General features: G+C 40.4%; 1 protein-coding gene across 2 annotated transcripts; it reads right to left on the reverse strand.

Moving 5' to 3' along the window:
- Positions 1-43,784: 43,784 nt before the first annotated feature.
- Positions 43,785-96,410, reverse strand: LOC149255746 (pyruvate dehydrogenase (acetyl-transferring) kinase, mitochondrial-like). Of its 2 annotated transcripts, none has more exons than XM_089457301.1 (4): positions 95,994-96,410; positions 95,631-95,889; positions 94,322-94,502; positions 43,785-44,446 (listed from the first exon to the last, which is right to left on the reverse strand). In XM_089457301.1, exons 1-4 carry the CDS (start codon positions 96,234-96,236, stop codon positions 44,386-44,388), a joined length of 744 nt encoding a protein of 247 aa, XP_089313427.1. In that variant the 5' UTR covers positions 96,237-96,410; the 3' UTR covers positions 43,785-44,385. The 2 variants fall into 2 exon arrangements, with proteins under 2 accessions (XP_089313427.1, XP_089313426.1); XM_089457300.1 differs by having other exon boundaries at positions 43,785-44,508.
- Positions 96,411-144,179: the final 47,769 nt, after the last annotated feature.

Consider the following 144,179-nt stretch of genomic DNA (forward strand, 5'->3'; position numbering starts at 1 on the left):
GGTCAAACCTAGTCAACGTCCAAAACAAAAATTTGTCCTTCCTTTCCTTCGCACATATGGAGAGAGTTGTTTCCCAGAGATCCGTACCCAACCAATGAGAGAGAGAGAGGTGTGTGAGTGATGTCCAAATGAGGATGAGGCATCATGTGTTTATAGGCTAACGTGCAAAATGAATAGATGTGACTGTTGGGCTTCTGAACCTACATGAGTTTGTTGGTCGACCTTCATAATTTGTTCATAACATAAATAAATTCATATCTTCATTTGTAAATGTCAGAATCGGATGATCTTTAGATCAATCCTACACCTCTCGGAGAGAGCAATCCAAGAAAAATATCAGTTGTCATAAATAAGATGACCCATGTGGAGTTTGGCCCTAGTTGCCAATTTTAACAAAAATAATTCCAGAAAGAACAAGAAGAGACAACCAAACACAAAAGGCACAAAATTACCCAAGGAAAACCCCAAACCAGTGGAAAAAACCAGCAACCTTAGAGAAATCTATCCATTCAATAAGGAATACATATGTTCTTTCCAGTCGAATAAGAAATAAGAATAAACAGAATCAAGACCAGGTCAAACCAGCACAATATCAGAAATTTTGTCCTTTCCAGTCCTAGACTAGATCTCAGATTCGAAACCCTTTCTCTACCTCAGATTAGCCTGAAATTCTTCCTTTGATTGGTTTGAAATTCTCCTCAGATGACCTGAATTGGATGCTCAAAAGTGTTGAGAAATCCAGGGGCAGCGTAATTAAGTGATTTCTCTTACTTTGATAGCTGCTTCTGATCGATTTTTACTTAACTTGATTAGCTTCTTCTTTCACTTGATTACTATTAGGTTCTTATCATCAAACAGCTACCAAACTATGAAGATCAAATAGACAAGAGGGCACAAAATAGTAGCATGTAAGAAAGAGCCAAAACCTCTCCTCTTGAGAGGCAAACACATAAGAATTCTTCTCTTCTTATAGAATGTTCAGATGACGAATTCCAAGACCCCTCCAAGACCAAGTCATCTTCTGCAACTTCGAGCCCCAACAACTTTCTAGCAACTTCGACTTCCCTAGCATTTTCTTTTGCAACTTTGACTTTCCCAACAGCTTCTTCTATAACTTCGACTACTGCAGAAACCCTAGCTCTTGCAAATATGGTGATTTCTTCCCTTTTATTCCTTCGCTTGAATTGGTTCTTCTTTCTTGGGAACTTTGCTCGCAAAGTAGACTCTTTGGTGCCCTAACTTGTCTTCTTTCTGCAATTCGGTTTTGTTGTAGTAATGTTGCCCTAGTCTTCGCACATGTGAGAAGATAGCCATGTTACTCACCACCTGTGGGTAGTATGTATAAGAGAAATTTTTTTCTCTCCTATATGGTTCTCAGCCAATTAGCCCACGGCCACCAGATAGCTCGATGTGCCATTATCTCTGCCACTTGTGCCAGCCATGTGGTCCCTCGCCTACTTGTTATGATTGATGTTTGAAGGTGGGCCTTCCAGCCCCAAAGGTATGGTTTTCATTGGTATAGTTGAGTAATTTTCTTTACTTGTCATGGGCACTTTTGGGCATGGATTGGTGGGGGCATTTGGCAAAAAGAGTGGGCTAGGTTAGTACTCTTGTCTCCATAGCCCGATTTTGTGGTTAGCCTTGTACCCTAGTGCCATGGGATCTCCTTTACTGGACATTAGCTTTAGGGTTGGCACTACAAGCGAATCCCAATTTTGGTTGCATGGTCCCACTTCCCGACACCATATACATCACCCCCTTCCACTCATTTTAGCCCCATTCATCTATTTTCCCATCTGGGTCCACATAGGGTTAAGCCTCCCCCTCCCCTTGTCCACACCTTTGGTCAAGCCTAGAACGATGCCCGCAGGTTGATGCAACTAAAAAGAAAAGAAAACGCATAATTTGGCCACTCTCAACAGGAAATGTACCACAAAATGGAAAAGATGATCGGGACATACAAATTTAGCATGTGGGAAAAAGCCAAACATGAGCTCTGTTACCGCTCAAACTAGTAGGGGTCCTATAGGGCAACTACTAGGTCAAGGGCAACAATGGAGCAATAGCCCACTGTCACCTCAGCTAAGGCTCCCTACTCTTTACGAACTTTCACCGATGGGAGGAGACCTGGTATAATAAGGATCACGAAGATGAATGGATCAATGATAGGATGAAAGGTGATCCTAGAAGCCTATTCACAAGAGGCTCAAATATATGGCTTGCTTGCTTGGAAAGAAAGATGAAAGGCTCTCTAGGAAGGGCTTAGGAGAATTCCAAGGGCTAGGGTTTGAGTATATGACTTGTCAAGGAGATTCCTAGACCCCGAAATCCTTGTGAAAACTTGGATTCCAAGTGGTCTTTGTGAAATTATTTTCAAAAGATGCGGGACCACACGAGACCAAGTGGACCCAAAATTAAGTCAAGTAAGAGGAATTGGTCACTCAAGGAGGGGCTTGACCTAATTGTGGAAGGGAAGAGGATCACTGGACAAATCTCCTTGGAATGGAATACAATGACCCAAATGAGGTCACTAGCGAAGGGAAACTTAAGGCAAGAAATGGTCCCCGAGCTAGAGCTTGCAATATCTCAAGATCTCGTCGTCAGATTTGCTTCAAATTTGGAGGGCCTGTAGAGAAAACTCCAACGCAGTTGTGGACCAAAAATTGAAGTGTTTCGATGGCTAGACCTACGTGACCTATGTAGGCTAGACCTAGAGAGAAAGAAAGAAAGGTGAGAAAAATATGTTTTAGGTGATCATCTATGGAGGAACAGTGCTTAATCCTTTTGGAGAAATGGAGTCAAGATGATTCCAATGCTTGGGATGGTTTCATTCAGTCAAGGAGGCCTCTTGAACAATTTTGCATGTCAATTAGGGCATGAGGAAAACTGCATCAAGGTCTTTATACTTCAATGTGCAATATGTGATGACTTATCAAAATAAATTTCAATTAAATATCTCTAGGAACATTCACTTATTCAAACATGGCCCATAACATGATGCAACGCTAATAAAAGACAAATTTATACCCTTTCACCAAAGAAAAGCAATAGAATTTCAGCCTAGTATAATGAAAATCCCAGCATCATTTATGTGACATAGAAAAGAATGACAAAATAGCATTAAAAGAACACTTACATGTGAAAACAAGTATATCCAATCATCATCATATACCAATATAGAAGCTCCAAGACAAAAATGAAGATATCCAAACATCAAAATTCATCCATCCATCCAATTTCGTCCTCCAAAGAGAATAGTGAAAATCTCACAAGAGAATATGATCAATCCAAGTGATGATGATCAAATGATTCCATCACACTTCTATTTATACACTTCCTAATGAATTCGATTTAGCTAATTAGGTCTAATTTAGCCCCTAGAATAAAATAATGTGCATAATAACACTAACTTTTGGTGACAAGCCCACCAAATAGCTCAATAATACATGAATAAGCCTCTCAAGAGGGTCGAATGATTAACTGAGTGAGTCGTTGGGCCTTTGAGGAGACCTAATGAAGTCCAAAGGGTGTCATGATGTAGAAATGGACTCCCAACATAATGGACAAGAAGTTGGCCCCTTGTTTTCCAAGCTAAAACCTATGGTGCTCCCAAGTGGCTGTGGGGGCACAAGGTCATCCTTGTGGGTTTCCAAATGGATCAAAATTGCTCGTAGACCATCTGTAAGGGTTGGAATGATGATATAAGCCCAGCCTCTGCAGCGGGGAACAACCCTCTGGACCCTGGAACATCTGCCAGGGGTATGGTGCATCAATGCAGCTAGTTGGGCATGGTGAACCAGGTGCATTAACCTCGTCCAAAAATGTGGGATAGGAGCAATCAATGAACGTTGTTGGGGATCCATAAAGTAATCTCGGTTATGGTGGAGGCCCATGGCTCTCAATGCTCATCTTGTGAAAAATTCTAATCCGTAATTCTACTGCAGTCACTGATTTATTTTCACCTACTTATTTCTCACAATAAGTTATTTACGAAATCCCTTCAACAAACATTAAAACAAATTCTATTATGGTTATCACATAATTACATAGAGAACATAATAGTAATATACAAGCACAAGAATCAATCACATCAACACAGTTATTTTTGGACAATCATCCCCGAAAAAACCCAATGTGAGAAAATAGGTGCAACAAATGAGGGCTTTATTAATCTTCAGCGACAATTGCTTTACAAGGAATGATTTTACAGAGAAACTGAGACACTTCTGAGAGAAAACACCTAAGACAAAGTTCCCTGGAGAACGTCAGACACCCTGGAGACCCTTCACCCACCTCTACGTCACTTCTTTGTCACTCTGCGTCACTTTGCGTCAACCTACATGAGTACTGCATCTCCAGTGGTGCTATTTGCCTGCTCTTCCCTCTGCGTTGTCTCTCGATAGCCCTGTGTCACCTCCTCCTCAGTCATTGACTATTGTTGATGCCCTCCTCTTCCTCCACGCTGCAACTCTCCCTCTGAAATCGATTTCCTTCTCTTTGAGAATCGATTTCCCTCGGGACACTGAGTATCTGCGTGTTGTGTCTCCAAATGACTCTCAAGTCTTCTCTTATACTTTTCCTATTGATAAATCAACGGCCGAGATTAAGCCTCTAATCAGTGGCTAAGATTAAAACAGACTTGATCCTCGTCTCTTAGAGGCTTCTCACCCATATCTTTATTAATACCTGTCATCAACTGTGCTTGTATTGCTTGAGCCGGGTTACGGATTCTGCCTTCTCAGTCGCCTGCGTGGATCTGGTCAAGTGATTCATCATAAATAACGCAGCCAGAGACGTGGTCGTTTCACAATACCCTTGACATCGGTTTTCAATCAGTGCACTTGAAAAATCATTCCGCTCCAGCCGCTCAGACAAATAGCCAGTTTCAACGTGGGCGCCAAACCAAAACACGCCGCTATCTCAGGTAAATCACCCCGCCGTCGAGAGCTGGACAACGCAGGATATCCGTCACCAGGCAAGGTAATATCTTCAAGAGCCTGCGTATCTTCGCCTTCCAGGTAACCTGTAATCGATTTCAAATTTTTTGCCGCCGTCGACTGTAAAGATTCGAGGCCGGGTCGCCTTCCTCCCGTGGCTGAGTATCATCGTTTCCAGGCATGCTTTAAATCGTTAGCTTTTCCTGGTCGTGGGTTTATGGTTTCCGCGTCACATTTTTGCTTTGGCTGGGATCATCGTTTCAGCGTTTTTTGTTTTACGATATGTGCATATCTGCGTAGGTAGGGTTTTCTAGTTTTTTTTAAGTTTCGTTTTTTTTAGACTTACGCTGTCGTAGTTTTGATTCATGTTTTAGGATAGATCGTAGGCTATAGCAATAGATTATAGTTAGATTTTAATTTATTTTCTTTAGTTTAGTTTTTATTTTATTTAGATTTTCATGTAGTTTTAAATTTTGTTTTTTTAATATGAAAAATAAAAATTTAAAAAAAGGGAAAAGGTTTTTCTTTTTTGTTTTGATTTAGATTTTTTTTAATTTAGAATTTATATTTTTATAGTTTAAATTCTTTTTTAGGGTTTTGATATATTCTAGATTTTAAAGTTTCTTTTGAAAATTCATAGTAATAATATTTTCTTTTAAGCTTAGGTTTTAGTTTATTTTAAATAGTTTCATTAAAAAAAATTTAAGTTTAGGATTTTAAATTTTTTATTTATTTCATTAGAAAAAAAAAAAAAATTGGAAAATTCTCTCTTTTGTCAGATTCAGTTATTTTCGGGAATTATCATGTTATATCTTTCATGCCGAGATCTAAATTTTCAAGTCAAGATACGAATATGATATCTGGTTAATGATTTACGATTCTCGTGGTGGTTTAAAGCATTCATCTTTTCAAAATTCTCAGTTGTTGGATATCGTTTTGGTCATTCTAAGAGCATTGTGATTTAGCTGATACCTTTTGATGACAAATGATTGTTGTTCACGGTTTATGTTTCTATATCATCTAACAAGTAATCATTTTAACAACAATCTCTTAAGGCACTGGTCTTTTTAACTTCTAAATCCATCTAATGCTTATCCTATCGTGTCTCCCAACCAGCTGGTCAACAGTTGGTCTTCATCATCTCACAGGGTCTACCCCCCTTAGCCGCGGGAGACAGGCTTAAACGGAGGGATCGGGGATCAGAGTGACAGCCCCCGGTCTGAGCGTTGTCGTGTCAATCTGCGCGACAACAATACCCATTAATATTTTTATTTTCCTAAGTTTAGACTTAGGAACCCATTAAAAATATTAATTATTTTAATAACTCCTCATCCATGTGGAATTTCTCCAAAAGATTTCTAGGTCTTGGCGATCTCATAAGTTCTAGCCCCTCCACAAAATTTTGAAGCTAGAGCACATCCGATGCTACCCAAAATCAACACACCCTACAAGTGCCAATGTGGCCCTCTAGAGGGCTAGGACCCCATATAGGGAGACCAAGCTCCAAATGGAAATCCACCTGCAATATTGCATAAGATCCAATGCATCCCCTTGCCCTCCAATACAACAAATCATTAGAATAATCAAGTAAAATATCTTACAAGTCATGGAACCAGTGGGGCACTTCTTGGTGGGCATGCCCTTCCATAGTGGGCTTTGGTATGTATGTGTCTCCGAGCTCAATAGGGGGTTAGCCAAGGACCCTATTAGGTGGTTTCGACCTCTAAAGGGGGCGACATGTCCATGGTGCATCCTTCAAGCGGCTGGTGGCAAATGATACAATAATGAATGGAGTGGGGATCAGGGGAAACATCCAGGCCACATGTCAAGATGCAAGGGTATCTATAATAGGGGAAGCACATACCTGGGTATATAAGTGTAGGAGGGAGCAGATCGTGGTACATGAGTTACCCCGACCTTTGTTTTTTCACCCTTCTTCATATGCCTTTTGCCTTTTATTGATTTTTCTTCATAACTACTCGAGGCTCCAAGGGATGGAGAGCATGATGTGTGAGATGTAGCAGTGAATACCCTCTTAAGGTGGGGCGGTTCATTGCCCACTAGGGATTGGGACAATCATGGGTTCCTTAATGATAGAGGGGGCTCATCTAGTGCCCATAGGAACCAGGGTGATGGCCATGGGTAAGGGGTAGAGCTCATGTTTGGCTTTTGCCCATGTGCTAAATTTGTATGTCTCAGCCATCTTTTGCATTTTGTGGTACATTTCCTGTTGAGAGTGGCCAAATTATGCTTTTACTTTTATTTTTAGTTGCATCAACCTCTGGGGCATCGTTCCAGGCCCAACCCAAGGTGTGGACAAGGGGAGGGGGAGGCTAACCTTGTGTGGACCCAGTGGACACATGTGGACCCGAATGGGAAAATAGATGAATGGGGGTAAAATGAGTGGAAGGGGAGTGATGTAGGTGGTATCGGGAAGCGGGACCATGCAACCAAAATCCGGAAAATCTCACCAGGTCTTTGCCACACCTCTAAGCCGAGGAAAGAGTCGTCAATCCAAGGTCCTTCATCTCAAATTCGAAGGCCATCTCCATCTTGCACTCAAGCATCAAAAAGCTCACCACCTATCAAGAATAAGTCATCAACATACAAAACCAAAATAAGGAGCATACCTTGTACAACTTTGAAGTAGAGGTTTGGGTCAGCATTGCTTCTTGTAAAACCAAGCTTCATCAGCTTGCACACCTGAGTCTTTATGTCGTGTACTTCAAATTGCAAAGGTTTCTCAACATACGCTTCTTCCTAGAGTATGCCATGTAGGAATGCAATCTTCACATCCATCTGGTGACGAGTCCATCCTTGATAAGCAGCAAGGAAAACAATAGATCGAATAGTAGTATAGCGAGCAACAAGTGAAAATATATCATCATAGTCCTCTCCCTTTTTCTGGGAAAAACCTCTAGCCACGAACCTCACCTTATATTTCTCAATGCTCCCATCTGCTCCATGCTTGATCTTGTACAGCCATGCTTGATCTTGTACAGCCATTTAGAAGTCACAATAGACTTCCCTTAGGGTCTCAAAACTACTTCCCACGCATCATTCTTTATAATAGATTTGTATTCCTCCGCCATAGCATCTTTCCAAACCTACTCTTTCATTGCTTCTTCAAAGGTGGGAAGCTCTGCTTGAATGATCGTGTTCATAGCTACAACATAATCCTGGTATTAGCATGGATTCTACTTTCTCTAAAGGTTCCTCTGGCAGTGGCATGTCTTTCAGCGTCCTGTAATGTATAGCGAAGCCAAAGTGGTCTCTTCTTGGCAAGAGGATCACATGGAGGAGGATCCAAGGGTTCCATGGGCTCTATGGGATCATCTGCAATATTTGTACCTAGTTCAAGTACAGAAGGACCTTCTAGTAGGTCCATTTCATCATCCTTTTTTTCAACAAGGTGGAGGAGGAATGTCCCTTGGTTTCCCACGGGCAACATCTTCATTGTTACCCACCACTTTGTGGGTGATATCCCTAAGAGAAAAAATATTCCATGATGGTCTTCAGTCGACAACCAACCACCCCTCGCAGCCACCAACTAGCTTGATGTGCCATTTCTCTTCCACCTGAGCCATCCATGTGGTCCCTCACCCATCTCTCATGATCGTATGTTTGAAGCTGGTCCTCCCAAACCTAAAGGTATTCCTTATTATTTGGTAATTGAGTATTATAGTTTATTTATTATGGAAACTTTGGACATGGATTAATGGGGGGATTTGGCAAAAAGAGTGGTATAGGTTTGTGCTCATCCCCTAGGTCTCTTTTGGGATGTTAACCTTGCACCCTAGTCTCATGGGATCTCTTTTACTGACCTATTGGTTTTAGGGATGGTACTACATGGGAAACCCTAATTTTTGTTGCATGGTCCCGCTCCCCAATTCGCATATGTTACTCCCCTTTTGCTCATTACACCCCCAATCATCTCTCCTCCCACCTGGATCCACATAGGGTCAACCACCTCCTCCCCTTGCCCCACATCTTGGGTCAACCTGGAATGATGCCCAGAGGTTGATGCAGCTAAAAGAAAAAGAAAAAGCATAATTGGCCACATTCAACAGGAAATTGTACCACAAAATGCAAAAGATGGTAGGGGCAAAATCATTTAGCATGTGGGCAAAAGCCATGACATTAACTCTACCCCATTCCATGGCCACCACCCTGGTTCCTACATGGCCCTTGATGAGCCTCCTTTATCATTCAGGAACCCATGATTGTCCCAACCCACGGTGGGCGATGAACTGTCCCACCTTATAAGGGGGTATCCACTGCTATACTTTAAGCATCATGCTCTCATTACCTAAAGCCTTGAGAAATTAACCAAAGAAAATCATAAAAATACAAAAGGCATATGAAGAAGGGTGGAGAAATCAAGGCCGAGGTAACTCATGCACCACGACTGCTCCCTCCTACACATTATTTACCCAAGTATGGGCTTCCCTTTTATTAGCTACCCTTGTACCATGGCATGTGATCTAGGTTGCCCCTTTCATTCCCTACTCCATTCCACCATTATGCCACATGCCACCACCATTTGAAGGATGTACCACAGACATACCACCCCCTTTAGAGGTAGAAACCACCTAATAGGATGCCATTTGAAGGATGTACCACGGACATACCACCCCCTTTAGAGGTAGAAACCACCTAATAGGATGCTTTGTTAACCCTATTTGGAGCTTGGAGACATTAGCACATGCCAAAGCCCACTATGGAAGGGCATGCCATTTTGAAGTGTGCACTTGTTATCCATGGTTTATAAACTCTTTTACTTTACTTCTTTTATGACTTGGTGTGCTGGAAGGCACGAGCACACATTGAATCTTATGCAGGATTACAGGTGGTTTCCATTTGGGTTCAGTCTCCCTATATGGGGTCTTGACCGCAAAGGGCTACATTGGCACAAGTAGGGTGTGTGTAGAGAGCCATGGGCCTTCATAGCAGCATACAACATTCCATGGATCCCCACAACCATTTAGAGATTGCTCGTGGTTCACTTATTGGACGAGGAAGATGCACCTGATCCATCATGCCCAGTTGGCCCCAAAGTTGCACCATACACTTGGCAGATGATCTAGGACTTGCACGTTCATGTGGCATCACCTACACCATCATCCTAGCCCTTGTAGGCGATCTACAGGTATCTTCGATTTGTTTGGAAATCCATAAGGACACTTGTATGCCCCCACATGTCATTTGGAGCACCACGTGTTATTACAAGGGACCAACCCATTGTCCACTGCTTTTGGGAATTCAAATACACATTATGGCACATATGGACTCCATTAGCCCTCCTCCAAGGCCCAACGACATGTGTTATTCATTATTCGCCCTCTCGAGAGGCTTTTTCTTTTGTTTATGAGCTAATTTGTTGGGTTTGTCACCTTAAGTTAGTTATTTTGCACATTATTTTATTGTAGGGGCTAATGTAGGCCTAATTAGCTAAATCAAGCTCATTAGAAGTGTGTAAATACAAGTGATGTGAATTCATTTTAGCATCATCACTTAGTTGGACTTGTATCTCTTTAGAGAACTTCGCTATCATTCTTGGTGGATGAAATTTTGGATGATGGAATGAATTTTGATGTTTGGATCATTTTCTCGTCTTGAAGCTTCTTGTTTGGTAAATTTTTTATGGTTGTATATACTCTAATACATGTATGTGCAATTTTAATGATATTCTTTGCTTTATTTTTATCAAACACATTGTTGCTGGGATTTCTCGATTCTAGGGCTAATTTATTGCATTTATTATTGCGAAGTTGTGGAAATTTTGTTTCTAGATAGTGATGCTTCATGTTTGGGCCATATATGATGAGTTAATGTTCCTAGGGATATTTCACGGTTGAAATTTATCTTGATAAGCCATCTATTTTGCAAAACAAAGTATAAAGTCTTTGAAGCTTCTCTCCTTTGCCCTAATGCCAATTGAAGTTTCCTTTAAGGCCTCCTTGACCAAGAAAATCAAATTTGAATTCGTAATCATTCTTGACTCCAATCTCCCCAAAGGATTAGGCACTGGTCTGTCATAGGTGATCACCCTAAAACTTATTTTTCTTCACCTTCTCCCCTTCTTTCTAGGTCTAGCCCCATAGGTCACCTAGGGCATCGAATATCTCACAATCTAGCCATCCAAATACTTCGATTTTTGGTCCACAACTATGTTGGTGTGTCCTCAAGAAGCCCTCCAAATTTCATGAGATTCTAACAGTGGGATATTGAGATAATGCAAGCCCTAGCTCAAAGACCAATTCTTGCCCTTGGTTTTCCTTAATCTAGTTACCTCATAGGGATCATTGTGCCAACTTTCATTGAAAAAAAAATCTTTGACCCCTTCTCTTCTCTGATTAGGTCAAGCTCTTCATTGGTTGCTAAACCCTCCCCGCTTGACCTAACCTAGGGTCTATTTGGTCCTGTGTGGTCTTGTTTCCTATCAAAAGCTAACTTTTCAAGAATCACTTAGGAATCCACGTTCCATAAGGATTTTGACAAATAGGAAGCTACATTGCATGACAAACTCCCTAAACCTAACCCTCAAATCCTCATCAACCTTTCCTAGAAAAACCCTACACCTTGCTTACAAAGCAAGCAAGCCCTAATTTTGAGTTTCTCCTTGGAAATGGTGATTGGAATCACTTCTTATCCATTGCATTGATATATTCTTTGTACGTGGTCCTCATATCAGTTCTCCTCCCATTGGTGTAAGTCCGTAAAGAGGAGGGAGTCTTAGCTGAGTTGACAGTGGGCTAAGTCTCCATTATTGCCCTTGTCCTAGCGATTGTCCCTTTAGTATTCCCTTTAGAACCCTAGGGCATCGAATATCTCACAATCTAGCCATCCAAATACTTCGATTTTTGGTCCACAACTATGTTGGTGTGTCCTCAAGAAGCCCTCCAAATTTCATGAGATTCTAACGGTGTGATATTGAGATAATGCAAGCCCTAGCTCAAAGACCAATTCTTGCCCTTGGTTTTCCTTAAGCTAGTTACCTCATAGGGATCATTGTGCCAACTTTCATTGAAAAAAAATCTTTGACCCCTTCTCTTCTCTGATTAGGTCAAGCTCTTCATTAGTTGCTAAACCCTCCCCGCTTGACCTAACCTAGGGTCTATTTGGTCCCGTGTGGTCTTGTTTCCTATCAAAAGCTAACTTTTCAAGGATCACTTAGGAATCCACGTTCCATAAGGATTTTGACAAATAGGAAGCTACATTGCATGACACACTCCCTAAACCTAACCCTCAAATCCTCATCAACCTTTCCTAGAAAAACCCTACACCTTGCTTACAAAGCAAGCAAGCCCTAATTTTGAGTTTCTCCTTGGAAATGGTGATTGGAATCACTTCTTATCCATTGCATTGATATATTCTTTGTACGTGGTCCTCATATCAGTTCTCCTCCCATTGGTGTAAGTCCGTAAAGAGGAGGGAGTCTTAGCTGAGTTGACAGTGGGCTAAGTCTCCATTGTTGCCCTTGTCCTAGCGATTGTCCCTTTAGTATTCCCTTTAGAACCCTTGCTAGTTTGAGCGGAAAAATTCATCGAAAGTCACATTCCTGCTAAACTCGATATTCCCTTGACCCAACACATATATTCTAAAAGCTTTAGAATTTTCACAATATCCAACAAACGTACCTTTCTTTCCAGTGGCTTCCAGCTTGTTCCTCTTGTCCTTCGGCACATGAAAGTACACAGGGCAACCAAAGATCCTCAAATGTCCAACATCAGGCCTCACACCTGTGAACACTTCTTCAGGAATCTTGTCACCCAAGGCTTGATGAGGAGTCATGTTTTGAACATAAACCGCAGTGTTTGCAACTTCACCCCACAAAAACTTCGACAACTTTTGATCATGCAGCATGGCTCAGGCAGCTTCCATGATGGTCCTATTCTTTTTTTCATCCACTCCATTTTGTTAAGGGTTGTAAGATACAATAGTCTCCTTCTTGATCCCAACTTTCTTGCAGAAATCAACAAACTCGTTTAAAGTGTATTCTCCACCATTGTTAGATCTGAAGACTTAGATTATTTTCCTTCTTTGATTCTCTTTTAGTGTCTTGAAGTCTTTGAACATATCAAATGCTTCATCCTTGTGCTTCAAGAAGAATATCCATGTCTTCCAAGAGAAGTCATCCACACACAAGTAGCCACCAAGGGATTTTAATGGCATGGGTCCACATTGTGAGAATTTCTAACATGAAATTCTACTGCAGCAACTGATTTATTTCTACTACTTATTTTCCACAATAAGTTGTTTACAAAACCCTTCAGTAAACATCAAAGTAAATTCTACTGCAATTGTCACATAATAGCATAAAAAAAGAACAGTGAAATAAAAGCACAAGAATCAATCACATCAACACAGTTGTTTTTTGACAATAGTCCCCGGAAAAACCCAATGCAGGAAAACCGGTGCAGCGAATGAGGGTTTATTTATTATTCTTCAGCAACAATCTCTTTACAAGGAATGATTTGCAGAACATATAGAAACCTTTGTGAAAACAACTGAGATAATTTTCTTCCAATCAGTGGAGAAATTTTGTCACTCAAGAGACCCTCTAGCCTCCACTGCGTCATCTTCTGCGTGAGGACTGCTTCCTTTGTTGCACTTCCTCTTTGAGCTCTCCCTCTGCGTCGTTCCTGTGATGCAGTGCGTCCCGTCCTCAGCCTATGACTAATGTTGATACCCTCCTCTTCCTTCACCCTGAAACTCTCCCTCTGAAATCAAACTCTTACTTCTGGAGAATCGACTTCCCTCGGGTTACTGAGTATTTGCCCAGTGTGTCTCCAAATGAATCTCAAGTCTTCATTTATACTTTTCCTATTGAGATATCAACAATCGTGATCTAATCTCTAATCAACGGCTAAGATTAAATTAGACTTGATCCTCGTCTCTTAGAAGCTTCTCACCCATATTTACATTAATTCAGTTTAATTATTTTATTTTCCTAAATTTTAACTTAGGTGCCATTAAAAATAATTAATAACATGCACTCCCAGTGGAATTTCTCCAAATGATTTCTAGGTCTTGGAGATCTCATGTGTTCTAGCCCTTCCACAAAATTTTGGAGCTAGAGCACATCCAGTGCTACCTAAAAATCAACACTCCCTCTTAGCGACGAATGTGCCCTAGCAATACTTCCCAGCAGAAGTATCACACTGATCCATGGCATTAGTCCTCTGCGCTGCTAATGCTCGGCCCGTTGCCCTTCATCCATTGCGCCACTGCAATTTGTATTGTTGCCCATGACACTGCCACTGTCACTGCTGCATCTATATTGAAGCTCCCTCTTAAGTACTGCACTATATGTTTCTGCTACTGAAAAGGATTCTCAATCATCCCCATCTTCTCCCTGAAATAAACAAAATGTGTTCTTCCTAGAGCCTTGATGAGAATATCCACCACTTGTTCACCTGTCGGAGTGTACTGTAATTGTACTGCACCCCGCTGGACACAATCTCTTATAAAGTGACACCTTATGTAAATGTGCTTCGATCGATCATGAAAAACTGGATTCTCATAGAGCTTGGTGCAACTCTGATTATCACACAAAATGTTGGTCGCTTCCATCCTTCTCCTGAATAGATTCACAAGCAACCTTCTAAGCCATATGGCTTGACACGATGTTGTGCTAGCTACCATATATTTAGCTTCAACTGATCTCAGAGCTACAGACTTCTATTTCCTACTACACCAGGAGGTCATTCCTGATCGAATGTTGAAACAGTACCCAGTGGTACTTTTCCAATCTACTGAACTTCCAGCCCAATCTGCGTTAGTGAACCCACTCAGTCTAATATCATTGCCTCGAGTGTACATTAATCCATGCTTGACTATTCCTTGTATATATCTGAGAACATGCTTGGCTACTGCCCAGTGTGCCCTCTTTGGTTCCACCATGAATTGACTGAGGGTGTTGACAGCGTAACAAATGCCTGGCCTCGTGTTGATCAGATACATTAGGGACCCTATGAGCCGCTTGTACAAGGTGGGATCTACTTCTTTATCTTCAGATGCATCAATCTTCTTCCAATTGGTAATCATTGGAGTAGCCATGGGTCTACAGTCCTGCATTCTGAACCTCTTTAAAATTTCTGTAGCATATCTCCCTTGTCCAAGGAAAATTTCACCCTTCTACTGCCAAACTTCCAACCCTAGAAAATAATGTATCTGTCCCAAATCCTTCACTTCAAATTTTGTAGCTAGGTTTTCGTTGCAATCTTTGATGAGCCTAGATGAACCTGTCAGAAAAAGGTCATCCACATATAACACCAGAATTAGAGGCTCATTCTCTACAGTCAAATAGTAGAGGTTGGGATCTGCGTCACTCTTGACGAATCCCATCTTCTGCAAATAACCATCAATTCGACCATACCATGCTCTAGGCACTTGTTTAAGCCCATACAAGGCTTTCTTCAGCCTACATACATAAGTTTTCTTCTCATGTGTCTCAAAGCCCTCTGGTTATTCAATGTATACTTATTCTTCTATCACCCCATTCAAGAACACAGAGTTGATGTCCATCTAGTGAATCTCCCACCCCATCTGTGCTGCAAGGGATATCACTGATTTAATAGAAGTATACCTGGCTACTGGGGCGAAGGTTTCTTCGTAGTCTATCCCTTCCTTCTGAGCATAACCCTTAGCCACGAACCTGGCTTTGTATTTTTCCGCGCTGCCATTTGCTGCATACTTGACCTTGTAGATCCATCTCGAACCTACCACTGATTTGTCTTAAGGTCTAGGTACCACTTCCCAGACATTATTGGTCATTATGGAACTGTATTCCTCCACCATAGCATCTACCCATACTTGATGTTGAACGGCCTCCTGAAAACTAGAGGGTTCTCCATCCTAAGCCACCAAAGCATGGTATCTATCTGGTTGTCTATGCTCCCTTTTCTCGTTCCTAGGAGTTATAAAGAAATCCTCTGCATCCCGTGGTATCTATCGAAGTTCCCGGCTTGTTCTTCCACTAATAGTGGGTGGATCTATTTTCTCCTCCTGAGATTCCACCTTCTGTGATGCTTCTGGATTCTTATGCCTTGGAGAAACACTGGTGCTGGTTTCTGCTGGTCTAAGTGGCTGGACCAATGGATCATCTTTTGGTTGCTCTTCGAAAGGCATTTCCCGGGATTTCCTAAAAGCTCTATCCTCCATGAACTTTACATCCCATCGTACTACGATCTTTCTATTGGCCGGAAGGTAGATTCTATATGCCTTAGCATTCTCGCTATATCCCACAAGATATCCTTTTTCTGCAGTTTGATCCAACATCTTCCTCTTTTCTTCAGGTATATGGCAATATGCCAAGCTCCCAAATATCCTAAAATGACTCACTTCAGGCTTCTTGCCGATGAAGACACTCTCCGGAATCCTGCTCTAAACATATACTATTGTGTTGCATGCTTCTGCCCATAGCAATTTGGGAATATCCTAATCATACAACATTGTCCTCGCTGCTTCAACAATAGTTATGTTCTTCCTCTCTGCTACTCCATTCTACTTCGAATTATATGGTGCAATCCATTCTCTTTTGATGTATTCCCTTACGCAGCACTCAGTGAAGTCTTTATCAATATACTCTCCACCATTGTCTAAGCACGACACTTTTGTCCTCTTCCCTATCAGATTCTCAACCAGAGCTTTAAACTCTTTGAATCGATCAAAAACCTCATCCTTGGTTTTTAGAAAGTAGATCCAAGTCTTCCTGAAATGGTCATCAATGAAGGTGACGAAGTATTCGGCACCACTAAGAGCTTTTGTGGAAATGGGTCCACAGATATCTGAGTGTATTAATGAAATGGGTCCATAGATATCTGAGTGTATTAATCCCATAACACTCTTTGTCTTATTGTTACTTCTGGAATAAGTCGCTTTGGCGTACTTGCTCAATACGCAACCTCAGCATACATCGTCTCGTTTGGTACTTAATTCTGGAACTCCTATGATGGTTCCTCTGAGAATTCTTAGGCCCCATGGTCTAAGTGCCCCATCCTTCTGTGCCATAGTTCATTCAAATCTTTTTCACCATTGCTGCCTATCAGTGCCATTGGAGATTTTAGTTGTAACTTATCCAGTTTGTTGCTTCTAACTCAAATTTGGGCCTTCTCCTTCCAACTCGAATGTTTGACATATACTTTCTGCCCAATGAAGTATACATCATAACCCTTGTTCTGTAACTGAGATACAGAGAGTAAGTTCTTTCCCAATCCAGGCACATGCAGCACATTGGTAGCTCGAAATTGATCCCTTGCTTTTGTTTGAAAAACTACAGTACCTCTTCCTACGGGGTTACATTTTGCTTTATTTCCCATGGTGATTTGGAAGTTCATATGTTCTTCTTCATAGCTTGAGAAACATTCTCATATTCTCGTCATGTGCGCAGAAGCCCAGCTATAAATATACCAAACCTTAGAGGAAGAAGAACTTGACAAGCAAGTGACTTCTTCTTCTTCCTGTCTGGAAACCACCACAGAACTGTCGTGATCCATTATATTCTTCATGCTTTCCTCTTTCCCGGGAGAAGTGCGCGAGTCCCTTTGAGTTGCTACTCTAGCATCATGTTCACGACTCATTGCAGATTCTCTAATCCTGTTGCTCAATCTCAACTCTGGTACCATGTGAAAATTTCTAACACGAAATTATACTACAGCAACTGATTTATTTCTCCTACTTATTTTCCACAATAATTTGTTTACAAAACCCTTCAGTAAACATCAAAGTAAATTCTACTGTAGTTGTCACATAATAGCATAGAAAAAAGAATAGAGAAATACAAGCACAAGAATCAATCACATCAACACAATGGTTTTTGGACAATAGTCCCCGGAAAAACCCAATGCGAGAAAATCGGTGCAACAGATGAGGGTTTATTTCTTATTCTTCAACAACAATCTCTTTACAAGGAATGATTTGCAGAACATATAGAAACCTTTGTGAAAACACCTAAGATAACTTTCCTCCAATCACTGGAGAAATTTTGACACTCAAGAGACCCTCCAGCCTCCACTACGTCGCCCTTGCGTCATCTTTTGTGTGAGGATTGCATCCTTTGTTGTGCTACCTCTCTGAGTTGTCCCTCTGATGTAGTGCGTCCCCTCCTCCTTAGTCTCCCATTGATGTTGATGCCCTCCTCTTCCTTCACCCTGCAACTCTCCCTCTGAAATCAAACTCTTACTTTTGGAGAATCAACTTCCCTCGGGTTACTGAGTATTTGCCCAATGTGTCTCCAAATGACTCTCAAGTCTTCATTTATACTTTTCCTGTTGAGATATCAATGGTCGTGATCTAATCTCTAATCAACGGCTAAGATTAAATTAGACTTGATCCTCGTCTCTTAGAAGCTTATCTCCCATATTTACATTAATTCACTTTAATTATTTTAATTTCCTAAGTTTTAACTTAGGCACCATTAAAAATAATTAATTATTTGAATAACATGCACTCTGGGTAGAATTTCTCCAAACGATTTCTAGGTCTTGGAGATCTCATGTGTTCTAGCCCTTCCACAAAATTTCAAAGCAAGAGCACATCCGATGCTACCCAAAAATCAACACACAAAAATCAGAATGTATGAGGTTGTAGAATGTCACTGGTCCTACTCTTGCTAGAAGAGAATGGTCCCTTAGATTTCTTTCCACTTGCACATCCCAGATAGACCCCATCATGATTTGATTGTACCTCAGGCATTCCAGAAACCATCCTCATTACTTTTGAAAGGGCTTCATAGTGAAGATAGGCAAACCTTTGGTGCCATTGCTCACTTTGATGATTGTTATCATGTAACAATGCTCGCATCGGTCTTTCATTGTCTCTATAGAGTCCTTCAATTCTAGATCCCAAGGTGAATGCATCCCTCATGCGAGATTCCATAGGAAAAGTAAGGACCCTTCCTCTTATGAAGGAAACTCCCATCCCTTTGTCTTCCAAGGAAGATATAGATACAAGGTTCTTCTCAAATCCCAGTGCATACATAACATCATGAAGATGTACAATTTCTCCATAATCCAAATGAAATGAAACAGAACCAAAAACTTTCACAAGATAAGTAGAGATGTCCCCAAGAATGATCTTAAAATTAGTCTCCCTCTCAACCAATTTTGAGAAGTCTTCACGGTACCAAGTGAAGTGTTTAGAGGCCCAACTATCTACCAACCAGCTATCAAACAAATCCAAAGGAGAAGAACTAGAAAGAGCAGAAATAACAAAATATTCAGATTGAGTAGCAGCTACATTATTTCCATACCTTGTCTTCCATGATCTCTTTTGAGGACGACGACCTTCATCATGATCATCAGGAGCATCTTTTCTTCTTCTATTATTGAACCTGTTATTGTTGAACCCACAATTATTGTTGTATGACCTAGGAGCATTTTCATTTTCCAAACAATCTTTGGCAAAGTGTCCATACCTATGGCACTTGAAACATTCAACTTTGTCCTTCTTAAATCTTCTTTGAGAGTCCTTGGATGCTAGTGCCAGCTTTCTTGAATTAAATGGTCTTCCTCTTCCTTTCTTCTTCTTGTCTTGAGCAGCAAAGGCAAAGGGCTCTCCTTCTTCATGCTTTTGAATTCTCCCTCTAGAAATCATCTTGGTTTCCTCTTGAGTGCATTTGCCAACCAGCTCATCAAATGTTGGAAACTTGTCATTGTTGCTAATAGTAGTAATGAATGTCTCCCAAATTGGAGGAAGACCTTGAAGTGCCACAAGTACCAGCTCTCTATCAGACATAGATTCTCCAGCAGTCAACAATTGATCCTTGAGTTGGGATATCCTCATGAAATATGACTACACAGTCTCTCCCTTGTTCATTTAGATGTCCTTGATTTGATTCTTCAAGGAAAGAATGTGGTTTAAATTGTTGACCTCATACATCCCAACCAGCTTATCATAGATATCCTTCGACTTCTTCAACTTTGCAATGTAAGAAAACAAATGGTCTCTCAAAGAATCAATAATTATTTTCATGGATTTGATCTCACCTTTCTTATACTTGGCCTTGACAGTAGCAAGAGCATTTTCTGGAGGCTCAAGTACCTTTCCTCCCACATATTCCAAGACATCATTTTCATCCAAGGTTACTTCCAAGCAGCAAAATTAGATGAGTCACTAAGCTTCTCTGCATCCTTGAAGCATGAGGTAGACATCTTGACTAAGTAGCTTCTTCCAAATAGATTCCTTCAAAGATGATTGTTTGTTTCATGTCTTCTTGGGCTTGTCTTCACCTCAGCTCTGATTCCATGTTAATTTTCCAGTGTTCTATGCTTAGCACAATCACTTATTTCAACTCTTCTTTAATCAATAATCAATTCATCCCATATAATTCAATCTTCCAATAACAATAAGAAATTGTAGATAGAACAATAAATCCAATGCACAATAGAAGACAACCAAGAACAAGAGAGACGTAGTGTTTGGTCAAAGACCCCACAAGTGGGAAAACCCTTTCAAAATTATTCTTCTATTAGATTGTCATCAAATGTTCAGCAGAGAGATACAATGTTCCAATTCATCAACAAAAGAGTCAAAGTCAAACCTTTGACTATCCAAGAAACCAACCAACCAATATATGAAAGATGAGCCCAAAAGTCAAATCTGGTCAATGAGTCAAATCTGCAATTCTAGTCAAAGTTGACAATAGTAGCAACAACACCAATCAATGAATGGTCAATAGTCCTCCAAATAACTCTGTCAAAGCAGCATTAAATTCAGCCTTCCAAGATTGGTCAAAGGCAATCAAAATAGTCAAACTTCAGCGCATACAAATTTGGTCAAAGTCAACCATTGACCTGCAAAAACCCTAGGTGCAGACATGCGGTCAACGTGGGTTAGTCAAAGCAGTGTTGAAAATATCGGTATCGGCAAAATATCGACGAGGGTCAAGAAAACATCTTATTGGCAATATCAGCCAAAATATCTGCAAACATAAAAAATCCATTATACATTCATTTTTTTCAGATTTTTAAACATATAAAGCAATAACAACATGAAATAAACACATTGGCACATAAATATGAAGAAACCACTGATATATATGATGTCAAATAGAAATGATACATCAAAGGCGACATCAAATCCTGTTGATCCACTAATATATATGATGTCAAATAGAAATGATACATCAAAGGCGGCACCAAATCTTGTTGATCCCTGATAATTGTCCAATCAAGCACTCAAATGTGGAGAACCAATACAAAATAACATCACATATATAAAAGTATCTCATCATCATGAGTTATATGTAGCAAAACAAATAAAACTAGCAACTATCTATCTGAAATCACTGCCCTCTCCCCCTTTTACGGGAAAACATGATGGGTTGTTTGCTAGGCCTGCCCCTAGTAGTAGAAGGCCCTAACCCTGCCTCTGCACCTAATGTCAAATAATGAGTGCTAGGTATGGAGTTGTGCTCTCCTATATCTATATCAGATGGTGTTGATGCCGATGCTCCCACAGTGTCCTCCTCCTCCTCCTCCTCCTGCTCTTCCTCTGAGTGCTGCTCCTCCTCCAAGTCCTCCTCCTCTTGTTGCCCCTGTTCTAATGGATCATCTGGCTCTAACCATGAAGGTCACTCCTCCAAGATGGGCTCCTCGGACTCCACCCTCCACTAAGACAATACATCAATATTGTCTAAGGAAATAGCATCTGGATCCATTGGTGCTTCTATTTGCCTCACTCGAAGTCGGATGTTGTAATGCACATACACTAAATCATTGAGGCGTGCAAACTCCAACCTGTAAGAGTGTCAAAAAAACTAATGAGTCTTGACTCTTGACTATTGACACTTGAAGGTCATAAATTAAAAATAACAAATTACAAAATAAAAACACAAGACCATCTTTTGGACCCCATGTGTTGCACATTGCATAGACCTCATGCTTGAAGATATTGGAAAATTAGATTGGGTCAAAAACATTGTAGATCTTGCCAAAAGCATAACAAAATTTATCTACAATCATTCATGGATTTTGAGCCTCATGAGGAAACACACCGGGGGCAGGGATATTATTAGGTCTGCCATCACTAGATTTGCTACTCATTTTTGACATTGCAATCTATGCTTTCACAACATAGAAACTTGCAAAAGATGTTTTCCAATGAAGAATGGAATCTAAGCCAACGGTCTCACAAACTGGAAGGCAAAGAATTGAAAAAGAAAGTTAATAAAGAAATATTTTGGAGAAAGGCAGCAGAGATTGTGAAGCTCGTTGAGCCACTAGTTAAGGTGTTGCGGTTGGTGGATGGGGAAAGATTGGCTATGGGCTTCATTTATGAGGCTACAGATCAAGCAAAAGAGCAAATAAAGAGGGCATACAAGGATAAAGTGGCTACGTATGGACCCATTTGGGCAATCATTGATGAAAGATGGAACAATCAACTCCATCGCCCTATACATGCAGCTGGGTATTTTTTGAACCCACGGTATCTTTATAAAGCTAAGGCGACAGGAGCTTTAAGGGGGGAGGTTACAGATGGACTGATTGACTACATTGATCGCATGATCCCATTGGAGTGTGATTAGCTGGAGATACACCGACAGGTCACAGCCTTCACCAATGCATCAAGTACCTTCGGGAAGAACCTAGCAAAGATTGCAAGAGAAGCAAATGAGCCAGGTAAACAAAAATTTCAATTTTCAAATTCTTAATAGTTTTTTTGTTAAATCGTTTATAATTTGAAAGTCGGATATAATTTGTAATTTTGTTGAGCTAACTCATTACACTCCTATGTTTTTTGTAGCACAATGGTGAGAGGTTTTTGGTAGCCATTGTCCTAAATTACAGAAGTTTGCAATTCGTATTTTGAGTCAAACTTGTAGAGCTACTGGGTGTGAGCGCGATTGGTCCATCTTTGAGAGGATTCACACAAAGAAGAGAAATCTTTTGGATCAAAAACGGTTAAATGCTCTAGTCTATGTCCAATACAACCTCCAGCTCAGACGCAACCAATTGCTGAACAAAAGACCTGATTCAGATCCCATTGTTTTGGAAGACATTGATCCAACATCAGATTGGGTAGTGGAGAGTCATCCAACAGAGTTTGCTTCTGATGACAATATGGACTATGAATTACAGACGATACCATCACTCGAACATAATGTTCAGTTGAATGCAGATCTTGATCCACTTGTACCAGCCTCAGCCTCAGCCTCACAGCCAGCAAGTCCTCCAGTTGCAAACGCTTCCTCTGCTCAGCCATGACAGAAGCGCATATCTTGTCTATCTCATCTTGCATCTGCTACACAACCTGCTAGTGCTACCACTTCTACAGTTGCAGTTGGAGATGATGAGGAGGAGGAGCCATGGGGCCCCCTGTCTGACTCTGATGATGATCCAGAGATTGATCCACATGATCTTGGCTCCTCTGGCAGTAGCCAATAGTACTGGTCACAGTTTACTTTTGTTGTAGAGGCCATTTCTAGCCTCCTTGGTTATGTCTTTTTGTTTTGATCTCTATATCATGATTCATGATCATGTATGTATTGGACAGTGCACTGGGTGCCATTTTGATATAATGGATATATTCATGAGCCTACATTGATCATATGTTGCCTTCTATCTATATTCTAATGTTGTGTGTTTGGAAACGTGAATGAAAATCTTTAAAATTACGTTTTTTTTATAAAAAAATAATTATTTAATGTACTTTTTACATCGACCGAGTCATTGAAATCGAGCCGGCCGAGTCAATACCGAGTCGGAGTCAGAGTCGAAGTCGACCCTCAGCCGAGTCGGTGTTGAAGTCGGAGTTTTAAAACATTGCCCGGTAGTTCCTGGTGTTGGCATTATGATTCAAGTGTTGTCCTTGATGGCAACTCACTCAGTGGATGGTACAGGTGCTCAGAGGTTGGTACAGGTGATGGCAACTTAATCAGAAAACAGATCTCAGTACAGCATGCCAAGGAAGCTCATACACGCTGTTTCGTTAAGCCCAAGTCGCGTGTACACGCAAGTTCGATTCAGAAAAAGCGCGTGTATGTGGAAAGGTTCCTTTGGTTCATGGTGGTTAGTCCTTGGAAGTTGTGCCTATGATTTCGGACCATTATGTCTCGACGGGCGTGTCGATCCCTAGTTTTAAAGTTGATGGTATTATGTTACTATGGTTTTGGCTCTTGGTATTGAGAAAGGCCTAAGGCTATATAAGGAGAAGAAGATCATTAGGCAAATATCATCTTTCGACAAGGCATGAATATCTAAGAGAGAAAGAGATCTGATATGCAGGTTCTGAGTTGGTTGATCTAAGCCAAGGAGAGATCACATCGGTTAATGGAAGACTAGATCTAAGGATAGATCGGGATCTAATGGTTTGAAATGCACTATCATGATATGGTTGATTATGCGTATTTCTAGATCTGCTTATTGTCGCAATGTTACGTTCTGAGTCTAACTAATGTCTGGTACAGCTGCAAATTGAGAAAGTTTATTTTTAGATCTGTACGCAGGTTGGCTTCGGTAAAAGAGCGTGTATACGCGGGTTCTGCTCATTAAAGTAGCGTATATCTTTTGAAGCTTGATTTGGGTTTACAGTGGGGTCTGACTGTTATTACAGAGTTCTATAGTCTGCTCTGTGTTCTGGTAACTGGTGATTGACAGGGTTCAGTGGTTCAGTGATTCAAAGTTTGGTTGTTTTATGCTTCAATGATCTGTTGTGAAAATTGAATGAATTGTGGTCTTCAGATTGTAATGTTGTGCTTCAGGAATATCCAAGTCTGAAAATGTATGAAAAGTGATACCTGGAAGAAGGAAGATTGTAGGTCAGCACCTACGTACTAGTATCTTGGCTAGTACAAAAGCAAAGGGGGTTGGAGCTCCCTTCCAAGGAAGTTTGGAGAACGAGAGAAGGTTGAAGCCTTCTGCAGGTTGTAGCCTGCGTACTGGTATAAGGCTGCACCAGTACAAAAGATTGTAAACTGAAGTTTCATATTAAGAAAGATAGAGACAACTTGCAGCAGGTGGTTTTCACCCACATTGGGTTTCCACCTTATATCTTGGTGTTCATGTGTGTGGCTTTTTATCTGTTCTGTTATACTGCACATGTTTACTGTTAATATGATGAATAATGTCCTGATGCACTTAATTGAAGAATAAGCCAACTAAATTGTGAGTTTTCTGCTTATACGCTGTTTTACTTCGTCACAGTAGCGTGTACACGCTGGTTCACTTAACTGAAGTAGCGTATATGTTTCTGGGCATTTAAAAAGTTTGATTAATCTGATAATACTGATTCACCCCCCCTCTCAGTATTATTTCCAACACCTGGCAATGCCAGCGTTTCGCGACAGTTCCGGTTGTTCCCACTGTTCCGACTATTCCGGCTGTTCCCGGTAGTTCTTGGCATTTCCCGGCTGTTTCGGCTTCTGCCCTCTCCATCAGCTTTCCCGGTTGTTCCGGCAATTCCCGGTAGTTCCAGCTTTTGCCCTCTGCATCAGCTTTCCCGACAGTTTCCAGCAATTCCGATTGTTCCCGGTAGTTCCCGGCTTTTGCCCTCTGTGTCAGCTTTCCCAACTGTTCTGGCAATTCCCGGCAGTTCTGGCTTCTACCCTCTAAATTAGGGCAGCATTATCCCTTAGTATCTCTCCTGCTACTAAAACCCAAAGACAAGTAGAGAGGAAGAGATACCAAGTGTCTTGAAATGACTTGAAGGCCACCTCTATTTATACTAAAACGTTGAGCACAAGTGGGGTTTATTTGGTTGCTGGCCGACCTTGACAAATTGTCCCATAACACAAATAAATTCATATCTCCATGAATACTTATCACAATCGAATGATCTTTAGATCAATCCTACACCTCTCGATGAGAGGGATCCAAGAAAAATATCAGCTTCCATTAATAAGATGACCCACATGGAGTTTGGACCTAGTTGCCAATTTTAACAGTGCTACACTTCCTATCTGTCCAACCATTAGGCATCACTGTGCATCCAGTAACTTCCCATGTTTTTTTCAACTCCGCCAATCTAGAGTTGATGTCCTGCTTTTTTGCTTGAAGAATTGGCCCCCGAAACTCCTCATATGTAGCACTTTTGTAGCCTGGGCCCACAACAGCAATAGCATCACACATTGGCTGCCAAAATGGATTGGTTTTGGTGATGTTGAGAAGTAAGTCGCTCCAGAAAAGACACCTCCCCATGACTTTATCTGCTTCTTGCTTCTTTTTTTTAACAACTGATTTTATGCCAGGTTGTGATCCATGTCCTGTTCGTGGAACAAAAAATGATGACCTCGCACTAGCAGTAGCAGGCGATGTTGTGGAGCCCATCCCACTACCCTCAGCATCAAAATCAGGAGAAGATATCCCAAAAGATCTACCTGCACGTTCAGCCTTGTTTCTTTCTGTCTCTTCCTTCTTTCTGTATTTTCCATCAATTGCCTCAAGAGCTTTTTGTATAAGCTCCGAACTAGAAAATGTACAAATCCCAACATCATGTCCAATGAGTCTAGCCGGATGGTATTTCAATCGTGTAACCCCTCCTGTCATCCTGGTCGCACACAATTTGCATGTAAGATATGCCCGATTTGTCCCACCATCAAGCTGTCCATACTCCCAAAATGGGTCCAAGGCTTTTGGCATATTTGAATTTTATAGTGAGCTAACTCAAACCTAGGGCACCAAAAAAACAAATTTGGAATTAATAAGTAATAACCACCTCATTTTACAAAATATTTTTTTTGCTACATTATTTGCAACGTGAATTCAATGAAAAACCATAAATGAGAATAAGAGGGTGCATTTGAAAGTTTAAAAAAAAAAAATGGAGTTTGTTGTCCAAATATGGAGAAAACCCTTGCATTTGCTCATGGGCATGACAATCATAGCAAATGAAAAAAAAAAACAAGAAAAATGTTTGTAGGAAAATAGGCAAGCAAGAATAATCCTATAACTATCAAAAAATTCATTAACATAGGGGTTTATTTGAACATACCTGTTAATGGAGGAAATGAAATTGTCTCACTGTTCTTCAATCTTAGATCAACAAAATCTTCGTTGTTGGTGGCAATAATGGCTATTCAACACTCAAGTCCTCCTTGGCAGCAAGCACATAGCTCTCCCCTTCCTTCTTTAGCAATCAGAAATGAAAATGAATGAAAAAAAAACAAAATCAGCCTTTTCTAGCTGTGCCGGCAATTTTTTCTATACCTGGGCGATATTTTGCGTTGTAGGGCGCTATTTTCCCAAGATATCGCCAATATTTCAGAAATATCGCGATATTTTCGGGGAGACAAAATATCGTGATATTTCCTCGGCAATATCTCGTCTCCCCGAAAATATCGCGATATTTGCGAATATCGGCAATATTGTCAACACTAGGTCAAAGTGCCCAGGAAAACTCTGTCAAAGGAGCAATCAACTCGACCTCCAAGAACAGATCCAAATTCGGTCAAACCAAGTCAAAACAAGCCATGTCAATAATGGTTAAAGTGTCCCAATCAACACATAAAATAGAAAATGCATCCTTCCCTTTGCATGAGTGAGCTCAAACCTCCTTGTTTCAGACCTGTACGAACTAAACCATTCAAGAGAGAGAAGATGTGATGTGTTGATGATGCTCCAAAGTGATGTGACATGAGGTATATTTATATGTGATGGAGGAGACCCAATTTGTCCTTTAGGTCGACCAATACTTTTGTGCACGTGGATTTCACATCAAAAATAATATTTTTTCCTTGACCAAATTAAATTCTTCCAAGGGCTAGGAGGGGCTTCTCTAGATGAGGAAGGTTGTCTAATGGAGGGAATTTCTCCCTGAGCTGCCAAATTTCAACATTGAGCAATCCTTTGAATTCTCCTTGGGAAATCAAGCTTGATGAGCATAATACTCGGGTGTATCTAAAGACTTCCTATTTTTAGCAGGTACCATATGTGAGTGACACATGGCAATCTCAGAATGTGATATGTTGTAGCCTTCCTATGGCGACACATGGCATTTTTAAGATAATTACATTTAGCATCTTAAGGTGCACACGTGTTAATGTGATTGGCAAACATGCATGAACATAAAATGAGATAACTAGAGCACATGCAATAGGTGGAAGGCGAGATAGCAGTTGATGATAATCTCGAGGAAGACTCTCTCAATTAATTGAGTCTCATGACATGTTGACTTAAGCATGTACAGTATACTCGCCTTCCTTTTCTGTGTTAACTTCTCTTTCCCTCTCATGCTAGATTCTCTCCCTCATAACTCACCTTATCACTCCACTTCTCGCTACCTCACTCGTGATAACACATTCCTTAACTAGTTTGACCTCACCTCTCCTTTGAGTTTGAGCTCACACATTTACACAAACTACCTCTCTCTCCCATTCACTCCACTCCACTCCTAGTATACTTCTAGAACTCACATGAGGACAAGTCAAGCTTGCCTAGATGGTACCACCAAGACAATGATAAATGGGAGGAGAGGCTTCATCCAAAGGGCGTGATTTTCCTTGCAAAGTAGTCACACGACACAACTCTCTCTCTCTCTCTCTCTCTCTCTCTCTCTCTCTCTCTCTCTCATTTTTCTATCATTTTTTTTCAAGAAACAAGGATATAGCAGATTTGTTTTCTAGCTCAGTAGTCATAGTGCATACAGCGCTTTAATCAATACAAATTAAAGATATTTATGCTTGATTTCAACTCTTATGTCTTTTTATCTCTTTGATATCCTCATAACAGTTGTTAAGACATTGTTATCTACTCTGTGTTTGGATCCTTTAATCACTTACAAACGTTTTCTTTCTCACCATCCACAAATATTTTTAACAACTTGTAATATTCCTAATTAGCATGGCTAATTGGAATATTGAATTTTGTTCAATTTTTGCCTTCTATAGTTATTTGTAAATAATACAAAGTGAGGACGGAGGACATAACTCACTTTTAGAATAAAAATTCACTTCCTAGTAGCACAACGTTGTGACGTAAAGGGGAGCCAAGGGGGCCAAGGGGGGATGCAGAAGTGGAGCCCACGCAGACACATGGAGAGACTGCGCAGGGGGGAAGGAACACGTGGCAAGAGGGGAACCATGCAGAAAAAGGTGAGCCTTGGGATGGAGAGAGGCGAAGGCTATAAAAGAGAGAGAAGCCCCCTCATTTTGATCATTCAGTTATGTGCATTTTGAGCTAGTCGTTTTGACTTCTAAGCACGTTGGTTGTTTAGCTGGTCTGCAGCACTGTTTAGTGCATTGAGTGTCTCCATTCGGAGATCTCACCCTTAGCCCCGGGGGACTTCGAGTGCCTGCTCGGGCAAGGTATTTCCATTGGCATTTCAGCAGTAGTTTATCAGCACTTCAGCAGTAGTTTCATCAGCTTCCTGGAGGACTGCGCAGCACTAAGAGAGGGATGCAGTTCTTTCTGGCAGTAGTGTTGGACTGGGGTTCTTGCAGGAGGATTCATGCTGGGAGATTGAGCAGAGGACCTGCCCTTGCCTATTGGAGGATTCTTGGCAGAGTTCTAGAGGGGTTTCTTCAGTGGCAGCGCAGAGCATTGGGGGAAATGTGCAAATCCCCAAGGGGGTGATTTTCGGGGGTCGGCTATTCCAGGACAGCTTTCTGGGTTTTTCTGGGTTTCTTGAGTAGAGCCCGATTCCAGAGTTTCAACATTTTCCGAGGAGGGGAGCAGCCCCAAATCGTCATTTGTTTTTTAGCAGCAGCAGCAGCAACACGGCAGTTTTCCAGCAGCATCCACGCAGAGAGGCCATTCTTGTTATTCTGAGAGCATTTCTTCACTTGCCTTGTGCAAGTCGAGGTGCCATCTTTCTGATCACCTCCTGTACTCATTTTATTGCTTAGTATAATAAAATGGCTTAGCATTTCACGCTGCATTTTTAAGTATCTGCTTATATTTCCTGTCTATATTATTATATGTTGTGCCACTATTATTTTGTCATCTTTGGGTTATTATATTATTTGCACGTTTTTGGTTGGAGTTTTGCTGGGTTTGAGGGATATTCCGGGTTAGGAATATTACAGTGGTATCAGAGCATAGATTTGGCTCAGCCTGTGGAGCTAGAAATCTATGACACCGGAGGAAAAACCCTACATTTGTTACAGAGGTAGGAGGTACAGAGGCGTAGGTTGGAGAATACCTATGGAGAGGGAGACTGTTCCGGTGGTGGACGCAGAACAAGAGGAGCCTGTGGTGGACGCAGAGAAGGAGGATCCGATGGCAGATGATGACGGGAAGAGATTTGCAGATATGCTCCTCAAATCCGTGTAGGATTTGTCGAGGCAGATTGAGGTGATGGGGCAGAGATTCACGGCAGTAGAGGCCAGACAGCGTGAGAGCCCAGGGGTTTTTCAGGTTGGTGAGGGATCGGGCGCATCCCACCATTTCCCAGAGCAGCGCGATACTGCGTAGCAGGTGGCCTCTCATGCCCCTACACGCTCTACCATGCCCACTTTCTTAGGAGCCGACACGGGGGCCGTAGCCCAGTAAGAGGCAGAGCCCAGACATATGGGCAATTATTTTGCAGAGTACCAGGCCTATGGGCAGGAGTTCAGGGAAGCCCTCTCATTCAGAGTTTTTGTTAAGCTCCAGCGGGATAGTAGACCCCGCGACCATCACAGAGGGTACCGACATTACCATGATGGTGACACCCACCGTGCAGTGAGTAGATTCCACTTACCTATGTTTGATGGTTCATCAAACAGTTCGGCAAAGTCTTGGGTGGAGAAGCTGGACATTTATTTCCAGCTTAACCAGATGTCGGAGACAGAGGCCATCAAGGTGGCAACATTGCATTTGGATGGTGAGGCCCAGGATTGGTGGTTTCATGGGATGGTTACACTAGGGCACTCTTATTATAACAGTGACGACATATGCCAAGTTTACCAAGAGACTGATGGAGCGATTTGATCAGAGGGATCCAGAGCAGCATTTTGTGGAGGTGACGAGGCTCAAACAGACAAGGAGCCCAGAGCCCTGCATTGCAAACTTCTGGAGGGTTTCTGTGATGGTGCCCAACCTATCCATAGCACGGAGGGTCTATATGTATGTTGAGGGGTTAGCAGAGCCGCTTTGGGGTTGAGTCCGATCCACTAGACCAGCCACACTCCAAAACGCTATCAGCAGGACCCGGGACTTACAGGATGTCATACCAAGGACCCGGACACCTTACCCCCAAAGACAACCCTTTCAGTCTAATGGGAAGGATGTGAGGATTCCACCTCCAAAGGGGAATCCAGGACAAGTACAGATTGAGGATGATGTCAGGAGGGAGCTGAAGAAGTAGTTGTGCTTCACATGTCAGGAGCCGTGGGCACCAGGACATAGGTGTGCTGCTGGCAAAGCACATTTTATTGAGGTCTTCTCCGAGAGCAGTGGAGAAGAGGATGACGAGGATGATGTGGAGGTAGGAGATAGCCATGCCATACAGGGACCTTTTCCACCTCCACTGCCAGCAGCAAGTGGTGCATCTTTTGCACCTACCGGAGGGGCCCTTGCAGCATTGCGAGGAGTACCCAAGTATCTGATGCTACGCGTAAGAGGGACAGTACGTGGCCAGCGGGTCTCAGTTTTGGTTGACAGTGGGGCGACCCACAACTTCATCGATGCACAGATGGTTGAGCAAAGAGGTATTCAGACAGAGAGCTTCGATGGGTTTTCAGTCTTGGTCCCAGGAGATCAAACCATGACATGTGCTCGTTATGTTCCAGAGCTTTCAGTGACAATGGGCACTTACACATTAACTGACCACTTTTTCGTGGTCGATATCCTGGACACCAACATGATACTGGGTGTTTAGTGGCTTATCACTCTAGGGAAGGTCACGACGGATTGGAAGACCCTAGAGATGGAGTGGGATGATGAGAAGACAGGGAGGCATGAGAAGATACGGGGACAGCACACATATCTGCCTTAGACCGTGTCGACTCATCAAATGGAGGTAGTCTTCCGGAAGGGAGACATAGAGTGGGCAGTGGAACTGCGTGCATCAGAGGCAAAGACTACAAGGCAAATGGTACATTCAGAGATACAGTCCATCCTTGATCGGTATGCCATAGTGTTTGGGGAGATTCCACCAGGACAGCCACCGAATCGGGGGTTTGAGCACACCATCGAGCTTAAGCAAGGTATACAGGTAGTGATCACCACCCCCTATAGGCACCCCAAGGCCTATCGGGATGAGATTGAGCGGGCTATCCAGGAGTTGTTGGCACTTGGGCACATTCAACCGAGCACGAGTCCTTTTGCTTCTTCTATGGTGTTGGTGAAGTAGAAGGACGATACATTGAGGATGTGCATTGACTACAGGGCCCTGAACAAGAAGACCCTGGAGAACAGGTACCCCATACCCAGGATCGATGAGTTGATGGACGAGTTGAGGGGAGCATGGTTCTTCTCAAAGATTGATTTGAGATCTGGGTACCATCAGATTCACGTGAGGGAGCAGGACATTCCCAAGACCGCCTTCAGGTGTCACTATGGGCACTTTGAGTTCTTGGTGATGCCTTTTGAGCTAACCAACGCCCCCGCTACATTTCAGTCCTGCATGAATCACATCTTCTGTAGTCACTTGAGGAAGTTTGAGTTGGTATTCTTTGATGACATTCTCATTTACAGCAAGACCTGGGAGGAGCATCTCCAGCACATTGAGACGGTATTGCATATCTTACAGGAGCAGCAGTTCTATGCCAAACTCTCCAAGTGTGAGTTTGGGTTGACGGAGATGTTGTATCTGGGACACATCATAGGAGTGGACGGAGTGAGAGTCCACGAGGAGAAGATCAGGGCCATCAGAGAATGGTCGGAGCCGAAAAATGTGACGGAACTTCGAGGATTTATTGGCATTTGTACTTACTACCGAAAGTTCGTCAAAGGTTTCTCACAGCTTGTTGCACCCCTGACAGATTTGACGAGGAAGGGGGCATTCAGTTGGTCAGATACAGCGCAGCGATCCTTTGATAGGCTCAAGGAGGTTATGAGCAGCTACCCAGTACTTGCGTTGCCAGATTTTACGCAGCCTTTTGTTTTGGAGTGTGATGTGTCAGGAGAGGGGATCGGCGCAATGTTGATGCAGGGAGGTTACCCTATAGCCTTTGAGAGCCGGAAGCTCCTTCCGCACGAGAGGTTGTATTCTATATACAACAAGGAGATGATGGCCATCATGCATGCATTGGCTAAGTACAGGCAGTACCTGGTGGGTAACAGGTTCAGGGTGAGGACTGATCACAACAGCCTCAAGTTCTTTTTGGAGCAGAAGCAGCTATAGGAGAGGCAACAGAAGTGGATCAGCAAGATCCAAGCATATGACTTTGACATTGAGTATGTCAAGGGTAAGAACAACGTGGTAGCAGATGCCCTTTCACGTAGACCAGCCACGTTGTCTCTTATGAGCTTGGATACAGAATGGAGAGTTCGACTCTTAGTAGAGTACTCCAAGGACAGGTTTGCATGTGAGGTTCTGGATGGGCAGGTGGCAGATGACAGGTACAGGGTGGTCGATGAGATCATCTATTACAGGGACCGGATCTTCTTGACTGAGGGGTCTCAGCTCAAGAAGAAGATACTCCAGGCATCACATGATTCATCGTTGGCAGGACATCGGGGGTTTACCAAAACCTACAGGGCCATTAGGGAGAGGTTCATATGGAAGGGCCTCAAGGAGGACGTACTCCAGCACATCCGAGAGTGCGATAATTGCCAGAGGAACAAGGGAGAGATGAGCCATCCCGCAGGATTATTGCATCCTCTTCCCATTCCAGATGGGAAATGGGAGAGTATTTCGATGGACTTCATCACAGGGTTGCCCATGGTACAGGGCAAGGATTGTATTTTTGTCGTCGTTGATCAACTGATGAAGTACGCACACTTTTTTTGCCATATCCGCACACTATACAGTAGCACAGGTGGCCGAGCTGTTCTTCAGAGAGATCTTCAGGCTACATGGTCTTCCTAAGACCATCGTCAGTGATAGGGACAGTCGTTTCACGGGCGGGTTTTGGCAGGATCTTTTCCGGTTGGTGGGGACAGAGTTGACACCGAGTACCAGTTATCACCCACAGACGGATGGACAGACAGAGATAGTTAACAAGTGGCTAGAGGGCTACTTGCGTAACTATGTCAGTGGGCAACAGCAAGCATGGTTGAGGTGGCTGCATCTAGGGGAGTACTGCTACAATACTTCACATCACATGTCCATCGGTATGTCAACATTCTATGCCTTATATGGGTATCATCCTTTGTCTTTTGCTGACGTGATGTTTGGTGATAGCAAGGCTCCTAGAGCCAAGATTTGGATCCAAGAGAGTCAAGATATTCTCCGAGCTCTCAAAGATAACATGGCTACAACGCAGAACCAGCAAAAGTTGTATGCCGACAGGGGTCGGGTGGAGAGACAGTTTAAGGTGGGGGACATGGTCTACCTACGATTACAGCCATACCGACAGTCGCCACTAAAGCAAAAGGGGGCAGAGAAGCTCAAGCCTTGCTTTTATGGGCCGTACAGGGTGATACACAGGGTTGGACAGGTTGCATATGAGTTGGAGTTGCCCCAAGGCAGCAAGATTCATAATGTTTTTCATGTATCATGCCTGAAAAAGGCATTGAGGCAGCAGGTGACAGTGACAGATGAGCTACCACCCATGGATGACAAGGGGCATTTGGTATTGCAGCCGGAGGCTATCATTGATACCAGGGAGAGGCAGCTGCAGAGCAGGACAGTCGAGGAATTCTTGGTGAGGTGGAAGAATTTGCCTGATGAGGATGCCACTTGGGAGAATGAGAAGATCTTGCAGCATCCATCACTTCAATTATTTGAGGACAAGCAACATTTTGTCGGGGGAGACTGTAATATTCCTAATTAGCCATGGCTAATTGGAATATTCGATTTTGTTCAATTTTTGCCTTATATAGTTATTTGTAAATAATAAAAAGTGAGGACAGGGGACATAACTCACTTTTAGAATAAAAAGTCACTTCCTAGTAGCACAACGTTGTGACTTAAAGGGGAGCCAAGGGGGCCAAGGGGGGACGCAGAAGTGGAGCCCACGCAGACACATGGAGAGACTGCGCAGGAGGGAAGGAACACGTGGCAAGAGGGGAACCACGCAGGAAGTGGTGAGCCTTGGGATGGAGAGAGGCGAAGGCTATAAAAGAGAGAGAAGCCCCCTCATTTTGATCATTCAGTTATGTGCATTTTGAGCTAGTCGTTTCGACTTCTGAACACACTGGCTGTTTAGTTGGTCTACAGCACTGTTTAGTGCGTTGAGTGCCTTCGTTCAGAGATCTCACCCTTAGCCCCGGGGTACTTCGAGTGCCTGCTCGGGCAAGGTATTTCCATTGGCATTTCAGCAGTAGTTTATCAGCACTTCAGCAACAGTTTCATCAGCTACCTGGAGGACTGCGCAGCACTAAGAGAGGGACGTAGTTCTTTTTGGCAGTAGTGTTGGGTTGGGGTTCTTGCAGGAGGATTCATGCTGGGAGATTGAGCAGGGGACCCACCCTTGCCTATTGGAGGATTCTTGGCAGAGTTTCAAGCAGAGTTCTAGAGGGGTTTCTTCAGTGGCAGCGCAGAGCATTGGGGGAACTGCACAGATCCCCAAGAGGGTGATTTTCGGGGGTCGGCTATTCCAAGACAGCTTTCTGGGTTTTTCTGGGTTTCTTGAGTAGAGCCCGATTCCAGAGTTTCAGCATTTTCTGAGGAGGGGAGCAGCCCCAAATCGTCATTTGTTTTCTAGCAGCAACAGCAACACGGCAGTTTTCCAGCAGCATCCACGCAGAGAGGCCATTCTTGTTATTCTGAGAGCATTTCTTCACTTGTCGTATGCAAGTCGAGGTGCCACCTTTTTTATCACCTCCTGTACTCATTTTATTGCTCAGTATAACAAAATGGCTTAGCATTTCACGCTGCATTTTTGAGTATCTGCTTGTATTTCTTGTCTATATTATTATATGTTGTGCCACTATTATTTTGTCATCTTTGGGTTATTATATTATTTGCAAGTTTTTGGTTGGAGTTTTGTTGGGTTTTAGGGATATTCCGGGTTAGGAATATTACACAACTACTCTTTAAAGAAAAAAATTTCCATAAATTCTATTTTATCTTCAATCTATTTATTAACAATTTCATGGTCATCAAATATATTAAATGATTGTTGTCCGTTGGTTTTAAATTTGTTGATTTGAAGGTCAAGGCATAGCAAATTGCAATCCAAGGACAACCCCTTAGGACTAGCATCATGATACCCACCAAAGGTGGGTGACCCCATACAAGAATCTTTATCCTCATTATCTCTTCGACTGGAAATCAGCAGCCCCTGATAACCACCAGTGTAGCCGATATATTGGGACATTTTATCTCCGCTCTCTGTATCAATCATATGTCCCCTCCCCCATCTATCAAGAGCATATGTTAGAATGTGGGAAATCCAAACAAAAGAGTATGTTTTTCATTGTGCAATTGGGTTCTTATGCTTGTTTTCTTAGGCTTCATAGGCATGGATTATTGGGTGACTTGGCAGAAGGAAGGGCTTTGACTGTCGTTTTGTTCCCTCACCTTAAATGGGGGGTTAATCCTGACAGATGACACACACAATGTGAGGGATCAACCAGTGTTGGAGAGTCGGCTAGTGGCTCACGTTGTGCCCATGGTGGAGGATGAGCAAACACCCTTGGGGCCAACCATTGGAGTGGAGCAGACAAATGTGCAAGCAGCCTCCAGGGAGGCAGTATTTATAGACACTTGTCCTTGGGAGATGTTGGAGATTGACAGGGTAGTCTTGCAGGAGGCTAGTAGATGGAAGGAGTTGTTGGAGATGGCGGTGCACCCATCTTTATGCCGACCCACTGATGAGGTGCGGGTAGATGCACAAGCAGCTGGAAGAGTGTTGATTTGGGGTAGCATCGGATGTGCTCTAGCCACGAAAATTGGTGGAGAAGCTAAGGCACATGAGATCTCCAATACCCAGAAAGAGTTTGGACAGATTCTAAACAATTTGGGAGATATTAAAATAGTTAATATTTTTAATGGAGACCCTAAGTCTAAACTTAGGGAAAATAAAATATTAATGTGAATTAATATAAAACTATGTTAGAATGGTCCAAAAGTCATGGATCAAACTAGATCTAATCTTAGTCGTTGATTAGGGACTTAATCTTGGTCGTTGATTTGTCAACGAGAAAAGTATAAGAGGAGGCTTGAGGGTCACTTGGAGAACAAACCAAGAAATCAAGATTTAGACTTTCTAGGGCTGGATTTGCTGAGAAAGTTGAGAGAGTGATCAGATTTGCAACTAAGGGGCAGTGAATACAGAAGCAGAGAGGCAGAGATAGCACAGGGAGGATCAACGCAGTAACCGGAGAGAGGGACGCAGAAGCAGCCAAGGGTTCACGCAGAACCAGCCGGGGCTCCGCAGAGGCAGCCAGGAGCTGCGCAGTGCCTCAGAGGGCCAGCGTGGGTGACGCAGAGGGCCAAAGGGCTGACGCAGTGCCTCCAGAGGCTAACGAAGGCCAAGCCAGAGTGACGCTGGGCTAGAGAGAGGCTGACATTGGGGCTTCGTGGGGCAGATTGGAGCTGTGGAGTTGCCAAAGTGTTTATCCGGGGTTTCAGCCGAAATATCTGCTTCCAAGTAGAGAGGTACTACTGCTGAGATTTTTCTCTGTTGGGTGAGTCGGATTTGGCACCCAAATAGTATTTTGAAACTGCTTAATAAATCAAACCCTCAGATAGTTGCACCGATTTTCCCGCATTGGGTTGTTCCGGGGACATTAGTCCAAAAACAACGGTGTCACTTGTGTGCTTGTTTCTATTTCCTTCAGTTGATGATCTGTAATGTGTTGAGCATGTACTTGTATTTATTTCCAGTATTTACCTGGTAAATAACTTGTTAATTAACAGAACAAGTAGGTAGGAATAAATCAGTAAAGTACATGAAGGGTTTCTAACGTGTCAGACTTAGAAATTCCAACATGGTATGAGAGCATGGTTGCAAATCACAGGAGAATTGATAACATCAGCTGAGCAGAGCAACAACAGCAAAAAACAGTTGTCCCGAGTGACAGAAGTTGTTCCTAGCAAAGTAGCAGCAAGGAAGGGGTGACGCAGTGCCTGTGTCATCAAGATTGAGCCAAGAAGAGGCTGCACAGAGGCTGAGGGAGGCAAAGTCAGGCTCACGCAGAGGCTAGGAGGGCTGACGCAATTGGCTGAGGAAGTTGATTTGCCGGTGCCGAGATTGCGCAAAGCCTAGGAGCTCTAACCTTCAGTTTGTTGGGGTTTAGGAGGTTGTGGGTAAGTTGCAGAGTGGAGTTGGTGGGGTACTATAGTCAAAACAGTACCTAACAGGGCAAGGCCAAGGAGGAGGGAGTGGCTACCGAGGGTTTCTAGCTGAGAAATCCGGATCAGTGGTGCAGCTGCACAAACGATCAAAGTGGGGGCATCTCGACATTGGCAGAAGGGTTTCCAAGAAGGAAATCGAGGCTCAGAGGGAGTCACACCAAGAACTTCCAGGAGGGAAGTAGAGGAGCAACGAAATAGCACTACACGGAGTAAGAGACCAGGATAGACTGGACGAAGCCTCAAACTTCGTAGTCTGGAAGGCCAGAATCTTATCCGTAATAGACAAGACTCGTGTCAAGCACTTTGCCTTGAGGACAATAGCTATCCCAGTTGACCTGGTTGATATCGATAGGTACGAGGATGCAATGGCGAGGGCTAAGAGTATCATCCTTTGATGGGGTCAAGGATCATATAGTACCACAAATTGTCGAGAAGAACACGGCATAGGAAATGTGGGAGGCCCTAACCAAGTTGTATCAGCATACTTCCTTGTAGAGGAAGATGCTGCTAGAAAATCAACTGCGATCATACCATATGTAGAAGGTAGAACAGATCGACCCATTCCTTGGTCGACTGAAGGAGATCCAGGATCAACTGACTTCCATAGGGGCAACGCCAGATCCAAAATTGATAGTGAGAACAACCCTGAACGCAATCTTAGAAGATTGGGAGGTGTTTGTCCAGAGCATACTGGGCAGGGCGACCCTTCTAGATTGGGAGGAAATGTGGGTTTCTCTTCACCAAGAAGAGATCAGAAGGCTGAGCAAGGCGGGAAGCAGCGGCAAGGGGATCAAAATCAAGAAGGAGGAAGATGTTACCCTAGCATCTGAGGGAAAGCAGGAGAAACGGAAGAAGGACCTCTCCAAGGTCAAATGCTTCCATTGTGGGGAGCTGGGTCATTATGCGACCCAGTGTCCAAGGAAGAAGAGTAAGGGAGAGGCCTCCGAGACCAAGGCAGCGCCAGCAAGGGCAGAGAAGGAAGTGGAGACAAACGATGACTGTGCCATGAATGCACACACACCACTTGAGCAAAAGTGGGGAGACATCGAGTTGTAGTCAGGCGGACTACAGGCGATGAGGGGCAGGATCCTCGAGGTACCCAACCTCTTGGATTATACCTTGCTACGGGAGCCCCGAAGAGGAGTAGTAGTACTGGCAATGTCAGTAGAGACGGACGCGAATGGAGCAACAGAGGGAGCTACAGTGCAAGATTCCTAGGACAACGCAAGGCTAGCAAGTTGCAATAGTGCGAGAGGCACGAGGATGGCACAGAGAGGTGTGCAAAGTGCGAGATGCATGGAGCTGTTGCAGCAGCGCCGAGGTCAGAGAGGGAGCACTTGTCAGTGACAGAGGGAGCTTCAGCATTAGGAGTGTTTCTAGCCTGACAGAGATGTCAGAGTTGGGAGATCAGTTACTTACTTCTCAGTAACTGAGTTGTAGTGCAGCAGTTAGCAGTGGTAGTGCTATGGGCAGCACGATGCAGCATGATGAGAGGGGTTGCAGTGCAAATGCAATAGTGGCAGGGCCATGGGCAGCAGCACAAATGCAGGAGTTGCAGTACGGATGCAGCAGTGGCAGTGGCAGGGCCATGGGTAGCAATACAGGATGCAGCGATGCTGATGGGCAGCAGGCCTAGCATCAGCACAGGGACCGATGCCGGATGATCGGGGTGATACTCAGTGAGGAGTATTACTAGAGCATAGTCCTCGCTAAGAGGGAGTGTTGATTTGGGGTAGCATCGGATGTGCTCTAGCCACGAAAATTGGTGGAGAGGCTAAGGCACATGAGATCTCCAATAGCCAGAAAGGGTTTAGTAAGATTCTAAACAGTTTGGGAGATATTAAAATAATTAATATTTTTTATGGAGTCCCTAAGTCTAAACTTAGGGAAAATAAAATATTAATGTGAAGTAATATAAAATTGTGTTAGAATGGTCCAAAAGACATGAATCAAGCCAGATCTAATCTTAGCCGTTTATTAAGGACTTAATCTTGGCCGTTGATTTATCAACGAGAAAAGTATAAGAAGAGGCTCGAGGGTCACTTGGAGAACACACCAAGAGATCAAGATTTCGACTTTATGGGGCTGGGTTTGCTGAGAAAGTTGAATGAGTGATCAGAGTTGCAGCTAAGGGGTAGTGAATACAAAAGCAGAGAGGTAGAGATAGCACCTGGAGGATCAACGCAATAGCCGGAGAGAGGGACGCAGAAGCAGCCAAGGGTTCATGCAGAGCCAGCCGGGGCTCACGCAAAGGCTGCCAGGAGCTACGCAGTGCCTTAGAGGACCAGCACAGGTGACGCAGAGGGCCAGAGGGCTGACGCAGTGCCTCCAGAGGCTGACGCAGGCCAAGCCAAAGTGATGTTGGGCTAACACTGGGCCAGAGAGAGGCTGACGCAGTCCCTAGAGGTTGACGTTGGGGTTTCGAGGGGCAGATTGGAGCTATGGAGCTACCAGAGTTTTTATCCTGGGTTTCAACCGAAATATTTGCTTCCGAGTAGAGAGGTACTACTGCCGAGATTTTTCTCTGTTGGGTGAGCCGGATTTGGCACCCAAATTGTATTCTGAAACTGCTTAATAAATCAAACCCTCAGAGAGCTGCACCGGTTTTCCCGCATTGGGTTTTTCCGGGGACATTAGTCCAAAAACAACGGGGTCACTTGTGTGCTTGTTTCTATTTCCTTCAGTTGATGATTTGTAATGTTTTGAGCATGTACTTGTATTTATTTCCAGTATTTACCTGGTAAATTACTTGTTAATTAACAGAACAAGTAAGTAGGAATAAATCAGTAAAGTACATGAAGGGTTTCTAACATGCCAGACTTAGAAATTCCAACACAAAGTTGTAAAACTTCTAGGGAACAGCCCTCTCCAGGAGTATATAGATAGGGCTTGCAGCACAGTATGCCCACTTCTTTCCATTAGAGGGAGGAAAACAAAATTTCTCGAACACATTTTGATTGACTGGGTAGAGCCTCAGAAGTTGAACATGGACCAGTTTCAGCATAGCAGACGTATCCCTTACACAGGTGTCCCTACATTAGATTGGCGGGAGATCATGAGTTGGTATTCTTTTTATGGAGTATCAATCTTAGTTCGAGGCGCAATACATCAAGGGCACTTAGATGGGGAGGTTACTATATGTTTTAGGGAGCAGTGGGAGATGGACTGACAGTTCATCAGTATTTCAGTAGCATTAGCCCAGCATCAATAGAGTGGGGTTGACCTCGACCTATGCCCGAGGTTGGATTGGAGAGAGGTGATGAGTTGGACGCGGTCGATGGCACAACATTCATGGTTAGAGTTGTAGCACAACAAGAGCCATGGAGCATTAATGCTCCTTCTTGGTGGCATTGGGATCCAAGTGGATCTACTAGTAGCAGGTTGAGTCACAGATGGGATGGGATCCAGTTATTGGAGGATCTAGTCATGTTTCGATAGCTTTGAGGCATGACATGGACCAGTGGTTCATATGGGATCAGGGCATTGGGTCTCAGTTGCATTGGGCCACCAGATTGGTCCACAGATTTGGATTGCTTGAGGACAAGCAATCTTGGGGCGGGAGGACTGTCATGTCCCCATTTTTATTCTTCTTCATAGTACAACCAGGGTGGATTTCCAAGGCAGGGGATGGCCAGGTCAGTGGAGCAGGTTATGTCATCAGGGGTCCCGAGGAAGTTTTGAGGAGTTTCTATGAGGTCCAATGGCATTCGCTTGGTATATTCCATCATCCGCACAGTTTGCCTTTCGTTCCAATGCATTCCGACAACTTTCAGAAAACTGAGTTATTAGTGGGCTTGACTCAATTAATTACGCTTAAGGTGGCATTCCGGGAGGAATACGTGGCAAAACACCTTAGTGTAATAGCTCGTTGGAACCGAAGCAAGAAGATCTATATGATGGGATGGTTATATGAGAGTTTCAATGACCTGGGGAGACAAGATGGCTAATTTACCATTTTCCCGCATTAAAAAGAATATTTTAATTAAAATAAAAGAGGGAAAAGTACTCCATAATTAAAATAATAATAAAATGGGAGGTTCTAGAGGGATCCATCAAATCTATAAAAGAGGAGGAGGAGGCCTTTGGAGGATATCTTGGATTGAGTATTGTTTCTTGTATGAGGTTGAGAACCAGGTTCTCTACTCCAGCAGTAACCCCAAGACGGAAACCCTCGGGTGACTCAGTGAGAGTGGGTGAGCACCCATCTCTTCCCTTGGTGAATCCATTCAGGGTTCACAGGTTGTAGTGTATTGTTTTTCAGTTGTTTGGAGGCCGATTTGTGGCATTGTTGTAGATCTGTTTGAGGCTAGATTATCTCAATTGTATGGGTTGTATGTGCATGTAAAACCCCAATTATCTAATATAATAAAGCTGAGAGTTTTCTTATTCATTGTGTTGTGAGATTGCAGTGCTCTATTTGTTTATTTTTACATGGCAATCTTCTGTTTATGAATCGAATTTGTATCTGGAGTTTTTCTGTGTTAAAAATTCGAGCTTGTTCCAATTTTTTCTCATTTGGAACATTACAACTAAATCTTAATCGATGGCTCATATCATTTCTGGATTGATCAGTGTGAGTTTCTAGAGAATTCGCACCCTGACTTAATTAATTTTGATTAATTAACCAGTTTTCCTAAGTTTAGACTTAGGAAACATTACAAAATTGGTTAATAATCTAATTAAGTCATCTTTAGGTGGAATTTCCATAAACGATTTATGGGTTTTGGAGATTTTGTGTATTCTAGCCACTCCACAAAATTTCATGGCTAGAACATATCCGATGATACAGAAACTAACACAACCAAATCGAATTGCCCTCGGAAGCTGCCTACGCAGTCCTCTACGCTGCCTCAATGGGAATAACTCGGCCTCTTGTTGTTGCCTCTCCGGATCTGGAAATCTTCCTCTTGATCACTGTCCCTACCCCTCTCTGTCTTTGCTTCCCTTCTCTGGCTCGAACACTTTTGGCAAACTGTTGCTGCTCTCTGGAAAGTCAAACTGCCTAAGGAAATCGATTTCAAGTGTGTCTGTGTTCTCCATCTACCCATCGACTTCTTCTTATAATCTTCTATTGGGACTTCAACGGCCAAAATTAAAACTTAATCAAGGGATAAAATTGTTTCATTTTCGATCTATGTGAGTTTCTAGATGATTCACACATTTCTCAATTAATATTGATTAATTAACCACTTTTCCTAAGTTTAGTTTAAAAATAGACTAATAATCTAATTGAGACACTTCTAGGTGGAATTTCCAAAAACGATTTCTGGGTTATGGAGAACTCTTGTGTTTTAGCCTCTCCACAAAGTTTCGAGACAGAATACCTCCAATGCTACAAAAACTAACAAGAAACAAATCAATTGAATCTAATTCAAATGTATCAAGTGTTCATTGAAACTCCCTACAATGTCAAATAGAAGCTTTGAGAAATTATATTGAGCTTATAATTGATGGAAAATTCGAGAAAATCTTGGAATTTTAAAGATATATTGTGGAAGTGAACACATCAGAATCATTGCTATTGTTCCAAACAGCCGCACTGTGCTTTAAATTCAAAGGAGAACTTTGTGCTCAAGATTTACTTGTCAATACAATTTGACTATTCATAGGATAAAATTCACCTTATTAGCAACAGATCTTGCCAACTTTTTACTTTGAAAATGAAAGAACCATCTTCACCTGCTATGTTATCCTCCTCTAGAGACTCTATCTTTAGATGATTTTGTTTTGTAGAAACAAAAACAATCACTTCTTCAACTCCCCCACGCCACCATTGCCTTTCGCCTCTAAATGAGCAGTGGCCTAATGACATCGCCACTTACTATTGCCCTTAATTATCTTTCTCCTTACTCTGCATACACCATTTATTGCATCTATTTATCACCTTCTTCCAATTGGTGACATTATCTCCTTTTGTTTTTCTGCTTCATCCTTTATGACAAGCATTACTTCCCCCATGCAGCTAAGCAATATGTGTGAAAAAGATTGAGAACAGCCGTTGGATGGAGGGTAGGAGTGCTCTAGACATCTTAAGGGGCACTGAAGGTGTGTAGTTATCTGATCATTGCCAACTGATTTCATGTAACATTTTTAAACAGACAATCCCATTGAAAGGGAATAATGACTTCAAAGTTCAAATTTTGTGATGCTTACCTTAATTGCCACATCTTCAATTCCATCAGCAACTACCACTTTTACAGGAGGAATCTCTTTCCTTGTTCCCATAAAACGCTCCTGAACTGCACGAAGAGAATTCTTTACCATCTCAAACACCATCAAGTGTAAATGTGTCGGGACATATCTGTTGCCAACAGAACAGTACAGAAATAAAAGAATGGAAACGTGAAAACAACTCACCCAGACAACAATGACAATTGTATCATTTATATAAGATGAAACTGACAAAGAACTTAGATACAAATTGTTGTAATTAATATCGCAAAGAAAATCAAGAAAACATAGGAAATATTCAAGATCTTAACACTAAAGCCAACAAACCGTTTCCGTCTGATCTAGGAGACAACAACTTAAGTTTAAACCCTGGGTTGCTACTTGGCAATAAAAATGTTCCAGCCCTGTAAACCCTATAAATTTAGCTAACTAGTTGCAGCCTTGTAAGCTTCAATCAGCTCTACATTTCAGTAAAATGCAATATCTCTAGGAAGATGTTTCAGAAAGTCAACATGGCCTGTGGTTTAGAATTAATCAGCCTGGAATAAAATTATTTATTCCTCACAAAGTAGTAGAAGTTGCAGAAAACAGGACATTAGAAATCACGTAAAAGAGTTAAATTGAAAAAAGAGCACATGAGAAGGGTTAACCTGAATCTCACTTTCAAAGTGTGACCACATTTCCTTCGTGAGATTTAAGACATAACTGGTTAAATTGAATGGTTGTGCAAAGTGATTGTCTATTGAAGAAACTTATTGGAACACTACTATCTGAGCTCAAAATGACAATTTCTTGTTTGAAAGTAAACCACTTCAACCATCTCCCTTGAATACATTGATCCAAAATACTTGGAACATTCCAAGCTCTTTGGGCCCTTTCAACTATTAAATTATACATAATTGAAAGTAAGTGATTCTAAATATTGGCTTTAGTCATATTATAGTACAGCTCAGTGTTTCATTTTTTTAATATGATCTCTATTTCTGCTTTCCATGGATATGCTCAAACAATTTATCCAACCCAAGGCTATCCTGTATTGTACGGTCATGAAGATATTTATTTATAGATGGAGAGGGCGCATGCATGCATGCAGCTGCCAGCTACCTTTAGATAACTCATGCACCAACACCAGCTAATCTTAGAGGTATGCACCACCAGATAAAGATTCAATTTGGTTTTGTTTTTAGAAATCACAATAAAAAATATAATCAGTTTGGTTTTACTTTTTATTAGTAAATTCTATTTCTTGAGTTTGAATCACATTCAAACCTATTTTGTAAACCCTTGTATGCCTTACTCAGATCTATAAGAGAGAGGACAGAGTTATGAATTCATTCATTGAGTCTTGACTCTAGCAGCTACCAGTTTTGCGGCATTTCCCTGTAGCAGACTTTTTCAAATTTAGAACTGATAAACACAATGACAGATTTTGACCATTATCTATTGAATTCTGTTCAATGTTTTCTACAGCCTGTGCTTATAGATTCTACCACTTATTACGGTGCTGTTTTAAATTTTTAATAGATTCTTAGTTTGGCAGTTTTTAGTTTCCTGTATGCAGAATCTGTTTACCATGACCTAGAAAATTTCTACATCATATCAGAGTGATTTGAGAGATCCTTCCAGGAATTCTTGAATGGATAGGAAAGCAGCTACATGTGAGACGGAGATGCCAGCAGGTTGCAGGGGTGAGATGCATGTGATTCATGCTTGAGAAAACTACTGTCAAACTGTGATCAGGATGTTGTTTTGTATGTTAAGTTGCTTACCTGTTTATTTTTGCAGACTATTCCAAGATAGCAGTATGACTACATTCAGTCTCAGATACAAAGACTATTAAAATTGGCAACTAGGGCCAAACTCCATGTGGGTCATCTTATTAATGGACGCTGATATTTTTCTTGGATCCCTCTCATTGAGAGGTGTAGGATTGATCTAAAGATCATCCGATTCTGATAAGTATTCATGGAGATATGAATTTATTTGTGTTATGGGACAATTCGTCAAGATCGACCAGCAACCAATAGACCCCACTTGTGCTCAACGTTTTAGTATAAATAGAGGTGGCCTCCAAGTCATTTTCAACACAATTGGGATCTCTTCCTCTCTACTTGTCTTTCGGGTTTAGTAGGAAGAGAGATCCTAAGGGATAACACTGCCCTAATCTAGAGGGCAGAAGCCGGAACTGCCAAGAACTGCCGGGAACAGACGGAAATGCCGAGAACTGTTGGAACTGCTAGAACTACCGGAACTGCTAGAACAGCCAGAACAGTAGGAACAGACGGAACTGTCGGGAACTGCCGGGAACTGCCGGAACTGCTGAGAACTGCCGGGAACTGCCGGAACTACCGGAATGCCGAAACTGCGGGAACTGCCGGAACTGTCGGAACTGCCGGAACTGTCGGAACTAGCGAAACAGACGGAACTGCCGGAAACTGCTGAAACTGTCGGAAACAACCGGAACAAAAAGCATGCTAGGGACAACAAGCAAGCAAGGTGCAGTCAGAGCATAGGTTAGTACAGCAACATGGTGTAGCAATGGCACATAATGCAGTACAGTGATGGGTACAGTCATGATTAATGAAGTGTGATGAGATGCAGCATAGTGATGATGGTGCAGCATGGTGCAGTGCGGTGAGGTGCAGCAGGATGACGAAATGCAGCACAATGATAGGTGAAGGAGTCACCTTGGAGAATCAGTTGAAGCATCATGTCTTCAACTGATCTCATGTATCATCTTCTTAGAGATGATCTATGCTCTTATCTAGATAAGTCAAAGTGTTGACTTCTGTTGTAAACGTACTATCTCTCTCTCACTCTGTTGAACTATTGAAGAACATATAAGAAGAATTGATCAAGGGTTTCCCCACATTGGGGTTTGTCCCTGGCTAGCGCCACATCTTGTGTCCTCTTGCCTTGGCTTGTCTTCTGCGATTTATGTTTATGTTCTATCTGCAGTTTACTTTAATGCTGATGTGATTGCTAATCTGAAAAAGATATTGAGCTAACTGTGAAAATTGAAATAAATTGCTCTAAGCATAGAACATACCTAAAATTAACATGGTATCAAAGCTGAGGTGAAGACAATGCCCAAGCAAGAGTGAAAGAGAAATCACTGAAGATAGTTGGGAAAGGAAAAAAAAGGATCAATGGATTCATCATCCCTCTTCAAATTCACCAAGGGTGAAGTCGAAGCAGAGAATATTATCAGAACAGCGCAGCAGAAGTTTCTGATGGCCTACCTAAAGATCACTTCAATGGAAGTCTGGATCTAAGGGTGGAAGGAAAGGCAGATGCTTGGTTGTAATAAGTTCGACCATTATTCAAAGGAGTGTCTGAGGTAGGGACACATCACTTGATGATGATAACAATCATTCCAAGGACATCTTCAATGATAAGAGGAATGACAGGTAATGCAGGTCATCAAGGAAACGGCTGACTCTTCAGAGAAAGCAAGGAACCCCATGTATGAAGAATCAAATTTTGTTTCTGATAAGATAAAGAAGCGTTATCTTGTATTGGCCCTCTCGTTCAGATTCTTTCGGAATCTGGCTTATTGATTGTAGTGCTTCAAGGCACCTCATCGAATAGAAGGGTGCTCTCTTGAATTTGGTAGAGACGGAAACAACCATGGGATTATACTTGGAGTCGACGCCACCTATCCCGGAAAGGGTGTAGGGAATGTTATGCCTCAATTGAATGAGGGTAACTCTATTCATTTACAAGAATCTCTTTTATGTACCTAATCGCAAGAAGAACCTGGTGTCCATCTCGGAAATGGAAGTCAAAGGTTTCAAGGTGGCATTCATCGATGGAAAGGTACGTGTTAAAAAATAGAATTTTCAAAGATGCGTTTTCTCATGGGATCAAGGTTGGCAATTTGTATCAAGTTGCAAGATGGACCATTGGGGATCATGTCAATTGACATATAGCATCTATAAACACTGGAGGTCTACCTATGGGGCCCTACCCAATGTGAGCCAGGTGGTGATAGGGATGCCTGAATTCAAGAAGAGCATGAAGGTACATGTTTGAGATGTACCGAAGGAAAATCTTATAAGGGGACCATTCCCCTCATGCAGCAGGTCCACAAGTTTGGAACAACCCGAGGAGTTTGAGATTCATGATCGGGAATCTAATGTATACAGGTGAAAGAAAGCCCACTATGGCTTGAAGCAAAACACCCCGGGCGTAGTATGAGATGATTGATAGCTGTCTCATGAAGCTAAGATTCACTAGGAGTGAAATCGATTCAAACCATTACCCGAAGGTTGTGGATGATAGACCTCTCATACCGGCACCTTATGAGGACGACCTATTTCAAACAGGTGCAGACCCTCTCACTTGCAGAAGTAAGAGGGAGTTGGATTCCGAATGTGGAATGGTAAACTGCAAGCCCGTGACTACCTCAAGGATCTTAACTTTCAGAAGTTATATGGTGATGATGCCAGGCTAGATTTGGGAAATGCCTTTGAGTTTCATAAACTCATTTGCATTGATGTTCTTGGTGAACTTCCATCCGAACATATGTTTTGCAGTTAGCATGGTGAGCTCATATTTTGGTTGAGCCTCACTAGATTGGTGCCAAGAATCTTCTGAGATATCTTCGGGACACAATCTCTCATGGATTGAGATACATTGCCGGAAATATGAAACTGCATGATTATTCAAACGCTGACTAGGCAGGCAATGTGGAGGATCACTAGAGCACTTCTCAGTGCTGGTTCTCTTTGGATTTTGCTTCGATATCATGGATGAGCAGGAAGCAAAAGTCAATTGCTATAAGCACCGCTGAGACCGAATACATAGCTACGAGTATGATCTCGTGTGAAGCTACATGGTTGCAGAAGCTCTTAAGTGAGCTGTTTGTACACATGATGAATACCACTGTGATTCTCTGTGACAACCAGAGGGGGGATTCGATTATTGAGGAATCTCGTACTCGATGATTGCTCCAACAAATAGACATTAGATACTGCCTTATCTGGGATATGGTAAGTCGATGAGCGAGAAGACTCCATCGCATTGAGACTGATGTACAGGTCGCAGACATTTTTTCAAAGCCCCGAGAAAGGTCAAATCTGTAACTTTCCTGAACGACTTGGTGTCGTTGAGAGACCTTCTTATAAGGGTCCTGCATGATGCATGCATTGAGCTCTGGGAGCTTTGGGGGGCTTGGGGTACTTACTGGAGCAACATGCGACCACAGGGCGACTCACCCTCCCCTGGTGGTGCGCTATGTACAGGATGACAGGCTCAACCTTCCCCTATGATACCCCGTGGTGACTGTGGAACGGGATGATTAGTTCTCCTGTGGGCTGGGATGATTAGTTCTCCCGTGGCAACTGTAGAACAGGATGATTAGTTCTCCTGTGGGCCGGGATGATTAGTTCTCCCGTGGCAACTGTGGAACAGGATGATTAGTTCTCCTGTGGTCCAGGATGATTAGTTCTTCCATGGCAACTATGAAACAAGATGATTAGTTCTCCTGTGGGCCAGGATGATTAGTTCTCCTGTGGCGACTGTGGGGCAGGATGATTCGTTCTCCTGTGGACAGGATGATTAGTTCTCCTGTCGAGGCATCCTACCCATGCAGTCTGGGACTCATGGGAATTACCTCTCATCTGATCAATGAGCACGGAAATGGGGTTAGGGACCATAGTAGTACTATCAATGGACGCATCGTTGTATCTACCATACTCCCTATGCTAGGATGACCTCCATTGATCTGGGATCAGCACGAGTGGTTTGAGACACTCTTGTGATATTGATCTGGGATCAATAAAACTGACTTTGGGTCAGTAAGAGTGATGTGACACAATCTTCAAAAGAAACTGACTTCGGGTCAATAGAGAATGGTATGAGACATTCTCGATCAATTCTTCTTCTTCATGGTTTAGCAGAGCAGAGCAAAGCAGTGCAAGGCACTCATGGCAGAGATAGTACAGTCGGACTTATGGATCAGCGGATGGAGTTCTCCCTAGTTGAGAGGGAGTGTTAAAATTGGAAACCAGGGCCATACTCCATGTGGGTCATCTTATTAATGGAAGCTGATATTTTTCTTGGATCCCTCTCATCGAGAGGTGTAGGATTGATCTAAAGATCATCTGATTCCGATAAGTATTCATGGAGATATGAATTTATTTGTGTTATGGGGCAATTCGTCAAGGTCGGCCAGCAACCAAATAAACCCCACTTGTGCTCAACATTTTAGTATAAATAGAGGTGGCCTTCAAGTCATTTTCAACACACTTGGGATCTCTTCCTCTCTACTTGTCTTTGGGTTTTAGTGGGAGGAGAGATCCTAAGGGATAATGCTACCCTAATCTAGAGGTCAGAAGCCGAAATTGCTAGGAACTTCGAGGAATTGTCGGAACTACTGGGAACTGCCGGAATAGCCGGAACTGCCGGAACAAGTGGAACTGGCGAGAACTGCCGAGAACAGCCGGAACTATCGGAACTGCCAGAACTGTCAGAACTGCGGGAACTGCCGGGAACAACCGGAATGCCAGAACAGTCGTAACTGTTGGCACTACCGAAACTGCCGAAACAGACGGAACTGTTGGAACTGCCAAGAACTGTCGAAACTGCCGGGAACTGTCGGAACTGTTAGGAACTGCCGAACTGTCGGAACTGCCGGGAACTGTTAGAGCATTTGTCTCCAAAGGAGAGCAGCATACAAGGGACAACTAACTAACATTGGGACAATTAGATGGTACTTAGCAACAAATACACCAAGCATGCAATGTTACAGCTAGCATGCAAGGAACAGCGAGCATGCTAAGGATAACAAGCATGCTAGGGACAACAAGCAAGCAAGGTGCAGCCAGAGCATAGGTCAATACGGCAACATGGTGTAGCAATGGCACATAATGCAGTACAGTGATGGGTACAATCATGATTAATGAAGTGTGATGAGATGCAGCATAGTGATGATGGGTGCAGCATGGTGCAGCGCGGTGAGGTGTAGCAAGATGACAAAATGCAACACAACAATAGGTGAAGGAGTCACCTTGGACAATCAGTTGAAGCATCATGTCTTCAACTAATCTCATGTATCATCTTCTTAAAGATAATCTATGCTCTTATCTAGATAAGTCAAAGTGTTGACTTCTGTTGTAAACGTACTATCTCTCTCTCTCTCTGTTGAACTATTGAAGAACATATAAGAAGAATTGATCAAGGGTTTCCCCACATTGGAGTTTGTCCCTGGCTAGCGCAACATCTTGTGTCCTCTTGTCATGGCTTGTCTTCTGCGATTTATGTTTATGTTCTATCTGTAGTTTATTTTAATGCTGATGTGATTGTTAATCTGGAAAAGATATTGAGCTAATTGTGAAAATTGAAATAAATTGCTCTAAGCATAGAACATACCTAAAATTAACAAAGACAGATTTGGAAGCTCCCTCTAAATTTGTCCCATTGAAGTCTGGGGTAAAGATGTTGACGGAGCAGAATCTATGGGACTTTCTTGAGAAATAGTTGTAGAGCCTACCCATCCAGCATTGTTGGTAGATCATAAAAAGAAAATCGCTATGATCAACCAAGTCATCCTCAACTCTATCAAGGATCATTTGATCCCTCACATTGCTAGGAAAAGTGTAGAAAAGGACATGTTTGAGGCTATAGTCACTCTCTATTTCAGTGGGAACATCAATTACAAGAAGCTGTTAAGAAATAAGCTTAGAGCCATGCGGATGATAAAGATAGGTGTTGTCGCGCGGATTGACACGACAACGCTCAGACCGGGGGCTGTCACTCTTATCCCCGATCCCTCCGTTTAAGCCTGTCTCCCGCGGCTAAGGGGGGTAGTCCCTGTGAGATGATGAGACCAACTGTCGACCAGTTGGTTGGGAGACACGAGACACGATATGAAAAGCGCTCGATGGATTTGATTAACTTAGCAGACCAGTGCCTTAAGAGATTGTGGTTAAAACGATTACTTGTTAAATGATATAAAAAATGGACCATGAACAGCAATCATCTATCATCACAATGCTCTTAGTATGACCAAAACGATATCCAGCAATTGAGAATTTTCAAAAGAAATGAGTGCTTTAAACCACCACGAATCATAAATCATTAACCAGATATCAATTCGCATCTCGACTTGAAAATTTAGATCTCAGCATAAAAGATGATAAATCCCGAAAATGACTGGATCTGACGAAGAGAATTTTCCACAAAATTTTAATATTTTTTCAAAAAATTTTAAATCTTTTTTCAAAATTTTTATTTTTCAATATTATAAAAATTAAAATTTAAAATCTAAAAATTTAAAATTCAAAATCTATTCTAAAACTAAACTATATTAAAAATAAAACTAAATCTAATTTTTTTTTTTTAAATCTATAAAAAATAAATAAAACGATTTATTAAAAAAAATTAAACTAAAGTCTAACTAAAATTAAATCTAAGGACTAAATATTAAAAAAAAAACTATTTTAAATCTAAACAAAACTATGCAAAAAAAAAATTAAATCTAAACCTAAGATGAAACGTAAGTCATATCTACGCATACGATGCAGTCAAACAAAGGGTTTATCGAGCCAACCTGAGACTGGTAAAACGCATGGAAATCTGTTTTGATAACCCACGCAGAGAAACATCAACACATAAAAAAAAATGAGCGCTCGACTTACCAAAACTTAATTCAACGAAGACGCAGTTACCTGACCCGTCCACCAAAATCACGTGTTTTCACCCAACGAATTACCTGGTATCGATTTCGCGTTTTCCCTTTCTTATTGTACGTGGTCGTGTGCAGATCCGCGAGGTTTCAATGGAGGAACGCAGGTGTGAGGGCGGCGATAGGAAGATATTCACGCTGGATGGCAAACGTTTCACACCAAAAAAATGCGATTTCTGCAATGTATTATATGTGACGTGGATCTCCTTGGATGCTGAACGCTGAGCTGCAACGACAAAAGGAAATACGTCCTTGTGTGCACATGACCCTCATGCGTTTGCAGGTGAAGGGGCTGAGTGCAAATCGTTTTTTGAAAGTTATCTGAACGCTGCGGATGCCGATTTGATGGAACAGGTTCATGGTCTGGTCGGATCGCGTCTTAGGCAGCTCCAAAACGCATTATATGACCACCAGAATTTAGATTTACCTGCTACGGATCGCAACACTGCAAGGCTCAGTGAACAAATTCGATGAAGCTGACGGCGATGGTTTTAGAAGTCTGCTCTTTGCGTGAATGCAGTGACAGCTTCGCGTGGAAATACTCGATCCCCGTTTCCAAGAGCCAGTTACCATCATACGATTACCTCTGTGCGTGAATCGAAATCGGGCGTTGAATGAATTTTTTAATGGAACCGATGCTGCCGGCGTTTTTTTTTTTTTTTCGATGCCCTTCATCAACCACTTTTCAGGATATCACCCTCTATCATAGATTAATGCAGAAAATTTGTCAGCGGTTGACAGCGTAGACAAAATGAAGATGCGGCGGATCAGTCTACGGAAAAGCTTATGCCGGATTTGTACTTGCTGAACAGTAAATCAACCATATTACTGCTGCCGCTTTCGGTGATTTATAACACGCATGGACATTTCTATTTGCATGAAAACTGATGGTGGTCTTGCAGAGACAAAAACCCTATACCTGCAAAAGAAAAACAAAACCTTAATGAAGACTGTGTAAAGCAGAAATTTAAAACCCTAGACAGCTAATTAATTTACAGATTTGGCCCCTTAACAGCCAGATTCGGCAATAAGCACGGAAATATTTTAAAGAAAACAGAAATTTTAGGTTTTCACTGTGAAGAACTTCAGAAAATCTCTCATGCAAATCAGATAAATAAACCGAATGATAGACCCAGGATCAAATCCAACTGGGCTCAACAAAAAATGCTTGCGGGAGTTGGCTGGTTCAGCCGAGAACTTCCCCGAACGCCCACAAAATTTCCTTCAATGATGTTTTCTGCACAGCTCAAAACAACTGTCAATAAAGAGGGCAAAAATGCTGCTAGATCTCAGGAAGTAATGGAGATACCTGCCATTACTTCAGAAACCCTAACAGCACCCAAACCCCAGCAAGTGAACAAGATACCTGTGCTCACAATACTCTACAAAAAGCTATTATTAACGGCTGAAAATAACATATGCAAAAAATGAAATGATCTCACAACATTCCAAGAGAGTAACACCAGCAAGATATGGACCCCAAAGTCTTCTTTTATTAACCAGAAACAGATTTACAAGAGAGCTTCTTCCGTATCAGACTCACAGATCCAATGATCTGAAATGATCACCTAAGACCCTATATAAAGGAAATGATCCCAACGGCTAGTTCGAATGATCCATGTAGAAATGATCTCGACCGTTGATGAGGATCAAGACATCTCTTGATCTCATCCGTCGATTTATTCACTTAAAATATTATTTTATTTTATTTTTTAAATTTTTAAATTTTTAAATTTTTTTATTATTTTTTATTTTTTTATTTTTTTAATTTTTTATTGTTTTTTATTATTTTTTATTTATTTCATTTTTAAATTTTTTATTATTTATTATTTTATTTTATTTTTAAATTTTTTAAATTTCTTAATTTTTATTTATTTTATTATTTTATTTTTTTTTTTTTTTTAAATGGATCATCGAACTAAGCCTTTGGAAACATCACCTAGGACCTAGGACTTAGGACTCACGAGGGGATTTAAAACATTTTCAACCCTCAAAACACATTTCATGATGACTTTTTTACAATTTACATCTCAAGGGGACAAACCCACTTAATACAGACCCTCACAAAACACCCAGTTCTGCGACACAACTATAATCTAGCAGATCAACACACTAGGATTCTCCTAAAGTTCTAATGACAAAATCCATCCCGGCTTTGGGGTCAGGTTTGAAGGAAAACTCTGTCGATCCATGGATCGGTGAGACGAAAAACCTTCCGGGACGTAGATTACCACTAGAAAGTTAGGTCCACCTAGGCAATTTTACATACATGACTCATATCTGCTAAGATTATTTACAATTCATACATGCAGACTGGGTTTACAATCAAAATGATTAAGCTGCTGATGATTGCAGGATGGCACGGACACGCTGATCAGGTGTTGCCCCTTTTCTTGCAAAGAAAAAGGGGGTGTACTGCATGGGTAGTTGACCGGTAGAGGTCAACATCTGGCTCTACTTGGGGACACGTTGCTGCTTGCAGGAATGTGAGAATCCAGAATCTGCACCCATACAACACACAGATAAAAATAAGTAGCGTCCATTCCAAAATCATCATATACATTAAGCACAGGAAAGATAAAAGCTCTTCATTTATTGACTAACTAACAACATGAAAAGTAAATCTAATCCTAAAAACAGAAATGAAATGCTGAAAAGACAAGGTGTAGGGTTAGAAATACGATACAAAGGATGCCCCATGGCATCAGATGTGTTCAATATAGTGCATACTGAGCATTTGCCTGCTTTCAGGCAAATCTGTCGGCTGCTTGTCGGATGTGCCATGTCCAATTTTGCATATGGTAGGACTCTTTCCTATCCGAAAATCAAGCTGCTCGCGGCCGTCTGATGAGTCAAATCTTCTTCTTATTTTCTTTCTCTTGCGCTTTTTCTTTTTGGCTGGTTGAATTACTGATGACCTGGTACTTTCTGTTTCAAAGCTATCAGATGAAGTATGTAAGATATGCGTGCTATGTCTTTCTTCATCTTGCATCTGATCTTTATCATTCTTAAGTCTGTCTGGATCACCTTCAATCAACCATCTTTCAATCGAATCAATAACCTCCCAATAATAAGATGAATCTTGTTGCAGCAAATGAGAAGACTCCTGATCTATTGATGTCACCTGGTTTCTTTCATCTTCCAATTGCTGAAACCTTTGAACCTGTATTCTAATGGCATCCATCTGTCTAGAGTGTTCAACCTTTATAGCATTGATTTGTCTGACATGGTGTTCTTGCATATTTTTTATTACTTTATCGTTCTTTTCCTTTATGTCCATCAAGCAATGCTGCATGAAATTTATTTCTTCTTTATGATTCGCTTGCATGTCAGCCAACTGATTATTATGATTGAACGTCATGATAGTCATTTCCTCATCCATAGTTAATAACTTGTTTTGCATAGAGTCAATTTCCCTATCATGATCAACTTTCATGGTCACCATATTTTCCTCTAAGACTGACATCTTGCTTTGGATGCTTCTAACTTCTGTTTCATATTTAGTTTTCATGGCCTCAATTTCCTTAGCATGCTGATTTTGCGTGACTTCAATCTCCCTATTACGTTTTTCCAGGTGGGTGCATAAAGTTTTCACATCATTGACATAATTAGTTTGATTGATTTCCATATTTCTTACCAGCATCATTAGATCTCGTAAAATTTGCTTTTGCTCTTCCCTTTCATTGTCATTTGTCCCTGATTTTTCACTATCATGAACTTGATCTGCAATATTTCCGGTGGATGACACATTCTGACATGATGAATCGTCTTGGGATCTTTCAGCTGGACCGCTTATCAAATTACTTTCATTCTGTTGCACAATTTTAGAGGCAGAAGGCAAGTTGTTTGGATAACCATATCTATTTTTAAAAGCATCGACAATGTCTTCTAATGAAGTGAAAGATTCATTTGGAAAATTGTTAAACCAATTCAAAGCATCATCTTCTAAAGAAAGGACAAATAGGCGCATTTTGATATCTTCATCATTAAACTGAGGGGATCTACAATATATGATCATGATGCGAGTAAACAAGACTAGATGCCTTCTAACAGCGATTGGATCACCACCCGAGAAAATAGGTAACTTAGGAATGGCATCTTCTGGAAAATCATGGAGACGTTCAGTAAAACGACATCGCTTAAATGAATAATCCATGATGAATGATAAGGGATTAGATGAATGATAGAACTAGATCTCTGCTCAAGAAAATCAAGAGATGAAAGAAGTGGAGTCGCAATTTGAACAATGAATCTGATTCTAAGATCCAAAAAGGAATCACAAGCAGATATGAGGAAGGCTTCTTGTCTGGGAAAAATGAGAAAATGGAGTCGCCACCCAAACAAGAAACAACCCCAGGAGGTGCTGCTGATATGGGATGAAAAGATGCCAAAAATATTGAATCTGCCAGCTCAACTAAGAGATGAGAGATGAGAAGATGAATGTCGATGAAACTCCAGGAACAGGAAAACTCTGTCCCCGGCAACGGCGCCACAAAATGTTGGTGTTGTCGGGCCAGATGAAAAGATAAAAAAGAGAAGGATGATTGTCGTTGAAACACCGAGAACAAAGACTCCCCGGCAACGGCGCCAAAAAATGTTGGCGTTGCCGGCTCAAACGAATGATAGACAGATGAACGATGAATGACGAAAAGATGTTGAAACACCAAGGACAGAAAAACTCTATCCCCGGCAACGGCGCCAAAAAATGTTGGCGTTGCCGGCTCAAATGAATGATAGACAGATGAACGATGAATGATGAAATGCCGAGAAAACAAATTCCCCGGCAACGGCGCCAAAAACTGTTGTCGCGCGGATTGACACGACAACGCTCAGACCGGGGGCTGTCACTCTTATCCCCGATCCCTCCGTTTAAGCCTGTCTCCCGCGGCTAAGGGGGGTAGTCCCTGTGAGATGATGAGACCAACTGTCGACCAGTTGGTTGGGAGACACGATATGAAAAGCGCTCGATGGATTTGATTAACTTAGCAGACCAGTGCCTTAAGAGATTGTGGTTAAAACGATTACTTGTTAAATGATATAAAAAATGGACCATGAACAGCAATCATCTATCATCACAATGCTCTTAGTATGACCAAAACGATATCCAGCAATTGAGAATTTTCAAAAAAAATGAGTGCTTTAAACCACCACGAATCATAAATCATTAACCAGATATCAATTCGCATCTCGACTTGAAAATTTAGATCTCAGCATAAAAGATGATAAATCCCGAAAATGACTGGATCTGACGAAGAGAATTTTCCACAAAATTTTAATATTTTTTCAAAAAATTTTAAATCTTTTTTCAAATTTTTTTATTTTTCAATATTATAAAAATGAAAATTTAAAATCTAAAAATTTAAAATTCAAAATCTATTCTAAAACTAAACTATATTAAAAATAAAACTAAATCTAATTTTTTTTTTTTTTTTAAATCTATAAAAAAAACCAAAACGATTTATTAAAAAAAATTAAAATTTTAAAAAAAATTAAACTAAAGTCTAACTAAAATTAAATCTAAGGAATAAATATTAAAAAAAAAACTATTTTAAATCTAAACAAAACTATGCAAAAAAAAAAATTTAATCTAAACCTAAGATGAAACGTAAGTCATATCTACGCATACGATGCAGTCAAACAAAGGGTTTATCGAGCCAACCTGAGACTGGTAAAACGCATGGAAATCTGTTTTGATAACCCACGCAGAGAAACATCAACACATAAAAAAAAAATGAGCGCTCGACTTACCAAAACTTAATTCAACGAAGACGCAGTTACCTGATCCGTCCACCAAAATCACGTGTTTTCACCCAACGAATTACCTAGTATCGATTTCGCGTTTTCCCTTTCTTATTGTACGTGGTCGTGTGCAGATCCGCGAGGTTTCAATGGAGGAACGCAGGTGTGAGGGCGGCGATAGGAAGATATTCACGCTGGATGGCAAACGTTTCACACCAAAAAAATGCGATTTCTGCAATGTATTATATGTGACGTGGATCTCCTTGGATGCTGAACGCTGAGCTGCAACGACAAAAGGAAATACGTCCTTGTGTGCACATGACCCTCATGCGTTTGCAGGTGAAGGGGCTGAGTGCAAATCGTTTTTGAAAGTTATTTGAACGCTGCGGATGCCGATTTGATGGAACAGGTTCATGGTCTGGTCGGATCGCGTCTTAGGCAGCTCCAAAACGCATTATATGACCACCAGAATTTAGATTTACTTGCTACGGATCGCAACACTGCAAGGCTCAGTGAACAAATTCGATGAAGATGAAGGCGATGGTTTTAGAAGTCTGCTCTTTGCGTGAATGCAGTGACAGCTTCGCGTGGAAATACTCGATCCCGGTTTCCAAGAGCCAGTGCGTGAATCGAAATCGGGCGTTGAATGAAATTTTTAATGGAACCAATGCTGCCGGCGTTTTTTTTTTTTTTTTTTTCGATGCCCTTCATCAACCACTTTTCAGGATATCACCCTCTATCATAGATTAATGCAGAAAATTTGTCAGCGGTTGACAGCGTAGACAAAATGAAGATGCGGCGGATCAGTCTACGGAAAAGCTTATGCCGGATTTGTACTTGCTGAACAGTAAATCAACCATATTACTGCTGTCGCTTTCGGTGATTTATAACACGCATGGACATTTCTATTTGCATGAAAACTGATGGCGGTCTTGCAGAGACAAAAACCCTATACCTGCAAAAGAAAAACAAAACCTTAATGAAGAGTGTGTAAAGCAGAAATTTAAAACCCTAGACAGCTAATTAATTTACAAATTTGGCCCCTTAGCAGCCAGATTCGGCAATAAGCACGGAAATATTTTAAAGAAAACAAAAATTTTAGGTTTTCACTGTGAAGAACTTCAAAAAATCTCTCATGCAAATCAGATAAATAAACTGAATGATAGACCCAGGATCAAATCCAACTGGGCTCAACAAAAAATGCTTGCGGGAGTTGGCTGGTTCAGCCGAGAACTTCCCCGAACGCCCACAAAATTTCCTTCAATGATGTTTTCTGCACAACTCAAAACAACTGTCAATAAAGAGGGCAAAAATGCTGCTAGATCTCAGGAAGTAATGGAGATACCTGCCATTACTTCAGAAACCCTAACAGCACCCAAACCCCAGCGAGTGAACAAGATACCTGTGCTCACAATACTCTACAAAAAGCTATTATTAACGGTTGAAAATAACATATGCAGAAAATGAAATGATCTCACAACATTCCAAGAGAGTAACACAAGCAAGATATGGACCCCAAAGTCTTCTTTTATTAACCAGAAACAGATTTACAAGAGAGCTTCTTCCGTATCAGACTCACAGATCCAATGATCTGAAATGATCACCTAAGACCCTATATAAAGGAAATGATCCCAACGGCTAGTTCGAATGATCCATGTAGAAATGATCTCGACCGTTGATGAGGATCAAGACATCTCTTGATCTCATCCGTCGATTTATTCACTTAAAATATTATTTTATTTTATTTTTTAAATTTTTTAATTTTTTAATTTTTTATTATTTTTTTTTTTTTTAATTTTTAAATTTTTTAAATTTTATTATTATTTTTTATTTATTTCATTTTTTAAATTTTTTAATTTTTTAATTTTTTATTATTTATTATTTTATTTTATTTTTAAATTTCTTAATTTTTATTTATTTTATTATTATTTTTTTTTAAATGGATCATCGAACTAAGCCTTTGGAAACATCACCTAGGACCTAGGACTTAGGACTCACGAGGGGATTTAAAATATTTTCAACCCTCAAGACACATTTCATGATGACTTTTTTACAATTTACATCTCAAGGGGACAAACCCACTTAATACAGACCCTCACAAAACACCCAGTTCTGCGACACAACTATAATCTAGCAGATCAACACACTAGGATTCTCCTAAAGTTCTAATGACAAAATCCATCCCGGCTTTGGGGTCAGGTTTGAAGGAAAACTCTGCCGATCCATGGATCGGTGAGACGAAAAACCTTCCGGGACGTAGATTACCACTAGAAAGTTAGGTCCACCTAGGCAATTTTACATACATGACTCATATCTGTTAAGATTATTTACAATTCATACATGCAGACTGGGTTTACAATCAAAATGATTAAGTTGTTGATGACTGCAGGATGGCACGGACACGCTGATCAGGTGCTGCCCCTTTTCTTGCAAAGAAAAAGGGGGTGTACTGCATGGGTAGTTGACCGGTAGAAGTCAACAATAGGTATTGTTGACCACTAGAGGTGCATTTGAAGATTTGTCAAAGACTCCATGATCAAAGTACACTTAGAGCATTCCAGCACCATCAAATCAGTCAGAATTCCAGACTTCATCAAGGTTTTCAAGCCATTTTCTTCTTCTTCTTGTCATTCTGTTTCTCAAATTCCGCAGCACTGTGGGAACATCGTAAAAATGATTCTAGTATGATGAAAAAGAGTCATGTAACAGGGCTAAGTAGCTAACTAATTAACACTTATAATTAGTTGAGTATTAACTTTTTCTCGCGGATATACCCCAAAAATGGAGTGTGGCTTGATGGTAGAGTCATAGGTGAGTCCTAGTGCCTAGAGTCAATGTCTATTACCATATTAGATCATCTCTAAAGTTTCATCGAATTTCGTTAAATCTAGAAGTCAATTTTTAAATTGTTAAAAATTTCCCGCATGATGGGACTTTTAATAAATTTTGATGTAAAATGTAACAAGTGTTGTTTAGGGAAGTTGTAAGGGGTATGAGTACTCAAAATTAGACCTATACACCTCAACTTTCTATTAAAACACACTTGGAGGGTCAAAAAATGGTTACTTACCCCTCAAACCCCTTTTTTTCTAAGTTTTGGTAAAAACTAACAAAAAAATTAGCCAGAAAATAATAATTGGAAGAAAATAAAAAGTCTCTCCAAGTGGAAAATAATCAAAAGTGAGATGGAAATTCACAAGAATTAAAATTCAAGTCAAGAAAGTGATGTGGATCCCATTCATCAAGGAAGTTAACCACCAAAAGAATTTCAATGGTCTAAGGCACAACGAGTTCTCCAAGAAATTCGCATTTGTTGAGGAAATGGTTCAAGTTATGAGATTTGAATGAGACTTGATCAAGATGGACCAAGAGGAAACAGCGAAAGTGGTCCCATACCACTTTAACCCAAGTAGCATTTGTTGCAAACAGCTACCTCTCTTGGAGACCACGTAAGGGATCAAAAGGGTTTCCATTTGCTTGAAGAGGATCCAGATGTTTCTCATGGGATTCGGACGTTTTACCTTAGATCACCACTTGGCACTTGGAGATGTGCGCTATCATCGAGATCTCCTACTATTTTCCTATTTAAGAGGTCCTTGAGCTCCTCATTTGTAATCAGTCTTGGCTATGCTTAGACGATGCTACTGGGTTAGAGGCTCTACCAAATTTTGTACTTTATTTGTCCTAATCTAATAAAGAAAAAGACTTTGGGATTTATTCTATGTGGTGTTATTCTTCTTCTTTTTAGGTATAATTGTTTCAATTTGTGTTTATGCTCTAGTTGTGCTAAATCGAATTGTAATTTCCATTTGCCAGGGTTTGGATCTATTGATATAAATTATCTTGCGTTAATATTTGAGTTAGAGGACCACTCTAGAGGAGGAAGGACTAGAGGGTTTTTGGTTGAACCCCTAGCCTTCTTTTTCATTGTGTAATCTATCTCCTTGTGGATCTAACAATTTTTTATCAAGTGTGTAGAAGATCTATTTTTTTCTGAAGCAAATCTTGAGTGTGGGGTAAGTTTTTGGTTGAATGAACCCACTCCCAAGCAAAAGGAGCAAGAACCCACATTGATTTACTTCCCTCAAAGGTTGATCTAAATATTGAAGAGGTAGTCTCTACCCTAGCTCTCTAAGACGTTTTTTTATTAAATTGAAATTCAGATCTACTTATTTTATACACGTTTCAGTAACAGATCTAGCTTTTAGAGCTTAGTTAGAGGGTTAATCCCTTCTTGCCTGCCCAAGAGCGGAGGTGTCCTCATACTCTTGTGGCTAGCATTTGTATTTCTAAGTGTATATTCTCTCTATTTTTGATTTGATTTCTCTTGCATCAAATCTGATCTCCATCTCTATGCCTGCGCAGTTTCTTGTGGAGGCTTGAGGCGAGGAATTTTGGAAGACGCCTTGAAGGGATCAATAGCTGGAGAAATGAAAATCAAGAGATCTACATTTTTTGAAGCATTTCATACCCTTGGCCGTGGATAAAAAAAGGAAGGTTTCTCTCTCTCTCTCTTGCACAATTCTCTTATTGAAAGCTTGGATGTCAAACTCTTGAGTGAGATCTCTTGGAAGAATAAGCAAGTTCCCTCTTGAGAAACTCTCTCATCGTAATTTTAGAATAAGCATTGTAATATTTCCTCATTTGCATATTTTATTTTGAGGAGGATTTGATCCATGAAACCCTTTGTTGTAAACCCTCCTCAAAATCTAAAATCGTCATTTCTTTATAAGAGGGTTTCTCTTTAAATAATAAAAGAAAATTTTCTTCTTCGGGGAGCATGGGGATTTTCCCTTGGTATCCTGATCTCCTCATTTGGTAGGAGGATCTATTGGTGATTTCTCTTGATTTCTCTTTCATTTTGCAAGTAGATCCTTCACTCATTTTTCTTCACTTTCACTAATACGCACTTGCTTCATTGAGTAGTTTCACTTGCTTCATTGATCATTAACATAAGCTGATCTCACTTTGATATCATAATTTGTGCTCACTTTACTAATTGCTAATTTGATCATTGAATGTGGAATGGTATTTTTTATTGGATTATCTAAGACATTTCACACTTGAAGCATCTCATTTTAATTGTCAAATCTACATCTCATTTGAAGCACTTGTTTTAACCTTACATCTCACTCACGTTTGGTAATCTTGTTTCTCTAAAATTTACCTCCAAGCATAAGCTTGGTTGATAGTCTTTTAGGAAATCTTCTTCAACTATCATTCAATTTCCCAAGATTTGAGTTTGGAGGAAAGTTAAAACGCATGAGCTTGCACTTCTCTTGCATTGCTAGGTCCCTTGCAGGAACGAAGGCATGCGGGTTGTCTTGAAGAACTAGCTAAATATCGTTAATGAAGCCTTAGCTTCCTCACTTAGCCTTCTTGCAACCACCTCGAGTCCTTACCACTTTGAAGGAATTGAGGGGAAGTAACACTTTATAATAGGCATTAGTAATATTTACCAAGAGCACTTTATTTCACACACTCACCAAGAGCTTTCATTCACCTTGCATGTAATTGATTATTATTATTCAAGCTCTTTCTCGAATACATAGAAGTTGGATTGTGAGCACCTACATTTACTTTACTTGTAAGCACTTGATTTTATGTTCTTGTACTTTTTCATTTACATGCTCATATTAAGTTTCCTTTGATGATAGTGTATCATATTTGAGCAATTTCACTTTCAAGTACAAGCTTTGGTCACTTGCAAGTTCTATTTCCATTTAGTTGGTCATCTCTCAAAGTTGTATATAATCTCTTGCTATTGTGGTTTTGTCTTGATTCACTAACACTTGTTTTGCAGCTTTCCCATCCTTGTAACTTGTTGTAACTTGAAAGTTATATTTTGTTGCAAGTATTGTGATTTCCTTTTGAGTATATATATTTCTTGCAAGTTTATATTAAAGGAACTGGTCTACTTACAATTTGTCTTACAGGATATCTTGTTAACTCTATTGATCTATTAACATTGTTGATATTTATATGCTCATAGTTATTCGCACTTGCTAATATATTTCATTTCAAGTTATATATCAAGTTAATTGAATGGTGAATGCTTAATTGGCTTACTATCTCCTAGAACTTGTTATCTTTAACAAGCCTTCTTAGAAATCTTCCTTAGGGTCTACCCCCCTTGGCTTAGCTAGAATAGAGCCTAGGCGAAAAGAGATGGGATCAAGTGACAACCCCTTCTCTGAGTGTTGCCACAAAGTACACACTTTGTGGGATTGAAAATTTTTCCCACATTCCTGGGTGTGCAATTGTGTGGACAACAAGTACCATAGTTGCCTACATGATGAAGATTATTAAACTCTGTCATCAACTTGCCGCAAGTGGAGAGGATGTCAATGGTGAAGAGATAGACCTATTACCGCCCAAACTAGCAATCTCACTAAGGTTTAAAAGATGCTAAGGTGGCACCATGCAAGACAAGCGCCCACCATCACCTCAGCAAGAGTCCCCACTCTTTAGGCCAACTGCTATAAAGCCAAGGGAGACTTCCCTACAAAAAAATATCCTCCACCACGGGTTAGTAAACCAGTGCCTATTGTGTTATGCACATAATTATATATAAAATAGCATAGCTAATAATTAACAAAGTATAATTAGTTATAAAAGGGCATCTACCTAAAGGCATGACTCCTTATGAAAGGGTACCTGCCTAGGTATATATACAATGCCCTCATTTCTAGCCACAACGTATCATATCACTTGTACATTCAAACTTTTATATATAAATATTACTTGTTCTAGTATGGATATTACCATATTCCAGATATTTTGAATATCCATGAGTATATAAACCTTGTTCGTTCCATTAGTATCAAAGCCTTGTTCTCCAATCCCGACCTTTGGCCATCAACCCTTCGTCAAGTTTGTTGTCGTTGCGATTAAGGTTGTTAGCCACATAAAGTTCTTTTTGGAGGTTCTCCATTATGACATCAGGCCTCTAGCCATTAAAAGAAAAAAACAAATAAAAATAATAATAATACTCTTTTTGGAGGTTCTCCATTATGACATTAGGCCTCTAGCCATCAAAAGAGAAAAAACAAATAAAAATAATAATAATAATACTCTTTTTGGAGGTTCTCCATTATGACATCAAGCCTCTAGCCATTAAAAGAAAAAAACAAATAAAAATAATAATAATAATAATACTATATATATATTAAAAAAATAACAAAAAATAAAATTTAAAAAAATAAAAGAAAAAATGGATCAAAGATGAAAATAAATAAATAAAGAGATTATTAAAAAAAACAATTGCAGTTGCAGTCGTCGCTACATACACACACCCACCATCAACTAGATGTCTCTGCGTTCATCTACCACACCGACCGCCAATGTAGTTAGTCGAACACAGCAACCACTGTCGTTGGGCCTCCCATCGTAAACCCCCACACAATTGCCACCGCTACGAGACACCAAAGAGGCACCATCCACAGATGAACACCATGGAGCCACTCCCACCATCCGCTTCTTCGCCGCCAACACCATCAACCACGATGTCTGCTACTGTCGTACAACCCATCGTATCAGGACCAGAAACACTAAATCATCATGCCCAACTGCCAATAATTTTCACATTCTAACTACCAAAATAATAATTCTGGAAATGTAATGTCCCAAATGAAATAAATTTGGAACAAACACTTCACATAAAGATTTTTCTTCAAATTCTAGCTCAAAAATTCTTCAGATAAAAATTGTATTCATAAACAGAAGATTACCATGTAAAATTTAGCAAATAAAGCACTGCAATCCCATAACACAAAGAACAGGAAAATACTCAGCTTTATTATATTAGATAAACTGGGGTTTACATGCACATACAATCCATATAGCTGAGATGAAAAGATGCCTTCAAATAGATCTACAATAATGCCGCAAATCGACCTCCAAAACAAACTGAAAAACAATACATTGTAACATGTGAACCCTGAAAGGATCCACCAAGGGAAGAGATGGGTGCTCGCCCACTCTCACTGAATCACTCGAGGGTTTCCGTCTTGGGGCTACCGCTGAAGTAGAGAACTACGTTCTCAAACCTCTCCACAAGAAGAAATCTCAAATCCAAGATGTCTCCAAATGACCTTCTCCTCCTCTTTTATAGATCTGATGGATAGATCTCCAAGCCTCTAGAAGCATCTTATTTTATTATTATTCTAGAAGCTCCTCCATTGACTTTATCTTAAGTGACCCTTTTTATTTTATTTTATTTCACTTAAGTCACTTTTGGCCCCATTTCCTCTAATTATTTATTTTTACTTAATTAAATTACTAATTAAAGTCATTTTTAACTAAGGAAAATGCTAAATCGCCCACCATACTCGCTTTAGCCACTGGAAGTCATTTCTCAGCATCCCATCATGTAGATCTTCTCGTTTTGGTTCCAAAGAGCTATTACACTGAGGTGTTCCATCAATTAATCTCCCTGGAATGCCACCTCGAGCATAATTAATTAAGTTATGCCAATAATAACCCCGTTTTATGGGAATTATCAGAAAGTCACAGAACCAAAAACAAGATGTGCGGAACTACTCATGATCATGAATATGCCAAGAATGCCATCGGACCCCATAAAAGCTCCTCAAAACTCCATCGAGACCCATGATGACATAAACCTGCTCCACTGACCTGGCCATCCCCTACCCTGGAAATCCACCCTGGTTGTACTATAAAGAAGAATAAAAATGGGGACAGTATAGTCCTCCCGCCTCGAGACTGCTTGCCCTTAAGCAATCCAAATCTGTGGAACAATCTGGTGGCCCAACGCAACTGAAACCCAATGCCTGGATCCCATACGAACCATTGGGTGATGCTTTGCTCCTGTGTCAACCCACCTTGAACAGACCACTCAATGCCCAAGTCCCAGACCAATCTTTGACTAAACCTGTCATCAACGAATCCTCCTGGATCCCAATGCCACCAAGAACAAATATCAAGGCTCCATGGCTCCTGTTGTGCTATCACTCCAACCATGAATGTTGCTCCATCCACCGCGTACCAACTCATCACCTCTCTCAAATCCAACCCTTGCCATAGACCAAGGTCAATCTCATCGTGCTGATGTCGTGCTGAAATATTGATGTGTGGCCAGCCTACATCCTGCTTCCAACTGAAGCATGTGATATCCCTGACCTCTGAGGGCCCCTGATTAAAAATGATACTCCATCAAAAGGATACCAGCTCATGTTCTCTCGCCAATCCAATACATGGACACGTGTGCAAGGAACAAGTCTATTGGGCTGATATGGATCCCTATTCAACAGGTGATGCTCTATCTAGTCAATCAACCAGATCTGTCTAAGGAAACCTGCCCCTCTCACTATAATAGGCAGGCAAGATGTGCTACAAGCCCTATCTATGTACTCCTGGAGAGGGTTGTTCCCTAAATGTTTTGCAGCTTTGCCAATTGCCTGTGCATCTACACACATCTCATCAATGGGTCGGTCCAAAGATGGATGCACCACCATCTCCAACAGCTCCTCCCTCCTCGGATCGGAACTCCATGCTCCTGCCATCTACTAGCCTCCCACAAGACTACCCTGTCAAACTCCAACCCCTCCTGAGGACAAGTGTCTGCGTGTACTGCCTCCCTGGACTCTGCCTGCACATTTGTCTGCTCCACTTCAACGACTGGCCACAAGGGTGTCTGCTCATACACCTCCATCACAGGCTCAATAAGAACCTCCAACTGGCTCTCCCCAAAAGGCTCATCATGCATACTGTGCGCATCATCCTCCTCAGCGGACTCATGCTCCATCGTATGTTGCTCATGCCGACTCGTCACTGGTGACACACTATCCTGAATGTCTCCCATAGGGTCCACTGACTGCTCATCATAAAAATCTAGCCTGCTGTCAACAACTCTACATGACTTGTACCCCTCGGAGGCATCCTCGTACAAACCCAAGGACTCAACCAAAGAAGAATCCTCACCCTGATGGTGAGAAGGAACCTTCATCTGCTCTACCTCTGTCATCTCTTCAGTGTCACTCAAGCATGAGTGGTCAGGTCCCCAAGGTCCTTTGCAGATGAAGCAAAGTCTTTTCCTCCTCAACTCATTCCTGCTGCATGATCCACCAAACCTTTCGGCTAGCTCATAAGCAGCAGGTGAGACCAGCTACTCCCTCCTCCAGCGAGACAACAATCGAGACTGCAACTCCCGACAAATGGCATCATGACCTCTCATACATGATGATAAGATGGACTGCATGTGTGCCATGATTGTGTCAAGATGATGTTTCCTAATGCTGAAGAAGCATTGGAACATCTACAAGATCAAACCATCACAGTCTAGATCAAACATGATTTCATAAGTCCTAGTCATGGCCATAACTCCTAAAATCTCAAGCTTCTTCCCAAAGGTAGAGCCTATATTGTTGTCCAAGTCTCGGAAAGTTTCTATCATCAGTCTAAAAACTCTCCTCATAACATCATCATTGTAAGGAGCTATAGGGGCGGTTAGTCTCATGATGTTACTGAGACAAGATGCAACTGGAAGTCTAACCCCTTCACAAGGTTCCTCTAAGAACTTGTGTTGTATGAGAGCAAGCATAGCAGGTTTTAGAGCCCAAATTAGTTTCTTCCCATCTAACTGGCTCACTTTGGAAAGGAGTGCATCTAGTTCATCAAGTTTGAAAAGAACCTTCCATGTGACCCTCATGTGTTTTAAATCTGATCCAAGTTTAAAGATCTTGTGTCCCAACTCATGCTCTTTTTGTGATTGCTCTTGCTGTAGTAAAGTGAGTATTCCCCTAGAGAGGGGTCTGTTAATTTTTGCTGCAAATTTATTAAGGGATTTTATGAAGGTTTGGTCCATGTTTTAGTCTAATGAAGTCAAGTACATGAAGCACGGCTTTTGACTGACAGTAATACATAGACCTCTCACAGCATAAGCATTATTTTCAACTATGCATGACCATTATAAAACCACTAAGACACCTCACTAGCAAGCAACTCTTCATGACTTTGTGACATCAATTAGACTCCATACTCCTAACACCTACAGATAATAGTGCAAATAGATGTGATTTTAGAGTGAAATCATGAGGGACTGTTGTATATGTAGATTTTGTTTGTTTCTTTAACAATGACACAACTCAGTAATGAGACTTCAGGCCAGCGCCCAGCCATGTAGGGACATATATAATGCAATAGTGCTTAGCACCTAAGGCAAGCACTTCATAACTCTTTGACAAACCCTGCAATACATAAGCAATCATGCTAATTCTACTAGCATTAAATCAATGCCCTAACAATTATGGACTCATGGTAATACATTAATATCCCATGCAGCCATGTACACCTAGGCTTATGCCCCAACAACCCGATACATCAATTTGAGGCGCAAATATATGTAATTGTCCTCTAATCAATGCAATTTACAGCAATTATGATGAACAATAATAATCTTGCAAAGGCTTGAAAGAAAAATTACAAGTGCAGAGTTACCTCAATAATCATTGGCTTAACTTTGGCAAATTTTAATAAATTCATCCCTTCCTTATGCGTTGTAGCAGTCACGATCTGCAAATCACGCCTCCCTCAACGTGCCAATAAACAAAGTGATTTGGTCACTTGTAATAAATGTTGCACGAAGCACCCCCCCCCCCCTGATTCCAAGCCCGGAAGCGCATCCCATGCGGAAGCGTCTAGGAAGCTTCGGCGGAAGCGCGCTTCCAAATTTTTTTGCTGCTTCCTGGAATTTTCCGAAGTGTGGCTCAGAAGCGTGCTTCCAGACCTCCGAAGCGCGCTTTGTATGGTGCTTCCGGCGTACGAAGCGTGGCACTTCGGAGGGAGAAGCACACGCTTCCCTTATGCTTCCGGAAAAGGCCGCGCGCATGGTGAAATTCGGTTTTTTTTTTTTGTTGACTTGGCATAAAGGGGGTGGGTTAGAATGAGGTTAAGGTGAGGAATGAAGGGAATAAAGCTCCCATCCATTCCTCATTTGCTCACTTTAAGTTTATGAGAGTTGGAGAAGAGAAGAGAGGAAAGGAGAGGAGAAGAGAGGAGAGCTTGGAGGAGTGAAGGAGGAGGAGCTAGGAGAAGGAGGAGAAGCTTGGAGCAAGAGCTTGGAGGACTTCATCTACAAGAGCTAAAGAGGTAAATTCAAACCCCAAACTCCCTTATTTTTTTGACATTTTTTTTGTATTTTTCTCCTCCTCCTCCTACTCTTTCCCATTGTTTCTACTTGCTCCTTTACTTGCAGGTTGTCCACCACTTATATCCATATTGCAAGATGGTGTTCTTTTGGCTTCTATGTATCATTCCACTCTTGGTTTTAATGATGGCAAGGGGGAATAGGAATAGAAGGGAAGAAACACAAGAGGACAGTGGTCCCAATATGAGTGACCCAAATCCAATGTATGATAAGGAGGAAGGGTTTAAAGAGGAAGGGGATGAACCTGAAGGGGAAACTGAAACACTAGATGGGAAAGCTGCATTAACACCCTTGTGGAACTATGTGACCAAACTTGATGGGGGAAAAGGTGGTGGAACTTACAAATTTGTGTGCCCTCATGGTTGTCATGGAGGAAAACCATATTGTGGTTCATATACCCGTGTGAGGAGGCATCTTTGGATGAACCTGAAGGGGAAACTGAAACACTAGATGGGAAAGTTGCATTAACACCCTTGTGGAACTATGTGACCAAACTTGATGGGGGAAAGGGTGGTGGAACTTACAAATTTGTGTGCCCTCATGGTTGTCATGGAGGAAAACCATATTGTGGTTCATATACCCGTGTGAGGAGGCATCTTTGTGGGGTGCTGGACAGTGATGAAAAAAAGGGTCCTATGGGGGTACAAATTTGCCCAAACATTTCAACTGAAGAAAGAAGAAAATACATCCAAATAGAGGAGGCTGCACAACAAAAAAACAAGAAACAAAAAACTCATTCTGAATCAAGTGCAACCTCTAAATTTGGTAGCTGCTCATCTCCTCATGGTACTTCTGCAACCTCTGGAAGTAGAAGAACAATAGGGATTTCCTTAATGTTGTTGGGAGGGATGATGTGGATGGAAAGATAGTCTGTTTTCTTTGTGCTTGCGGTGTACCATTCAATGTGCTTCACTCTCCCTATTGGCATGAAATAGTAAAGGCCATCAATGAAGCCCCAAAAGGATACAAGGCCCCCAACTATGAGAAAGCTAGAATAGTGTTATTAGAAAGAGAAAAAGCTAAGGTTCAAAGAGCTTTGACACGTTTTACAAATGAGTGGATAGATTCTGGGGTATCCATTGTATCAGATGGGTGGACAAATATTAGAAACCAACATTTGATAAATGTTCTTGGTGTTTCTTCTAGTGGTGCAGTATTTATTACATGTCATGACTCCTCCTCCATCACTGCACCTGCGCAAAACATTGCAGATCTCCTATTGAAATCAATCAAAGATGTTGGTCTGAATAATGTGGTTCAAGTGATCACAGATAATGCAGCAAATTGTAAGGCAGCAGGAAAAATTATTGAGCGTACTTATCCACACATCTTTTGGTCTGGGTGCCTGGTTCACACATTGAACCTTTTGATGCATGATATTGTGAAGCACAAAGAATGTGGGTGGATTACTGAGCTTTACAGGAGAGGAAAGCAACTCATTAAATTCATCACAGGGCATACAAGGGTAAACTACTTCTATGGCACTTACTCCAAGTTGCAGTTCCTTAAACTTGCAAAGACAAGATTTGCTAGTTATTACCTCACCTTTAAGCGGCTAGTGAAGGTGAGACAAGCTTTAACTAATCTGGTGTGTGCTGAATCATGCGATGAAATTAACACTGACATAGATGGTGCTAATGCAGTCAAGGACACTATTCTTGATAGTTACTTTTGGGCACAGGTTAAATATGTTTTGCAATTCACCAAACCAATTTATTACATGATCAAGTTTGCAGATTCAGATCGACCAGTAATTGGGGAGGTGTATGAGCAAATGGATAGCATGTTGGGGCAGATTAAAGACATTGTTGAGCCTAGAGATACCACCTTGTACAATTATATTCATGCAGAGGTGGAAAACTGATGGGAAATGCTAAATGTTCCATTGCATGCATTAGCATATGTTTTGACACCTAAATACTATCATCCATCATGGCTTTCAACACCAGCACCTGGGGGAGGAAGCAGGAGAAAACCACACCAAGACCAAGAGGTTCACAGAAAATATATGGCTGCATTGAGTAAATTAATCCCTGATGAGGAGGAGGCTGCATTGGTACGAAGACAGGTGAGCAACTATACGCTTAACACTGGTCCATTTGGGAGCATGCATGCAATTAAAGATCGAGAGACTTTTTCTTCTCTTGACTGGTGGAACATGCATGGAGGGGGTACTCCACTTCTACAGACTTTGGCATTGTGGGTGCTATCACAGGTGGTAAGCACTTCTTCTGCAGAGAGGTGTTGGAGCTCTTATTCTTTCATCCACAGTGTTAAAAGGAACAGGTTGAGTTTAGACCGGGCAGAGAGCTTGGTTTATGTTCATTACAACTTGCGATTGTTGTCCCATTACTATGAAGATGCAAAGTCTAATAAAGACCTGTTGATTTGGGACAAGAATCTAGAGGAGCCCAATTTGGAGGATGGAGTGTTGCGATTAGAGCAATTAGAGGATGCTCTTATCCAGGTATGTCCATTGTGGTATGAATTTTCCAATTTTTCCTTATAAAGCATTTCTCTAATTCATGTTTTTAATTTTTTTGTTAACTAGTGGTTTTTTTTTGCATGAAATTTTTTAGCGATTCCAGGATGATGATGACCGTGTTGATATGCCACCCCCACCCCCATCTAGTCCCTTGGTTCCTAGGTTCCATGGTTCAACACCAACAACAGAGGGTTCTTCTTCATCAGTTTCAGTGCCACTGCCACAACTTCCACAGGCACCATCTTCTTCATTGCCACCACGTGGAGGCCCGCTGCCATGTTCTCTTCGTGGTGGAAGGAGGAGAGATTAGTAGATATATTCACAATCTACTACTTTTTTCCTAGATTACTCATTAGACTTGTAGGCTTGTGAATTTGAACTTTGAACCCTTTTTGTCTTGGCGGTGACCAAGTGACATATTTTGTAAACATTATTATTTGAATTTTGGACATGACAAATGTTGACAGTTGCTCACTTGCTAGATAAATCATAATATGCTCTATGTTTTATGTTTTATAATATGCTTAAAAGTTTTATGTTTTATAATATGCTTAAAAATTTGATGTATGTTTGTAATAGCTAGAATATAGATGGTTGTTGTACATACTAGTAACTACAATGGAATCATGGATGCCATATCTATCTTGATTTCTGCAAAAATATGCATGTTTTCATGTCTTCTACAATTAATTTGGTATTTGGGATGTTTGTTTTGAGTATAAATGCAAAAAATTATAAATATATATATATAGCAGACGCTTCCACGAACGCTTCGCTTCCTAGATTTTTGGAAAATGACGCTTCCGCATCCCCGCTTCCAAAAAATGTCCCCGCTTCGTGCAACATTGCTTGTAATTGTGATCTGCCACTGGAATGGCGGCACGCACTTCAAATCGTGCCCATCTGATAGAATAGTCTAACTCCTCGCACAGCCCACCATAAATACACAGCCTCTTCAGAAGAAGAAAAAAAAATATGAAACTTTACTTGAAGAGCTGGACCCACAGAAAGTTGAACACTCCAACAAATTCTCTCTTTCAAATAGCACAAGTTCTGGCCACTTAAAGTTTCCTCTAAGATAAAGCGTTGTCCCTAAGGTGAAACTACAACCACGCTGGAATGCACAATATGGACTACATTCTCCCACACATCCAGCAACCTTATAACAGTGATTATGGTCTCAGAACATAGCAGCTCAAACTTTTCTTAGAACCAAAATGACAGTGATATAATTTGCCCCGCTTCTCACTAGGAACTCGTGTTATTGGAGTACATAAATGGTACCTTTGTCTTCAAGGGAAACGTTGTCCAGAAACAATGGGGAAACAGTCCAATAAACTGCTCCAATGTAAAATTTGACTCAATCCCATCTCAACTCTGTCACCGTGAGTGGGAATCCAGCTTCCCTAAAATTTGCATGCACAGTCTACAGCAAGACCATTGTGCTCCTCCGATTTGCTGGCTACAAGCACCCTTCTTTAATGGCGCTACGTCGTTAACAACCAAGCTGAGCCTTTAAACGAATGAAGTATGCGTCCCCCAACATAAATGAATGATCTGATAATCAGATCTTAGACAATTATTAAGGTATTACAGACTCGTGTGCATGGATCTGCCTATGTTACTTTGTGCAATGGATTGATAAGATTGCGAAATACATAGACAATGAAGCAATAAAAGAAACATAATAGACAAGCACGCATAAACACAGCAAGTTTAATCAAAGAGTTCACCCAACACTCTTGGGCTACATCTCCAGGTCCAGCCTTCAGTGGTGACCTCTCTATTATGTCTTCGAAAACAGAGTTTTACAAAAGTGAGCTCAATTTGAGTCTCGCACACAGACACAAACAACAAGGCTTTACTTCGATCCCCCAAGTCTTTCTGAGTACACAGACTCTCCTCACTAACTCTCTATCTCTCTTTGCTCTCTGTCTCAGCACTACCTGCCCTTTGTCTTCTGTCCTCTGTGGCTTTTAAGGAAATCGGTACTGTCTGTTCGTTTCCTCTTCTCAGGCTCTCAAGCTCTCTAACTCCTGGCCTCTATCCACTCGAATCCCCCTCGAGCGTTAGAAATCATTGCTAAATGCCTTCGGGGATAGTGGCCACCTGTTTTGTAACGGAATGGACCATCGATGACTTTGAAATCCCAAAAATGGTCGTCCTTTGTTTACAGAGAAATACACATAAAACTGTGAAAATCCGCCAATCTGTCGTTTATCGGATTTGAATTATTATAAATTCCACCTTATAACTCTTATCGGGTCCGCCTTTATATCGCTTATCGCATCTCCACCGTTGATCTGAGAGATCTTGATCCAACGGTTGAGATCCATTTCGAGCGGCTTATGCGTACGAGGGTTAACCGCCCAAAAAGGGTGGTTTTCTCTCTCCGACGCTTGGACACGTGGCAGGCAGTGTATGTGCTCGAGCGGAGCCCGACCAAACCACTTACCGCCTACGGCCCGCCTGAAATTCAGCGTGTTCGCATTTCTTTTGTTTTTCGTTTATTTAACGAAAATGCGATTTACATTGAAAAAACCCTTTTACCGGACTTGAAATATTATCAAATTTCACCCATAATCCTATCAGGTTTGTTTTCATTGCATCGGCGCTTTGTTCTTTGTATTTCGTTTATTTAACGAAATCGCGAAATACAAAGGAAAACCCTGTTTTCCGGAACTCAAAATATATATGCTTTTATTTATAATTCCGTCGGGTCCGGCTGTCGCAGTCGCATGTATCGGCCCCGCTCCTTTGTGTTGCTCCGATGCGATATTGCGATACGACTTGTCGCTATCACATATCGCATAAGCCCCCGGGCCGTTGTAAGCACTCCCTTGTAATCTATCGATGCAATATGGCGGGTTAACCTGGGCCGTCAATCTGCGCGCTTGATCGACGGTCCTCGTTGACCCCGCTGATCGCTATCGCAACATTTATATGGTCGCCTCCGATAGCCTCCATCTGCCTTCACCGATTGCGATATGCTGATTGGATCTGGACCGTTGATCGGCCAAATCCGACGGCTCCTGTGCAAAGTTGTTTTAAGCCTCCGATAGGCCTTATTTCATTGTTTTATTCATGTTTTTGCCTTCCAATAGTGTTATCCACCTTTTTAAAAAGTTCTTCTCAGGCGATAGTTTTGAATGTTTAAAAGACTTTGAAGACTTTGAGGGTTTTCTAGGATCCATTTGGATCACGCCTTCCCACTGAAAAAGCTTTTGGACCACCAAAAGTTGGTTTTTAAGCATCAATCAAGTGAGGATACAGCTTCCTCACTTGTCCAATCTCTATCCATCTTGCACTGCTTGGTTTTGAACCTTTGAGTCCGATTCTAAGGTACTCAACATCCCCTCTGCACGTAGTTCTCACCTTCTTATCTAAAACTGTATCTTCCTGCAACTCATTGAGATATTCAGGCAACAGATCATCAATAGAAGGCAACTGACTTTGCTCTTTGGGATCTTCAATCAATGAAGGTTCAAATAGTCTCAAGTTCTCTGCATTAACTACTGAATAGATGTGCATGTAAGCTGGCAAATCAAGGCGAAAAGCGTTCTCACCAATTTTCTCAAGTATCTTGAAAGGCCCATACCTTATTGGCTTCAGCTTCTTACCTTCACCTTGCATTTTGTCTTTGCTGATGTACAGCCAGACTTGATCACCAACCTGGAAGCTATGCTCAATTCGATGCTTATCATACCTTGCCTTGTACTTGGCCTGGCTTCTCTCCAGTTGTCCCTACACTGCCTGGTGAATTTCTTGGATTTGTTCAATGGACTTGATTGCTTTGTCCACATCACTGTGTCCATCAACTGCTATGTCTTTACTAAAGACAAAATCCAAAGGAGACCTGGGTGTAAAACCAAAACAAGTCTCAAAAAGAGATCTTTGTGTAGAAGAGTGCTTAGCACGGTTGTAAGCATGTTGCACATAACACAAATGTTCATCCCAAAGCTTGGGATGCTTGCTGCAATAGCCTCTGAGCAACTAGATCACTGTCCTGTTGACCACCTCTATTTGGCCATCTGTTTGTGGATGAAATGTTGTGCTCTTTTTCAATCTGGTGTCCATCAACTCCCATAGACTAGACCAAAACTTCCCAACAAATCGGGAATCTCGATCAAATACAATAGAAGTGGGTAACCCAAAATGAACCCATACATGTTGAAAGAACAACTTTGTTGTTTGTTCAGCTGTAATCTACTTGTTACAAGGTATTAAAATACACATTTTGCTAAACCTATCCACAATAACATATAAATAATCATGACCTTTTCTAGATTTTGGCAATCCCCCAACAAAGTCCATGTAAACACTTTCCCAAAGATGAGAAGGAATTGGAAGTGGAGTGTACAAGCCTAGTTTTCTATTGCTGGGCTTGCTTTTAACACACATGGTACACCCTTTAATATATCTAGAAACTGTTTCATGCATTCTTGGCCAATAACAGAATCTTTGCAGTTGTGCAACTATTTTACTTACGCCAAAATGACCTGATATTAGAGAAGTATGTGCTTCTCGGATTATGTTAACTCTTTCAGTTTGAGGAATGCATAACTTTCCCAAATGATATAAGAGTTGGTCCTTAACATGATAATCCAATTCTTCTACTTGTTTGCCATGACTTAAAATTGCATATACATCTTTAAAATCTACATCTTGAGCATATTGTTCATTGTAGCTTTCATGCAATATCGAGTTATGCTTAAGTATTGTAGATGCATTTATGATTGGTCTGGATAACATATCTAAAACCTTATTGTGCATGACTTTCTTATATCTGATGACAAGATGAAATTGTTGTAGAAAACCCATCCACCTATAGTGTCTTGATTGCTGCAATTTAGTTTGTGAGTGTAAATATTGAAGTGGTTGATGATCAGTATGTATAACTGTTTCTTTGCCCATTAAGTAATGTTTCCACTTTTTCACACTCTGTACTAATGTATACAATTCTTTATCATATGTGAGATAATTAACTACTGCAAAATTAAATGTCTCAGAATGATAACATATGGGTTTACCATGTTGCATCAACACTGCTCCCATGGCATAGTCACTGGCATCTGTTTCAATCTCAAATGGTCTTTGAAGATCTGGCAATGCTAGTACTGGTGCTGTACTAATCTTTTCTTTCAAGGTGTCAAAGGTTTTTTGTTGTTTGCCTCCCCACTGAAACACCTTGTTCAATCCCGTTAAAGCCTGTAAGGGAGCTACAATCAAGGAAAAGTTAGCAATAAACTTTCTCCAATATTGTGTTGCTCCTAGGAAGCTCCTAACTTCTGTAGCAGATTTGGGTTTAGGCCAGTTCACAATGACTTCAACCTTAGAGGGATCTATCTTCAATTCACCACCCCCTACAATATGACCCAAATAATTCAAAGATGTTTTGCCAAATTCACATTTTGATAACTTAACATAGAGATTTTCTCTTTTCAAAACATCTAGAATCTGTTTTACATGCTTTAAATGTTCTTCCCATGTTTTACTGAAAACAAGAATGTCATCTAAATATACAATTACAAAATCATCAATAAAAAGCCTAAGTACATCATTCATAACTCTCATGCAAGTGGCAGGAGCATTAGTTAGGCCAAAAGGAAGAACCAGCCATTCATACAGCCCTTGCTTTGTTTTGAAAGCAGTCTTCCATGCATCTTGTTCTGCTACTCTGACCTGCTGATAGCCACTACGCAAGTCTAACTTGGAAAAGTAAACAGCTTCTTTTAGCTGATCTAATAGATCATCTATGCGAGGAAGAAGATAACGATTCTTGATCGTTATTTTATTCAGTGCTCTGTAATCAATGCACATCCTCCACGAACCATCTTCTTTCTCACCAACACAATTGGAGATCCACATGGTGATGTGTTTGGCTTTATGAACCCTTTATCGAGCAACTCTTGTACCTGCTTCTTGATCTATGCGTTCTCTAAAGCGGATAACCTGTACATTCCAATGTTAGGTAATGGAGCATCTTGCTGCAAATGAATATCATGTACTATTTCCCTTTTGGGTGGCAGACCTTTAAGTTCTTGACATAAGATATCATATTCTGAAACAAATTTTTCTAAATCAGCTTTCTGTTTAGTATCACAGCTTTCAAATGCATTGGTTTTATCAGGGGTCTTTTCCTTTACAACCATTAGTAAAAATTGCTTGCATGAATTTACAATTCTTTTCATCTGCCCTGAGTTTATGAGAGTGTAGTTATTTCTGAGCTGATGAGCTCTTACAATATATTCTATTCCATCTTTTGTGAGTTGATACTTATTTTCAGTTCTATAGAAAATGGCCTTTCTATCATACAAGTAAGGACTTTCTAAAACAATACCACATATATCCAAGGGAATTATATCTAACTCAACCTCATCTACAAAAGTTGACCCAATAGCAAACCTAAGTTTACATTGTCTAGTCACTTGTAGCTTTGCTTTATCACATACCCAACCTAATGGATATGGCTTCTTGTGAGGTGTTGTTAGTAAGCCCAACTTCTTTACAATTGTTTCAGAAATCAAGTTTACTTGTAAACCACTATCAAATAAAGTATCAACCTTTTGATGCTTGGAAATAACTCTAATATGAAAAAACTCATGTCTTTTCCTCTCATTATCTTCATTATCAATAGATTGAGCAAAATTACTTGTAAATGCTTCAGAATTTTTACCTTTTATACCTGTGGCTGTGACTGTTGTTTCATCACCTGAGTCTGACCCCAAATCTTTCTGAATAGCAGCAGCAGTCTTCTTCTTCTTACCACCGAACTTCTTGGGTTTCAGCTCCGGATGCAAAGACCAGCAATGTTCATCATCATGCCCATCCTTCTTGCAGTGAGTGCATGAAGGTTTGTCTTTCTGTACAGTGTTTGTCTTCCTCTCCTTCCATTTTTGCTTCTTCTTTTCCTTGTTCTTGCTTGCAGTGGGTTTTGATGATCCCCCAATCTCTGGGTTCACATTCTTGCCTCTAACCTCTAGATGTGTAGCCTGAACGGATACCTCATCTATGCTAGTGGGGTTAAACATGAGAATGGTGTGCCTCAAATAGTTGTACAGACCACCTATATACTTCAACAAAGTTTCAGGTGAGTCTAGAGAAATGCCTAGAATTAAAGCTCTTTTTCTAAATTCTTGGGTATAGCTTTGTACACTTTGGCCTTTTAATTGGCGAAGAGTTTGCCAACTCATAATTGCTTGCTACATATAAGCTAGTGGATAGAATTGTTTTTTAATGGCAGAAACAAATTTATTCCAAATAGAAAGAATTTTACCATGCTTCTTCAAATCAGCTTGTGTCTTGCCTTCCCACCACACTAGGGCAGTTCCTCCAAGGCGAAGGCTAGCCAGCTGAATCTTTCTCCTTTCTGAATTGATGTTCTGCACCCTACAATATACATCAATCTGTCTAATCCAGTTATCTAGCTTTTCTGCATTTAATTCACCATCATAAATTGGTAAATCAAATTTCACATCTAATTTAATCACAGCAGTTTTCTTCTTTTTCTTTTCAGGGCTAGTTTTATGTGAAGAAGATGATGAGGATGGTGATGATGGAGTAGATGGTGGAGAGGGCCTCTCTTCTTTTCCTTTGCCTTCTGGATGGCCATCTAGAAGAGGTTCCTCTGCTCCTTTTTCTGTTTGAGGTGCTGAAGTGCTTTCACCTCGGCCTTTCTTAAATTCTCGATACATCTCCTCCACCATGGCTCTCATGGTCATGAAATTGTCCATGAATTGAGAGTCTGATTCCGATGAGGTTTGTTCTACCATCCTCCTCCTAGGATAGACTCTTCCAATTTCAGGATTAGCCCCAACAAGTTCTCCTTCTCCTAGTTTGAGCTTTGATCTAGTTAGCATTCAAAAATCCAGCACAAGCTTCTCTAAACTTAGCAAACCTAAAGCTCTAATACCACTTGATCTGATAATGAGATCTTAGACAATTATTAAGGTATTACAGACTCGTGTGCATGGATCTGCCTATGTTACTTTGTGCAATGGATCGATAAGATTGTGTAATACATAGACAATGAAGCAGTAAAAGAAACATAATAGACAAACACACATAGCAAGTTTAATCAAGGAGTTCACCTAACACTCCTGGGCTACATCTCCTGGTCCAACCTTCAGTGGTGACCTCTCTATTATGTCTTCGAAAATAGAGTTTTACAAAAGTGAGCTCAATTTGAGTCTCACACACAGACACAAACAACAAGGCTTTACTTGGATCCCCCAAGTCTTTCTGAGTACACAGACTCTCATCACTGACTCTCTGTCTCTGTTTGCTCTCTGTCTCAGCACTGCTTGCCCTCTGTCTTCTGTCCTCTGTGGCTTTTAAGCCAATCTGTACTGTCTATTCGTTTCTGGGGCTCTCTGGCTCCCGGCCTCTGTCCACTCGAATCCCCCTCTGAGCGTTAGCAATCATTGCTAAACGCCTTCAGGGATGGTGGCCACCTGTTCCGTAACGAAATGGACCATCGATGCCTTTGAAATCCCAAAAATGGTCATTCTTTGTTTACACAGAGAAATACACGTAAAACTGTGAAAATCCGCCAATCTGTCGTTTATCGGATTTGAAATATTATAAATTCCGCCTTATAACTCCTATCGGGTCCACCTTTATATCGCTTATCACATCTCCACCGTTGATCTGAGAGATCTTGATCCAACGATTGAGATCCATTTCGAACAGCTCATGCGTACAGGGGTTAACCGCCCAAAAAGGGTGGTTTTCTCTCTCCGGCGCCTGGACACGTGGCAGCCAGTGTATGGGCTCGGGCAGAGCCCAACCAAAACCACTTACCGCCTACGGCCCACCCGAAATCCCACTTGTTTCGGATCTCAAAACATATATACATGCATGTATGGGTTCAGTTTATCGCTTTATTCGCATTTTCTTTTGTTTTTCATTTTTTTAATGAAAATGCGATTTACATTGAAAAAGCCCTTTTATCGGACTTGAAATATTATCAAATTTCACCCATAATCCTGTCGGGTCTGTTTTCATCGCATCGGCGCTTTGTTCTTTCTATTTCGTTTATTTAACAAAATCGGGAAATACAAAGGAAAACCCTATTTTCTAGAACTCAAAATATATATGCTTTTATTGATAATTCCGACGAGTCCGGTTGTCGCAGTCGCATGTATCGGCCCCGCTCCCTTGTGTTGCTCTGATGCGATATTGCGATGCGACTTGTCGTTATCACATATCACATAAGCCCCCGGGCTGTTGTAAGCGCTCCCTTGTAATCTGCCAATGCGATATGGCGAGTTAACCTGGGCCGTCGATCTGCGCGCTTGATCGACGGTCCTCGTTGACCCCACTGATCGCTATCGCAACATTTATATGGTCGCCTCCGATAGCCTCCGCCTGCCTTCGCCGATTGCGATATGCCGATCGGATCTGGACCGTTGATCAGCCAGATCCGATGGCTCCTGTGCAAAGTTGTTTTAAGCCTCCGATAGGCCTTATTTCACTGTTTTCTTCATGTTTTTGCCTTCCAATAGTGTTATCGGCCTTTTTAAAAGGTTCTTCTCAGGCGATAGTTTTGAATGTTTAGAAGACTTTGAAGACTTAGAGGGTTTTCTAAGATCCATTTGGATCAATGAATACAAGCGCAATGATATTACTTGGGTCGACCTCAGATTGCTTGATTCTCCCCACTAGGAGCAGATGACCGTCAATATACTCCGGACACTATAACTCATGCACAGGTATATCTGCCTTCAAAACCCAAAACGCATATAATGTCGTCAATCTTTATAGTCGCTGACTCAACCCGATCTTTACCTCTCTGCTTTATCACGTTAATCGTTCTTCACATAAGAGGCTTGGTTAATTGTGAGCACCGCTTGATGGTAATGGCGGCTCCAGCTAGATCCTTCGAGTTTCGTTGCACTGAGTTTGATATCAAACGGAGAGACACGACCCAATGCAATATATCACCATTAAAGTTTGGCCCACGCACAGGTGTATGGCATCAACGCTTAACCAAACTCTGCGCAAGGCAACAAATCAAATCTTAAGGAAAAGCTCTCGGCCCCACCAAAATCCACGCCCAACACCGGATCAATTAGCGCAATCACCGTCTACATTGACTTATGCAACTCGATCCACTGTGATATTCCAGAAAATTGGAAACAACCACAATTCAACACAAAACTCGTACCCTGAATATAATAAACCTGACCTATCAAATGAGACGTATATAATGTTGCTCAACCAAGTTACAATTTGGTCTGCAACAAGGGCTTGATACAGTGAGCACAAATGGGGGATTCGATCTACCCACTGGTGATAATACTCAGAAATGCAAGTACTTGAGTTACCAAAGATGAACCTTTGGTCTTTCAATCTCCAAATCACCTACAAACTCCAATAGATCACATACAACAAACAATATTCTAGCAATGCGACAACTTGATTCTAACCCACAGCTGACCAAAATCATGGCTCTGATATCATTGTAATGTCCCAAATGAAATAAATTTGGAACAAACACTTCACATAAAGATTTTTCTTCAAATTCTAGCTCAAAATTTCTTTAGATAAAACTTTTATTCATAAACAGGAAATTGCCATCTAAAATTTAGCAAATAAAGCACTGCAATCCCATAACACAAAGAACAGGAAAATACTCAGCTTTATTATATTAGATGAATTGGGGTTTACATGCACATACAACACATATCGCTGAGATGAAAAGCTGGCCTCAAATAAATCTACAATAATGCCGCAAATCGGCCTCCAAAACAAATTGAAAAACAATACACTGCAACCTGTGAACCCTGAATGGATCCACCAAGGGAAGAGATGGGTGCTCACCCACTCTCACTGAATCACCCGAGGGTTTCCGTCCTAGGGCTACTACTGAAGTAGAGAACCACATTCTCAAACCTCTCCACAAGAAGAAATCTCAAATCCAAGATGTCTCCAAATGACCTTCTCCTCCTCTTTTATAGATCTGATGGATAGATCTCCAAGCCTCTAGAAGCATCTTATTTTATTATTTTATTATTATTCTAGAAGCTCCTCCATTGAGTGTATCTTAAGTGACCCTTTTTATTTTATTTTATTTCACTTAAGTCACTTTTGGCCCCATTTCCTCTAATTAATTATTTTTCCTTTAATTAAATGACTAATTAAAGTCACTTTTAACTAAGGAAAATGGTAAATCATCCACCATACTCTCTTCGGCCACTGGAAGTCACTTCTCAGCGTCCCATCTTGTAGATCTTCTCGTTCCGGTTACAACGAACTATTACACTAAGGTGTTCCAGCAATTAATCTCCCTGGAATGCCACCTCAAGCATAATTAATTAAGTTATGCCAATAATAACCCTGTTTCACGTGAATTATCAGAAAGTCACTGAACCAAAAACAAGATGTGTGGAACTGCTCATGATGATGAATATGCCAAACGAATGCCTTCGAACCCCATAAAAACTCCATCAAGACCCCTGATGACATAAACCTGTTGCACTGACCTGGCCATCCCCTACCCTGGAAATCCACCCTGGTTGTACTATGATGAAGAATAAAAATGGGGACATTACAAGAAAACCAAAGGAAGTGAGAAATTGTTGACTAGAAATAGAGAATTTCTACCATCTGAACCATACAAGTCAAAAATTAAATCGATGTATTGTATCGATCAATACAATCACACTCATTGAATGGAAAGAAATTTGACTAAGTTATTAAAGGTTTAAGGTGGTTAAAACTAATAAGGGGAAAAAAGGAAGAGTTATATATGTGTGTGTGTGAGAGAGAGAGAGAGAGATAAGTAAAGGATCCCAAAGGGCGTAGAGCAGACAGTGACAAGGTGCTTCGTTAAGGCACTCTGTGATGTAAAGGCCACCGGTTCGAAACTCAATGGACAAAAATCCTGCCATACTAAGCATTAGTGCAGTTCGCGCCAAGTGCGATCCCCAGGTGATTTTGACTACATACGTGCCCCTGGGTTGTGTTGAGAAATCTAGGGGCAACTAAATAGATGATTTCTCTTACTTTGATAACTACTTGTGATGTATTTTTTTTAACTTGATTAGCAGCTTCTTTTACTTGATTATTATTAGTGTTCTTTATAATCAAACAACTACCAAACAATGAAGATCAATGAGACAAGAAGACACAAAATGTAGGTTGTCAACCAGAGTCAAGACCTCTCCTCCTTAGAGGAAAACCCACAAGAATTCTTCTCTTCTTATAGAATCTCCAAATGACGAATTCCAAGACCTAAGACCATTGACAAATACCCCTCCAAGACCAAGTCAACCTTCTTTCTTGATGAGCTTTCCTTATGTTGATTTGGGGTAGCACAGAATGTGCTCTAGCCATGAAAATTGGTGGAGAGGCTAAAGCACATGAGATCTCTAAGACCCATAAATGGTTTGGGGAAATTCTACCCAGTGAAGGAGATATTAAAATAATTAATATTTTTAATAAGTTCTTAAGTCTAAACTTAAGAAAATAAAAATATTAATGGGTATTAATATAAAACTGGGTTAGAAGGTTCTAAATGACATGGATGAAGCCAAATCTAATCTTAGCCATTGATTAGAGATTTAATCTCGGCTGTTGAGGACTCAACAGAAAAGGTATAAGAGGAGGCTTGAGGGTCTTGGAGACACACCACAATGATCAGTCAGTTCGATTTTTTAGAGTGGGGTTTGCTAAGAGAAATCGAACTAGTGATCAGTATTGCAGCGAGGGACAGTGAGTGCAAGGCAGAGAGGTAGAGATAGTGTCAGAAGACCAGCAAAGAGGTAGACGCAGAGCCAGAGGAAGCCACGCAGAGGCCAACAGAGACTGCGCAGAGGGCAAGAGGGCCAGCGTGAGCCACGCAGAGGCTGCTGAAGTGATGCAAAGGGCCAGAGAAGTTGTGCAGAGCCTCATAGGGCTGATGCAGAGGGTTTCAGGTTGACACAGAGGCCAGGAGGGCTGACGCAATGCTTCAGAGTGGGTTGGAGAGGGTTTCGTGAAGCAGACTTTCAGAATATCTGCTTCCAAAGAGAGGTATTACTACCAGATTATTTTCTCTGTCGGTTGAGCCAGTTTGGCACCCAGTGTACTCAAGAAAAGTTGCTTAATAATAAAACCCTCAGAACTACTGCATCAGTTTTCCCAAGTTGGATTTTTCCGAGGACGATTGTCCAAAAATAACGGTGTCCCTTGTGTGTTTGTTTATTTCTTTCAACTGTTGATCTGTAGATGGTTGAGACTGTATTGTGTTTATTTTAGTGTTTATATGGTTAAATAACTTGTTAGTAATTAAACAAGTAGGAAAAATAAACCAGAGAATACAGATAAAATTTCTAACGGGTAATACTTAGAAATTTCAACATGGTATCAAAGGGTTGCAGATCACAGGAGAGTTGAAGGCGCCAGCTGAATCAGAGAATTTGCAGCAAAAACAGTTGTCCCGAGTGACAAAAGTTGTTCCTAGGCAAAAAGTAATAGAGAAGGGTTGACGCAGAGGGCCTGCGTCATCAGTTCGAGCCAGAGAGAGGCTAGCGCAAAGGCAGAGGAAGGCAGAAGAGGCTCACGAAGAGCCACGCAGAGACCAGGAGGGTTGACGCAGTTGGCCAGGGGAGCAAATCAACCTTGACCGGGATTGCGCAGAGCCTAGAGGCTCAGTTCTTCAGTTGTTGGGGCATAGGAAGCTATGGGCAGATTACAGAGAGTGAATTTGGTGGGGTGATGTTGCTATCGAGGCAGAATAGTACCTAACAGGACCGAACTAAGATAGATGGGAGTCGCTACCTAGGCGGATTTCTAGCCAAGAAATCTAGATCAGTGTTGCAGTAGCATAGGAGATCGGAAAGGTGTGATTCAACTGTTGGCAGAAGGATTTCCAGGAGGGAAATCGAGACTCATAGGGAGTCTAATAGAGAACTTTCATGAGGGAAGTAGAGACTCAAAGGGAGTCAAAGAGAGAACTTCCAAGAGGGAAGTAGAGACTCGGAGGAGTCAAAAAGAAGAGCAGAGATGGCCATGAATGGACTGAGGGATCAGGAAAGGCTAGACGGGGCGTTCAACTTTGTGATCTGGAAGGCCAGGATCCTGTCCGTTCTAGATAGACATCGCATCAAGGCCTTCGCCTTGAGAACTGTGGCTATCCTAGTTGACTCAGTTGATAACGAAAGGTATGAGGATGTGATGGCCAAGGCGAAATGCATAATCCTTGATGGGGTCAAGGATCATGCAATTCAGCATATTGTCAAGAAGAATACGGCAAAGGAAATGTGGGACACTTTGACGATGTTGTATCAAGGCACTTCCGTGCAGAGGAAGATGCTACTGGGAATCAACTACGGTCATACCAGATGCAGAAGGGGGAGCGGTAGATCACTTCCTCAACAGGTTGCAGTGGATCCGGGTACAACTGACTTCCATAGGGGCCACACCGGATCAGGAGTTAATGGTGAGGACTGCCCTGAATGCAGTCTCCGAGGAGTGGGAGACATTTGTCCAAAGTATTTTGGGCAGAGTGAATCTTCCAGTTTGGGAAGAACTGTGGGCAACTCTTCGCCAAGAAGAGATCAGACAATTGACCAAGGCGGGAAGCAATGGCAAAGGAGCCCGAGTCAAGAAAGAGGAGGAAGAGCATGCAGCTCTGGCATCTACGGCGCAGCAGGGGAAGAGGAAGAAAAAGGACCTCTCCAAGATAAAGTGCTTCAACTGCGGGGATTTGGGCCACTATGCAACCCAATGTCCTAGGAACAAGAATAAGGGAGAGGCGTCTGACTCCAAGGCAATGCCAGCAGAGGCGGAAAAGGAGGTAGAGGATGATGACGATTGTGCCACACAGAGCCAGTCAGGGCCCACGCAGAGGCAGCCAGGAGCTGCACAGTCCCAGAGAGAGCCAGTGTGGGTGACACAGAGGCTTTAGAGGCTGACGCAGTGCCTCCAGAGGCTAACGCAAGGCGAGTTGGGGTGACACTGGGCTGACGCTGGGCCAGAGAGGCTGACGCAATCCCTAGAGGCAGACGCTGGAGATTTTGTGGGGCAGATTGGAGCTGAGAGTTGTGGGATTGTTCATCCAAGGTTTTAGCCGAAATATTTGTTTGTGACTGAGAGGTACTACTGCTAAGATCATTCTCTGTTGGGTGAGCCGGTTTGGCATCCAGATTGTATTCTAAAACTGCTTAATAATAAAACCCTAAGATCACTGCACCGATTTTCCCGCATTGGGTTTTTCCGGGGGCATTGGTCCAAAAACAACAGTGTCACTTGTGTGCTTGTTTTTCCTTCAGTTGATGATCTGTAATGTGTTGAGCATGTACTTGTATTTATTTTCAATATTTACATGGTAAATAACTTGTGAATTAAACAGAACAAGTAGGCAGAAATAAATCAGAAAGTCCATGAAGGGTTTCTAACAGTTAGACTTAGAATTCCAACATGGTATCAGAGCGTGGTTGCAGACCACAGGAGAACTGAGGGCATCAGCCGAGCAGAGCAGCAGCAGCAGAAATAGTTGTCCCGAGTGACAGAAGTTGTTCCTAGGGAAAAGCAATAAGGAAGGGGTGACACAGCGCCTGCGTCATCAAGTTTGGGCTGGGAGAAGGATCAGCATAGTGGCAAAAAGGAGCAGACCTGAACTACGCAGTGCCCCGTCATCTTTCTCAGTCAGGAAGGATTGACGCCCATGGCCAGGAGGTGCGGATTTTGCTAGTGTCGGGATTGTACACAGTCTAGAGGCTCTAACCTTCAGTTTGTTGGGGCATAAGAGGCTGTGGAGAAGTTGCGGAGTGAAGCTGATGGGGTAGTGTGGTCAGAACAGTACCTAACAGGGAAAGACCAAAGAGGAGGGAGTTGCTGCCAAGGATTTCAAGCCAAGAAATCTGGATCAGTGGTGCAGTTGCACTAACAATCGGAGTGGGGGCATCTCGACATTGGAAGAGGGGTTTCCAGGAGGGAAATCGAGGCTCAGAGGGAGTCACACCGAGAACTTCCAGAAGGGAAGTAGAGGAGCAGCGAAATGGCAGTGAATAGGGCAAGATGCCAGGACAGGCTGGACGGAGCCTCAAACTTCGTAGTCTGGAAGGCCAGAATCTTCTTTGTTCTAGATAGGAATCATCTCAAGCACTTCGCCTTGAAGACGATAGCGATCCTAGTTGACCTAGTTGAGAACGATAAGTACGAGGAGGCAATGGCGAGGGCCAAGAGCATCATCCTTGACAGGGTCAAGGACCATGTAGTACCACATATTGCCGAAAAGGAAACGGCAAATGCGATGTGGGAGGCCCTGACGAAATTGTATCAGCATACTTCCGTGCAGAGGAAGATGCTACTAGAAAATCAGTTGTGGTCATACCAGATGCAGAAGGGAGAACAGATTGACACCTTCCTCGGTCGATTGAAGGAGATCCGAGATCAGCTGACTTCCATAGGGGCCACGCCGGATCAAGAATTGATGGTGAGGACAACCCTGAACGCAGTCTCAAAAGACTGGGAGGTGTTTGTCCAGAGCATACTGGGCAGGTCGACCCTTCCAGATTGGGAGGAACTGTGGGCGGCTCTTCGCCAAGAAGAGATCAGAACGCTGACCAAGGCAGGAAGCAGCGGCAAGGGGGTCAGAATCAAGGAGGAAGAGGAGGATGTTGCCCTAGCATCTGAGGGAAAGCAGGAGAAATGGAAGAAGAAGGACCTCTCCAAGGTCAAATGCTTCCACTGTGGGGTGGGTCACTATGTGAGCCAGTGTTCGAGGAAGAAGAGCAAGGGCGAGGCTTCCAAGACCAAGGCTGCACCAGTAAGGGCGAAGAAGGAAGTGAAGACAGATGATGATTGTGCCATGAGTGCTCACACGCCACTTAACAGGAAGTGCGAAGACATTGAGCTGTAGTCAGATGGACTACAGGCGATGAGGGGCAGGATCCTCGAGGTACCCAGCCTCTTGGATTATACCTTTCTACGGGAGCCCCGAAGAGGAGTAGCAGTACTGGCGAGATGTCAGTAAAGACGAATGCGGATGGAGCGATAGAGGAAGCTACAGTGCAGGAGGCTTAGGACAGCAAGGGGTAGCAGTGCGAGATGCATAGAGTTGTTGCAACAGCACAGAGGTCAGAGAGGGAGCACTTGTCAGCAACAGAAGAAGTTTCAGCATTGTGGGTGTCTCTACCCTGACAAAGATGTCAAAGTTGGGTGATCAGTTAGCTACTTCTCAATAACTGAGTTGCAGTGCAGCAGTTAGCAGTGGCAGTGCTATGGGCAGCACGATGCGGCATGATGAGAGAGGCGGTCGTATGGATGCAGCAGTGGTAGTGGCAGGGCCATGGGCAGCAGTACATGATGCAACAGTACAGAGGATGTTGGGCAGCAGGCCTAACATCAGCACTAGGACTGATGTCGGATGATCAGGGTGATGCTCAGTGAAGAGTATTACTACAGAACAGTCCTTGTTAAGAGGGAGGGTTGATTTGGGGTAGCATCGAATGTGATCTAGACACGAAAATTGGTGGAGAGGCTAAAACACATAAGATCTCCAATACCCAGAAATGGTTTGGGCAGATTCTAAACAGTTTGGGAGATATTAAAATAATTAATATTTTTAATGGAGTCCCTAGGTCTAAACTTAGGGAAAATAAAATATTAATGTGAATTAATATAAAACTGTGTTAAAAGGGTCCAAAAGTCATCGATCAAGCCAGAGTTAATCTTAGCCGTTGATTAGGGACTTAATCTCGGCCGTTGAATTATCAACAAGAAAAGTATAAGAGTAGGCTTGAGGATCACTTGGAGAACACACCGAGTTGATCAAGAATTCGATTTTCTAGGGCAGTGCTTTCTGAGGAAATCGAAGAAGTGATCAGAGTTGTAGCTGAATGGCAGTGAATACAGAAGCAGAGAGGCAGAGAGGGTATCGGGAGCATCAGTGCAGAAGCCGAGAGAGAGGGACGCAGAGCCAGCTAGAGGCCACACAGAGCCAGTTAGGGCCCACGCAGAGGTAGCCAAGAGCTGCGCAATGCCAGAGAGCCAGCGTGGGTGATGCAAAGGCTCTAGAGGCTGACGCAGTGCCTCTAGAGATGACGCAGGGTTGGGGTGATGCTGGTCCAGAGAGGCTGACGCAGTCCCTAGAGGTAGACGTTGGAGATTTCGTGGGGCAGATTGGAGCTGAGAGCTGTGGGATTGTTCATCCGAGGTTTTAGCTGGAAAATCTGTCTCCAACTGAGACGTACTACTGCCGAGATCATTCTCTGTTGTGTGAGCCGATTTGGCACCCAGATTGTATTCTGACACTGCTTAATAATAAAACCCTCAGATAGCTAACTGTAAAAATTGAAATAAATTGCTCTAAGAATAGAACATACCTAAAATTTAACAATCCTGGCCTTCCAGACTACGAGGTTTGAGGCTCCATCCAGTTTGTCTTGATCTCTTACCCCATTCACTGCCATTTCTTTGCTCCTCTTTCGACTCTTCCAAGTCTCTCTACTTCCCTCCTGAAAGTTCTCGGTGTGACTCCCTCTGAGCCTCGATTTCCCTCCTAGAAACCCCTCTGCCAATGTCGAGATGCCCCCACTCTGATCGTTAGTGCAACTACACTGATCTGGATTTCTTGGCTAGAAATCCTCGGCAACAACTCCCTCCTCTTTGGTCTTGCCCTGTTAGGTATTGTTCTAACCACAGTACCCCACCAGCTTCAATCCGCAACTTACCCACAACCTCCTATGCCCCAGGAAACTGAAGGTTAGAGCCTCTAAGCTCTACGCAATCTAGGCACCAACAAAATCCGCACCTCCTGGCCACAGGCGCCAATCCTTCCTAACGAGAAAGATGATTGGGCACTGCGTAGGTCAAGTCTGCTCTAATGACGTAGGCACTGCGTCACCCCTTCCTTGCTGCTTTTCTGCTAGGAACAGTTTCTGTCACTCGGGACAGTTGTTTTTGCTATTGATGCCCTCAGTTATCCTGTGATCTGCAGCCACGCTCTGATACCATGTTGGAATTTCTAAGTCTAACTGTTAGAAATCCTTCCTGTACTTTCTGATTTATTTCTTCCTACTTGTTCTGTTAATTAACAAGTTATTTACCATGTAAACACTGAAATCAAATACAAGTACAGTTTCAACACATATAGATCATCAATTGAAGGAAAAACAAGCACACAAGTGACACTGTTATTTTTGGTCTAATGTCCTCAAAAAAACCCAATGCGAGAAAATCAGTGCAGCTATCAGAGGGTTTTATTATTAAGCAGTTTCTGAATACAATCTGAGTGCCAGAAATGGCTCACCCAACAAAGAATGCCCTCAGCAGTAGTACCTCTCAATCGAAGACAAATATCAGCCCCAATCTGCCCCACGAAATTTTCCAACGTCAGACTCTAGGGTCTACGTCAGCGTCTTTGGCCCAGCGTCAGCCTCTCGAGGCTTTGCGTCAACCTCTGGAACCTCTGTGTCTCCTACGTTGGCCCTCCTCAAGCTCTGCGCAGCTCCTAGCTGCCTCTGCATGGCCTCTGGCTGCCTCCGCGTGGCCTCTGGCTACCTCTGTGTGGCCTCTCGCTGGCTCTGCGTCTACCCTCTCCCGCCTTCTGCGCTGATGCTCCTAGTACTATTTTTGCCTCTCTGCTACTGTATTCACTGCCCCTCAACTGCAACTCTGATCATTCCTTCGATTTCCTCAGCAAGCCTTGCCCCAGAAAATTGAATTCTTGATCAGCTCGGTGTGTTCTCCAAGTGACCCTCAAGCCTCATCTTATACTTTTCTCGTTGACAATTCAACGGTCAAGATTAAGTCCCTAATCAACGACTAAGATTAGATCTGGCTTGATCCATGACTTTTGGACCATTCTAACTCGGTTTTATATTAATTCACATTAATATTTTATTTTCCCTAAGTTTAGACTTAGGGACTCCATTAAAAATATTAATTATTTTAATATCTCCCAAACTGGTTAGATTCTGTCCAAACCATTTCTGAGCATTGGAGATTTCATGTGCTTTAGCCTCTCCACCAATTTTCATGGCTAAAGCACATCCGATGCTACCCCAAATCAACAAGAGACTTCCAATACACCATACCGTACCTCCAAAACATTGAGAACATGCATCTTAGGCTACAAGATGCACCCTTGAAAATGATCAAGCCTCCAACCATGCAAATTTGCCTTGGGTGAAGTAATAACACCTCAAAAGTATCTTCACTTGAACATTATGTATAAAAAATTAAAAAGTGTAAAAAAGTCCACTCTAGCTCCAACACCTAAGCCTATTGCATGTTCTAGTGGTAACAACTAACAACTGTGAGGAGGAGCCTATATTGTGATCCCCTCACTTGTCCTTGGCAACCAATTCCAGCTCCAACAGTGCTTGACACCCCCTCATGTGCTCAACACCAAGACTCATCAGTTTCTAGCATCTTTTTTGTCCTTGCACCTTTATATCTTCGCTTAGATAGAGATCTGGCTTTTAGCTAGACACTTACCTAGTAATTCACCTTTTTCTGCCTTCAATATTGGTTTCAGAGTTGCTTTCACACGTTGGGCCTACACTGGATGCTCTCTTTTAGCCCCATTGACATACTTTTGCAGTTATTTGCTGGACACGAATAAAATTATCTTATCTATCTTGTAAGGACAGATTAGCTTTATGCATCTTTTATGTAGCAAAAATTAAATGCTGCAAAATGATACCTCTTCCTTCAACATGAAGAAAATGCATAGTCATCAAATCTTATCTGAATAGAATACCAATTACAGCACACCAATTATTTGATCAACATCAATCAGGAATCTTAGAAAAGACGTTGAGGAACGTTAAGTCATCCTCGTCAGTTATCAAAAGATGTTCCTTCAGTGAATTTAGTCAGAGAATTGATAGAAAGGGTTCAAAGCGGAGAAAGTGATTCGAAAAACTTACGGAAATGTGAAGCTCGGATCTCCATAAACATGCACCACTGGTGCACTTGCATATGACTGCACACACATGGACCGAGCATCGTCAATAGCGCTTTCTGCTACTTGCATAGGAGATGTCCGAGTACAAATGAGGCCAATATAGCCTGGCTGAGGATTAGGATCATGCAATGCAACATGCTGGCCTGTAGAGTTTGACCACAGAGGACACGCCAGTTAAATAACAAAATTAACAGAGGAAGAAAAACACTTTCTAGCTATTAACGTTTAAAATGAACCCGGAAATCCAGGATTTGTGCCATATTTCATTCAATCTGGGTTCATTACTGGAATTAAAAATAAGATTGAGATAACTGCAATATCACTAACCGCTGCCTTCAATGAGTACTTCAATAACAACTATTTACTTCACTTTTTGGAATTAAATCATCATTCTTTCTCGTGGAAATGACAATAGACTAAATAAGTCCATCTGTTAGTATTTGAGATTAAGACAGTCCGTTATCAGGGTAATGACCATGTTCAAACCCCAACTGTCATAGAACTCTGGATTATAAGTTGGTGGAGTTTGACAAGATTCATATGAATCTTTAATTTAAAAAAATTAAAAATAAAACAAGTGAAACTTTATTTTATTTCAATGCATGCACTTGTGTACTTAAAACATTTCAGAAAATAACAGGCCGCTTTCAATCATTTATTGAATAAAAGTTAAACGTTGCATTCGTGTTAGGCTGGAGGTAGTCTACCACAACCAACCCAGGTCTACACATTTGCTGTTGGAAGTCCACTATTTACTTGACATTTTGAAATTGAAACCTGGTTCTCTCTCATTGAAATAAAAAATAAGATTAAACAAGTCCGTCCGCCAGTAATTGAAACAGTACGTCGTCAGGCTAAGGACCAGGTTCAAACCCCGACTGCCATCAAGCTTTGGATTATATGTTAGCGGACAAGATTTATATAAATCCTTTACTCTTTATTTTATTTTTAAATTGCTGAAATGGGCGAAACTTTATTGGATTCCTATCCATACACTGTTGAATTCTTCAAAACTTCAAAAAAAACAGGCCGCCTTCACTCCGTTATTAAATAAACACTAATCACTTGAAATTTTTGAAACTGAAACATTAAATTTGGCTGTGGTCTAGCATAAGGCTGGTGGTAATCTACCATACTAACCCAGGTTCCACTCTTTAGCGCTTTTGCGGCTCGGAGTCCACGAAGCAACATGTCCAGAGCATTTGGATCCGCTACTGCCAAATATTTGGGTGTTTCTTGTTTAAAAAGAAAAAAATTACAAATGCACATACCTATAAGCATTCTGATGCCAATACGAGACATGTAGAAGCCGTCTAAGAACTGGTGAATCTCCGGCAGGTCGTTCAGGCCTATTTTCTGGCCTAAATCCTGTTTGAGCTGCTGGACTCCCATGCCCATGGTTGGAACGACATTATTATGTCGCATTTTCACCCGGCCAATCATTTCCGTGAAATTTAAGTCGTCGATGGAGTCACGAATCTCTGGAAAATAACGGATATCTCGGAATGACTCTACATACCAATCACGGACCTGCCAATCAATAATGCTCCCTTCAAAATTAAAACAAACCAGAGCAATTGTCAATTGAGCGGGCTCTGAGTGCACAAGCGCCCTGGAGACGGAGGGCGGCTTACCTTTAAAACGGGGGGCTTGGAGGACAGGCCGTAGGGTAAATTCTCGAGCTCAACGACCCTGTGAGCCAGCCTTATGGGGAGCTCTTTGTGGAGAAATTGGGCAGAGAGGAGAAGATTTCTCTCAGTGGGTTTCGAACCGAAGTCCATCATGTACTTGAGGGACACGCCCGTCTGCTTCATTAAGCTGCATCTTTGAATGTCGTTCACCAGAGTTTTTGAAAATGCGTCGATCAGCCTTGTCATGGCCGTTTTCACTGTGCTCTTCGCCACCCATATGCCATCAGTCTAAAAACAAAGGAGAATGGGATGCCGTTTTCAGTCTGCTCTTCCCCAGGCGCCGCTCTTCAAGAGGATAATTAGTAAAACTGTAACTATTCAACACATCCACCACAGCAGGAAGTGTCATTACAAACTCTCCAGAATTATTTTAGTTTAAATATACTGTACTGGCGTGACGTTTTTCTTCGGAAACATGGAAAATTTTCAACTTACATCATGTTGAATCAATTTCACATGCGTTTTTTTTTATTAATAAAAGTGTAATATTTAAATTTAAAAACGCATTTTTTATTAATAAAAGTGTAATATTTAAATTTAAAATATATATATAAAATTAAGTGTAATATAGTTTTAAGAGTTAGTTCAATTGGTCAAATCTAGTGCATTGCCAATAGGAGGTCACAGAGTCGAATCCCGAAAGCTCTTGGGGTTAGATCAGTGAATAGGAAGCTCTTGGGGTTAGATCAGTGAATAGGTCAAGGGGTGTTGATGCCTTAGGATACGGCTACCCATTGATCACTGAATCAGAAAGCAAAAAAATAAATAAATAAAATAAATTGAGTGTAATATAAAAAATTAAGATTAATGTCTAATTTTTATTAAAAATAATAATTATTTAATATTTTTATAAATACATAAAACATATAAATATTATAAGGAATATAAAGTAATTAACCCTCAAGTCAAAAAGAGATAAGCATATAAACAATTTTGAATGAAATATTAGTCCAATATTATTATTTTTTACAAAATAAAACTTTATAATATAAATAATTTTGAACGAAATATTAGTCCAATATTATTATTTTTTACAAAATAAAACTTTATTAAAATATTATTATTTTTTACAAAATAAAACTTTATTAAAATTTTATTTTTTATAAAATAAAACTTTATTAAAGTTTGTTTGGGCCTATTTTATTTTAATTTTTAATTTATAAGAGGAAATAAAGAGAAATTATATTCTTATATTAAATAATGTATATATATATATAATATAAATAAAAAAATATTTTAAATTTATACTTATTTATGGTAAAATTTTAATGTTCAAAAATCAAATTTTTATATGTAATAAAATATTTAATATAAAAAATTACAATGTCTAATATATTAAAGTAAAAAATTTACTTACATAAAGACTTAAAGTATGATTATAAAACAATTTTAAAAAGTATATTTTTATTTCTTTTATTTATTATACATGTCTTTGTGTATTACTTAAGTTGTGACCAAAAAATTTCAAGTTTATTCATAGTTTAACATTTGGAATTTAATTTTTGTTATTTTTTATTATTATTTAAATAAATATATTGGACGCTCCATGGCGGACGCTCCCCGAGCCCTGCCCGTCTGATCCCCGAGCCCTCGCCCTCTCCCCCAGGCCTGGCCTGGCAGGGCCTCCTCTGCTCTCCTGCCCTCTCTGCGCTGACCCCGCCTTCGGGGTTCCCGTCTTTGGCCGTCCTGCCCTTCTGCTGTGCGCAGCGGGCCTGCAATGGCAGGATCCGCTTCCCCCCCTCCGATCTCTGAAACCCCTGAGGAATCATTCGCAGCCCTCCTAACAAACCATTCAGAAGCCAGATCCCGACCCTCCCAATCAAAGTTCATCAAGAAGTTAGATGAAATTCCTGAAGTAAATCTGCCCCCATCTCTGCCCAGAAAATCGGCAATAGCTCTATCTGAAAGAGGCCTGGTAGGACAGTTCACAGGTCTCTGGCCTTCTCCAAGAACGGTCCAAAAATGGGTGGAGCGTAACTGGAGCACAATGATTCAAGGGAAGATAGCCATCCGGTTCTGCGGGCGTGGATACTACACCTTCTTATTTGAAACAAAGGAAGACAAGCACCTCATCTTTCGCAACGGGCCCTATTTCATGGACACAAGAGGTCTATATCTGAATCGTTGGACCCCGGACTTTGATCCGGAAATGGATATCCCCAGCGCGGTCCCTGTTTGGGTGCGCCTCCCCCATCTGCCCTTGCACTGCTGGGGGGATGAATCGGTCAAAGCGATCGGCAACGCAGTTGGAAAATACATAGACAGATCGGAACCAAGGGAGAACATGCATGCATGCGCTAGGATCTGCGTTGAAGTCGATCTTGGAAAAGGACTGCCGGAAGCCGTAAAGCTAAGAGTGGATCAATGGATGCACATTCAACAGCTGGACTACGAACAACTGCCCTTCAAATGCAAGGTATGTCATGAATACGGTCATTTTGCTAATAGATGCAGTAAGCTGAAAGAAAATGAGGCCACACAAAATGAGGAAAACACTGAAGGACCTTGGGAACAAGTCAAAAGGAAAAAGCCCTCTCCAAACCCGGGTATCAACACCACAGCTCCTCCAGCATCAAAACAACCCCCCCTCCTTCCCCAACCTTCCCTTCCTCCTCCAACCCCTTTGAAACCCTAACAGAAGAAGTCCCGGCCTCCCCTCCCCACTCCCCTCGCCCTGCCTCTCCCCGCTCTAACCCTCCTCCCTCCCCCCCCCCCACCATTGAAAGAATCCTTACAAGGAATAAAGCCAAGGAAGCACATCAGCCATCGGACCCCCCAAGGAAAGTCGGCCGAAAGACAAACAGAGAGTTAAGAGATGAAACAGCAGCAAAGGAAATGGCAACCGGCACCCAACAACCAATGGATTCCTTCTTAGGCAAGTTAAAAGGAAGTGGCGAGAAGGCCAAGGAGAAATCAGGACCCCACCTCAATACTGGTAAATAATGAATTTGGTCTCTTGGAATTGTAGGGGGCTCGGCACACCTGTAAAGCTGAAAGCAATCAAGGATCTCTTAAACCAGGAAAAGCCTGATATCCTCCTAATCCAGGAGACCAAAACCACCGAGCAAGACTTCCTCCTCCAAACCCAAAGATTCAGAAACTACCTTGGCATCTCAATAGGCTCATCAGGAGCTTCAGGTGGAATAGGAACCTTATGGAATATAAATAAATGGGAAATCATCAGCTCCCAGCTTTGCAATTGGTGGATCCGAACAGAATTAAAGAACAAAAGCACCAGAGAATCCTACCACATCTACAACATTTACGCTCCTAACCATTACAGAGATAAAGCAAGCTGCTGGAACACTCTAGAAACGGATCTTAGCACCATGCACAGCAGTGGGGTAATCCTTGGAGGAGACCTGAACCTAATAAGGCAGATAGATGAAAAATATGGGGGAAATTTCCATGCTGATCAATCCAGAGATAAGTTAGAATCCATCATTCAACATTTCAAACTGATTGACCCTCCACTAACAAATGGCAAATACACATGGACAAACAGAAGAGCAGGGATACACAACATAAAAGAGAGGTTAGACAGGTTCCTAGTTCAGGAAGGAGTAGCAGAAAATTACAAAGTAATCAGGAGTCACATAATCCATGGCACAGCATCGGATCACAAGGCCGTGGTTCTCTCCATGGACAATGGAGCAAATTGGGGCCCTCTTCCTTTTAAATATAACAGAGCCTGGGATTCCCATGAGGATTTCCGCAACCTTGTAAAGGACCAGTGGTCGATTGAAGTCATTGGCTCACCCCATTTCGTTTGGGAGTCAAAGCTAAAACACCTCAGGACAGCCATAAAGCAATGGGCTAGGGAAAATGCAACTGCTGAAAAGAAAAAGAAAACAGAGCTGCAATTCGAAATGGAGAGATGGCATAAAGAAAAAGAGCAGGTGCAATACACAGCCGAGGACCTAGACAAGGAAAAACAGCTGTATAAAGAGCTTTACAGGCAGAACCGCATAGAGGAAGAAGAGCAAAGAATAAAATCCCGCTGTCTTTGGTTAAAAGCTGGGGACAAAAACACCTCTTTTTTCCACAATAATGTTAAGATTAGAAGGGCAATCAATCAGATAGACCGAATAGAAGTTGAGGGGAGAGAACTGAGGGATCAAGAAGCCATAAAAAACGCAGCACATGCGCACTTCAAAGCCCTCCTTTCGACGAACCAGCATCATGACAGCGATGATTTCCTAAGTATAATTAAGAGCAAGATAACAGAGGAACACAACACCAAGCTGGAGCAAGAACCTACAATAGAAGAAATCCAAGAGACTATCTTTGGCATGCAGCAAGACAAGGCCCCCGGGCCGGACGGCTTCACAGTTGCATTTTATAAACAGCATTGGGACATTATAAAGAAGGACTTTGCAAGAATGGTAAAAAATGCATTTAGAAAACATAAATTGGGGGACAACACAAAGTCTTCTCATATAGCCTTGATCCCCAAGGAAGCCAACCCCAAATCCTTTGATAGATTCCGGCCCATCTCGCTTTGCAACGTCTCTTATAAAATCATCACAAAAATAATAGCAAACAGGATAAAGAATCTACTACCACTCATAATCTCAGAGAACCAGGGAGGTTTCGTCCCAAAGAGGCAGATCATAGATAATGTTATTCTAGTCCAGGAAGCAATACACAGCAGTTACAACAGAGGAGAGCGTGGAATGATCATTAAACTGGACATGGCCAACGCTTTCGATCGAGTAGATCACTCCTTCCTTTGTTCGGTCTTAAAGAACTTCGGCTTCTCTCCCAATTTTATCAGCTTGATTAGAGCTTGTATCTTTGATTCCTGGACCGCCCCGTTGATCAATGGCAGGCCCAGCACCTCTTTCAGAAGTTCCAGAGGCCTGAGGCAAGGCTGCCCCCTCTCCCCCTTCCTTTTCATTATCATGGCGGAGTCACTCAGCATCCACCTAGAAAATCTGCGCAGCAAGAGAGAAATCACAGGCATCCGCATTGAGAGAGGGATCAAGGAAATAAACCACTCATTGTTTGCAGATGACACTCTACTAATTGGGGGTGCCTCCAGTCTAATGGCTAGAAGGTTCAAAAAGGTCCTGGATGCTTTCCTCCAAGCCTCAGGAGGTAAACTGAACAACAGAAAGTGCAAGCTCTACACTTGGAATGTGCCTCATCAGATTCAGCAAAGAATCTCCCAAATCCTGGAGATCCCTCTTCAAAAAAATTGGAGTTCTTTCCCTTATCTGGGCCTGCCCCTGGCAAAGGAACACATTAAAGCAGAAGTATGGACAAACCACATGGAAAAAATGAGAGGTCATCTTCAAAACTGGGGAGCCTCTTGGCTCAACCTAGCTGGCAGAACTATCCTCATAAAGGCTGTCCTCTCTGGACTTCCAATATATCAATATGCAATCATTATGGCCCCTGCTAGTATCCACAAACACATGGAGCTCATAATGAGAAGTTTCCTCTGGCAAGGAGGTAAACAAGACACCAAAAAATTCAGTCTAGTTAGCTGGGATCAAGTAACCCTTCCTTATGAAAAAGGAGGCCTATCTATAAAAATCCCAAGCCTCTCCAACCAGGCGCTGGGGCTCAAGCTGATCTGGAGGATTCTCATAGGAACTGGCTCGTGGTGGGTGGAGGCAATCAAAAAGAAGTATCTTAGAGGCCTAAATTCCAACATCCTCAACGACCCAATAGCAGACAGGCCTTGCACACCGATGTGGCGTCTAGTGAAGAAAGTTCTGCCACACTTCAAGGAAAATGTCTCCAAGCTCCCAGGTAATGGTCAAAGTATTAATATATGGACTGACAGAATATTGAACTCCAACCCAAGAACCTTTTTTCAAGAGCTCAGACCTTTGCAAAATTGGATGGAGGAGAGACACATAATCACCTTGCATGACATATCCTTATGGAACCAAAATAGATGGCAGGCTTGGAAAGAACTGAACCTACCTCCGGAATTAAAAGCTCTGTGGCACAATCTGAAGCTCTCATTATCTGGATTAGCTCCAACAAGCAAGGACAAAGAGGATAGATATATCTGGGATACGGGGGGAGGATCCTTCACGGTCAAGGAAGGATATAAATCTCTCCAAACCCCAACCCCCACTGCCAATTGGAACCTTTTCCCAGCTGCCTGGAAGACCGAATGTCTTCCAAAGGTAAAGCACTTCAATTGGACTCTACTAAAAGGAAGAATCCTTACAGCGGAGAACCTGAGAAAGAGAGGGATACAAGGACCTTCGATCTGCAGCTTCTGTGGGGAAGAGGAAGAGTCAATTAAGCACTCCTTCCTTCTCTGCTCGTTTGCTCAAAGTTGCTGGAACAGGATAACAAGACCCCTGAACATTAGAGAACTCCCTGATCAGATGCATAACCTCCAGAAGAATTGGAAAAGAGCCTATCCATACTCTAAGAAGGGCAAAAATAATATCATTAGACTCTGGAAATGCATCCCCGCTACTTTATGTTGGAACCTCTGGCTCGCAAGGAATAACCATGTTTTCAAAAACAAAAGGCCTAACATGGACAGGGTAATAGCCAAAACTATAGCAAATATCTCGGAGGTGGTAAGTGCAAATTTCATAGTTCTCCCAGACCAGGAGAGTTGGGCACAAGAGGAAAGGGATTGGTACAGTAATTTCAATGTGAATCACGCTCTGAATCCTCCTACACAGAATAAAGCCAATCAGAAACAGGCCAATTGGAAACTCAGGGGAACTAAAGACGAAGTAAGGCAATGGATAAGCAAGCAAGACCGCCCACTTCTGTTCTTTGATGGAGCATCGAAGAACAACCCCGGAGCAGCGGGAGCAGGAGGAGTAATTAAAGATCAAGAAGGAAAACACATCTGCAGCTATGAATGGGGATTGGGAAAGACTTCGAACAACGCAGCTGAAGCTTACAGTCTCCTCCTCGGCACCACAATTCTATCCAACCTGGGACTAATGAATCCAATTATAATTGGGGACTCGGCTATCATAATCTCAGCAATGATCAATGACAAAGATTTTAATAGAGAAGGCCTCAACAACATAAGAAAGAGGATCACAGAGAACACACGAAATTTGGGGGATGTCACCTTCAGGCATGTGCTGAGGGAGCATAACGATGAAGCTGACTCCCTTGCCAACAGGGCGGTAAACCGACAGCAGGGACAAGTATGTGAAAATGAGAAAATCTATGACAAAGATATCCCATAACCAGTCAAGTAGTCATTCAGTCCATCAGCACAGTCCCTCTGAATATTGTCAGATCAGTTATCATTCTATCTGCCAGTCCTTGGACGCTCATCCCATTCCTCACACACTTCCGCCCTCCCCCTCTCTTCTCGAATACAGCCACACCCGTGATCTCCCCCCTGGCACGGTAGGCATACGTCTCATCAGGCTTCTCGGACTGAGATCTTCGTATCCGCAGCAAGATATGCAGACAGAGCCCACAGGCTCCATTATCCCGCTCCATCATTCAGTTTGGCTCCCCCCCTTCCTTTATATACCTGCTCCTCCGAGCTTTCTTCTCATTCAAACATCGCAGCCCCTGTCTCAGCCAAAAAGATTTCGAAGCTTGGAAGGTAGCGAAGCTCAGAAGTTCAGAAGTTCGAGTTCAGAAGTTCGAGTTCCTCAGTGCGCGTTCAGAAGTCCGAGTTCCCTTCGTTTCCTCAGGCCAAAGCAAGCCACCACTCAGAGCTTCGTAGCACAGTATCCCTCCTCGGCCATCCTCAGGTATAGCACAAGACATTTCTTAAAACTTTGTTTACTAATCTGCTTCTTTCAAGCTATGGCAGAAAATAGACAACAACAAGCAGCACAGGAGGGCGCAGCGCAGCAAGGAAATCCCTTGGACAGAGTGTTAGGGAATGACACTTGCACTCTGTGTAAACAGCATGTGTTCATGATAGCCCGTTTTGTCAAACACCACAAAGAGCTGAGGAGTGATTTTCAGGCAGACAGTCGTTCCAAAAGAAAGAAGCTGGTTAAGCAGAGAAAGGAAATTGAGGGACTCAAGGAGAAGTGTCAGCATCTGGAGGAGGCTATCAACCACATCAAGCAACTCACGGACAGCATGCAGGCGGAGGCATCCACCAAGGCAAGCCAAAAAGATGAAGAAAGAGATGATCAGAGGGATGAAACAGTAAACCAGTTCTGGTGTTAGTTATATGAATAGTAAAGTAAAGCTCATAGATGGTTTGTTTGTAAGGCAGTATAGTAGGTATCTTTTCCAGCACTTTCTTCTCAAGTTAATCTCACAGAAGTCACGGGCTGCGCCCCGATTTTGGACTTCACTTGTGACTGTTCTCCTTGAATCTTATGTAATAGCTCTAGCTTACACAGTTTTTTAATATATGAGTAATCGATCTTGTGAAAAAAAAAATATATATATATATATATATTGGACATGATGAAGATAGTCTTGCCAAGCTTACAAAAAACAAAACAAAAAATATGTATTTGTAAGGTGATTGGTTGAAGTCATACTATGGATTATTTAGTAACGTCTATTTCTTTTAGTTACTCATTTTTATTTAATTTTTTTATATTATTTTTTATTTTCATAAATTATAGTTTTTCCTCCATATTTTCAATTTAAGATGACTTATTATTATATTAAAAACATATTTTAATAAATTTAATTATAAAAAATTATATGTATATATTAATAAAATACATAAATATATATGAAAGAGTATCTATATTATTATAAATAACATTAATTAATCATATTTCTTAATTTTTGGTAATGGCAATATTTTATTAATTGTTTTATTTTTGTGATGAAATTTTTATCTTTATTTTTTTTGTTTAATTAAGCTATATTTAAGCTAAGAAGCTACTATCATAGCCTAGCCATTTTTATTGTAGTGTTGGAACTCCCACATCCGTAGAATTTTAAATAACCTGTATTATACTTGTCGCAACCATAAATTAGGAATTGTCACATTTTTCTTTCTTTTTTTAATAAAAATGAGAATATTGTATTATATCAACAAATATGGACGAAGACACAACGAGTACATCAAGATTGACCTTTTACGATGGGTTCTTTCCCCATACATCTGATTTAAAATTGCAATTCAACTCCAAAAAGATGTTTTTTCACTTTTCTCACTATCCAAATTTTTGTGTTTACAAGTATAGATGCACCAAAAATTTGACAAAATTAGACAAAATTTACAAAACATTGACATTACTTAGGATGGTCAACATTTCTTGGCCTTGCATCCTTTGATTTTGGAGACTGCAAGAGATTTAGGTTTGGAAAAACTTGCTCCCTTTGCTTAGCACTGCTACTTGAAATTGAACGATCAACAAAGGTTCTATTTAAAGAATGTCACAACTCTTCTACTTGTTTCCTTAAACTTGTCATTTCGTCATCTTGAGTCCTCTGCATATTAGTTCTTTGATCAATAAGATTTTCCATGGTTGAAATAAGGCTTGAAATAAGCTAGTTGTATCTCAATTGTAGAGTATTAGCTTTATCCTACAATTGATTGATCCTCTCGAAAATTTATCCATGTTTGTCTTCAATCTTCGTTGACATCTTAAATGGTTCTTTTCATATTTTTCGAATGGTCGCTATTGGAGCAAATAGGATGGTTGACTTTAAGATGTAAGGTTTTTCCTTTTCCCTTAATGGTAGGCTAATGAGATGGGTTGCAAGTTTATATTCCTTAAAATACAAGTGTTCTTCCAGTTGATCAATGTGAAAAAAGAGCTTGAAAACAAGGATCCAGAGGGTGTAGAACATAATTGAGATCCCATTCAAGGTATCTTCCTAATAACAAGAAAGACACAGGGGCATATAATTGAGTTTGAGACAATGTAGTAACTCTTCCAAAACTACTAAGAAGAAGATCCAAATAATAACAAGCTCAACAAATAGAGAAATAAGATTTTGAAGAAAAAAACTAGTGTGAGCTACCTTTCTTTGAAACTACCATAGGCGGCTGTCAAACCAAGACACTCAGATGTTGTCAAAGATGCCTTGCATTCCCAAAATCAAGCCCTTTCCTTAAAATACGAGCTTTGGAATACTAAAATTTTCTATAGCCAAGGAAATAAAACCGACTGAAGATGGATTTGTAGGTCTAGAAGGTGAATTCATACCTTCACCTTGCATTGGGGGACACCTTTCTAGTCTCACACCTATTGAAATCATCCCACCTTGGATAATCACTACTATGCACCGCCTTTGCTCACTCACATTTCAAATGATCCAAGTTGAAGTCAATTTGATACATTGATCCCTCCCACCATTACACTCCTCATTATGGCTAACTCCTTTACATGCTTCCACGTGACAATCCACCACCGTGGCCAAATTTGCATCACCTTGAGTAGTCACTTTGAGGAAATTCTCATAGTGGTAATCATACCTTTTCCACATGGCTTCATCCCACCTTAAATTAAGACGAAGGTACTCTAAACTCAAGCTAAATCCACTAGATTTCCAACCATGCTAGGTACACACGTTAAGGTCCACTTCACATGCAATACCAACAAATTTTTGTTTAGAACAATTTTGATTTTGGTTCATGGGGTTAGGGAATGGGGCTAAGACCCTCCAGTGGAGGTTTTTTTGGAAGACTCTATAAAAATAGCCCAAAAATACGTTTGTAGCGGAGGTCACTAGCGGTGTTGGGCGGGAAAATGTTTTAGTACATGTTTTTTAACGGTGCGTCTATAATACATTAACCAACCGGTGCATTACTATACCAATATGCATCGGTGCTTAATAGCATATGTTGCACTGTGGCAGAGTTAATTTTTTATAAAAATAAAAACAATGGTGCACTAAGTACATAATGTGCATCGGTGTGTATACTACTCAATAACATCAGAATAGGATTAAATTTTAAAAAATGTCGGTCATAAAAATAATTTTTCCCAGTTCGGTGTTATACTCTCATGAAGCCCCGGTGCATAAACAATATAGTGCATTGTTGTGGGGTTTTTAATTTAAAAATGGTAGTGCACTAATTATGTTATACGCATCGGTGTCGTTAACTAAACTAAAGGCCTCAATGCTTAATATAAAATGGTGCACCGTTGCAGGGCTATTTTTTATACAAATAAAAACAATGATGCGCTACGTATATAAGGCGCACCGATGCGTATATTATTCGATAGCATCAGACAAGGGTTAAATTTAAAAAACAAAATGTTGGTCATAAAATTCATTTTCACAATTTCATTGCTATACTCACATAAAGAACCGATGCTTTCCCTTTTTACAAAAGCCCCAATGTGTAAAAACATGTGCACCGAGTAAAGGTTTTTAATTTAAAAAACATAGGTGTGCTACTCATATAATAAGCACTAGTTCCTTTAATAAAATTGTATGTCCTGGTGCTTAATAGACAATGGTGCACCATTCGAGGGTTATGTTTTTAAAATTAAAAATAACGATGCGCTAGGTAACCCTTCAGCATTGGTGCGTATACTACTTGATAACACCAAACTACTGTAAATTTAAAAGAAAAAATGTCAGTTGTAAAATTCATTTCACCATTCGAGTGATATACTCACATGAAGCCCTGATGCTTAACCTTTTTGGAACGCCCTAGTGCGTATACAACATGGTGGAACATTGCATATTTTTTAATTTAAAAAAATTGGTGCGCTAGGTGAAACCGGAGCACCGATGTGTATACTACTCGATAACACTAGAAAAAGATTAAATTTAAAAAAATATTGTTTGTGAAATTCAGTTTCACCATTTCGGTGTTATACTCGCACAAAGCACTGGTGTTATTCCTGTTCTAACACGCCTTCGTGCGTAAATATCATGGTGCATCGTGGTTGGGTCGTTAATTTGAAAAATTGCAGTGCACTTCGTAAATACTCAGTATCATTGCGTTGGTTACTCGAGCGCACCGGAACAGGTTTAAATAAAATAAACTTACTGGTTGTAAAATTCATTTTTACCATTTGTAGTGTTGTATAGCTCTCAAGCACTGATGCAAATTTTGCCTCTGTGAAGCGCCCCACTATTGGTGCTTCCTTTGCTTTCCATCCTTTCATCCATTTCTCACTGCGTGGCTTTTGGATTTTGTCAAATTTGTATTTCTCATTTACATGGCAACCATGCCTCCCCGATGAGAAAATGTCCAGGTAATGTCTATGTTTCTCCCTAACTTATTTTTTTGGTGGAGTAGAAATGAAAATTAAGTTAGAAAATGCTTTGTTTTTTAATTAATTTTTTCTTTGTGGTTCGTTCAAAACATTCGGCTAGCATTTTTCATGATGCACCATGTAAATTTACAGGGTGCACCGCAAATTGGTGCGTAATGTTAGCACAACGTTAGTGGTTCGGTGCGTTTAGTAAATGTAAATGCACTGGGTCATGAAGTTCTACGACGCACCACTTTCAAAATTATAATTTTTACAGCAGTGCATCTGGTAGAAGTAACTTTCCAATGCGTGTATTTTTTCCAAATGCATCGAATAATATTAAAAAACTATAGCTCGATGTGTTCCTTAACCTAAACATTGCAATGCGGTGTGTCGACATAAAATTAATGCATTGATGCGAAATGTTATGTCAACACACCACATTGAAATAAACAAAAAAAAATAACTAATTTCATGTGGGTATGTGAATCAAAATCAGTAGTTCATGTCTATGTATGCACTGTTTTCGATGCATTGTTGTTTTTTTGTTGCATCGTGTTCGATGCAATCCTATTTTTTTGGAGCACCGAGGTTGAATTTATTTTTTTTACAGAAATTTGTATGGTCGTATTTATCAACACATTTTTCATTTAATAAAAAAAAATTATGTTTTATGTATGAGGCTGATGTATTTTATATGTCAATCATGCAAAGATGTTAGAGGAGACAGGAGCAACAACAACAAGAGTAAAGAGTTTTCTAATACAATATGGTATGAGGGTGGGAGGCATGAGAGAGGGAGAGGGATTTGTACCCTCGTGCTATTACCATCACAACCCAAAGCTTCTTAAGGAATGTAGGCCTCCTTAGGTACTTTGAGGAGGCTACATCCCTGAAGGGGCACTCTGCGTTGTTGGCACAACTGATTCGTCAATGGGATTTCCACCAAAAATCTTTCTGTGTGGGTCATGACATGTGGTTTCATCCCACTAAAGAGGGCATTTATTTTATCACTGGCCGATCTAGGAGAGGGGAGGATTTTCCCCAGTTCCTTGATGTCCCCCATGGTGTTGCAACAGATAATCATCTTTTCTACTCTCAGACATATGTTGGGGATCATGTAGATTCTCCAACAAATTTTCAAGTGTTTGGTGGACAACTACATATCGATTCTTTTGGTGCATAGGAGCTTAGGTACCTCTTACTATTAGTGAGTACCATTTCACACTATACTAGTGATGGGTAGTGAATTAGTTACCCTCTTTTGTTTTATGTTGATTCTTTGGTGCATAGGCCACGATGTATCAAATGGTTTGCCATTTTTTTGCGACATTTTTTTTTATAAATTTAGATAGATGTCTTGATATGATACATGGGAGGGAAAACTTCCCTTTTGCTTGAAATTTGTTTTGTTTATTTTTTGAGAGGTTTTCAGAGAGGAGTCCTACTTTTGATTGTTGCCCTACTAGGTTGATGACTGAGGTGTGAATGCGCATGTGGGTCGAGATGATGCCCAAGAGGGGATAGTCAGAGTATCCAACCAGGATTTCCATCGACACACTGTGGCTACTTGCTAATGAGGCCAATCACATATTCATCTTGGTGTCGTGTCCTTACACGGGGATGGATTGGCGATAATGGCCCAATGTCTTCTTCACATAGGATGAGCCAACAAATGATAGAGGTAATATTAGTGTTTTATTCAAATTAATCTAGTTTCATTTTATTGTCTTAATTAATTAGAATAAAATTTATTCTAACACATTCTTTAACTTGTTTTATTAAATTATTTAATGAAATTATCTAATTATTGTTATGTTCTATATTTTGTAGACATCAACACATTAGTTGGGGACATGCCTCCTCCACTACTATATGGAGATGGTCGAGGTTGTTGAGAGTGAGGGATGTCCTGATTGGATACATGTGAGCATGTGATCACATCGTAGGACTGATATTAGATTCAAGATAGGGTTGAGCAACCGACTCTCTAGGCTTTTTCTTGAAGCGAGAGTCTGCCCTACTACAACTTGAGACATTAGGGTTGATCCTAGGCTCCTAGAGCTTTGGATGGACTTGTCATGCTATATGATGAGTCTTATGCATCATATCGTCAGAGTTACCAGGTTTATACCGACATTGAGGAGGGATGGCCGCCATGCAGTAGATATAGAGTCTGCACCCAATACTAGCCCATCAGACCATGTTGATCAGGGTGGTGATCCTTCTCGTAGTACTTCACCTCCTCGAGATGGCCATGCATCAGATACACAATCTTCACCCAAACGTACTACCCCATCAAATGATGATCAGGGTGTCAGTGATCCTTCTGGTAGTACTCGACCACCTCCTCCTCATTCACCTCATGGTCACCCATTGCCTCATGTTTCTCCTCATGGAGCAGACTAACCACATCATCCTCTACCTCACAGTATGACTCTTGATCAAGAAATTGACCATACATCATCTTCTGTTACAGACCAGGCTGCCACTAATACTGTTGTATTTATATGTTGGTGTTGATGTGTATATTGTTTTTTAAACCATAATGAGTAGTATTTATATATATATATAAATCGCACCCGTTCGCATGAAAAATCACGATTTTACATCGTATTTTCGAGCATGCTAAGGGCTTTTGATACATCAATTGTTCCCCATCCCTCACCTAAGAGTTTTCCCCATGATTCTTATAGAAAAATTCTCATTTTTGGTAGTCTATGGATATACAGTTAACATAACTGAAATAGTAAATATATACATGTATAGTGTGCCATTCAAAAACATTTTGCAAAACCAGAGTGAGAGTACAGACTATTCTTCCATTGTTGCTGGACTATTTAGATACAATCCAGTGAACTCTTCTTCATTGCTCTTACTTCTCTCCTCCATATTGAGCTTTAATTGTTCATTTTGTTGACGCAAGTTGCAACGCATCCACCTCGTCTTCCAATTTTTGGATTCGCTCCTTCTTTTCCAATTGTTGCTCCTACATGGCCAGAGTCTCAATTTGTTGTTGATGGATGCATTGTTGTAGAAATTCCAAACCTTCCTGAATACCCAAGTGTTCTTGCACATAGTTTTTACAAGCTTGCATGTTTCTATCACCTTCTTGAGCTTTTACCTCCCTCGACCCCCCAGTCCTAGGCCTGCAACGCTCCTAGGAGTCAGACATAGAGTTTTCCTCTACTAAATTGTTATGCACACTCATGATTTTGTCTAGAATTCCACAGGCGCCCCACTCCAAAATGCCACAGACCCACAACTCCAATATACCACAGACCCCCAACTCTAGAATGCTCGCCACCCATAACTCCCAAATACCATCGACCCCCAACTCTAGTATGCCTGTGAAGTTCTTATCCAAATCCCCCACCCAACTCTACTTATCTTGATAATTCGTGGCCTCATTCAAATTATCAACACTCTGTAATTCGACACACAAGTTCCCTTTGCAATAGTTAGCTCCTCCAGAGACCCCCCTAAACGACTACGCTTTGACCTAGAGCCAAAAACAGATGCTTAGAGACCCCAACTTCAACCGCCAGGCCTTTGCAGAGGCCACCTGAGCAAATATTAACCTTAAACATAATAGAATCCAATCGTTACTCCTTAAATAGAATGTGCAGATCTCAATATTGATGTTGTAGTGGAGATTGGTACTAATGGAGTTGAGATCCAAATGATCCTCTTTAATTTCCCAACTATAAACCATAATTTCCCAACTCTTCTCCTGACCCTTCATCCTCACCTACGCCTTCCTCTCACGAGTGTCCAGAGCAATTCTGAGCAGAGGAAATAAATGTTTCTCCCAATCTCCCATTAACTTGCCTTCGCTTGTGATGGAACGCTGGCCTTTGCAATAGAATCCATGTTATGGGGGTTGGATTCTCACATTGTGTGATCTCCTAAGCCCATGTGTAGTACCAATATGAAGGATTCAGACACATTCTTGGAGCATACTAATATAACCCTTGCCACAAGGCACAATGACAGGTCGGGCCAAGCATGGAACGATGCCACAGGGACCAAGAAGCGGGAGGCTAAAAGAAACGAGGGAGGGGGGCATATCAAAATGGAGAAGAGGGGGAACGATAAGAATGTGAGGTTTAATGGGATGAGAGGAAGAAGGATGACAGAGGATAGAGAGGAGAGGTGTTAAAGGAGAAGAGCGGAGGGGGGCGCAAAAAGAGAGAGAATGAAGCGGGGTGGGGGGGGTTGGGGAAGGAAAGCTTATGTGCGACTAATCTTACATAATCCAAGTTTTTGATACTTTCTAACCTCTTGGCTAAGCCAAGAATGCCATCTTCGGACCAATAATTGAAGCCCGTGAATAAGATTAGGGAATGCATATTGTCTCCTCGACCTTTTTCAATATACTTTTTATGCATTCAACTAGCAAGCCAAATTTGCTTTCTTATTTGCTTCCTGGTTATTACCTCTTAGGATATGAAAGAATTACACAAAATCAAAGAAGGGAATCATCCATTGGGATCTCTTAATAATTTGATTTAGGTTCATGTTTTTTGCTAGTGAAATATAGTTCATATGATTTATGATGAACATTGAGTCTCCTAAGACCCAGCTCTTTTTGATGCCCTTTTTTTGAGCCAATGTTAAACTGGTAAACAAACCATAAGCTTCAGCTTGATTTTTAGTCTTCTTAACCAGGCCCCAAGCATATCTATCTTTGATGATTCCTTCGAGATTAATGTGAATCCCTCCCCCTGCTGCCACCCCAGGATTACCTTTTGATGCTCCATCAAATTGAAGGGTCCATTGATTCGAGGATCTTATCCATTCCACCAACCCCTCAATAAACAATCTTAGAATCCATTGGGAACGAGAGGGGTTACCTTTAGCTAGATGCTGAGTAGCAGGGGTGCCAACCCATGGTGCCATCCAAGTAGATTCAATCTCATCCAAGGAGGGGTCTATTTCTAATCTATGCAATTCCATACATGATGAAAGGGCTAACATGGTTGTTAATCTAGCAGAAGGACATGTCTTTTTTAATATAGCTTTGTTCCTTGATAGCCAGATTTTCCAACATACATACTTAGGAAGAGCATACCAGATTTCCTTGAACTTGCTTTTGGCCTAAAGGGAGCCTAAATAACATTTGGCTCAAGCGCTGAAAAACATTAGGAGGTGAGACAACCATGAAGTTCAGCAATATAGAGGGTCGAGTACCACCGACCAAACTTCCTTAGCCACCTAACAATGGAGAAAGAGATGGGGAATAGACTCCTTCGAAGATTCACATAGTGGGTATCTTGAGGGGCCTCTGAACCGTCTTCTGAATGTTTTCTGTTATGAGGAGTTTTTTTATGCGAGAGCAACGAACAAAAAAATGACTTCTTGAATAACGTTCGTTTTCCAAATTTTATTCCAAATGGAGGATTTAGGCAGTACCTGGGTATTAAAGAGCAAGTGTGAATACCCTTCTTTGACAATGTAGCTAGAATTTTTCCATCCCCACTTATCTGCTACTATGAGAGCTATGGGGGCACATCCTCTTAGTTTCTTTATTAGTTTATCTCTTTGGTGGAGAAGAGCCTCTAGGATGTTATCTATCTTCCATCCCTTCCATCCTCCATGTTGATTCCAATATGATATCTAGTCCAAAATTTCCACCCCTCCTTGTCTCATGAAAGATCTTAGATTCACCAGGGAAAGATTCGAACCTAAGGGCTGAAGGCCCAAGATCGAATTCATGAAAATCTTGATGGAGGGTCCATTCCCCGAGACTTTGATTAAATTTTTATTAATGGTGTCCCTAGAGGAATTGATCAACTACCATATAGGGGATCCCAATCATAGGTCCTCTCTTCCCACTTGACCATTTTTCTAAATTACATACTTGGCCCTGATCACCTGAGTCCACCATTGATTGGAATTCATAATCATATCCAATACAAGTTTTCTCCCATTGCCAGATTTGTTAACCCCGGATCCCTGAGTTCCCAATCCACCATGTTGTTTTGGGGATCTTACCGTTTTCCAATTTACCAAATGATACTTCTTGGTTTATGTTCTACCTCGTTCTCACAAAAATTTCCTTATATGCATCCCCATTTTATGTAAAACACTCTTGGGGGCTTGCAGGGCAATAAACTGATACAAGGGGATCGTCAACAGGACTAACTTCACTAGAATTTCCCTACCAACATAATTGAGCCATATCCCTGCACAATTTACAATTTTTGTTTTCATTTTATCGTGTAATTTTTTCCAAGCATATGGGGCAGTTCTTCTTAGAAATATAGGGACCCCTAAATAATTAAAATCTTTCCAACCTCTGACTGGTTTAACCCCAAAATTTCTTCAATTTTCTTCTCTTTTTGTCTGGAAATATTCCAGCTATAGATGTGGCTCTTACTGTCGATAATATCTCCCCCCCACTGACTGAGGAATCTATCTAAGGTTCTTTTGAAGCACTGAGCAATTGTTATCGAGACTCCACCCATCAAAATTGTATCATCCACGAACAGCCCATGATTTATACTTCTGATGCCTTCTTTATATCTTATGTTTGAAAGGTTAAGAATTGCTCTTTCATCTTCCAATTTCCTACTCAGGGCATCTGCCATGATGATGTATAAGAAAGGGGATAGGGGGCACCCTTGACAAAGGCCCCTCGAAGCTTTGAAGAAGCTCTCCACCTGACCATTAACTAGCAGAGCAATCCAAGGGGAGGAAATACAAAGGTTCATCCATCTAATGAATGTATCATCCAACCCCATATTTTTGAGGAATTTTTTCAAGAACCCATTCCTCACACGACTAAAAGCATTTACCATGTCCAACTTTATGATCATCCCTTAATCACCCCTATGCCAGCTAGAATCAAGAGCTTCTTGGATAAGGATAATATTGTCAAAGATTTGCCTACCTGGGACAAACCCCCCTTGATTATCAGAGATCAAAGAGGGCAAGAGAGGTTTAAGCCATGAGGCCAACAACTTTGAGAGCATTTTATATGAGACATTACACAGGAATATTATACAAAATCTAGAGAAGGAGGGATTCGATTCTTTGGGGATCAGATCCAGGAAGGAAGAGTTTATGCCACCCCCTAAGGCGAAGCGTTTTAAAGAGTATCCCACCACTCTGCATAGGTCCTTCTTTATGATTTCCCAGAAGGATTGATAGAAGTTGGATGATAATCCATTTGTACCATGAACCTTATCAGGGGGGAAGGAGAAAATAACCCTCCTGATTCCCTCGACTGTAGGCGGGGATATTAGAGTTCTATTCATTTCCTCCGACACCATCGCAAGGATACCTTCCAGGAAGAAATATTTGAGGTCAATATCACTTGAATGATCTCTTGTATATAGGTTTTCATGATTCTCTATCGTTTCTCTCTTAATTTCTTCAAAATTCTTGATAGTTTGCCCCCATGATTAATCTGAGTTATATTGTTTTTTGATTCCTGAAACTTGGCTTGTTTGTGGAATTTTTTTGTGTTTCCATACCCAGCCTTCAGCCAATTATTTCTATATTTTAATCTCTAATATTCCTTTTCCGTCTTAAGGTTTGTGTGAAGGGTCTTAAATATCTCTGCTTCTTTTTGGAAGTCTCCTTCTTTTACCAGAGTTGATTCCATTTATCCTTGGATTAAAGCTAGTTTTTCTTCCATCTCTTTAATGTTACTTTGTTTGCCTAATTTATTTTCCTTTAGCCACTTTTTAGTGTCACCTTTTAGTCTGTGAATCTTGGACTCCCAGATAGTTATTGGGCTTCCCTCAATCCACCCCAACCAGGAGAGGGAATCCACCTCCAAGAAATTGGGGACTTCCAACTATAGGGGAGCATAGCGAAAGGGGATAAGGCCCAAATCCAAGGGCTGGGAGATTATCAGACTTATCACCTGGTGATCAGATCCAAACCATTGTAGAATAGAGGATTTGAGGCTAGAATTTAGGATTAGGAGATTGTCAGCAGCTAGAAAGCGGTCCAGCTGGGTCGCAATATGGCTCACTCCTACTTTTTTATTGGTCCAAGTAAATAATGTTTTTTGGGGATTAGCATAAAAAAGGTTCAAAGTTAAGATGATATCTTCCATATGCTCCTGTAGGGCATCACGGATAGTAGAGCCCCCTCTTTTTCATGACTGCCCATTGTTGTATTGAAATCTCCTCCGAGAATACAATTATGTCCATACTCTGTACCCTTTAACTCCATCAGGGATTTCCAACAATCTTGTTTTCCCCGAAAGTGAGTGGGCATGTAAACATTGATCACTGTGAAGAATTGCTTATTTTCTATAATATTAAAAGTAGTTGCTATCCAATGAATATTTTTTAGAGAACTTACCAGTTGCAATTTCGCAGGGTTCCACATCGTGCAAAGGCCTCCCGATGCTCCTCTTGAACTAACTGTTTCAAGATTGTTGCTACTCCAGATCTTATTTTGGATTGAGTTGAGAGTTTTCTCATCCAGCTTGTCCTCCTTAAGGAGGGTGACATCTGGTCTTTACTTTCTGATTAGGTATTTGACTTCCATTATTCTTTTGCTGATCCCAGTCCCTTACAATTCCAGACTCTTTGTCTTTTTCAAATTTTTCCCTTTTGACTTCCTTATTTCTTTTTCTTCCTACTTTTTCCCTTTTCTTTATGGTTTCTTCGTCCTTGCACAATAGAGTCTTTCATCTACAGAATTTAGCTGCGCAGATGGCCCCAGACCTTCCGTTGATGTAAGGAATCCCTCCATGTCCTCCTCTTCTTCCGATGATTCTTCAAACTACTATCAGTGTACGGGTTAGAGCTCACCGCTTTGTGACTTTTTGGGGTCTATACCAAGGGTGTTGACTAAGAGAATGGGGCCTTCTGTGAGGAGGAAGGGGTGGGGGGGTGAACAGAACATTCTATTGCGACAACAGAGCCCTAGACCCCAAATAGATTCTTCAACACTAGACTGGAACCACCCCCTGAAGGCGAGCTCAAGGGAGGCGGGTGGGCAGAGCCAACATCCTTATAGATCATAATAGAGCCAAGGGTGTCGTTGGGGGTAGAATGCTTTGAGGGCTTCCACTGCTTAACCTATTTCCCATGCTCTTTAGGATCCCCAGACTGCTTATTCGAAGAATCCAAAACCTTTTGGATAACCATTAGCAAAGTGCCCATACTCATGACACGATTTACATTAAAAGGTCAGTTGGTCATAGTCGATTTCCTGCACGTACGTCCAACTATCCATGCAAAGATTGATAGTTGTTGGGAGACATTTCTCTAAGTCCACCTCCACATAAATCCTAGCACAAGAGAAGAGGCCATCTTTTAGCGACGATCAATCAATATACCTCCCCATTACATGCAAAACCACTTACTTTAAATAAAAAATGCAAAGCTATTTTATAAATTACAAAGTTTAATATGGTTGAAACTATAATTGTAAAATTACCATAAATATTTTTCTATTGCATATATAGTTCATACATATTCATTCTAACTAAATTCTTATTCAAACAAGGGCTACGAATAACATAATCCCTACCTACAAATAACATAATCCCTACCTAAAAAAAATTGTTTATAAAACATGTTTAAAAACTAGTCACTACAAAACAAAATCAATTTTACACAATTAAATTGTACAAACCTCTAAACAAAAGTACATTTATACTCATAGTCAAGCTTAGAAATTAGAAAGTTGTGACCGATACATATAATACAAGGGTTAGAAAATATCTAACTAATATTTGCAATTAGTTTTCAAAAAGTATATTACAACATGTAATCATTAAATACACATTTCAAAATATTTATAATAAAATTAAAATATATAACATTGGTCTATAAAATCAACTATAATTAAAAAAATGTTTATAAAATATTGGATTATAAAAATAACATTACAATTAATTTGATTTTATAAATTAAAGTTTATTTATTAATAATAATTATGAATAAAGCATCAATAAAAATATATATTTATTAATTATAATTATTATTAGACTAGACCTTAATAAGGAGTTTTGCTTTGACTTACATATTAGTTTGTTTTTGATTAATTTTGTTTTGACTTACAAATTAGTTTGTCTTTGACCAAATTTTTTTTGTGGCTTATCCATAGTTTAACATTAAGAATTCAATTTTTGTTATTTTTTATTATTATTTAAATTTATTTATTTGTAAAGTGATTGGTTGAGGTTTTATTATGAGCTCTTTAGTAACTTCCATGTGTTTGTGACTAATATTTTATTGTTAGATTTATTTCCATTTTATTTAACCTCTTTTTTTCAATAATTTTAGTTTTTTCTCCATATTTTCAATTTAAGATAACTTATTATTATGTTATGTTCGACCAAATCCTAATAATGTGATTAATCCGAAAGGCTTTCTTCTAATTTATTATTATATTAGAAACAAATTATAGTGTGTGTATATATATATATATATAATAAAACACACACACACACACACACACACACATAAAATAAGCATACATATTAAATTGTATATATATTAATATAAACAATATTACTTAACCATATCTCTTAATTTTTAGTGATGGCATTCAACAATACAACATTTTATTAGTTGTTTTATTTTTGTGATGAATTCTTTGTCTTTATTATTTTTTAGTTTAATTAAGCTATACTAACTACTATGTAGCCCTTGTTTAAAATATAATTTTTAAAGTAATATATATTTTTAAATTATAATTATAATTATTTTTTCGAGTTGTCTTTAGTGAGGCTTTTTGGAAGCTTTTTCGGGGGGTTTTTCAGTTTAGTTTCTCTAAAATCCTATAGGAATTTATTGAAATCACAAGGCAAGCTTGATGGGTAACCCGTGCATAATCGAAATGCCCTTAGGGTTTTTCAGGGTGCTGATATAATAAAAAAACCAGTTTAAATAACACAAATCAAGATTTCTCCTCAAAAAATTTCGTGTCCAAAAAGTCCCATTAAAAACAACTCCTTAATTTTTTAATTTCTAATATTTAAATTAATAAATAAGAAAATGCAATCAATAAACTATTATTAATAATATTTGTTTAAAAAAAGATAAAAATAATCTTTTAAATCTATTTATAAAATTCAATCTATTGTTAAATTTAAAAAACAAAAGTTAAATTTTTTTAATAATTAATTTAGATTTAATATAATTTTTAAAAAATCTATTAAAATACAGCTGAACCATAGACTGGAAGATGGACGAGCGCAGGTTGGACCTAGGGCGGGCTGGGCCGAGGGCCTAGCACCCATCAGACCATTGTTAGCAGGAAGAAATGACTAAGCAGGGCTGTTCACCGGAGGACGGAGCCGCTGGCAGCTGGACAGAAGGCGACAACACCCAGGAGGTAAAACAGCTGGGGAAAATCAGGAGCTTTTGGAAGGTAAGAGTTTTTACTGTGGAAAACAAAGGAATAGTGTAAGACAAAGGATTAGTGTATTGAGCTGACACAGACTCAGCATCGATCCTGGAGTAGTAAGATTGATCTGAGCGTTTTCTAGTTAACCGGCCAGTAACCATGGTTAATCCAAGAGAAGTTGTGGATCTGGACCCAGCCCCGGAAGACATATTATCGGTCTGGGGAAAGGATCCAACCGCTCAAAACCTGGAATGGTATTTTGGAGCGTTAGACAGCTGTGGCATCGACCTGACTTCTCCGGAAGGGCAAAAGGATAGCAAGCAGCGCATACCCCAGCCAACAGTTTACTTGGAAGGGAAGGAAACAACCCATCAGGGCAGCAAGGGAGTGCAGCAGTCAAGAAAAATGGAAGGGATTGAGCTGCATGCAGGTTTCCAACCCCGGGTCCAAAGCCACAAAGGTAAGGTTTACTCTATCGGGCCAGTTCTCTCAGGAGGTCTTGAGGACATCGTAAATAGCGGAACATCTTTAGGAATAGGGTTTGCAGAGGTTTCTGGGAAGGCATTGGCAGTTACCAGGGCTTCTACTGCAAAAGGATTGGGAAGCCCCATCAGGGGTGAAGGAAGGAGGACAACAGGAACTGATGGCATTCCAGATCTACAAAAGAATCATAAAGGAACGGAGTTACTGAACCAGGATCCATCTCAGATCTCCCTAGAGCATGCCAAAGCTTTGACCAGTGATACAGTAACAACAACTTATGCGACAAGATCCGCTATTCTGGGGTACAAGCAAGACCTGCAAGAGAGGGTTGAACAGAGCCAACAAACAAGAGGAGAGGGCCAAGGGGCAAGAAAAACAGGGGAGAAAAGAAAGAAACAGAGGACGATAAATTCACAGGAACTCGAAGGAAATCTAGTGTTGGGTATGGATGTGCAGATAGAAGAGGCGCTGGAAGTGGCTGAATGCACTTTGGTAGGTCGGGCGAGGGGGTATAAATACTCAACAAATTATATTAATTCATGGGGAGATCAAAACTAGAAGTCAGAACTCATCAAAAGCTTTCAGGTTTCGGCCTTAGCCAAAGGATGGTTCATGGTGCGTTTCGAGAATAAGGCAGCGGCAGACTGGGTGGTAGAAAGGAACTGGGCCTTCGGAAGCACACCTGTTCTTTTCAAAAAATGGAGCCCAATGTTCGATGCGGTGCATGAAAAAACAGATGCTTTTCCGGTGTGGGTAAGGGCTCCGGGTTTGCCATCTTTTCTCTGGGTGGAATCGGTGTTTAAAGCGATAGGGAACAGGTTGGGCACATTTTTGGAAGCGGATATGTCTTTCTTGCAAACACAGAACAAAGCAATGGCAAGGATTCTAGTCAGTCTAAATCCGCGTGGAGGCCTAGCAGAAAAAATCAACCTTCAATATAAAGAGTATGTTTTTGAACAGGTTCTGGATTACGAACATTTGCCTTTTAGATGCCATAGGTGCCATGCCTATGGACACTTGGCTAAGGAATGCCCTTTAGGGAGAAGACGTAGGAGATATTAGAAGACAACTGCTCAGGTTGAGAAGGTAGTAAATCAAAAGCAAACAAGCCACAGGACAGAACCTTCGTCTTTCCAACCAGAAGGGGTCATGGAGGTGCATACTATGCAAGAGGGGAAAACATCGGAGGAAACTTTTCAAGTCAATATGGTCAGTAGGGAAGAAGCTGTAATCATGTTTGGAATCGAAGGAGAAACTCAGGAGATATGCAAGGAAGCGACAAAATTACAAAATCCTTCTCAAGTCGAGGACTCAAAGGGTATGGGTTTGGATCTAAGTAATACATCTTTTCCCTCTGAAATAAAAGATGAATGCTTGAAGTCTGAAGTACAAAATAATAAATGTATTACTAAAGATAATGATCTTATGGAAATGCATATTGAAAAGCAAATGGGAAATGATGTTGAAATCATTTCGGCTGCTAATCCCTCCATAAATCTAAATCATGATGACGACCCTTATGAGGAGCCCCCCCAGTCGCTCCTCCTTTCTGCCACTATAATCTTAGATCCCTAGATAACAAGACTGAGATTATAGACTCTGTTGGCGGAATAGGTCAGTCCTCAGCACAGTGTTCAAAAAGGAAGTCTAGAGGAAGGAAATCAAAGCTATCCAAGGCCCAAGTCAAAGCAAAACACGATGTAGCTGATGGTAAGCAACTATCAATTCTCGGGGCACTTAGAGCAGTGCAGGCCCCTGACAATGGTTTAAAATGATTTTCACATCCTGGAATTGTAGGGGGTTAGCCAGTAAACCCAAAAAACTGGCGTTCAGGGAGATGATTTTAAATTCAAAGGCGGATATCTTCTTTCTACAGGAAACTTTGGGGAAGGGTGTAGAAGTAGAAGCTGCACTGAATTCTCTTTTGCCGAGCTGGCATTTCTCAGCTATTGACTCAGTAGGACACTCCGGAGGTATGGCGGTAGGGTACAGGGAAGGGAAAGTAAAGATCACAAATCAATGGGGCATGAAGCATGCAATGGGCATTGAATTTCAGTCCCCAGAATTCGCATTTCCCTTAACTCTGATTAATATCTATGGACCTTGTCAGGGAAGAGTATCCTTTTGGACAGAATTTCTGTCAAAATCGGTGGTGAAAGACAAAAATCTAATTTTGGGCGGAGATCTGAATTTCTCAATTGGTAGGGCGGAGGCATGGGGCCCAACAGCCAGAGAGGACTCACTCTCTGATTTTTTTCACAATCTTTTAATCTCTAACAACTTGATAGATGCAAATCCAATCAAGATCAAGCCGACGTGGAGGAACAGAAGGGTAGGAGAAGCAAGAGTTGCAAAACGACTGGACCGCTTCCTTATAAACGAAGAGTTATCCTCCAGAGTGTCCCTGTTTAGACAATGGGTCGAAGAGGGAGGTCTCTCGGATCATTTTCCAATCTCTCTAGAAATATCCAGGCCTCCACTTAAGCCGGCAGCTCCTTTCAAGTTCAATGCTACATGGCTGCAAGAGGAATCCTTTGAAAAACTGTTCAAAGAAACATGGCAACACCCAGACAGGAATTCAACCGAGGACAAGGGGTATTTGTTTATGGAAAATTTAAAGAATCTAAAGAAAGCTACTATTGAATGGGCAAAGAACAGGAAGCAGAAACAGAATGAAGATTTATCTAGGATCACAGAGGAATTACAAAGGTTGGAAAGCACAGAAGAGGATAGCTATGCAACACAAGAATCAAAAGAGAGGATCCTTTCCCTGGAAAAACGCCAATCCCAAATACTTTTGGCAAGAGAGGAGGAATGGAGGTTAAAGAGCAGAGCGATTTGGCTTAAGTCAGGGGATGAAAACACGAAATTCTTCCATAACTATGCAAAAGGAAGGAAATCTGTAAACACAATCTGGAACCTCAAGAATGAAGAGGGTAGGGAGATAAAGACGTTTGAGTCCCTTTCAGTGCTTGGGCAAAGGCACTTCCAAAGCTTGTATTCAGACCAAGGAGAGATTACAATCGCTGAAATAATCAAGACCGCTCAATGTTTTCCTCGGTATGTGGAAGGGGAAGAAACAGAGGAACTGATGAGCGAAGTCACTCAGGAAGAAGTGAGCTATGTCATCAAATCAATGGCCAAAGACAAAAGCCCAGGTCCGGATGGGTGGACCATTGAGCTTTTCCAACATTTTTTCGATTTGATAGGTCCTGAGATAACTGAGGTGGTTGATGAATCCAGAAGAAAGGGAGAGGTATACAGTCCGTTTAATGCAACTTTTATAGCCCTCATCCCTAAAAGGGAAAACCCTGAAACACTTGAAGACTTCAGGCCTATTTCACTATGCAATAGTATTTACAAGATTATTGCCAAAGTGATTGCGATTCGCATAAAGCCGATATTGACAAGATGTGTATCCAGCGAACAATTTGGTTTCCTAAATGGGCGACAGATACATGAAGCTATAGGTGTGGCGCAGGAGACCTTGCACAGTGTTAAGCAGAAGAACATGAAGGGAGCTGTAATAAAAATTGACTTATCAAAAGCATATGACAGAATTAACTGGAATTATCTCAGGCTGCTTTTAACCCATTTAGGCTTCAAAGTGGATTTTATCAGTTGGATCATGGGTTGTTTTTCAAATGTCAGTTATGCGGTCCTCATAAACGGGGCAGCCACTCCTTTCTTCAAAGGACAGAGAGGCTTGAGGCAAGGATGCCCCTTGTCACCCTTGCTTTTCCTATTAGCTGCTGAAGGACTAAGCCAGCTGATTAAAAATGCCAAAAGGGAAGGCACGGTAAAAGGGATAGAAGTGGCGGTAAATATGTTCATATCCCATCTTCTTTTTGTTGATGATGTTTTGGTATTTTCAAATGGAACCTCCAATGAAATAAAGGAATTAAAACTCATTTTTGACCTTTTCTTGAAAGCAACAGGAATGTGAATAAATAACAGAAAATCTCAGATAATTCAGGAAGGTTTAAATAGACAAGAGAAAGCACAGATCCTTTCATCTTTTCCTTTTGATATATGCAATATGGATGTGTCTTTTAAGTACTTAGGCTTTTGGTTGAAGCCTAACGCATACAGGAAAGAAGACTGGAACTGGTTGATAGCCAAAATAGAAACCAGAATTGTGCATTGGAGCTACAAATGGTTGTCCAGAGCAGGGAGATTGACCCTAATCAAAGCAGTGCTTTTAGCCATGCCGGTTTACTGGGCAGCCTTAACTTGGGTACCAAAAGGGATACTGGAGAAAATAAAAAGAATTTGCAGTAGGTTTCTCTGGGCAGGCTCGAAGGAAGATTCTGTTCTCCCATGGGTTGCCTGGGATAAAGTGGCAAGACCAAAAGAATGGGGAGGATGGGGAATAAAAAACCTTTATGATTTCAGTCTATCGCTGGCAGCCAAATCAGGCTGGAGGCTCATAAAGTTGGATAATTTATGGACAAGAGTTGTAAAGAGAAAATATACAAATCCGATCCCGTTAGAAGACTGGATTAGGAGCCAAAATAAGAAAAAGAAGAATGTCTCAGTGGTATGGAAAGCAACGGTGGAATCCTTCAAAGTAGTTGAACAAGGGTTGGCATGGAAGATAGGGAATGGGAGAAATCTGCAGTTAGGAAAAGACCCCTGGGTGGGCTGCAATGAAAACTATGCCCTATCCCTTGGACTAATTGGACAGTTAGAATCAAAAGGTTTTTTCTCCCTAAGCCAGGTGGAGAAAGTTGGGCACTCTTCAATGTGGGGACAAGCTTGGAAATCAGGCGAAGATTTGGACTTAGAGGCCCCTTGGTGGAACGAATGGAATGCATATATCCAAGAACTATCCAGAACAAATGTCATAATAAAAGAGGAATCAAATCAGCTGGTCTGGGCTCATGCTGATACAGGAGAGTACTCCCCTCAAAATGGATATAAATTCATCATGTCAAGAAAAGGATGGGAAGAGCCTGAATGGTGGGCTAGGAACTTATGGAAACTAAAATGCCCAGCGAAGGCCAGGCTCTTCTTCTGGTGCATTTTAAAAAGGAAAATACCTACATGGGATATTCTACAAGCCAGATATTTGCAAGGACCGGGTCGATGTTCTTTATGTAGAACGGATTCTGAAACTATCAACCACTTATTTCTTTTTTGTCCAGCAGCCAAAAATGTCTGGGCAGAGGCAGAAAAACTGATGAATAAGAAGATAGATTGGGTAGGAAGGAATCTGAATGAAGCCTGGGACAAATGGTGGCAAAATTATCCGGAAGGCAACATGCGGAACTTACCTCTTATAATCTGTTGGGGGGTATGGATCGCACGAAATCAGAGCATTTTTCAAGATAAGGATTTCCAAGGAACAACTATAGCAATACAAAGTATTATGATCTACTCAAATATCCCTGAACCAGAGAAGAACAAAGTTCTGAGACAGAATAGGATAGAACAAATTCAAGAAGGCATTCCCTGGGCATTTTTCGACGGGGCCTCTCAAAACAATAGGGCAGGTGCAGGAATAGTTTTTCACACAAATACTCATCAGACTTATAAAGCCTCTGTTGGTCTAGGTTCCGGAACGAACAACTATGCAGAGCTATCGGCTTTAAAACTCCTTCTTTGTTGGCTCATCCAAAGGAGCATTTTCAGGATTCAGATCTTCGGAGATTCTTTAAATGTCATTAACTGGGTTAATGGTCAAAGCATGTGCAGAAATCATATTTTAATTCCTTTGGTTGATGAGATTCAGGTTCTAAAAATTTCTTTTAACAGCTTCTCACTATCCCACATATACAGGGACCGTAATGATACAGCAGATAAACTATCCAAGGAAGGTTTGCAGCTAAATATGGGCAGCTGGAAAATCGTTGAAGAAGAGCATGGACAGATCCGAGTGTCAGAGATTCCCCCCTACATTTAGAAAATAGGGGCGGCAAATAGGCGGGGCTGTAAGAGGCTGCAAGCCTTTCGTTTCTGGCGTGAGTCCGCTCCACCAGAGATGACAACACTGATATGACCGTGGGGATTGGGGAGAGTGATCGCTCTGCCTCTTCACATTCAGAATGTAGGGAATCGAGATCGGATCTCATTCTTCCTGAAGAAACAGGTTTCTCTGCCATTGCCCTTATGCCTGCTGAAAGTGTTCTTGAGCAAAAATCTGAGTGTCGTGATTGGATGCTTCTTCAGATTGCTTCGAGCGCTATGTTTTTAGTCTTTCTTTTGGAACTCAGGGGAACACAATCATAAATCAAAATCCTTTTCAGCAAATACTTTCTGATGTAATGGTTGGTTTTTCCTCTTCTGAGGAGACCTGTTTTCTATGACTGTTTGTTTAACCTCTTTAGGGAGAAGCTCTAAAACTATAGCTGGATAAGCTTTAGCTTTTGGTTAGAACAGCTTTGCAAGCTTATGGACAGGTGGTCCTTAGTAAAAGGACAGTTTTTATTTCACAGCAGCGTTATGGACTGCTCCATAACAACAAAGAAATGCTATGCATATGCAATGTAACTTTTTATCCTTTCAATAAAAAGTTCGCTTTTTCTTCGAAAAAATAAAAAATAAAATAAATAAATAAATTATTCAATTTAATATTTGTAGTAACTCTTACCAATTTAAATTTAATATCTTACCAATTATATAAAATGCCAACAATATGAATAAAAAACAATATAACTAGCATGAGATATTGCTAAACGTGATCATGCTGATACCCTATTAAATTATTAGATTTGTGTGTTAGCTAATAATGTTTATATGTGGTAGAGGTGTATATAATTAAGTGATGTTAGTGAATTTGAATGTATATTTTAGATTATGTTTATGTTTGTTAGATGTTTATCATCATGATGTTTATTTTTATAAAATGATATATATTTATTGTAGATTACATATTGGTAAACTTATATCAAAATTTTATATATATAATTGCATGTAGAAAAGAAACTTTAAATAAAAGATTCAAAGATTATAAATTATAAAGTTTAATATGGTTGAAACTACAATTGTAAAATTACCATAAATATTTTACTATTGTATAGATAGTTCACACATATTCATTCTAACTAAATTCTTTTTCAAAAAACATGTACATATGAATAAATGTTATTTTCTGTTGTACTATTTATTCTTTTTTAATAGACTCTTCTACCCTAAAGATTGTTATTATAAAAAAGTTACGATCTTCCATCATAAACATTCTATTAGCCCTAAAATTTTATGGATGCAAATTTTCCTATATTTTTTGTTTTTGTCATTATTTAGTATGTTGATTGCCATCAAATTTTAAAATTACTTCGTTAATTGTGGTTTTAGCCAACATTGGGGGCATAATTTAAATATTTCAGAAAGCAATGATAAAAGTATGTAAACTAATAAACAACGAAGTTGAAAACCAAATTATCACAAAATCCAAATTAAACTTATGACAGACTTAGAATTAAACAAATATGTTAAAATTTTATTTTTTAAATTATAAATTACATAATTGGAAATACTTAGTTTTAAGTGTAAAATTGTTTCCATTGGAAAAAAAGAAAAAGAAAAAAGAAAAAGAAAAAACACATGTAAAAATGTTTGTGAATCTTACCAATTATATAGAATGCCAAGAAGACAATTTTTTTTTTTTTTTATAATTAGTGAAATAAAGAAAACAAAAACATACAACAATAGTATAAATGATGAAATAACACGAGTAGATATCATCACTCTTTGTTGCCATCACTCTGATTATCTTCATCGTTTGGTATGATAACATTATTGTTCTCAAAAATATGTTTTGATCTAGGGTCGTGTCTTAATACGGACCACCAATCTCTATCCAACGCATTTAGGTAAAAAAACACTTGGTTGTAGTGTTGGGGAAAAAACACAAGTCTCCCTGGCTTCATGCCACATCTTTCTAGAGTTGATAGATATCTACCCACTATCATGATCTTCCTTTACATTATTCCGATCAAAGGTGTTCCACCAATTGCACCTAAAAAAAACATATTGGAATGAAAAGAAGTTCACTTCAATAATCTATTGTATCTTTCCAACGTAACCTAATGTCCTTTGTTTTAGGTTTTGATTGCAGTGGCTAGCACGATTAGATTGGCCGCACTCGAGTTCCACTCCATAGCCTTGTGTCATGAATCCATCATCGACATCCTCCGTGCAAAAATTACGTCCATATGCCCACATAAATGGGAAGAAATGCACCTATAAAAAAAATGAAAATATCACAATTTCATGTGTCTAATAACCCGAACATAATTAAAATATAAAATATAGATGTTACAATTCAAAGGTGCATTATGAAGTTAAAAAATGTACAGAAATATATTATTACCAAGTCATTGCACCCAATCCCTATGTTTAGCGCATCCTCTTTAGCACGCGGATAACAATCGAATGCACTATTTCTCTCTAACTTGGTCAACAACCCAACTGTTGGGGCATATCATTGGCATATTTTCTTTTAAATGATCAAGATAAGGCACACTTTTACCATTGAACCATATGAATTTTTCCTGTCACTGTCTCATTTCCTCCTCTTATGTTCATACAATGCGACCCACGATTGTGTCTTTTTCAAATTTTAAAGAACGAATTTGCTAATGGCTCCAATTTATGAATTCGCTAATGAAATCAAACCAACATATATAGTACGTATGAGATCAAAATATACATTATGAAGTTCACTGTGAATAATTACTGTGTAGAAATTCGACAAATGATAAGTCACCTACTGCTTATTACCCGTCTTTTTCCATTTCTTTCGAGAATCTCCCATTCTATTTTGTCTTGATCTCTTCTTCATCCCAAATCACCGTACCTGGTGTGTTTTCGATCTGCTTGATGTATTCATTGGCATAATAGAAATACTCATACGATATGTACCCCTCTACCATAGACCCCTCGGGTTTCGCCCTTTGTCGAACAAAATCTTTCAATTTCTTCATGTACCTCTCTAAGAAGAACATCCAATGACAAGAAATCACCCCAACTAATTCAAACTCATCTACTAGGTGAATTAGAAGATGAACTTGCAAGCCTGTGAAACCCGTCTACAGTTCCTTCTCAAACATACAAACAATCCTTGCTATTGCTTAACGCCATCGTGGAATTAGATAATCGAATATAACTAAAATATGAACTTATTGGAGATGGAAAGAGAGAACTACGTGAAGGACTTTGAGCAATATGGAACGAGCTAGAATTTGAAGAATTAGCCATTTCATATTATGAAATTTTATCCTTGCATTTGAGAAAAATCAACAATAATTTTTTTTGTACATGCCTAAAATTAATTTCAAGAACCATATAACCACAATATGAATTTCAACCTAGTTTTCAAACCATTTTCAAGAATAAAATGATTTTAAGCGGAAAATGTATACTATAAACTATGGTAGCTCATGTGAATGCATCCTAAAGGATAATTTGAGATGAATATGTCATTTTATGTGAAAACAAAAATTCAAATAAATTTTAAAGCATATCGGTGCTCTTGTAAAACTAACTACACTGATGCATTTAAATAATAACAACACGGATGCATTAAAATAATAACCGCACTGGAATCTTGAAAATAAAAAAGGAATTCTATCATATTGGCGCGTTAAAAAAACTTAGCACATTGATATGTGTTAAAATAATAACCGCACCGGTTTCTGGGAACTCAAAAAAATAAGAAGAAGGAATTCTATCATATTCGTGCGTTAAAAATTTATAGCGCATTGATAGGTTATCTTAATCTATATGTGTTACTATTAAACATTAAATGCACTGGTGCTTTTTACTGTGAAATGGACTGATGTTCCAAAAAAAAATGACACAATTTTATTTTTTTCAAATTTAAAAATGAGTGGTAATTTATTTTTCGAAATCTAATTTCATAAAGTCTTATAAATATTGAAAAGTTATTCACTATTTCATTATTTTTCTTAAAATTTCAAGGGAAAGATTTGCAAGAGAGACATACTGATAGCATTGTGGAGCAACAAAATACTTTGGTACAATAGAACTATTCATAAGATTAGAATTTGAAATGTGTAGTGATTCACTCACAACCTTGCATAATAAAAAATAAAAATAAAAATAAAAAAATATGTTGATTTTGTTATGAAACCAGCTCACAAAAAGATAGAAAAGAGAGATCCACGCCTTAGAATTCAACCTCTTCGAGGGGGCAACCTCCTTTACATTACATAAATGAACAATTCTTGGATGATACAAATGACAAAACCTCCTTTCTATATATAGGAGTCTAAGGAGTCACAATATAATCCAGCCGACCTAACAATAATAATATAAAGCCACAAAAATAACAATAGAGGGATTCTATGGGGCACAGAAATAACAATATGGGGGTAATAGGGGCACAACAATATAAATAGGGGGTATAACTACAATAGTAATGGGGTAATCACTAGTATTATAGGGACCCAACAGATTTTGCTAATAATGTTTTACAATTTCTGTTAAATTTAACTAAAATTCACAAAAAAAATAAAAACCCTATATAGTAAAAATTTTACTATTGATTTTACTAATAAATTTTTTTTACAACCTTTGTTTATATTTAGATTTAATTAATACTAAAAGAAAACCAATACTGACCTTAAAGTGTTGCTTCTTGTTGCTCATGTGACTGTAAAATTTCACCTTACGGTTTAACTCTCTTTACCACTTCACAATTAGGGCTTTTCATTTTAGGCATTTTAGATTTAATGGGTTTTTGTTACTATATATAAGGCGTTCGACAACAACTTGCTTAAAATGTATGTAATCATTGTTTTTTTTATTAGGTACATATAAACAAATAATCTAGTATTAAATATTAATTTTCAAGTATTTTCTTGCAAAAAAGAAAACAAAATAGAATTCATTCAGCACATAAAACTAGGACGACAAGGAACAAAATGGTTGATATCAAAATTTGTTAGTAATTGTTAATATTTCTTTATAACAAGTTAAATTTTCATTTTTGTATATTTTAAGTTATTTTACAGCAACCATCCTTGAATGTTTTCAAATAGGTGCTAACATACAAAGAAGACTCATGAGAAGAATTGATTGACATTGGGTTAAATATGGGTTGTGAGTATAAGTTGGCATATCAAAAATTAAATGTGGAGTTTGAAAGTATATATGTTGTTTTACTTCTTTGAGCTTATAATTAACAGAACAAAAAAATCCTTTATATTAAAGCTATGATTTATTATGGGGTATAAAACATGCATGGAACAAAGTATGGAACTACACCAACAAAAAAGTTGTTGAAACAAGGCATGGGATTTGGTTTTGAAGAAATGTGTAAAATTTAGGATCCAATTCTTGTTATGTTACATTGTTTTTTGATTTACATTGATGCATATTATTTATTTCAATTTTCATTATTTTCACCAATTTAAATACACTTATTACACTTTATTTTTATGTTTGTAGATGCAACTTGAAGGAGACGAAAGCAATCGATGCAATCAAAAAAACATTCATCCAAATAACCAAGTCATGGAAGTAGCTTGAACAATGACAATAGTTCCAGTGAAGAATGATTATCTATTCGGATATCAATGCAAATTGTTGTATTTTTTGAAATAATTGTGTGTGAAAATCAAACATTTTGTTTAATATAATGGACATAGTGTTTCAATTGAAAGAGAAGGGGTTACTAATAACTATCCCATTTTGTATGAGAAAGAGCCTCTAATTCATATATAATAAAATACTTTTTAATTTATTCTATTGTGTTGTCAGATATCGTTGTGAAATGTTACACCAATGATTAAATATATGGATGATTAAATATTATAATGAAGGGATGTGAAATCTGATGATATAACAAATTAATCCAAACTTCATATACAAATGCACTAATCAAAATTTAATTTATATGAATATTATTATAACATTTATGTTGATTTTTCGATGAAAAATGGTTTTAAAAAATTACAATAATTACATGGTCATAGGTCGATGTTTCTAAAAAACAAAAAATGGATACCGACACATCGTATATTAATGTGCATTGCTTTGATTACAAGTTTTTCAATAAAAATATTTATAATAATAAAAAATGGTATCCTGGTGCATTTTTAATACAAACGTGCACTAGGAAGATATACATTTCACGCACTGGTGCATTAGATTACGTAAAAACACTAATACTGCAATATTTTCTTCCCTGCCCTGATGCCTTTTGTGAAAAGTACAACACCAAGGCTTTTGCAAACACATAAGCACATAGAGTTATACTTTTGAAGCACCAATGTTTTTTATACAACTCATCAACACCAATGCATTGTTACATGTAACTACCTGGTGCGTTGGAGAAGATAAAAGCACTGAGGCTGCAATATTTTTTTGTTTGCCTCGATGCCCTTCCTGAAAATTACTACCCGAGATGTTTTTGGAAGACATATGCACAAGGCAGTATACTTTTTGGTCACCAACGTTGTTTGTATTCAACACTATGGTGCATGGTATCATAGATTGTACGAGTTGGTGCTCTTTTATTATTAAAGCACCATTTCTTTTATAAATTTAACGCACCAATGCTCTAAATATTTGTTTCCAGCCCCAATGCTTTTATTTAAATTTACGACACATATCATTTTATGTTAGTAGTGCATTGGTGCGATATTTCCAGTAAGCACACTGTTAAGAAAACATCTGCTAAAACCTTCAGTTGCCCAGGTTTTTTTAGTTGTGATGAAGTTTTGTTATCAGCTACGCTAAAACATCTGTTACCACAAATGGATGTTGTAGTGGAGGTTTTTTTGACAATTTCTTCCAATTGTATAACACTAAAAACCTTCGTTAACCTTTCCTATAAGGTATTTTCCTTGTAGTGCATGATTCTTCCGAGCTCCTAAGTACAAAATTTATTACCCTGGAAATATGCTACATCATTATATAATGTCACGATGTGGTGGGCTTTGTACAAATAAAATTATTTCAGAATCCCCAAAAAATTTAGAGAAAAAATACCTTCAATTTAATGTCCTTTGGCAAAATATTTTTATTCAAGATATGGATTATAATCAAAGAGTATCTCGGGATTGAAATTTTATTAATATTTCTTTCCTTATCAAGTCATAATCTTTTGAGAAGAGTATAAGATTATGCTTTTATTATTTGATCTCATCCTTAGGCCTAAGGAAAAGATTAGTTATATTAGTTCATCGGGGCAAAGGATAACCCCTCCCACTCCTAACACCCCTAGATTGTTTTTAAAACCAACATCAAAGAAGAGGATATAACAATTCCTAGAATGTAACCATTCTTTCACTTTAGTCTCAAAGTCTCAAATGCTCTATTTCTCATAGTCAATAGGCTTACTTTAAGAGAAGATTGTTGCTCCATAACAGTTTTGGAAGATAATGTTTAACCATTTTGATTCATTTTTACCCAAGTCCTTCCTGAGATAAATAGGGTTTTCTCTTGATTTCCAATACTTTTCCATTAGCAAGAGAGCTTGTTAATACCCCTTCTCGAATAAAAGTTTTTTTGTTTTTTTTGTTTTTTTTTTGGATATGATCCTATTCTTGGATAACCATATCTTTAAGCATATAAATTTGGGAAGAGCTACCCAAATGTGTTTTAGGGATGCCTTACCTTAGTATGTTCTAGCATTATTTTTTTTCCAAGACTCGAAGAATTTTTTAACAGCATTTGACTAAATAACTTATTGAAAAGGTTTACTAAGTTTTAGTTTAAACTTCCTTAGTAAAGGTACGTTACAAAAAAAAGGTTAGATGTTTTCTTCCACTCATAAGCACAAAGAAAACCTAGAGGGACCATGAATTCCTCTCTTGTCTAGATTTTTAACTGTGAGAATCTCCCTATTGTCACTTCCAGAGACAACCTCAGATTGCTTACAAGACCAGTGCCTGGTAACATCTAGATTTTATGTGTCTCATATGATTTTCAAGAAAACAGAGACATCATATACATTTTATACACATATGTAAATACATACAATAAAAGCCATGGGTTGGTTCATTCTGTTAGAGTCGGTCTTAAGCCCTCCATCAGCGATCAAAACTCTTTGCATTTGCATATGTAGGTGTCTCATCAGTGTCAATTTTTGCATCCCGTTAGGCATGCCATAACCCTGATGGAGGAGCTGGTGTGTTGTACCCCTCTTGGCATTGCTGGTTCTGGTCATTTCAGTCATTAAGCTCTTTCAAGCTTGTCTTATCTTGTCTTGAGGTCAATTTCCTAGGTCTAGGGTTTTGGTCAAATATGTTTACAGGGTCATGTGTCTAAAAAGTCAATGAGTATTCAACAAGCCAGAGGGATGATTGTAAAAGTGTTTTTTCAAGATTTCTTATCTGGTACAGCTAATCTTCACCTTGGATTTAAAAACTCTGTTTTTAAAGCCAAGGTCATTTTCCAAGTTTTTGTAAATAAGTGATGAAATTTCAAAAGTCTTCAGCGAACAAAATGCAACCCTGGTCCCCTTGCCAAGATCCCTTAGATGATCTACCTGCAAAAAGAATCAAGTCAAAGCACTCAATGAGTCAAATTCAGGACAAAAGAAACCAAAAAGTCAGTGTTATAAAGTGTCAAAGAAAAAACATTAGAAAGTGGGTTTGTGAATGAAATTTTTTCAAATGAAACTTATAAAAACCCCAAATTCCCTCCTATCACTCTCATTGTGCATCCTAGACGCTTGCAAGAGAGGTTTGAGAGAGTGATTGAGAGAAAGGAGCGAATACAGAGCGAGTTCGGGCATTGGACTGGTGCGCGACCCGTTGAGTTGTCTCCCTGCAAATCGATTTTAAACTTGCTCAAACGCTCTCCTAGCCATAAATTTGTTTGAGGTAGGTGTTCTAAACTTGAAATGGTTGCTGGTTATGATTGGTGGATATCATGAAACATGTTTTAATGATCGAAATTGTGCAAGTGAAACCTCTTCATATGACTGCAATGTTAATGGGTAAAATGTGCTAGGGTTTGTGTTGTTTCAAGTTGTTTTCCCTTTGTAATTGTTTCCCTCCTTCCCCTTTCCACTCACACTTGTATGTATGCCTATTTTTCTCCCATGCTATTTTATAAATCAAATGCAAACCCTCGCTTCTCCCTAATAACTAAAAGTGTAAACCCTACCCCTCTCCCAAAGCATTCAAAACCCTAATCTCCCTCTACCATATGCATGTGTAAACAATAGAAAATGTTGGTGAGTATGCCAGCAGTTTTGTGCATATGTTTCCCTATCTTCCCCTATTAATGCCGCATGTTTTCATATCCCCATATGTTCACTTTCATACATGTTTTTCCCATATGCAGTGATTTTTGCAAATGATTTCCCAATATCCCTGATTTTAAATATGTACTCCTATATGCATAATGGTTTGCAACATTTTCCTTAAAAATTCCCTGTTATATTTATATATTCCCAATTCCTTGTAAAAAGGTCCCTCCCCTAACATTTCCCTCATGTCTTTTTCCCCTTGAAACAACATAGAATTTAGCACTTTTTACAGGCAGAGACAGTAGTACAGTTTGTCCACTTTGCTCCTAAACTATGTCAAAAACCGAAACTTACGAGCAAAGTGATGACCATTCATCATCTGCAGAGGTTGAGGTATAGAGGAGGCCTTGTAAGGGTGGTAAGGGTGGACATCATAGGCGAGAGGAGCCCACTTCTTTAGCAGAGTTACAGGCCTGTCCTATGGCAGTCACTTGTTTTCAGTACATGTCTTGTTATGAGTTTTGTGAGAGGATTTCTCGGATTCAGCACCTCAGAGAGTTGGCCCGCCTTTTTGTTTTACACCTCCATGATGGACATGTCAATCTTGCAGGGGTGAACTTTACATTAACACTCGAGGTGATCTCACATGCTACAGGGGTACCTACTGTTGGTAAGGTGTGGAATAAGCGCAAGATGCTAGATACTGTTCACTTTGAGCCTTATGTCCGGCCACCATTCATGAGACATTTGGCGGGTGTTTTTCCATTCAGGTTTCTCCGGAGCGAGTATGCTCCCATCATGAGGCTTATTATGCACTATTTTACCTGTGAGGGCAGATTTTCACAGGTGTACTCATATCACATTCGCCTTTTGATGCACTTCACCCGAGTGAGGATGATGAACATCCCGGTTTTCTTCTTTCAAAACATTCAGAGGATGGTGCCCATGTTGCAGAGGAAGACCCTGGCACAGCAGTAAAGGAGCCTTCACCATTATGGTTTGATTCAGCTAGTAGTATTGCATCAGTTGACTCAGCAGGGCATCTCATGGGAGGAGTTCATCTCTCGTGAGTTTTTCACAGCGCCATCACAGCCACATCCTGAGGTTGTTCACGAGGAGAGAGGACCATCACACCGGCATCACATCCCTATCACTAGACATGTCAGCTCCTCACCTCTGGTCACCTATCAGAAAGGCCCAAGGGCCTTATTTGCAGCAGCCAGGCGAGTACTATCTCCACAACAAGTGGAAGGGGTCTCGCCTTCATCTTCAGCTCAGCGAGTGTTATCTCCACATCAGGTGGAAGGGGCCTCGCTTCCTTCACCAGCACAGGCAGCACAGAGGGGCAAACAACCCATGATTCATGAGGGTCCATCAGGAGTTCCAGACACTGAGGTGATCGATCTTGAGGCCAGTTCTCCTAGCCGAGAGGCAAACGAGATCATTCAACATCTCAGAGCTGAAAATGATTCTTTGCAGAGGAGATTTGAGGGTGCCTAATGGACCATCACCTACCTGGAGCAGCGCAACAAACAGTTGGAGGAGGAGAAAGCACTTGATGAGCTATGGAGGATTCGTAGTGACCGAACCTTGAACCGTAGAAGACCCGGTGACCCATTGCCTGCTGACTGAGAGTCTATGCTCATCCAGGAGAACGCACACTTGGAGAGGCTGTTGGCTAAGGCCAACCAAGAGAAGATATTGCTGAGGAACATGAAAAACCATTACTGGGCAAGAATGCATGTGTGCAAGGCCAAAATGAAGATGTTTCAAAGGTGGTTGACCGAGGCTCTAAAACGGAGAAAGAGGCCAAATCCCCTCCGTATCTTGGCTGAGGCTTCACTCAAATATCATGGCACTCAATAGCCTAGCCACAGCTCAAATCCCAAATTTTTTTGAGAATTTTGGGTAATTTTGGCATTTTTTGGTAATTTACAGGTTTTGGCTCTTTAACGGGTCTCACCCCCCGCGCGACCCTTCATCATGGCAACTCCTTTTCACAAAAACTCAGCATTTCCTATTTTTTCATGCAAAGTTACATATTCCCATGGATGGACTTGAGTTTTTATGGAGTTTTGGGCCTCCAGAAGGTCAAAATACATGCAAAATTTGACTTTCTGCCACTTTTTTGAACTGCAGAAAGATGTCTTGGGAGAATTGGCTTTTGACAGGGCAAATGAACTCCAAATTCAAAAATTCCAGTTGGGTTGGAAATTAGACTCAGAGACCTTTCCAACAAGCCCACTTTTGCTCAATTCGGCCACCTGCAAGTACCCCAAACAGAGTTCCAAAGGGGCGCGACCCGTCAGGCAGATTTGTCCAGAAATGCATTGTACAGCCCAGAAAACGCAGATTTGACTCAGTTTGACTTTTTGAGGTTAATGATGATCCTCTTTGATGTAATTGTGACACCTTTTAGACACTTTTACCCTTTTGTAACTCTTCTAGAAGATTCATTTATGAAAAGGGTAAAAAATTAAATGTATGAATTGGTTTCCAAGTTTATAGAGGCAAGTTGTTTTGACTGCCTAGTTTGTAGTGCTTAGTTTAGAAGTGGTTGAAACAGCTCCTAGGACAGTGAGCTCGACCCATGGAGGCAGGGAAAGAGGTTAGATCATCTATATTATGTACTTTCTTGCTCATTTTCATGGTTGGACTCTTGAGGGAGAAGCTATCATTGTATTATTTCACTGTATCTCTGCAATTTTTGGCTAAGGAAGACCAAGGTTTTGCAGTGCTCTTTGGGATTCTTGTGGACTCATGTGTTGATGGTGTGTTTCTCAATGTTCTTGTAAGCTTTGTTATGTGATTCATTTCCTTTCTTTACTTCTGTACATTAAACAAATGAAGTGTTAAAGTAAGAATTCATGCTTGCCATGCTCTGCTTTTAAGTTTGTTTAATTTCAATGTTTTCTACTGTCTAAAGAGAATTCAAAGTTATTGTTTGCTCTCTTTAGCTCTTCATCTTTCTTTCCTGACCATCCACCTCAACTAAAGGCATCAATACTGTCTCCTACCTTGCCCCAAAGAACCCCCTGCAGAAACTGTGTCCAATCTCCGCACCCAAAATTGCCCTCTCCTCAATTTGCCACCAAAAACCCCAAAATCAATCTTTTTGATCAATTTACTAGCCTAATATCAGTGATACCTTATTGGTCATCTCATTTATTGGAGATTTTGCGAGATAGACTGGAGAGAGCCTTCTCCTGCCCCGTAGGGCTAGCTACGAGGCTAAATGGTTTGATGTTGCCTTGAGGTTTACCTTTCTCAGCCTGAGGTGGAATTTCAAGCGCTAACACATTCATTCAAGGACATAAGCCATGCATTTCTGGTACTCTTTCACATATACAATTCATAGAAATATATGTATGAACTAGTGGAGGTTGAGTAGTTTGAGGACCTATAGTTTAATCAACTTTTGTAGAGCAATGAAAGAAGAGAAGGAGATAGAATAACTCATCATATAGATCTTGAAACTTTAAGAATTCTACCCTTATCTGAGTTAAAGATAGACATACTGGATGAAAGAGGATTGGGTACTATGATTCATGGAGTGCTATTTAAAGATATAATCCTCCATTAACAGGTCAATACAAATGAAGTAAGAACATATGAAATATTTCTGGTAGCTACAATTACATGAAATTAGAGAGGAAATGTGAACATAATGGAATTTAAACAGAGAGGGAACATATTGTAGTACTCGAATGTAGGAATCATCACCATTTCATTAATATTCTGAAAGATGCAAGTCTTGAAGTCATATAGAATTAGAAATAACATGTAGTTAATTTTTAGGATTCATAACCTTTTCTAAGTGTTTCTTCCTCCCTTTTATAAGGAGAGGGAGAACATGAAAATTACAAAATATCTCAGGCTAGAGCTTCCAGATGTTTGCATGACTACTTGTCTCAACGTGCAGGCTCTGTCGCCTCCAATTATTACAACAGAAAGATATTTTTCTTGGAAATAAAACACAAACAATAGTAATCAAAATCAACAATACATAATTAACCAAAGAAACTGAAATGATGGTCTTGTAAAAATATCTCCACACCACTCTCTTTGCTGACCTCTGGTCCATACATGTTTCTGCTAAATTATGCCTCATACTCTCTCGGTCGGTTCCCTATCGCTTTCAGTCTTAACAACTTTAATTCTTCACTTACAGGAACCGAGAGTGATCACCCGTGATGTCCATAACAGATTCTAAACACAATTGCTAACTCATCTGTCCCTTCTTACATTCTTTATTAAGCCAACATAACCAATTGGGCCCCGTGAAACAATCATACAAGTGTATCAGGGATCAGGCAGTTCGGGAACTTTAAACTAAACATGATTCATAAAGTTGTGATCGCCGAAACCTGGGGGGCTTAGGTGAAAATTGCATGGTAGAAACTTGGGGACTCAAGGCCTAAGCCTTCTGGAGCTAAAATCCCTTTAGTTGGTATGGGGTTGTTTCTTTGATATATTGCATTGTAACCAATCCCAACGCATAATACGTAAGACCATACTACATATGCGTCTGGGCACCTTTTGCAATATCGGAGCTCTAAGATTAGGAATCTCTAATCCTTTCCTCTTATTGCACCCTCCCAAATCTTGCGATTATGATATGCGACGTGGTTTGGCCCACGTGGAAAGAGGATAAGGGAGGGCCAATGTGAAGGCTTTAACACACAAAAACCTTTAACAACTTCTCCGCCCAACCATTGGTTTGATACATAAAGCGCACATAATCATGTGACCCGTCTTATGCCACCTCACTTTGGGCCCACGATATTGGGTGTTTCCTCGATATGCACCTTTATATAATGTCAATTACATTTTGCTCCATGGTTACGATCGCCAATATGTGATTTCCCCCCTGCTTCTTAGCCCTTGGTTCTTTGACTCCTTATGACTGCGTGCCAGTCCCTGTATCGGAGTCCTTTAATTAGAGTTTTCAAATTGAAGGCTTAAACTTGATACAAAAATTTTCCTCGTCCTCCGATTGTCGATCTACGATATGACAACATCCTTTGCGACATGTCACCTCGTGAGTGGTGACAAGTGTCACCTGGATATGCCCCCATAGGACCCTTGAAAATGCCAGATCAGCATACCACATGTCCTCCGTACTGCTACGCCATGATGATGTCAGCTACCCTGTGTATTTATCGGATCTAATAGTGTTCTGCCATTTACCCCCCTGGAGGAGAGAGAAAAGGCCTGTCGATACTTTGTTTTTTGCTAAAATCCTTTGTAAAATTGTTTTCGGCCCTCCTGGTGATTTTACACTATATCAGAACTTTTGCATTTCGCAACAATTCTAGATTTGTTACCTCGTTGGCACGAAAATTCGATGATCGCCAATGTGTGAAGCCCTAGACCCTTCTATTATGATATTTTTGATATCGATGATCACTCCATTGCAAGTTTTCTCTGACCTCGCCAATATTGGTGATCAGTGATTGCTGATATACACTGTACCCCGTACCTCTGACATTGGCGATTGTTGATATGCGGGATCGCTGGAACCTCTGATCTCTGATATCAGTGATCACTTATCGCTGGTTTTCTCTTTGCTTTGCTTACCTCATTGTTGCCAGGGACCTTCGATATGCGATTTGCGATATGTTCCCAGACCTCCTATAAGCTCTTCTCCTTTATTTCAAAAGCAACGAAACCTTCGAACTTCAATAGGCCATCTCTTCTGATTCTAGGGTCCATTTGAGGAGTTCCATATACTGCCAGAAAGATTTTTCTGAGAACTATCCAACGGAGAGGGACCAATTTAGCTTTGAAATTTTTTGTGGCTTGGAATATGGCTTCAAAATTTACTACTCTTTTTCAATTTGGACAATTTAAAACATATTTGGCAGTGAGTGACAACACTCCCAATGAACTAAGAGTCAAAATAAACATTTAATTTTGGGAATGTTATGGGGATGCCAAATATTACTCCATAATATTGATTTTGGAGGTTCACCTTGTGAAAATAATAATGTTTGGTATCCTACGTTAACACCGTGTCTTCCCATCCCCTAGAGTCATCTTCTGCTCAATGATCAAGGGCGTATCCCAAAATATTCCAAAGGAGTAAGCATATCGCTTCTTTTAGGCGCTCCAAAGATTGAAAAAATTTCCATCCCAACCACCTCCCTTCCTCATCGCAGAGTGATATATCTGCTATAGTGGTCAGATTACATTGTGTGATCCATTCTCTAAGGGGAAGGAGGGGAATCAAATCACACAAAGGAGGTTGTCCCATAATGTCAGAATTCCAGATATTTATTGATCATCCATTCCGTGGCACCTAGGTTAAATGATTTGAAATCATAGGAGATGTTGAAGGCATTAGTTTCCAAGTTCTGATTCCTCCTCAATGTGGAGAGGGTGTCTAATCAATTCAATTTGTTCCTAGATAAATATTTGTGTATAATCATTGATTTCCACAACCACTAAGACAAATTCGCACCAATGGAAAGGTTCATAAGAGATCGATGTCTTATGCATAGAAATCATGGTTTTTCAGAGTGCACACCACTATCTATTTGAATATATTGAATCTTTTTGTCTTTGATTGTCCCACTTGCCATAAGAACTTCCTCATAATTTGGGAGAATTTAAGGATGATTCCTACAGGGCTAAAAGGGAAGAAATTTGGAACAAGGGAAGAGCTGAAGGAACACATTTCATTAGAATTACCTTTCTTACTGATTAAACTAGATAGCTCCCCATTGTTCAAATTGTTTCCCTTGTTTGGATAAAATTGGCATCCAAGACGAGTGAAGAAAGGGATTAATGCAGAGAAGCATGCACAAACATTTAAACTCTGACCAATTTTCCATCACTTTAAAAAGCATTAGTCCATTTCGATGTGTTTTCTTCATTTTCCTAATATTCCAATAATATATTGGACTTTTTTTAGTTAACCATACCTCCAAATTCCTGAACAAACTTGTCTAATATATGTTTTAACCTTTCAACTATTATTATTGATTCTCCCCCAGTCAATAGAGTATCATTGAAAAAATGTGAGTGATTGATGTTCTTGATATTTGGGCCATATCTTATCCCAGTGAGAATTTCAATTCTTCTTTCATATTAAAACCTTTTACGCAAGGTGTCTACAATAAGAATATATAGCATAGGGGCAAGAGGGAATCATTTACATAATCCGCTTGATGCTTTGAAACTTTTATTTGGTCTCAGATTGACTATTGATGCTTTCAAGGGGTTCATAATGCATGATGGGATTCTTTGAAGGACTCAATTATCAAAGCCATCTTCTTTAGAGTCTCAAGAAGGAAGGAGTGATCCATTCTCAAAATCATTAGCCATTTCCAATTTAATTACCATACTGCTTTCACTCCTTGCCTTGCTTGAATGTATGGTTTCTTGAGTTAGGATAATATTGTCTACCATTAGTCGATCGCCTACAAAGCACTCCTAATTTTCAGAAATAAGCTTATATAGATGAAGATTTATTTTTAGCACCATAATTTTTGAAATTAACTTATATGAGACATTACAAAGAGAAATAAGGTGGAAACATCTTAAGGAAGTAAGGTTGAATTCCTTGGGAATTAGAACTGATAAGGAGGAGTTTATTCCTCCCTTGACACATCCATGCTTCAAGGAATAGCCAACCTTGTAGAATTTCTCACTGTAGATCACCTGATAATGCAATATACTAAAACAAAATACTTGATCTACTTCTACAAACAAACTTGCGGAAGCTTAATCGATTTTGAGCAAGATCAAATAGAACACATATAACATAGAATGAGAAATCAATCACACATGAACACAGAAGAATACTCTGGGGAAAGCCTAAGCTAAAAACCCCGCTATCTGTATTATCATACAAGTGGGAATATCTCCGGATTACACAAAGCTTTAGCTCACAAGCTATCTAGCTCTCAATACAATCCCTCAATATTGCTCATAGACTGAATAGACACAACATATGCCTTCCTATAGTCCTCCAAGCCTCCTATTTCCTTGCGCAGTTTCTCCTGGGTCCTCTGGCTGTCACCCGTGTGAATTCTCCTCCCACACAGCTCACCAAACTCTTAAATAACTGCGCAATCCTCAAGGAATGAATTCCTTCTGCATGCAAGAGATATACTCAATGGAATATTCCTGCCACTGATAGTACACTGTCCCATCTTCTGATCTCAACTAGGAATCTGACTGAACTGACATGCATGAGTTATTTATGAGAGAATATTCAGTTATCTGAAGTACACTAGTTACATGCATGCATGGATTAACTAACTAAACTCACAATCAGTTCCACAAAATGTTGGAACTAATCTAACTAGACTTAACTCAGTTAACTGAGCTAACTAATTACAACTCAAAGTACAACTCATCTTGATCTCCTTAATTAAGGGATAACTTCCTCAATCAAAGGGATAGTTGTTGCATGTCTTCACATAGACTTCATGTTTTATTTTCTCCAACTAATTAACTCAAGATGAATTAATTAATTATTTTTCAAACATCTACTAAGATCAAATTCGAATTTTAATTCTCAATTTTAGTTCAGGGACTAACTAAAATTGGAATGTATCCCAAAATGATATTTATAGCAATGCTATTTTTAGCACTTCTATATTTAACATTTCTTGTTACTATTTTCAACAAACCTTTCTACACAAATTTGCCTTAATGATTCCCCGAGATTTTTGGTAGAGCTACACCAAGAAGCTTTCTATAACTTAGGCTTTATTTGGTACAAAAGAAACCAAGAATTATCTTCATTACCTTCAGGGGTGATCTGCTTTGAAATATGCTCTAGCATGTAATGGACCTATGTTGATTTATTGAATTTAAGTTTCGTGTAGAGAGCTTTGAAATGGTTGTAGGAAGCCTCCTTGATTTTAGTGAAGTCAAAAATATGTTCCCCATCCACTAACATATATTTGTTATTATTCCTGCATTGCCTCATTTTTTCTTGATTATGAAATAATTTTGTGTTTCTATCTCCTGCTTTGATCTGGAGGCTTCTTGAGTTGATTCTCCATGTCTCTTCTTCATTTTTTACAGCTATGTGGTATT

The sequence above is a fragment of the Pinus tabuliformis genome, chromosome 7, assembly GCF_031772625.1.
Source record: "Pinus tabuliformis cultivar Carrire ecotype Pingquan chromosome 7, CPIR1, whole genome shotgun sequence".
NCBI classification, from domain to species: Eukaryota; Viridiplantae; Streptophyta; class Pinopsida; order Pinales; family Pinaceae; genus Pinus; species Pinus tabuliformis.

Bases quoted from the DNA above. Each gene is read 5' to 3' on its own strand.
- LOC149255746 (XM_089457300.1), bottom strand. From the start codon at position 96,236: ATGACAAGGCTGATCGACGCATTTTCAAAAACTCTGGTGAACGACATT. The intron at 95,890-95,993 runs GTAAGCCGCCCT...ATTGATTGGCAG, and splicing joins CCAAGCCCCCCGTTTTAAAG to GTCCGTGATTGGTATGTAGA. The intron at 44,509-94,321 runs GTAAGTTTTTCG...TGTTGGCAACAG, and splicing joins GATCCGAGCTTCACATTTCC to ATATGTCCCGACACATTTAC.